The 139,062-nt window shown below is 53.8% G+C and overlaps 5 protein-coding genes and 1 pseudogene across 17 annotated transcripts in view; 3 read left to right on the forward strand and 3 right to left on the reverse strand.

Annotated features, from left to right (window-relative positions):
- Positions 1-16,055: 16,055 nt before the first annotated feature.
- GTF3C5 (general transcription factor IIIC subunit 5) lies at positions 16,056-43,602 on the forward strand. Its single transcript, XM_008005826.3, has 11 exons — positions 16,056-16,488; positions 26,143-26,362; positions 27,818-28,016; positions 35,627-35,822; positions 36,907-37,011; positions 38,700-38,814; positions 39,275-39,355; positions 39,576-39,673; positions 40,913-40,995; positions 41,865-42,007; positions 42,912-43,602. Exons 1-11 carry the CDS (start codon positions 16,309-16,311, stop codon positions 43,076-43,078), a joined length of 1,587 nt encoding a protein of 528 aa, XP_008004017.2. The 5' UTR covers positions 16,056-16,308; the 3' UTR covers positions 43,079-43,602.
- A 117-nt stretch (positions 43,603-43,719) lies between these two features.
- CEL (carboxyl ester lipase) lies at positions 43,720-70,621 on the forward strand. 3 transcript variants are annotated; one of them, XM_073022061.1, is made up of 12 exons: positions 47,132-47,368; positions 49,712-49,862; positions 49,951-50,073; positions 50,336-50,533; positions 51,732-51,862; positions 52,039-52,146; positions 52,312-52,429; positions 54,021-54,207; positions 54,387-54,590; positions 55,800-55,997; positions 56,327-56,876; positions 70,376-70,621. In XM_073022061.1, exons 1-12 carry the CDS (start codon positions 47,294-47,296, stop codon positions 70,604-70,606), a joined length of 2,274 nt encoding a protein of 757 aa, XP_072878162.1. In that variant the 5' UTR covers positions 47,132-47,293; the 3' UTR covers positions 70,607-70,621. The 3 variants fall into 3 exon arrangements, with proteins under 3 accessions (XP_008004013.3, XP_072878162.1, XP_008004015.3); XM_008005822.3 differs by lacking the exons at positions 47,132-47,368; positions 70,376-70,621 and adding an exon at positions 43,720-47,125 and having other exon boundaries at positions 56,327-57,003; XM_008005824.3 differs by lacking the exon at positions 70,376-70,621 and having other exon boundaries at positions 56,327-57,003.
- On the reverse strand, positions 46,133-46,904 carry LOC103239706 (uncharacterized). Its single transcript, XM_037994047.2, is given in 4 exon segments — positions 46,133-46,207; positions 46,209-46,330; positions 46,333-46,674; positions 46,802-46,904. Coding segments are annotated over 4 exon segments (642 nt in total).
- A 7,004-nt stretch (positions 70,622-77,625) lies between the features above and the next one.
- LOC119622361 (small nucleolar RNA U13) lies at positions 77,626-77,723 on the forward strand (annotated as a pseudogene).
- A 5,228-nt stretch (positions 77,724-82,951) lies between these two features.
- Positions 82,952-132,004, reverse strand: RALGDS (ral guanine nucleotide dissociation stimulator). 7 transcript variants are annotated; one of them, XM_008005819.3, is made up of 18 exons: positions 131,752-132,004; positions 97,783-97,893; positions 95,418-95,611; positions 94,772-94,867; positions 93,805-93,998; positions 93,135-93,541; positions 92,188-92,403; positions 91,749-91,852; positions 91,033-91,117; positions 89,463-89,531; positions 88,947-89,033; positions 88,378-88,410; positions 87,938-88,059; positions 87,643-87,738; positions 87,105-87,306; positions 86,688-86,930; positions 85,432-85,546; positions 82,952-84,000 (listed from the first exon to the last, which is right to left on the reverse strand). In XM_008005819.3, exons 1-18 carry the CDS (start codon positions 131,767-131,769, stop codon positions 83,825-83,827), a joined length of 2,568 nt encoding a protein of 855 aa, XP_008004010.2. In that variant the 5' UTR covers positions 131,770-132,004; the 3' UTR covers positions 82,952-83,824. The 7 variants fall into 7 exon arrangements, with proteins under 7 accessions (XP_008004010.2, XP_008004009.2, XP_008004006.2 ...); XM_008005818.3 differs by lacking the exon at positions 131,752-132,004 and adding an exon at positions 114,137-114,537 and having other exon boundaries at positions 94,772-94,831; XM_008005815.3 differs by lacking the exon at positions 131,752-132,004 and adding an exon at positions 114,137-114,536.
- Positions 132,005-135,507: 3,503 nt separating this feature from the next.
- Positions 135,508-139,062, reverse strand: part of GBGT1 (globoside alpha-1,3-N-acetylgalactosaminyltransferase 1 (FORS blood group)) — a 12,430-nt gene continuing 8,875 nt past the window's right edge. For 3 of the 5 annotated variants that reach the window (XM_008005806.3, XM_073022064.1, XM_008005805.3), the window contains exons 5-7: positions 139,038-139,062; positions 138,320-138,454; positions 135,508-137,060 (exon numbers count right to left, since the gene is read on the reverse strand). The exon at positions 139,038-139,062 is cut by the window's right edge and continues 11 nt beyond it. In XM_008005806.3, coding sequence (XP_008003997.2) covers positions 136,385-137,060; positions 138,320-138,454; positions 139,038-139,062 — 836 coding nt within the window. In that variant the 3' untranslated portion in view covers positions 135,508-136,384. The remainder of the gene's footprint in view (positions 137,061-138,319; positions 138,455-139,037) is intronic. The other 2 variants (XM_073022065.1, XM_073022063.1) reach the window with 2 other exon arrangements.

Raw genomic sequence — 139,062 nt, forward strand, 5'->3', positions numbered from 1 at the left:
CTACGGCACTCCAGCCTGGGCAACAGAGCGAGACACTGTCTCAAAAAAATTTTAAAAATTTAAAAAATAGTAATAATAATAAAAAATCACAATGGATATCTCTTTATTTTCAACTGAAGAGAGGAGAAAGAGACAGAATGAGGATATTGAAAATTGCGAAAGACAAACTCTCCCACCATCACGATGAAAAAACTAAGAATGAACTAAAACTATAAAGCTTCTAGAAGAAAATGTTGACTATCTTTATGAATTTAGAGATAGGAAAATATTTTTAGTACAACATAAAAGGAACCATAAACCATAAAAGAAAAAATAGGCCGGGCGTGGTGGCTCAAGCCTGTAATCCCAGCACTTTGGGAGGCTGAGACGGGTGGATCACGAGGTCAGGAGATCGAGACCATCCCGGCTAACACGGTGAAACCTTGTCTCTACTAAAAAAAAATACAAAAAACTATCCGGGCGAGGTGGTGGGCGCCTGTAGTCCCAACTACTCGGGAGGCTGAGGCAGGAGAATGGCGTAAACCCGGGAGGCGGAGCTTGCAGTGAGCTGAGATCCGGCCACTGCACTACAGCCTGGGCGACAGAGCGAGACCCCATCTCAAAAAAAAAAAAAAAGAAAAAAGAAAAAACATATGTTTAAGCTAAACATATCCTTAAATATGTTTTAGCCATGTCAGAGCTAATGACTTCTACTCATCAGCAGGCAGCATTAAGAATGTGAACTGCCAAGCTATGTTCTGAGGAAACTTTCCCACTACATGTCACTGACAAAGGTCTTAAATCTAGACTATATAAAGAAATCCTAAATTAAAATACAATAAACTTTATTTTACTAAAACACTAACTCGATTTAAAAACAGGCAAAAACTGGCCAGACCCAGCGGCTCCGCCTGTAATCCCAGCACTTTGGGAGGCTAAGGCGGGTGGATCACTTGAGGTCAGGAGTTTGAGACTAGCCTGGCCAACATGGTGAAATCCCATCTCTACTAAAAATACAAAAATTAGTCGAACATGGTGGTGGGTGCCTGTAATCCCAGCTACTCGGGAGGCTGAGGCAGGAGAATTGCTTGAACTTAGGAGGAGGAGGTTAGGTTGCAGTGAGCAGAGATGAAGCCATTGCACTCTAGCCTGGGCGACAGAGTGACTCCATCTCAAAAAAAAAAAAAAAAAAAAAGCAAATCCCACTTTGGAAGTCTGAGGCAGGAGAATACCTTGAAGCCAGGAGTTTGAAACCAGCCTGGGTAACATGGCAATACCCTATCTCTAGAAAAAAACATGTTTAATTAGCTGAGTGTGGGAGTGCATGCCTGTGGTCCCAGCTACTTGAAAGGCTGAAGCTGGAGGATCACTTGAGCCCAGGAGGTGGAGGCTGCGGTGAGTCATGATTGCACCACTGCACTCCAGTCTGGGCAGCAGAGTGAGACCCTGTCTTAAATTTAAAAAGGCAAAAAGGCTTGAACAGACATTTCACTAAACAAGTTATTTAAATGGCCAAAAAGCATCATTAGTCATGGAAAAATGTAAATTTAAGACACAATGAGCTATGACTGCAACCTATTAGTACAGTTAACATAATACTAAGTGTTGTTGAAGATGTGGAGCAACTGGAAGTCTCAAACACTCCTGGGATGAATGTGAAATGGTACAACTGCTATAGAAAACAGGTCATCCGTTTCTTACACAGTTCAACACACACTCTCCATGTGACTTAGCTGTTCCATGCCCAGGTGTCTAGCCAAGAGGAACATTCACATCCATAGAAATGACTTGTACAGGAATGTTTATCACAGCTGTATTTGTAACAGTGGAAAACCAGAAACCACGTAATCTGGTGACACAGGGCTGCATTACAACTTATTCCCAAAATAGAGTGGCTTGAAGCAATAGCGAGTATTTATTCTCTCTCATGGTTTCTGTAGATCAGATAATCAGACAGCGGCAATAGCTTCTTTCTCCTCCGTAATGTCTGAGACCTCAGCTACAAGACTCAAAGGTGGGCAGTTGGAAGCATCTGAATGTCCGTTCATTCACATGTGGCCTTGGACGTTGGCTCTTGGCTTGGAAGACTGGCTGTGGCTGTCATCTGGAACACTTGGTCTCTCCATGTGGCCTAGGTTTTCTCACCAAATGGTGGCTGGGTTCCAAGGGCAAACATCCCAAGAGAGGCCGTGTTGCCTTTTATGATCCAGCCTTGAAAGTTGTATAGCATCCTTTCTGCCACATTCTATTGGCTGAGACAGTTGCAAAGGTTCACCCGGGTTCCAGGGGAGGGAATATAGACCACCACCTCGAAATGGAGGGTTGTTGGACATCACATTGTAAGACCATGTGGGATGGGATATTCATGGTGCAGCCACTGCTGGGAAATGCAAACCACCACACCACCAAATGGCCATCAGTAGGAGAATGGATGTTATGGACTGCATGTTTACATCCCTCCAAAATTCATACTTTAAAACCCTAACTCCCAATAGGATGATAGTAGAAGGTGGGGCTTGGAAGGCGATTAGGTCATGAGGCTGGGACCCTCATAATGAGATGAGTATAGTTGTAAGAAGATACCAGAGAGGCAGAGTGGCAGTGAGCTGATATCAGGCCACTGCACTCCGGCCTGGGCAACAGAGGGAGACCCTGTCTCAAAACAAACAAACAAACAAATAAATAAAAATAAGAAGATGTCAGAGAGAGCTGGCCTCCTCTCTCTGCTTTCTGCCATGTGAGGATACAATGAGAAGATGGCTGTTTGAAAAGCAGGAAAAGTGCCCTCAGTGGACACTGGATATGCCAGCACACTGATCTTACACTTCCCAGTCTCCAGAACTATGAAAAGTAAATGTGATCGAAGCTGCCCAGTCTGTGGTGTTTTATTATAGCAACCTGAACTAAGACAATGAAGAACTAAATGTTGGCATAGCACATTTATCCAACAGGATACTGGCCGATAATATGGAAGAACAACTCTTGATACATACCATATAAATGAATCTCAAAATCATCATGTTGAATAAAAGAAGCCACACAGAACAGATATGGAGTATAATTCCAGCCAAACTGTTATAGACGGTGATAGAAATCAAACAGTGGTTGGGTATGAGAGCAAGGGAGATATTGACTGGAAAGAGGCATGAGATGTTCTGGAATGATGGCAGTGTTTTCCTTCTTGATCTGGGAAATGGCTCCATGTATATGTATTAATACAAAGGTAAAAATTCATGAAGGGCTGGGCTTATGCCTGTAATCCCAGCACTTTAGGAGGCCAAGGCAGGCAGATCACCTGAGGTCAGGAGTTTGAGATCAGCCTGGCCAATATGGCAAAACACCGTCTCTACTAAAAATACAAAAATTAGCCAAGTGTGGTGACGCGCACCTGTAGTCCCAGCTACTTGGGAGGCTGAGGCAGCAGAATTGCTTGAACCAGGGAGGCAGAGCTTACAGTGAGCCGAGATCGCGCCACTGCACTCCAGCCTGGGCAACAGAGCAAAACTCTGTCTCAAAAAAAAAAAAAAATTCATGAAGGTGTACACTTAAGATTTGTGCATTTTACTGTAAATAAATTATACCTCAATGGAATACTATAAAAAGATCATGAGAATATTATGAATAACTTTATCTCAATAGATTTGCAAATTTAGATGAAATTGAATAATCCCTAATAAAACATGATTTATCAAAGCTGACGCAATAAGAATTGGAAAATCTGAGTAGTCCTTGACCTGAATCTGTAATTTAAGACCCTCTCACAAACCTCCCTCCCATTCCCAACATGTAAAAAAGAAATCATGTACAAAAACAAAAATAAAAAAGACAAAATAAAAAAAGAAAAGAAATATAGTAAGGCATGTGCAAATTTACACCAAGAGAATGGAAAAAGAGAGAACACTTTTCAATTTATTGTATAAAGCTAACATAAACCTTGCGATACAAAACTGGCAAGGACTTTACGAGAAAGAAAAACTACAGGCTAGTCTCTTTGGAAGACCACTAAAGGTGAATATACTATACAGGCACACCTGGTTTTATGATGCTCTATTTTATTGCAATTTTCCGATATTTCTTTTTCTTTTTTCTTTTTTTTTTTTGAGATGGAGTCTTGCTCTCTCGCCCAGGCTGGAGTGCAGTGGTGTGATCTCGGCTCACTGCAACTTCCACCTCCCGGGTTCAAGTGATTCTCCTGCCTCAGCCACCTGAGTAGCTGGGATTACAGATGTGCACCACCATGCCTGGCTAATTTTTGTTGGCCAGGCTGGTCTCAAACTCCTGACCTCAGGTGATCTGCCTGCCTCGTCCTCCCAAAGTGCTGGGATTAAAGGTGTGAGACCGCACTCAATCTGATTTTTTTTTTTTTTTTAACAATTTGAAGGTTTGTGGCAACCCTGGGCCCAGCAAGACTATTGTCTTCATTTTCCTAACAGCGTATGTTCACTTCATGTGTCTGTGTCACATTTTGGTAATGCCCACAATATTTCAAACGTTTTAATTATTCTATGTGTTATGGTGATCTGTGATCAGTGATCTTGGATGTTACCATGGTAATTGTTTTGGGGTGCCTCAAACTGCACCCATATAACAGCAAACTTAATCAATAAACGTTGTGTGTGCTCTGACTGCTGCACTGACTGGCCATTTCCCCATTTCTCTCCCCCTCCACAGGCTTCCCTCCCACCTGAGACACAAAATACTGAAATTAGACTGATCAGTGACCCTACAATGGCCTCTAAGAGTCCAAGTGAAAGGAAGGGTCCCAGGTCTCTCCCTTTAAATCAAAAACCAGGAAGGATTAGTGAGGAATGTTGGCACGAGGAAGGCAGGTTGAAAGCCAAGGCAGACCCAAAGCTAGACCTCTTGTGCCAGACAGTCAAGGTGTGAATGCAAAGGAAAAGTTCTTGAAAGAAATTAAAAGTGCTACTCCAGTGAACACGCAAATGATAAGCAAGCAAAAAAGTCTGATTGCTGATATGGCTAAGATTCGGATAGAAGATCAAACCAGCCACAACATTCCCTTAAGCCAAAATCTAATCCAGAGCAAGGCCCTAACTCTCTTTAATTCTACGAAGGATGAGAAAGGTGAGGAAGCTGCAGAAGAAAAGTGGGAAGCTAGCAGAGATTGGTTCATGAGGTTTAAGGAAAGAAACCATCTCCATAACACAAAAGTACAAGGTGAGCTGGGCACAGTGACTCATGCCTGTAATCCCAGCACTTTGGGAGGCTGAGGCGGGCGGATCACCTGAGGTTGGGAGTTCGAAACGAGCCTGACCAACACGGTGAAACCCCATCTCTACTAAAAATACAAAATTAGCCTGGTGTGGTGGCGCATGCCTGTAATCCCAGCTACCCGGGAGGCTGTGGCGGGAGAATCGCTTGAACCCGGGAAGTGGAGGTTGCAGTGAGCTGAGATCGTGCCATTGTATTCCAGCCCGGGCAACAAGAGTGAGACTCCGTCTCAAAAAAAATAGTAATAATAATACAAAGTGAAGCTGCAAGTGCTGATGGAGAAGCTGCAGCAAGTTATCCAGAAGATCTAGCTCAGATCACCGGTGAAAGTGGCTACATTAAACAACAGATTTTCAGTGTAGATTGAACAGCTTTCTGTTGGAACGAGATGCCATCTAGGACTTTCCTAGCTAGAGAGAAAAAGTCAATGCCTGGTTTCAAAGCTTCAAACGACAGGCTGACTTTTGTGAGGGGTTAATGCAGCTGCTGACATTGGGTTGAAGGCAGTGCTCAATTACCATTCCCAAAATCCTAGGGCCCTTAAGAATTATGCTAAATCAGCCAGGTGCAGTGGCTCAGGCGTGTAATCCCAGCACTTCGGGAGGCTGAGTTGGGCAGACTGCTTGAGCCCAGGAGTTCAAGACCAGCCTGGGCAACATGGCGAAACCTGTCTCTACAAAAATTACAATTAGTCAGGCATGGTGGCGCACGTCTGTGAAAGTCCCAGCTACTCAGGAGAATGAGGCGGGAGGATCACCTGAGCCCGGGAGGTGGGTTCAGTCTATACCACTGAACCCCAGCCTGGGCCACAGAGCAACACCCTGTGAAAAAAAGAAAAGAAAAGAATGATGCTAAACCTACTTTGCCCGTGCTCTAGAAATGGAAGAACAAATGCTGGATGACAGCGTGTCTGTTTGTAGCATGGTTTACTGAATATTTTAAGTTCTCTGTTGAGAACTGCTGCTCAGAAAAAAAAAAAAAAAAAAGACTTTTTTTCAAAATATTATAGTACAGTTCAATGACACTGAATACATTCACATTGTTGCACAATCATCACCACATGCTTTTTTTTTTTTTTTTTTTTTTTGAGACGGAGTCTCGCTCTGTTGCCCAGGCTGGAGTACAGTGGCGCGATCTTGGCTCACTACAAGCTCCGCCTCCTGAGTTCAAGCAATTGTCTTGCTCAGCCTCCTGAGTAACTGGGATTACAGGCACTTGCCACCATGCCTGGCTAATTTTTGTATTTTTTAGTAGAGACGGGGTTTCACCATGCTGGCCAGGCTGGTCTCAAACTCCTGACCTCAAGTGATCCACCCGCCTCGGCCTCCCAGAGTGCTGGGATTACAGGTGTGAGCCGCTGCATGTGGTGTGGCCCTATTTTAAAAATAGAGACAAGATCTCTCTGTGTTGTCCAGGCTGGTCTTGAACTCCTGGGCTCAAGCAATCTTCCTGTCTCAGCCTGCCGAAGTGCTGGGATTACAAGCTTGAGCCACAGTGCCTGGCCAGGTAATTCTATTTTTAATATTTTGATGCTGGGCACGGTGGCTCACGCTTGTAATCCCAGCACTTTGGGAGGCTGAGGTAGGTGGATCACCTGAGATCAGCAGTTTGAAACCAGCCTGGACAACATGGTGACACCCCATCTCTACTAAAAATATAAAAATTAGCCAGCCTTGTAGCCTGTAATCCCAGCTACTTGGGAAGCTGAGGCAGGAGAATCACTTGAACTTGGGAGGCAGAGGCTGCAGTGAGCAGAACTCACACCGTTGCACTCCAGCCTGGGCCACAGAGGGAGACTGTCTCAAAAATAAATAAATAAATAAATAAATAATATTTTGAGAAACTGCCATACTGTTTCCACAGTGGCTGCACCATTTACATTCCTCTTTTTATGTTTTACACATCTGCCGATTGGCGAAATTTTCTACAGTGTAGCTTTTAACTCAGAGCACTAAACTTCCTTTGACCCTGGACTTCATGTCAAAACATCAGTAAACTGTTACAGAAGGTAGTAATAATGTGTTTTCCTGGAAGCTATTTCTATATGGGATGACCAGTGATAACTATTAAATTGAAATGACTGCAAACCACACATACAGCCCATTCAATCGAAACTAAATGCATTCCCAATTCAACTTCCCCCTTAGTCAAATTCCCCAAATGCTTGTGACTGCTCCAGTGTCTCCCAACACAAGGGGACATTGATAGAGGGCAGGTCCCATGGAAAGAGACAGCAAGCCAGGCATGGTGGCTTATGCCTGTAATCCCAGAACTTTGTGAGACGGAGGCGGACAGATCACATGAGGTCAGGAGCTTGAGATGAGCCTGGCCAACATGGTGAAACCCTGTCTCTACTGAAAATGCAAAAATTATCCAGGTGTGTGTGGTGGTATGCCTGTAGTCCCAGCTACTAGGGAGGCTGAGTCAGGAGAATCACTTGAACTCGGGAGGTAGGGTTTGCAGTGAGCTGAGATGGCATCACTGCACTCCAGCCTGGGCAACAGAGCAAGACTCCGTCTCAAAACAAACAAACAAACAAACACGAAAAGAAAGAGACAGCAGTTTAAATTGCAGTTAAAATCTTGCATTTTTGGTTTTTATAAAAACATGCCTGTGTGAATACAACGATTAGGGACCTACCAGGGCCTTCAAAAAGTACATGCAATGGAGGGAATCTGATGCTTAATTTGTATTAGCTTTCATGTAAATTTCCCTCTGCCTGGTACATTTTAAAAAATACTTATTTTAGGAATATAACTCTATGAACAGACTTTGAAATTCAGTACTTATATGTATGTAACTTAATTTTGCTTCAGAATGACAAGTTGGTTAAAAGGGAGCATATCCTTTGGAACAGTTTGTCCCACATGGAACTAAAAAGAAAATTGTGAAAACTCTGCATAAACCCCATCCCCAGGTCCCCATCATTTGCCACCCAGTATTGGAACTGTGTTCTTGGACCTGGATGTGGGTGTGTAATATGGTCGGACCTGATCGGGAGCAGGCTGGTGCCCCCTGGCCCAGCACATGACTTCTAAGCATCACATGATGCTCTAAGCCCCTCAGGCTGGGTTCGCCTTGCGTGGCTACTTCGCCCTTTCTTCCAGGTTGTCATGGGCACTGATGGTCACCAGGTGGCGATGTTGCCCAGGAGGATGCTCTGTTGCCATCTCGTGGCCAAAATGCAACACTACACCCTTCCTCCTACTCGGTGCAGGAATCCAGACCAGGGAATACTAAATAAACACCCACGGTGTGCTTCACAGACTGACGTGGCATCCCAGGAAGGAATATTCAGATTCTGGGACCCGAAGAAAACTTTTTTTTTTTGAGGTGGAGTCTCGCTCTGTCGCCCAGGCTGGAATGCCGTGGCACAATCTCAGTTCACTGCAGCCTCTGCCTCCCGAGTTCAAGCAATTCTCCTGCCTCAGCCTCCCGAGTAGCTGGGACTCCAGGCGCCCGCCACCACGCCTGGCTATTTTTTTTAATTTTCATTTTTAGTAGAGATGGGGTTTCATTATGCTGGCCAGGCTGGTCTTGAACTGCTGGCCTCCAGTGATCCGCCTTCCTCAGCCTCCCAAAGTGCTGGGATTACAGGTGTGAGCCATTATGCCCGGCTGTGAAGAAAACATTTTTCAAAGCCCTCCTTGTGTTCAGTTAGTAGAGGATCAATATTCCCCCACCCAGGCCCCATCACAGAAGGGCCTCCCCAGACAGTATTAAGTTCTCAAGGCCCCAGACAGAAGTCAGGTGTGAGGGTTGTGGGGTGGCCAGAGTGTCAGGCCCCCCCACCCCATGGGATTTGGTCCTGTCAATCAGCCAGTAGCCCCTTTTTTGCCTTGGGACACCTCAGCAGACGGTACAGCTGTGTGATATTCCCAAGTCTACAATCAGGGAGCAGGAGCTGGGTTTCAGCTGGATGCTGGGGCAACTGAGGGCTGGGACTGGCATGTCCTTAGTGCTTGAGCTGGGACCGTAGGTGGCAGGGCATGGGGGCGCCGGCCACCCCCTAACTTTCACACCACATGTCCCTGCTGCCCAGGGAGGATGTAAGCCTGTGTGGATCTAGTTGAGAACTCACTCTGTGACTTCCCGGGGTCTGGAGGCGGTGGCTGGGGCCGGCAGGGCCAGCTGCAAGGAAACGGTTAAAATGAGCTGGGCTAGGCTGGGCGTGGTGGCTCATGCCTGTAATCCCAGCACTTTGGGAGGCCGAGGTGGGCAGATCACCTGAGGTTGGGAGTTGGAGACCAGCCTAACCAACACAGAGAAACCCTGTCTCCACTAAAAATACAAAACCAACCGGGAGTGGTGGTGCATGCCTGTAATCCCAGCTACTCGGGAGGCTGAGGCAGGAGAATCGCTTGAACCTGGGAGGCGGAGGTTGTGGTGAGCCGAGATCATGCCATTGCACTCCAGCCTGGACAACAAGAGCAAAACTCCATCTCAAAAAAACAAAATCAAACAAAACTAACTAAATAAATAAATAATGCGCTAGGCTTCGTTTTCCCGGAAGCCCTCATTACCTAGTATTACATTAAATGTGGATTTCCTTTATTCGCCTGCTGTCTGTCTCTGCGAATCAAATGTGAGCTCTGTGAGGGCGGAGGCTGGCGGTTCTCTTGACTGCATCATCTGAGCCCAGCACAGGATCCGGCACATCGTGGGAAGCATTTGGTAAATGGATGTCTGAGTGAAGTGACCGGTCTTAATTCAGGCTACTAGAACAAAAATGTCATAGACTGGGAGGCTTAAACAACAGAAATGTATTTCTCGCAGTTCTGGAGGTTGGGAAGTCCCAGGTCAAGGTGCGGGCAGATACAGGGTCTGGCGAGGGCCCTCTTCCTGGCTGGCAGGCGACCACCTTCTTGCTGTGACCTCACACAGCAGAGTGGAGTGAGCACACACTCTTGTCTCCTCTATGAGGGCACTAATCCCGCCGTGAGGGCTCCACACTCGTGACCTAATCACCTCCCAAGGCAGCAACTGCTAATACCGGCTCAGGGAGTTAGGGTTTTAACATAGAGTCTGGAGAGTGGGTGGGGACTATGCTTGCTGCAATTCAGCCACCCATGCTGGGCTGCGACATTTACACCATCTGCCTCCAGGGATGGTCAGTACCTCAAAGAGGACCCCAGTCTGGAAATGGGTAGTCTCTGGCCCCATAGGAGGCATAAGGAATGAACGGGGGAGGCCTGACTTACAGTGAGTGAGCTCCAGTAACTGAAGAGAAGAAAACCTGACCTGCTTATACCAGAAAAGGTGATGACCTGTCTGGGTACAGTGGCTCACGCCTGTAATCCCAGCATTTTGGGAGGCTGAGGCAGGTGGATTATGGGGTCAGGAGTTTGAGACCAGTCTGGCCAACATGGGGAAAACCCGTGTCTACTAAAAATACAAAAATTAGCCCAGTGAGATGGCACGGCCCTGTAGTCCCAGCTACTCGGGAGGCTGAGGTGGGAGAATTGCTTGAACCCGGGAAGCAGAGGTTGCAGTGAGCCGAGATCATGCCACTGTCCTCCAGCCTGGGCAACAGAGGGAGACTCCATCTCAAAAAGGAAAAAAAAAAAAAAAGAAGAAAATGTTATGACCCCAAAATGAATCCCGGAAATGCTCTGAAAATTCAAGGACTCCCTGATCTGTATTCATCTCCTAAGGTGGCTGTAAGAAATCGCCACACACTGGGTGGCTGAAAACACAACACAAATGTGATTTTCAGAGTTCTGGAGGCCAGCAGTCCGGTAGCAAGGTGGCAGTAGGATCCCATTCCCCCCTCGCAGTCACACCATGGGAAATTAAACATTTAAGCCAAAAAAATGTTCAAATCAAGCAAGGCAGTGCCCACACACAGAAGTGAGGCCCAGCAGAAGCGGACTCATCCTCCTCCTCATGCCGACAGCAGCTCGAAGCTTCTCAATGGTAAAGCTTCTGCCAGGTCCTGGCTAAGGCCAAGATTTAGCCTAAAATCCAAACCATCCCCGAGGGGGCCAGCTCTTTAGTCCCTTCAGCAGGAGGGTCCCTGAGTCTGGAAAGAGGAGCTCAGCTCCAAGGGTGGTGGTGGAAGATGCACCCTTCTGTGTCTTGTGCCAGGGGTCCCCACCTGTGGGCGGCAGGCCACCCAGGTGTCGAGGCAAGAGACTGAGGGCACGAGCTGTTCCAGTATAATAAAATATATAAAATAACAAGAGTTATACTAGCTATAGATCATAGACATGATTATATGTAAGTATCACTAATCATTAGTTTGCAGTAATTACTCTTTATTCCAATATTATAATAATCCTCGCTCTACAATCATAACCTAGGAAAAACCAGGCCATACAGAGATAGGAGCTGAAGGGACACGGTGAGAAGTGACCAGAAGACAAGTGTGAGCCTTCTGTTATGCCCGGGCAGGGCCACCAGAGGGCTCCTTGGTCTAGCGGTAATGCCAGCGTCTGGGAAAACGCCCGCTGCCAAGCACACTGTGGTCTAGTGGTAGCGTCAGTGCCGAGGAAAAGCACCCGCTACTTAGCAGACTGGGAAAGGGAGTCTCCCTTTCCCCCGGCGAGTTTAGAGAAGACTCTACTCCTCCACCTCTTGTGGAAGGCCTGACATCAGTCAAGCCTGGCAGCAGTTATCTGGATGCCTAACCATCTCCCTGTGACGCTGTGCTTCAGTGGTCACACTCCTGGTCCACTTCCATGTTTCATCCTGTACACCTGGCTCTGCCTCCTAGATAGCAGTAGCAAAATTAGTGAAAGTACTAAAAGTCTCTGATATGCAGGAATAATGGCGTAAGCTGTCTCTCTCTCTCTCTGCCTCGGCTGCCAAACAGGGAAGGGCCCCCATGTGACCCCCATGACCTTACCTATCACTGGAGATGGCTCACACTCCTTACCCTGCCCCCTTGTCTTATATCCAATAAATATCAGCACAGCCAGGCATTTGGGGCCACTACCGGTCTCCATGTCTTGGTGGTAGTCGTCCCCCGGGCCCAGCTGTCTTTTCTTTTATCTATTTGTCTTGTGTCCTTATTTCTATGATCTCTCGTCTCTGCACACGGGGAGAAAAACGCACAGACCCTGCAGGGCTGGCCCCTACACCCACCCTTTCCCTGAGTAACAAACGCTGGTTGCTGGCACCCAAGCGTTCTTCAGGAGCTCCGAATCTCTCCTGTGTGGAAGTGGCACATAGAGGCTGCCCCCCAACCCCCAGTGTGCCCAATCCAGCCTATAGGAGGTGGCTAGAGCTGCAGAGTCCTTCTGTCCCATGGGATGAGATCTGCCACCCCACAGCGGGGCAAGATGCAAGAAGGATGCTGCATTAGTCTGTTTTCTGCTGTTATAACCGAATATCCCAGACTGGGTAATTCCTATAGGAAAGACATTTATTTCTTGTAGTTCTGGAAGCTGAGAAGTTCAAGGACACGGTGCCAGCATCTGCTAAGGGTCTTTGCATTCTTGCTGTGCCATGACATGGTGGAGGGCACACATGCAAGAGGGCAGGAGAGAGAGCTGGAGAGAGCTTGCCTCTATAGCAAAGAGATAAGCAACTCACTCCCACAACAGCGACATTCATCCACGCATGAGGGCAGAGCCAACATTAATTTATTCATGAGGGCAGACAGATTACGTTTCCAACACATGAAATTTGGGGGACATTTTCAAACCATAGCATATGCCCTGAATCCAGGCAGAGAAAGTGTCCCCTCAGTGCACAGGTACTGTCACAGCTGCCTGCTCTAAATGCTGCAAGGTTTTGGAGAACGTTAAAGCTACTTTGCTGCTGTTGTTGTTGTTGTTGCTGAGATGGAGTCTCACTCTATCACTCAGGCTGGAGTGCAGTGGCACGATCTCTGCTCACGGCAACCTCCACCTGCTGGGGTCAAGCGAGTCTCCTGCCTCAGCCTCCTGAGTAGCTGGGATTACAGGCATGTGCTACCACACGTGGCTAATTTTTATATTTTTGGTAGAGATGGGTTTTCACCATGTTAGCCAGGCTGGTCTTGAACTCCTGACCTCAAGTGATCCACCCACCTCAGCCTCCCAAAGTACTGGGATTACAGGCATGAGCCACCGCTCATGACCAAAGCTACTTTTTAACTGGGTTCCTGATCTTTCTTGGCCTTACTGCTCCTGCCTCTGACCTTCTGCTTTGAATCTCAGGCAGGACCAAGTCTAATTTCAAAAAACTTGGTCTGATGCCCTGGGATTGGTCCCTTGTCTTCCCCTCACACCCAGCCCCGCTCCTCACTTCCTGTGCACTAAAGGACACTCCTCGTCTGACAAACCTTGATGTAGTGCCCCCATGACCATGCCCCGACCTGGGGCTCGACTGAAGGCTCAGATAAGTCAAGTGCCCTCATTCAGTTGTTCAATAAATACTTTCTGAGCCCCTGCTCTGTGCTCAGCCCCACGCAAGGCAGTGGTGGCAGTGGGAAGACAGTGGTGAATGAGACAGACATGATCCCTGTTCTCAGGAAGTTGCCACTCAAATGGAAAAGTAAAAAAGAAAAAAATAGAAAAAAATAATAGTGCTTCTGGCTCCATGATGCAGTGAGTTTGGAGCCCCAGGCAGAGAGGATGGCACCAAACTAGTGTTTTGGGGTCAGGGAGGATTTACCAGGCAAAGTGACGTCTAAGACAACAACCTAAAGGGAAAGAGCAGTTAGCTGGGTGGTGGGACAGGGATGATGGGGAATCACTGGAGGCGGGGACGGACTGAGATCTCATTCTAGAAAGATCACTCTTCCTTCAGTAAGAAGGAAAACTAGAGCAAACTAGAGGGTCACTGGATTGCAGGGTGGGCTCACTAAGGCTCCAGGTGGTCTGGAGTCAGCTTTGCAAGTTCAGAAACTCAATCTCTTCAATACCCAGATGTGGGAGTGCCATATTTAGCAAATTAAAAAATCACCTAGCTAAATACGAATCTCAGATAACACATATTTAGTATAAATATGCCCCAAATATTGCATGAATTCAAATTTTACTGTGTGTTCAATATTTTATTGGCCAACTCAACCAACAGTGACCAAGTCTTCAGGACTGTCTTATGTGCACCAAACTCACAGGGATCTGATGTAAATACACCAATGTATTGATTTACAATTGCAGGCAAGGTTAAAATACACATGTTATTCAGATTCTCCTTTCTGGAAAATGAAACGATCAGAAGATTGACTGGTGAACATGGAATGAAGACAAAAGGACACAAGAAGTTTGAAAGGAAATTTCATCTCAAGGCATGGTAAATTCTGGAGAGTCATCCTGGCCTCCCTACAGAGAATCCTCTTTGGTGGCACAAAGTGCAGGTCCTCACTGGAGAGGGCAGGTCAGGGGCCACCGGGTCCTCACGTGCAGCTCCCTGTGGAAACACGTGGTTCTTCCAGCTCATCCATCATCTGCTGGTGGTAATTTCCCACCAGACTCTCAGAAGGAGGCGTTCTTTCAAAGCTTTGGGGCTCTTGACCCAGCCTTCCAATTACAATACATTTCACATTGAGGTTACACTTCAGACTGTATTCAGTGGGCTGAAGTCATGCTCACTGCAGCCTCCAACTACTGGGCTCAAGTGATCCTCCTGCCTCAGCCTCCCAAAGTGCAGAGATTATGGGCTTGAGCCACTGTGCTCAGCCATGATTCTCATCTCCCAATATCCTCAAACCCAGTCCCTTCATCTCTTGCCTGGTTTGTGTGAATTCACTTTCGCCCCCTTTGATCTATTCTCCACACAACAGCCAGAGAGTTCTTTCAAATGCATGAATGGGATCACTGCTCCGCATAAAACCCTTCAAGGGGCCGGGCGCGGTGGCTCACGCCTGTAACCCCAGCACTTGGGGAGGCCAAGGCAGGCGAATGACTTGAGGTCAGTAGTTCGAGACCAGCCTGGCCAACGTGGTGAAAGCTCGTCTCTACTACAAATACAAAAATTAACCAGGCATGGTGGTGGGCAATCCCAGCTACTCAGGAGGCTGAGGCACGAGAGTAACTTGAACCCAGGAGGCGGAGGTTGCAGTGAGCCAAGAAAGCGCCACTGCACTCTAACCTGGGAGACACAGCGAGATTTCTTCTCAAAAAAACAAAACAAAACAAAACAAAACAAAACAAAACAAAAAAAAAAACATCAGGGGCTCTCCACGGCACTGGGAAGCAGCCAGCCCGACGGGCGGACCCTTTTCGTGGGTGAAGGTCTCCGACCTCGGTCGGCCTCGGACCTCATCTCCTCCCTGTTTGAGGGGCCACACTCCCAGCTCCGGGGCTTCGCAGCAGCCCTGGGCGCCTCCCGGACAGACGCTGTTCTCCCCGCTGGTTCTCGAATAGGGCCCAGCACACAGTAGACGCTTAACGTCTGCCTGCCTAACAGACGAACGCCGGGTGCCCGCCTTCGGCCCCGAGCCGGCGCTTCGGGGCTTTCTGTGGAAGCGGGGCAAGTGGTTACAGCACAGTTTCCCTGCGCTCGCCTTTTCCACATACAGTTCCGCGAGGCCCCCAGCAGGCGCCGTTAGAAACTTAGTCCCGAGAGGGTTGCAAGAGCTTGGGAAAATAAGCTCCAACACCTACAGAACCCAGGCCGACCCTGACCCGGAAATCAATTCTCACCCAGGACCCTTTCCCACCCAAGCAGGCGGGTCGGATGTCTGCCTCTGGCCCGCCCCCGAGCTGTCATTGGGTGGAATAACCAGAAGAGGGCAGGGACGTGGTCAAACTCTAGTTCTTTATTGGTTGAAACGTATGGAACTGGAGGAGAAGGTGGCACCTAGCTTCCTCCGGACTTCTCATTGGCTAAGAAAAAAACTCGCTCGGCCCTCGGACTCTCATTGGCTGAAGTCGAGGGAGGGTGGTGTTTTATTATCCTCCGGGTCCCACGCTGGCTAGTAGGAGAGACTGGTGCTTGCCACGCCCCGTCGGCTAACCCGCTTCATTTTAAATAAAAAGTCGAAGAGACGGCGGTCGTTTCCCCGAAGCCATGGGGCCGCCCATGGGCCCTGTGCTCCCCGGAGGCCCTGCAGTCTTGCTGAGCCCGGGGAGTTAGGGTGTCGCGAGCGGTGAGGGAGCCCGGAACGATTCCTTCGCGGAACCATTGAGGCGAGGCCTCTGGGAGCACTTTGTGGGACGGACCATGGCGGGCCCAGCCAGACGCGCAGGGATGGCGGCGGAGGCGGCCGATCTGGGACTGGGGGCTGCTGTCCCCGTGGAGCTGCGCCGGGAGCGACGCATGGTGTGCGTGGAGTACCCGGGCGTGGTGCGTGATGTGGCTAAGATGCTACCGACTCTGGGCGGCGAGGAAGGCGTCTCCCGGGTAAGGGGCTGGGAATGTCCGTGTTGGAATAAGAGCTCGGAGTCGCAAAGAAAACGAGCACTCAAAGGATTTCTCAGCAAGGGAAATTTAGCAAATTTATCCAGAAGGGTGCTGCTTGCTCTTATGGCGGCTGCCAGAGCTAACTGCACAAAGGAGGGAAAGGTTTTTGGTTTGTTTGTTTTTAGACAGAGTTTCGCTCTTGTTGCCCAGACTGGAGTGCAGTGGCGCGATCTGGGCTCACTGCAAGCTCCGCCTCTCGGGTTCCAGCGATTCTCCTGCCTCAGCCTCCCGAGTAGCTGGGAGTAGCTGGGATTACAGGCGCACGCCACCGCACCCTGCTAATTGTGTGTTTTTAGTAGAGAGGGGGTTTCACCATGTGAAGGGGTGGCCTGCCCCTCCACACCTGTGGGCGTTTCTTGTTAGGTGGAACGAGAGACTTGAGGAAAGAAATGAGACACAGAGACAAAGTATAGAGAAAGAACAAGTGGGCCCAGGGGACCGCGCTCAGCATACAGAGGACCCACGCTGGCACCGGTCTCTGAGTTCCCTCAGTATTTATTGATCATTATCTTTACCATCTTAGAAGAAGGGAGGTGTAGGCCGGGCGCGGTGGCTCAAGCCTGTAATCCCAGCACTTTGGGAGGCCGAGACGGGCGGATCATGAGGTCAGGAGATCGAGACTATCCTGGCTAACCCGGTGAAACCCCATCTCTACTAAAAAATACAAAAAACTAGCCGGGCGAGGTGGCGGGCGCCTGTAGTCCCAGCTACTTGGGAGGCTGAGGCAGGAGAATGGCGTAAACCCGGGAGGAGGAGCTTGCAGTGAGCTGAGATCGGGCCACTGCACTCCAGCCTGGGTGACAGAGCGAGACTCTGTCTCAAAAAAAAAAAAAAAAAAAAAAGAAGAAGAAGGGAGGTGGCAGAATAATAGGATTCTTGTAGGGAGAAGGTCAGCAGTAAGACATATGAGTAAAGAGCTCTGTGAGCTGAATAAGTTTAAGGAAAAGTGCTGTGCCTTGATATGTATATGCAAACATCTCCATAAACCTTTCTAGTGCTTAAAGAGCAGCATTGCCGCTAGCACATCCCACCTTCAGCCCTAAGGCGGTTTTCTCATTTCTCAGTAAATAGAACATACAATCGGGTTTTACACCTGGATGTTCCATTGCCCAGGGACGGGCAGGAGACAGATGCTTTTCTCTATCTCAACTGCCAAGAGGCCTTCTTTCCTCTTATACTAGTCCTCAGCACAGACCCTTCATGGGTATCAGGCTGGGGGACAATCAGGTCTTTCCCTTGCCACGAGGCCATATTTCAGACTATCACATGGGGAGAAACCTTGGACGATACCTAACTTTCCTAGGCAGAGGTCCCTGCGACTTTCTGCAGTGTATGTGTCCCTGGGTACTTGAGATTAAGAGAATGGTGATGACTTTTAACCAGCAAGCTGCCTTCAGGCACTTGTTTAACAAAGCGCATCCTGCACAGCCCAAAATCCGGTAAACCTTGAGTCACCACAGCACATGTCTCTTGCAAGGACAGGGTTTCGGGTAGGGTCACAGATTAACAGCATCTCAAATACAGAACAAAATGGAGTCTCTTATGTCTACTTTCTGTATAGACACAGTAACAGTCTGATCTCTCTTTCGTTTCCCCACAACCATGTTGGTCAGGCTTGTTGGAAATAAATTTTGGGCGCCGCAAAGAAGAATCAGTATTCTGGCAAAAAGTTTTCTCAGCAAGGCAAATTTACCTCTGTAGAAGGGTACATCTTGTGGATGAAGCAATGATGAGAGCACACTGACAAGGGAGGGGAAGGGGTTCTTATCCCTTATGCAGCTAGTCTCTACTGCTGTGTCTTTCCCATATTGGCTAGGGTTGGACCGCACAGTCTAAGCTAATTCCCGTTGGCTATTTCAAAGAGGGCAGGGACATAGGCCTGAGTGGCGGGGTGAGTAGTTTCAGTGGGAAGGATGGTTACAGAGCGGGTAACGAAGGATGACTAAGGACAGAGCAGGTGATAAGAGACTAGGAAGGGGCTGTTTACTGAATCTAGAGGCAAGGAGGTATAAAGAACAAGGAGTTAAACTTCAATTTATTATATTTATTATTTATATTAAATATATAAGTATCTATTTTTGTGTGTGTGTGTGTGTGTGTGTGTGTGTGTATGTATATATATATATTTTTTTTTTTTGAGACAGAGTCTTGCTCTGTTGCCCAGGCTTGAGTGCAGTGGCGTGATCCCGGCTCACTCCACCTCCCGGGTTCGTGCCATTCTCCTGCCTCAGCTTCCCAAGTAGCTGGGACTACAGGCGCCCGCCACCATGCCTGGCTAATTTTTTGTGTTTTTAGCAGAGACGGGGTTTCACTGTGTTAGCCAGGGTGGTTTCGATCTCCTGACCTCGTGATCTGCCTGCCTTGGCCTCCCAAAGTACTGGGATTACAGGCATGATCCACCGTGCCCAGCCGGAGTTAAACTTTAAAATGGAGAACAAAGAACAGGGAAGCTGAACATACTGACATATTGATTCTTTGAAATGGAACTCATAACTCATTGTATTTGTTAATTTTCCCCCTCTTGAATTTAAAGGAAGGTAACAGGCTAAAATCTTTGGAGAGGAATTTACTGTATCCTACAGGCTGGTCTCGAACTCCTGAGCGCAGGTGATCCACTGGTCTCCGCCTCCCAAAGTGCTGGGATTATAGGCGTGAACCACTGTGCCAGGCCTGGAAGGGGTTTTCATCCCTAACCAGTCAGTCCCTGTTTTTGTGACCTGTCCCTACTGGTTGGAGTTGGACCACCCAATCTAAGCTGATCTCGATTGGCTATTTCAAATAGAACCGTGGTATGGGTTACAGTGGCAGGATGAGCGATTTCAGTGGGAAGAATAGTTTGGGCGGGAAGGGCAGTTAAACGGAGCGGGGAACTAAGGGCAAGGAGGCACAAAGAACAAGGAAGTTAGGCTTTGAAGATGGAGAACAAAGAACAAAGGAGTTGAACAAGCTGAACCTTTGAAGAAGAATTCAGTGTATCTAACAGTTTCCCCCTCTTGATTTTCATAATTCTTTCTCTTCAGACCTTTTCAGCATGTCTTGACTTTGCTGTTCTCCTTGGTTTTCTAAAAGCAGAAGTTTGTCTGAATAAGGTGGGGGGAAATTGGAGGTTTTAGTGAGAGCTGTCTCAGTAAGTCTTTGTATTAACCCTCGGGCACAGGGTATGATACAGCATCCTACGAGAATAAACATGCTTATTACAATGGCAAGGGAGGTAAGGATCGAGGACATAAGTCCTTTCAACCTGCCGAACCATCTTCCCATTAGATCAGTGAAGGGATCGTTTATCCCAGAATTTTAAGCTAGCTCATTGGATAAAGCAGTAAGACCTTGCAGTGCCTTTGTTATGATTCCGTCAGGAGCAGTATTATTAGGGATAAAAATACAGCTTGGGTTCCAGTCATGACACAAACCACACTCCTCTCTGCTAGTATCATTTCTAATGCTATTCTATTTTCCCAAGCCATTTGACTGGTGTGTCCTAGTTGTTCAGCTATTCCTTTGATAGCATCCCTAGTATAATTAACAAATTGTTACTGGTTGTAATAGATGTAATTTATCCAGTCTACATTTTTATTTATAGTTAACCACCAGAAAAACATAGACTCAGATCGTACAGCTATTCGATTACGAGCCTTAAATTCATCAGGTACCCCTCGGGGAACTCCAATGGCATCTATATAAACATGAGGGTCAAAGGAACCATGGGGGACATCTCTTACTCTACAGTGCCTTGTTTTTACTTCTTCTGGTTGATGAAATGCCAGAGTGAAAGGGATGTCCAGTTGGATCAGAGCACAAGTGCCACTCCAGTTACTTGGCAGAGTATCCAGTAATGGTCCACCACAATGCCACCATACATCCGCTCAGGATGACTAAGGGCAGACTCATGGGTAAGCTCTTGGAAGGGCTTAAGCTCACTGCATCCCGTTGGATCTCCAAGGAATGCCAAATTTTCCATCACAAGAGACACAAAGGAAAATTGGCATTGGGAGACGGAAGCTGGATAGCCTTTGGGGGCTGACCCGCAGGGTGTTGAACTTAAGGGAATGGCAGAGAGAGAGCTCGGCACGATTTGTCACCCCAGGCTGTGGGGTCCTGGAAAAGAGCTAGCTAAGCCCATGCCCGCTCGGCTGGAGGACCATCCAAGAGGAAAGGGGACAATCTGGACCTCTGGTCTACCGTGTGCACAAGCATAACAATTGCTTTTGTTTAAAGTGCAGACGAAATATTTAATCCATTCTATCCAGGCATCTGCATCTCCGTACCCTGTTTCAGTTGCTAGAGTTTGCTTTAGGTCTCTTACTTCTACAACTGCTACTTTGGCTGGGTCGTCCTGGAGATGGGAGGGGAACGCTGGACCTGATATGTTTGGGGAGAGCGTTGGGTCCCATATGTTCCTTGGACCCTGGGTCTGGATTTCTTCATTGTTTTTAACTGCCGATGGTCCAGCCAACCTTAGAGAGAGGGTTCCTATGGGATCCCGCCCTGTAACATCTGCTCCTAACCCATACCCTCCAAATACAGAGGGTTCTTGGGCCATTGTTTGGGGATTATCTGTAATTAGCAATAAGGGGTTACACTTCAGTGGCTTACAATTTGGTGGAGTGGAACCATGGATAAGTTGGAGTTTTTGTTAAGAGTTTCCACGGCTTATTTAAAGGAGGGGGGTTGGCTGTCCACCCCCCATATTAAGTGGTCCACCAAACATTTGCCCAGTCACCACAGGGGCCCTTTAAGGCTCCATACTTACACGTGTTTGACTCTGCGATATGGACATAGATACTTACCTACATTGGATAGCTGCCTTTGAGCTTGTTCGTAGCTGCACGGGATAACTGAACAGGCATCAAACTGAAGGGTCAAGGGATAGTTAGCCTGAATCACACTGATGACAAGATGACCTTCTGTTGGAAAGAAAAGGAAAAATAAACAAGTGATTATTAAGCCCTTTTTAGGGTTAGTTAGTTTGGTAGGGGTGGGTCCTGGGGTGACAGCCCATTTTTCCCTGTCTGTGGAAGTTACTCCTTTCACCCACGTGTAGTGTGCCCATCCCTTTTCAGCCATTCGGATCGCTGTTTCAGTAGTTAAGAGTACCAGATAAGGCCCTTCCCAAGCTGGTTCAAGTTTTCCCTCCTTCCAGCTTTTGATGAGAATGTGATCCCTAGGCTGATACTGGTGTGCTGGAAACTCTAGGGGTGGCGTCTGTGCTAAGAGGACTTTAGTCCTGCTAGAGGATAGACCAAGTTTATAGTTTTTGAGAAACTGATCTTTTGTTTCAAACGTAGCAATGTCAGCAGTGGAGTGTAGATAAGGCAACCCATATAGCATTTCATAAGGTGATAAGCCAACATCTTTCCGAGGGGCAGTTCGGATTCTTAACACGGCAATGGGAAAGCATTTAGTCCATGGCAACCGAGTCTCTAAGACTAATTTGGTTAAGTGGCTCTTCAGAGTTTGGTTCATTCTCCATCTTCCTGATGAAGGTGGGTGCCAGGAAGTATGGTATTCCAATGCTATGTCTAGTACTTGGGCTAGTTTCTTGATGACATGTGCAGTGAAATGAGTCTCATTATCTGAATCAATATTTTCTATTAATCTCTTAAACCTGGGTATAATATTCTCAGTCAGTGCTTTAACTACATTATTAGCAGTTGCACTTGCAAAGGGAATAGGTTCCATCCAGTGCGTAAAGTGATCTGCTATCACTAATAAGTACTTCAGGCAACCGATTGGGGGCATGTCGGTGTAATCAATTTGGACACTTTGGAATGGTCTTAACCCTGGACTCCTTTCCCCAAGGGGTGGTTTTCTTAGGGTCTGCTTATTAGTCTTTTTGCATGTTAGACAACTATCTGTAACTTGTCTTGCCAGAGTATAGATTCCTATACATCCTTAAACCCTGAGAACTGCGTCACACACGGCTTAGGTCCCCAGTGAGTTCTTTGATGCAGCTGAGATAAGACTTCTCTCATGAGGGTTTGGATAACAATTCTCTTTGGTCTGATAATACCCGTTTCCCTTCAGGATTCTCTTTGGCCCCTGTTTTTATTAAATTCTCTTTTTTCAGTTGAAGAGAAGATGGGAACTGCAGTCTGGGGAGGAAGACAAGGGGTTAGGTGAAAAGTGAGCGTTTCAGAGGAAATGGTGGCTTGTTTGGCTCTTTGATCTGCCAGGTTATTCCCTCTACTTTCACAAGAAGGAATTTTCTGGTGTCCTGGGACATGGACAGTAGCTATTTCTTCTGGCAGCTGGAGGTTGCCTAATACTTGGGTGATTAATTCCTTGTGGACAAGGTCTTGGCCTTTGCTATTAATGAGACCTCGTTGGGTCCAAATTTTTCCAAATGTATGAGCTACCCTGAAGGTGTACTTGGAATCAGAATAAGTAGTTCCTTCTTGGTTTTGCAAGTGCTTTAAGGCTTGATTCATTGCAAACAATTCACATGTTTGGGCTTACCAATGATTGGGCGGCCTTCCTGACTCTCCTTCTGCAAGGTCTTCCCCATAGACTGCTGAATATCCATTATGTCTTTTTCCTTCAGTTACCCCGGAAGAGCCATCTATAAGTAAGTGCTGCTCTGTTTTGAAAGGGGTCTCCCTTACATCGGGCCTGAATCTAAACATTCATGCTCAGGTCCTTTTAGATTTGGATTCCCTGTTAGAAAACCTTGTGGGTTAAGTGAATTACAGAGGTTGGTGTTAAATCATCTCTCTCACAGGATGACTTCATACTTTAAAGTGTTTGAGTCAGTGAGCCGTCTCCCTGCTTTCTGGTTTAAGATAGTTCTAACATGATGAGGCGCGCTCACAACTAAATTTCCCCCAAAGATCAGCTTTCTGCTTTCTTCAGTTAACAAAGTGGTAGCCGCGATGGATTGGATACGTTCAAGCCATCCACAGGTTGCTGGATCTAAAACTTTCAACAGCAAGGCCACAGGTTGCCAGTGACCCCCATGTTCTTGAGTAAGTACCCCTAAAGCTACCCCCTTGTTTAATGAAAAGGTGAGATGGCTTTTCTAGGGAAAGCAGGGTTAGGACAGGGCAGTTATGAGCAGATGTTTTAGTTCTTCAACCTAGTGGATTTCTTCAGAGGTCCACAGAAGAGGGCCAGGCTTTTCTTAGGCAAGCTTTAGGTATAAAGGTTTTGTGTTTAGGGTGTTTGAGTCAATCCGTAAGCGGCAATATCCAGCCAATCCTAGGAATTATTCTGAGTTCCTGCTTAGTTTTAGGCAAAGGTAAGGACACAATCCCTTCAGCTCGTTCAGGCCCTATCCTTCGTTCGCCCTTACTTATCAAGTGTCCTAGGTATTTAATTTCTGGCTCTATGAATTGAAGCTCTTTCCCTTTGAAACCCTTAACCCTTTTGCTTGCAAATGGTTAAGGAGGTGGACGGACAGGGCAGCTCTCTGTTCTATAGCTTTACCAGATACCAGCAGGTCATCAACGTATTGGAGCAGGCATATGCGTTTTGGGGTAGAAATTTGTTCTAGAACTTGTTCTAGGATCTGACCAAAGAGGTTAGGGGAGTCTGTGAAGCCTTGGGGGAGAACTGTCCATCGATACTGTTGCTTCCGTCCAGAATGGAGATCTTCCCATTCGAAAGCAAAAATGTCTCGGCTGTCCTTAGCCAAGGGGCATGCCCAAAAAGCATCCTTTATATATATGATGATAAACCACTGATGGTCACGTGGAATTTTGCTGAGGAGGGTGTAAGGATTAGGGACAACAGGGTGAGTATTCTGGAATATCTAGTCGATGGCCCAGAGGTTTTGCGTTAGTCGGTATGACCCATCTGACTTTCTTACAGGCAGTATTGGGATAAGGGGACATTACAGGGTTCAAGGAGCCCGTCCCTAATGAGACTTTCAATGATAGGTTTTAGGCCTATTCTTTTTTTTTTTTTTGAGATGGTCGCCCAGGCTGGAGTGCAGTGGTGCGATCTCGGCTCACTGTAAAGTCCGCCTCCCGGGTTCACACCATTCTCCTGCCTCAGCCTCCTGAGTAGCTGAGACTACAAGCGCCCGCCACCACGCCCGGCTAATTTTTTTGTATTTTCAGTGGAGACGGGGTTTCACTGTGTTAGCCAGGATGGTCTCGATCTCCTGACCTTGTGATCCGCCCGCCTTGGCCTCCCAAAGTGCTGGGATTACAGGCGTGAGCCACCGCCCCCAGCTGCTTCTTTTATATTATTCACTTGATTTATGGCTTTGACAGAATCCTTCCTCTCGCTAACCTCAGGGATCATGTGTACCCAGCGACAGCGTGAGCACTTTGGGAAGGGACCTTCATTACCCATTCAGTCTCCTCATGTTTCTTGAGCACCTCCCTGTGCCAGGCCTACGCTTGGGTTCATTCCCACCCCATCAGGACTCAGAGGTGTATGTTTCATGAGGAGGAGATTCCTGAGGACAAAGTCGTCTTCATTCTCTCCCTAGGTAGTTCCTGATCACGTCCTAAGGGCCAGACCCTGTGCTGGGTGTTGGGAGCCAGCTCACCAGCACGCAGGTGAACTCATCCCTATTCACATTGTTGGTGCTCTCATATGCACACATCCGATGCTCACTGTGACCCAGCATCGGGCAAGTATTCATTCAGATGGAAGTGGCACATGTTGAATGTCTACCATGAGTTAGGCACCAGGCACTGTGCTTTATTCATATTGAACCATAACAGTCCTATGACATAGATGCTCTTCTTGGGGTTTTTAAGGAGAGGGACCCAAAAGGGTGTTGGTATTCAGTCTCATATGCTTGGAAAGCTAGAGGTAACAGCAAGTCAGAGCCCAAATGCTTGTTACGGATTGATTTAATCTCATTTGGACCTCGAAACATTTGCATATGAGACTGAATACCAAGACCCTTTATGGTGGATAATTGTCAGAGTAGGTAGCCCTAGACAAGCCACTCCACCCTGCACCAAGCCTGAGTTCCCTCCAAGATAAGGGTGATAGTACCTCCCCTCAAGTGTGGCCAGAAGGACAACCTGATGCCCCACGCTGAGCAGGCACTTGATGGGTGATGGCATTTACTTAATTGGCACTTGTCATCTCCAACTTCACAACTTTTTTTTTTTTTTTTTTTTTTGAGACGGAATCTCACTCTGTCGCCCAGGCTGGAGTGCAGTGGCCGGATCTCAGCTCACTGCAAGCTCCGCCTCCCAGGTTTACACCATTCTCTTGCCTCAGCCTCCCGAGTAGCTGGGACTACAGGCGCCCGCCACCTCGCCTGGCTAGTTTTTGTATTTTTTAGTAGAGACGGGGTTTCACTGGTTTAGCCAGGATGGTCTTGATCTCCTGACCTCGTGATCCGCCCGTCTCGGCCTCCCAAAGTGCTGGGATTACAGGCTTGAGCCACCGCGCCCGGCCAACTTCACAACTTCTTAGAAGGAAGAAGACGATTCTCATTTTCTCCACTAGATAAAAACTAAGATACATGGGTTTAAAAAATGAGCCTTTTGGAATTAAGAGTCCAGAATGAAACGTGAGCCTTCTGGCTCTTCCTGGATCACTGTCAGACTTTTTCTGAGAGAGGAGCAGCTTCTCACTGGCTGCTTGGCTTGTCACTGCTTCACTCTGTCTCCTTTGGCCTTGCCACAGATCTACGCGGACCCCACCAAAAGGCTGGAGCTGTACTTCCGGCCCAAGGACCCATACTGCCACCCAGTGTGCGCCAACCGCTTCAGTACCAGCAGCCTGCTGCTCCGCATCAGGAAGAGAACAAGGCGGCAGAAAGGGGTGCTGGGCACTGAGGCCCACTCCGAGGTCACATTTGACATGGAGATCCTTGGCATCATCTCCACCATTTACAAATTTCAGGGTAACTGAAATCTGTTCTTGCAATGTCTGGTTATTTCAGGGCCGGCCATCCCAGCTGCCTGCAGGGGCCGTGTGGGTCATCTGCATCAGTGAAGGGGGCCAGGATATGCCCAGGCAGGAGGGCAGGGGCTGTGGGGACACAGCAGGTCACAGGCGCCATCCGGGAGGCAGCCTTTCTTCCCTCCAGCCAGCGCTTCCCTAGAGACTGCGGGCTCATTGCTGCCAATCGTCAGCATTGTTAAGCTAGAAATCTCCTAACGTTTAATGAAACCATTGTATAGAACCAAATAAAACTGGTCAGTAGACCTCCTCCACTCTTTCCCCCACCTCAGTGTTTTGAACCTTCTCTTGGTCTCGGCGGCTGTTGGTCTTGCCCACCTAGCTGCCGAAGCCCCTTAAGACCTCCTGCTCCTTTGAACTCTCAGCAGGTTGAACGTCCCTCGTGGAGCCCTCAATCAGGTTTGCCACCTACAAGGAACCCCAGGGAGGAAGCAATAAGGCAAGGGAGGGAGACGGGAGTGAGAAAGACACAGACTCTGGCATCGTGCCTGCCTGAGCCCTGCCAGTTTCTTTGGGAGGTGGCTTGGCTTCCCTGAGCCTCAGTTTCCTTCTCTGTGCAGTGCGGGCTGCAGAGCCTGCTCCTTAGGCCCTTGTGAAGATTCCGGGAGGCAGTGCCCATGAATGGGCCAGTCTCTGGACCACAGGAGGTGCCTGGCATATTACTAACAAGCCTTAGAGATGGCTGAGTTACAGCTGCAGGTCTGGGCAGAATCTGAAGAGTATAAACATTGAGAAGGGAAAAGAGGACTAGAAAGAGAAAAGAGGGGAAGAAGAAAGTGAAATGAAGGAGAAGTAGGACCTGGGGTCCCATGGGTTGGGCATTTTCAGTGGCAGTCATTCTGGTGGCTCATGGCATTCACCAAAGAGGGCTGTTCTTTCTGGGACAAGGTTTCCCAAGTGATTCATAAAACATTACACCTTGTATTTTTTATCGAATTGAACCAGCACCTTGCTGCTCAGTGTGTGTCTCTGAACTGGCAGCATCAGCCTCACCTGGCAGCTTGGTAGAAATGCGCCATGTCAGAACCTGCATTTAGCAAGATCCCGGGTGATTCATGTGCATGTTATTAGGTTGGTGCGAAGGTAATTGCAGTTTTTACAGTTAAAAGTAACATACGTCTAAGAAGCACTGACCTGGACTCCATCCTCACCTGTCATGTAGCTACCCACCTCCCCAAAATAATTTTTATGTGAGTGACTTAGACTGCATCGAGCCAACTTTGCAGAAGCATTTGGGAAGGGTGTGTTTTCCTGCCACCCTCACCCTACAGCCTCCACCCTAAGGCCCACTCAGCACCTCCCTAAGCAGACACAGGTGTCGGTGTGTGGCAGCCGCCCATTCCCAGACAGGTATCCCTGGACTCATTGTCTGCCATCTGCCCACCTTTCTTTCTAGGGATGTCTGACTTCCAGTACTTGGCCGTGCATACGGAAGCAGGCGGCAAGCATACGTCAATGTATGACAAGGTGCTCATGCTCCGGCCCGAGAAGGAGGCCTTTTTCCACCAGGAGCTGCCGCTTTACATCCCGCCGCCTATCTTCTCCCGGCTGGACGCTCCGGTGGACTACTTCTACCGACCAGAGACCCAGCACCGGTAAGGCCCCTCTCCATGCGGCCTCGGTTCTCCATCCTGAAAATGGGACGGGCTGGGTGCGGAGGCTCACGCACTGTGTGTGGTGGTGTACACCTGTAATTCCAGCTACTCGGGAGGCTGAGGCTGGAGAATCACTTGAACCCAGGAGGCGGAGGTTGTAGTGAGCCAAGATTGTGCCACTGCACTCCAGCCCGGGTGACAGAGTGAGACTCTGTCTCCAAAAAAAAAAAAAGAAATGATAGTAGTACCTGCCCAACAGAGGTATTGGGATTGAATTTAAAAAGTGTGTGCAGTTCTCGGCACAGGGCTGAGTACAGAACAGGGCCTTAGTAAGCAGTGGCCTGTGTGATCACCAGGTTGGCCTCACTCCTGAGGACAGTGCAAAAAACGTGACTGTGGGACATGTGGGTTCTTGCTGAGAAATGTCCTTTGGCTTAATCCCTGGTCAGGGCTGACCAGCTAGTCTCTGGACCTTGCTGTCACTAGTAATGACACTACCTAAGAAACCGCCTGGGAACGTCCCACTCTCTGACCCCAGCTCTTTCCTACCTCCTTTGCTCCCCATAGCCTCACCGTCCCTGTCCCTGGCAGAGATTTCACAGCCTCTTGATCATCTGTCCCTCCCCTGCCCTCCTCTCTTTGCCACACTCACCTGCCAAGCCTCGGTCCCACTTCAGCCCAGCTGTTTACCCTTTCCTGGTCTGCCCTGTGCGGCTGGAGGTCGCTTCAGGGAACCCCTGACCCTGCCCATCGCCCAGTGTCATCCTGCTCAAGGCATCTGTGACTCGACACAGCTCTCGCCTGCTCTGTACTTGGTTATGATCTGTGTCCCCTCCCGAACTTGGTGCCTCTCCTGAGGACAGGCGCTCACTCTCTCTCTCATCAGCAGTGGGTTTCTCCTACATGGAGAGCTATGAAAAGCCACGTGGCCGTGACTCATAGTGCAGCCACCGCCACCTCCTGCCACCCACCACACCTCCCATGTGCACAGCCTGCCCAAGCCCACATGCAGTTCAGATGAAATGAGTGTTGTAACTCAGAAGCTCTCCACATAACTGAAGACCCCTGGGGCTGTTGCAAAGGCAGGCCTGGGCGTTGTCAAATGTTCAAATTGTCAAATGCCACACATTGACATAAAAGAATAGGATTTCCTTTATATAAAATGCAAGATTGACTACTGTGAAAACAAAATGAGGAAAACAAGTTTGAAAATACCCAACTGGGGGCCGGGTGCGGTGGTTCACGCCTGTAATCCCAGCACTTTGGGAGGCCAAGATGGGCGGATCACGAGGTCAGGAGATCGAGACCATCCTGGCTAACACGGTGGAACCCCGTCTCTACTAAAAAATACAAAAAACTAGCCGGGCGAGGTGGTGGGCACCTATAGTCCCAGCTACTTGGGAGGCTGAGGCAGGAGAATGGTGTAAACCCGGGAGGCGGAGCTTGCAGTGAGCTGAGATCGGGCCACTGCACTCCAGCCTGGGTGACAGAGCAAGACTTCATCTCAAAAAAATAAAAAAGAAAATACCCAACTGGGGGCCGGGCGCGGTGGCTCACGCCTGTAATCCCAGCACTTTGGGAGGCCAAGGCGGGCGGATCACGAGGTCAGGAGATTGAGACCATCGTGGCTAACACGGTGAAACCCCGTCTCTACTAAAAATACAAAAAATTAGCCAGGTGTGGTGGCGGGCACCTGTAGTCCCAGCTACTCAGGAGGCTGAGGCAGGAGAATGGCGTGAACCCAGGAGGTAGAGCTTGCAGTGAGCTGAGATCGGGCCACTGCACTCCAGCCTGGGTGACAGAGCGAGACTCCATCTCAAAAAAAAAAAAAAATTACCCAACTGTGGATGAATAACATTGACCAGCCTCACTGCCAGTTATTCCACATCCCTGTGCAGCAGCGCTGTGAGTGCATCTCACCCCAGCCTGGGAGCAATTCCCCAGGGTTCCTGACACCCGCATCGTACACATGAGGAAGCTGAGACGTGGGGTCAGTGCCAGGTCCCGCGGGCAGCACCGCCCCGGTCTCTCCCGCTCTGCAGCCTTTGCTCATGGCCCAGTGCCACGGTGTCCTGATTTGTATGCTCTACTTTCTAAAATTACACACGAAAAGACAACATGAAAAAAAAACTGCATTGTAATGTATGCTCCCCAGAGGCAGCGACTTGGCCTGCTTTGGTCTCTGTCATAGCCCCGGTGCCCAGAACAGAGCCTGGCCAGTGAGAGGGACTCAGCAAGTATCCATGGGCCCCACGCAGATTTAGGGGAGCAAGATTACTGCAAACAGACGAGCAAAATGAAAGGGCCTCTTTTTTTTTTGAAAGGCGAAGTCTTGCTCTGTCCACCCAGGCTGGAGTGCAGTGGCGTGATCTTGTCTCACTGCAACCTCTGCTTTCTGAGTTAAAGCAATTCTCCAGCCTCAGGCTCCTAAGTAGCTGGGACTACAGGCGCTCACCACTATGCCCAGCTTATTTTTGTATTTTTAGTAGAGATGAGGTTTCACCATGTTGGCCAGGCTCGTCTCGAACTCCTGGCTTCCAGTGATCTGCCCACCTCAGCCTCCCAAAGTGCTGGGATTACAGGCGTGAACCACAGCGCCCAGTCTGAAAAGGACTTTGAAAACTGACCCAGAGGTGATGGTGTTTGTTGAAGAATTGTTCCATAGCATGTTTTAAGCTTCCAAAAATGCAGCCCTCAAGACAATGGGCTTGGGCCTAGTGTAGTGGCTCACACCTGTAATTCCAGTGATTTGAGAGGCCAAAGCGGGAGGATCACTTGAGGCCAAAAGTTTGAGACCAGCCTGGGCAATATAGCAAGACTCTGTCTCTACAAAAAAACTGAAAAAGTTAGCTGGGCATGGTGGCGTTCACCTGTATAGCCCTAGGTACTGGGGAGGCTGAAGTGGAAAGATTGGTTGAGCTTTTGAGGATTTTGAGGCTGCAGTGAATATGATCACAGCACTGCACTCCAGCCTGGGTGACAGAGCAAAACCCTGTCTCAAAAAACAAAACAAAAAAATGAATGGACTCTGTGGACTGATGAGACCCATGCTCAGGTGCCTCCCTTGCTCTATGACAAAGGCAGGTGTGAGACCAGATTCTGTGGGATACAAGTAAATGGTGGTATGATAACAGAAGCCTAGAAAAGTCTGGAAGATTTGGGGCTCAGCAGTTTTCTCTGAAGGGGTGGGAGGGCCTTCTCATTCCTCATTACTTATTTCCTTTAACATGTCCTGACTGAGCACCTGTGGTGGCCCAGGGCACTCCCTGGAGCCTGGTGTCCATGGACGACACAGCAGCTGGGGCGCAGTGCAGGGGTGGGGAGCTAGACAGAGCATGATTACATGGCGGGGAGCCTTAAAGGAGGTCATGGGGAGTGGGCTGGGGCTACAGGTAGCAGTGAGGGCCCTCAGAGGAACTGACATCTGGAGCTGAGACAGAGCCAGCCAGGCGAAGATCCAGGGAGAACTTTCCAGACCGGGGGATTGGCGCATGCAAAGGAAGGCTGGGCAGGCTGCTGTGCCCCAGAGCAGGTGACCAGGGAACGGGGGTGGGGAGCGAAGACCAGTGCCTAGGCTTCATCCTTAGGAGAGAGTGTGTTATTCTCTGCCTCCAGAATAGCGTTGCGGAAAGGTTCAAACACACCTCAACGTAGAGAGAATCGAATTGTCTAGTAGCCCTCACATGCCCATCACCAGTGTCCAGTGAACAACATTCGGCCCCTCTCCACTCCCATTGGCACAGTGCTGCCTTCAGAAACAAGCAGCACGGATCTCCACCAGGGAAGACTCGTGTTTCAGACAGACCTGCCATACCAGTCTCCTACCCAACAAAGCTAACAGCACTCCCCCACATCACCCACACCCAGTCCTTGTTCACTTTTTCCTGATTGTCTCAAAAAACTCAGGAGCCAAACCAGGGCCACACACGTTTCTTTTGGTTGCTGTCCCCTAGTCTGTAACATCCCCTACTGCCACCACCCTCTGCTTTTTTCTGATTGTAAGAATAAATTGTACCGGTTAGAAAAAAACAAAACATTGTGGAAATGTATTAACTAAAAAGAATCAAGTCACTTTGCCTCCCTGCAGAAATCTCTTGCATGTAGAATGATATAATTTTCTGTAAATATATTGTACTCACCGTAAGAATTTGAAGCAGGGGGTGACATGATTTTTTTTTTTTTTTTTTTTTGAGATGGAATTTCCCTCTTGTTGTCCAGGCTGGAGTGCAGTGGTGCGATCTCAGCTCACTGCAACCTCTGCATCCTGGGTTCAAGCGATTCTCCTGCCTCAGCCTCCCGAGTAGCTGGGACTACAGGTGTGCCCCACCATGCCCAGCTAATTTTTTATTTTTAGTGGAGACAGGGTTTCACCATGTTGACCAGGCTGGTCTCGAACTCCTGACCTCAGGTGATCCGCCCGCCTCAGCCTCCCAAAGTGCTGGGATTACAGGTGTGAGCCACGACACCCAGCATATTTTTTTAAAGTTACTTATTGGCCAAGCATAGTGGCTCATGCCTGTAATTCCAGCACTTTGAGAGGCTGAGGTGGGAGGATTTCTTGAGGCCAGAAGTTTGAGAACAGCCTGAGCAACATAGTGAGACCCTGTGTCTACAAAAAATTTTAAAAAATTACCTGAGTGTGGTGGCATGTGTTCCTGTCCCCCCAGCTACTCGGGAGGCTGAGATGGGAGGATGGCCTGAGCCTGGGAGGTCAGTGCTGCAGTGAGCTGTGATTGTGCCGCTGCACTCCAGCCTGGGTGACAGAGTGGGACCCTGTTTTAAAAAAAAAAAAAAAAAAAAGTTTGTTTATTTTTTCTTCACCACAAGCAGCATACTCTTGTCAGAAACAAAAATATATAAAAGAAAACAGTGCGGGCACGGTGGCTCACGCCTGTAATCCCAGCACTTTGGGAGTCCGAGGTGGGTGGATCACCTGAGGTCGGGAGTTTGAGACCAGTCTGACCAACATGGAGAAACTTTGTCTCTAATAAAAATACAAAAAATTGGCCGGGCATGGTGGCTCACGCCTGTAATCCCAGCACTTTGGGAGGCAGAGGTGGGCGGATCACGAGGTCAGGAGATTGAGACCATCCTGGCTAACATGGTGAAACCCTGTCTCTACTAAAAATATTAAAAAATTAGCCAGGCGTGGTGGTGGGCACCTGTAGTCCCAGCTACTTGGGAGGCTGAAGCAGGAGAATGGTGTGAACCCAGGAGGCGGAGCTTGCAGTGAGCCAAGATCTCGCCACTGCACTCCAGACTGGGCGACAGAGCGAGACTCCGTCTCAAAAAACAAACAAACAAACAAAACAAAAATGTAAAAAATTAGCCAGGCATGGTGGCGCATACCTGTAATCCCAGCTACTTGGGAGGCTGAGGCAGGAGAATCGCTTGAACCCAGGAGGTGGAAGTTACGGTGGACTGAGATCGGGTCATTGCTCTCCAACCTGGGCAACAAGAGCGAAACTCCATCTCAAAAAACTGAGAACAGCTCTTGTCTGCACTGCCGCCCCTGGCACTAGGTGGCAGCAGCATCCGAGTGTCTGCTCTGCCCTGCGGGCCAGTGGGAAGCTGTTTCAAGCCCCTGGGGTAAAATGAGGGAGGACGGCCAGCTGCCCTCGGGCCCCGAGGCCCCCTTCCTCCCCATGTGGTTTATCGGTTTCCAGCACCTGGAAAGAACCTGCCTTTTCTCCCAGGGCTGCTGTCGATTCTCCTGCCCTGCTGACGTTGCTGGGTGCGTGAGGACTGGCAGGGAGGAGGCCTAGCCACTGCCTCCTTGGCCCCTTCCTGGGGAGACTGAGCTTCCCAGAAACCAGGTGGGCAAACACAAGCTACTGGACTGGCCTGATGGGGTTCTCCTAACTGGAGGATGGTGGGTCCTTCCTGCTCCTCAGGGATTCTCCAAGGTGGTCCTGTTGACTTTGCCATCAGCACCCTTTGACCCCTGCCAGCAGTTCCCCACCTGCTTAGAATCATGGTGACACAGACCACAGCCTGAGGCCGCCCCGGGGAGCGGGCTGGGGGTGCAGCCTTGGTTGCACAGCCTCTCCCTACAGGGTTGGGCACAGAAGGGCTGCTCTTGCAGATGGCCCCCCGGTTTTCCTAGGGGGCATCTTTGAAAACGGGATAGTGCTGACCTGTTTCTAACGCAGCCACTTTAAAAAGAAGGCCCAGACTTGATCCCGTCTTTCTAGGTTTGTTTCACAATGTGAAAGTTACTATTACTCTTTGTAAGTATGCAGATGATATGTACTCATATAGAAAACTAAGGTAAAATGGAAACAAATTTAAAAGGTAGTAATCACCCAAATGGATTCTATGATGTCCAGGACCTACTTTAAAATGTACTTCAAAATAGTGGGTTGGGTGGAGGTTCAGATGAAATGCAATTGACCACGTGGTGATCGTTGTTGAAACTGGTAGCGGGCTCATGGGGGTTCTTGACACCGGCCTCTGCCTGCTTTTGTGTAAGTTTGGTGTCCAACCTTAAAGAGGTAACCACTACAAATATTTTGAGAAATGTCTACCTAAGGGTGTTCTGTGCCAGCACACGGAGATAGTTCTAGAATCTCTGCTTTGTACGTGTGTGTGTGTGTTTTAAGACTGTATTTTTTTAGAGCAATTTTAGACTCAGCAAAATAAGAAGGCACAGCAATTTCTCATATGCCACCTAGCTGCCCCCACATACAGCCTCCCCCATCATCAGCGTCTCAGTAGAGTGGGGCACTTGTTAACAGTGGATCCACCTACGCTGACACATCGTCACCCCGTGTCCGTAGTTGACAGTGGGGTTCCCTCTTGGTGTTGGACATTCTATGTGTTGGGACAAATGGAACCCTTGGCTTTAACCCCTGTGTTTTATGACAATGCCATTTGGTGAAGTCCTTTGTTCATTCACCTACATGTGGTCGAGATGCTTGTGAGCCAAAGAGTCATGCTCTGTTGGGTGGCAGGACAAGTGTGTGATGGGACCTTTGCAGCCAGGCTCCTGGATGGGAGTCCCAGCTCCTTCCCAGGAGCTCTGTCTCTGGGCAAGTTTCCCAGTCCCTGTGGTTTCCGCTGCTGTATTAGAAAATGGCCCTTTCTCTGTATGATTAGTTTTGGCATTAAATAAGTGAATCGCGTGTAAGCAGATGTCAGTGAGTGCAGCTCTTGTCCCTGTTTTGACAGTAGATCGTGTTCTTTCATGCAGCTGTGCTTTGAGTGATTTTACCATTGCCAGCTGCTGGACATTAGACTCTGTCCAGTTTTTCACTGGTTGGACAGTGCTGCACCTGACTCAGTGCACTTGTGGGGCTACCAGCCCCATGACAGGTGCCCTTTCCTGCACTCCAGCCCCTAGGACCCTTTGGGCTTTCCCCAGCTTGAGAGCTGCAGGCCCCGGAGCTTGTCTGAGTTGTCATAGGCAGTTGTGGCCGCATCTCTTCCTCTGTGAATACAGGTTCCTTTAGCAGCCAGCTCTGGGGTCCTTTCCCAGCACAGATGTCCAGGGAGAGGCACACAGTGGCTGCGGGCCTTGCCAGGCTTCTGGGCTCCCTGCCTGGTCTGGTCCGGTGGGTACCTGGGATGGCCTTGGTGCTCCTGTTCTCACCTGTACTCTCTGCCCCCAGGGAAGGCTACAACAACCCCCCAATCTCCGGCGAGAACCTGATTGGCCTGAGCAGGGCCCGGCGCCCCCACAATGCCATCTTTGTCAACTTTGAGGATGAGGAGGTGCCTAAGCAGCCACTGGAGGCTGCAGCCCAGACGTGGAGGAGAGTCTGCACTAACCCCGTGGACCGGAAGGTAGAGGAGGAGCTGAGGAAGGCAAGTCCTGCACTGTGCCCGGCCCCGGGGGCTCCAGCCTCTGTGTTGGCCTCCCGTGTTTACCCAGCTGCTCCCTGTTCCTGGCTGTGGGGTTGGCTGCATCGACCTTTCCCCATTCCTTAGTGCATGGGAACTTCTCACCTTCAGATGTTATGTCTAAAGGCCGTATCGGTATAAGTTTTACATTCCCAAGGGTGAAAATGCTTCCTAGAGTTCTTAAGAAAAATATGTGTGCATTGTTCAATTGTGACCTACACGTGGAGCTCTGGGATCCACTAACTCTTATCCATTCACTCATTGCAGCAAATCCAGTGGGGCTCCTAGTGTGCCAGGCCCAGCACTTTCTTACTGTTAGATCTGGAGCCGTGCTGCCAGGCAGCCCGCCTTCCCCAGGCTTGCAGGTGCCGTGGAGGCCTGCATCCCCGCTGGCATGAGCATCAGGTTCATAGTGAGGCCACTGCCACCTGGAGCCCGGCTCTTCCCTTATACAGTGTGCCTGTGGGAGACCACGTGGATATCTTGTTGATTTCTAGCAGTCACTGGGGCATACTGTCAGTGGCTCCTTATTGCCCTCCAGGCACAGCCCACATTCCTGACCTGAACTGAATTGTGAGGCCCGCTGCCCTGGCCCCTTGGCCCTCTACACTCCAGCCACGCTGACCTTTGCAGTCCTCCCCAGGCCAGGCTGTCCCCTTTAGCTCTGATGATGTCCCACCTCAGGCACCTGTTCTGTAGATTGGGGCAGCATGGGGACCCTGGGGCTCTAGCACGTCCCCCGCCCAAGCCCTGCTCCCTGCTGTGCTGTGGGCTGTATGAAGACAGTGACCATGTCTCTTGTGGTCATTTCAGGGCCCCAGCCCCACAACTGCACTTGGCACAGGTGGGCGTGCAGCCCAGGCTTCTGAGGGACGGGGTGAGAGAGTGAGTGCAGCGGGTCCTAGGGCCACGCCTGTGTGTCCAGCCCCTGTCCTTCACCAGCTCCTCTCTGGAGGGGCCCCAGGGGCCCAGCCCATGTTGGGGAGTTCAGGGCAGAAGGGTGGAAGCTGCTGGTGTTCCTCTCATTGTCTGCCCTTGGCCTCCCCAGCTGTTTGACATCCGTCCCATCTGGTCTCGGAATGCTGTCAAGGCCAACATCAGCGTCCACCCAGACAAGCTCAAGGTCTTGCTTCCCTTCATAGCCTATTACATGGTAGGTGTCAGCTGCCTGCCCACCTGCCTTGGTTCCCAGCCATATGGTCCCTGGTCCCTGCTGTGATGTCTTAGAGCCCCAGTGAGAGCAGGCAACCCCCTATCCTGGCTCCCTGTCCTTCCTGCCCCACCCCCATCCTGGCCCACCCTTCCTACCCACCTGGCCCTCATCCTTCCTGCCCTACCCCCAACCTGGCACCTCCCCTGTCCTTGCACCTCCATCCTTCCTTCCCTTGTGTCCTGGTCCCCCAATCCTAGCATCCCTAAGACAGCTTATTAAAGCCAACTGGAAAAGTTTCAGCTCCCTGAGTCCAGGACACTCTCCATAGCCTGTTGGGCTGCAGAACCCAGCCCCTGACCACAGCAGCCCTGTGTCGTCCTCCACCTGTGTTGAGTGGGGTTCAGTGGGAGGCAGATCCATCTCTGATCTACAAGCATGTAAAGATGGATGTCATTACTGAGGTTCCCAAAGATGCTGGTGGGAAAGGGATCCTCCCTACCGTGAGGCCTCACAGAGCATTAGGGGAGGCCAGCGTAAGACATGACCGCGAGGGTCTGCAACAGGCAGTAGGGCACAGAAAAGACTCATTCCTCCTGCCGTGTCGGACTCTCGGCTCAGGCGCACCACCTGTGCTGCTTGGCATTGGCATTTTATTTTATCTTATTTTTATTTTATTTTATTCTGTTTGTTTATTTTTTTATTTATTTTGAGATGGAGTCTCACTCTGTCTCCCAGGCTGGAGTACAGTGGTGTGATCTCTGCGCACTGCAACCTCCGCTTCTGGGATTCAAGTGATTTTCCTGCCTCAGCCTCCTAAGTAGCCGGGAGTACAGAAGCACGCCACCACGCCCAGCTGATTTTCTTTTTTTGCATTTTTAGTAGAAACGGGTTTTCGCCATGTTGGTCAGGCTGGTCTCGAACTCCTAACCTCAAGTGATCCGCCTGCCTCAGCTTCCCAAAGTGCTGGGATCATAGGCGGGAGCTACTACGCCTGGCTGGCACTGGCTTTTTAGACATAAGCCATTCAAAAGCTCCGTTTGGGGACAGAAGACATCTCATCAATTAGGCCAGTAGTAACACTGGGCACTTAATATGTGCCAGGAACCATGATAAAGGCTCCATGGTGCTATCTCATTTAATCCTCTCCAAAACCATGGGAGGCCAGGCATGATGGCTCATGCCTAGAATCCCAGTACTTTGGGAGGCTGAAGCGGGAGAATTGCTTGCATCCAGGAGTTCAAGACTAGCCTGGGCAACATAGTGAGACCCCATCTCTACAAAAAAATTAAAAATTAGCTGGATGTGGTGGCTCATGCCTGTAGTCCCAGCTACTTGGGAGGCTAAGGTAGGCGGATCACTTGCGCCCAGGAGATTGAGGCTGCAGTGAGCCGTGATTGTGCCACTGCACTCAGCCTGGGCAACAGAGTGAGACCCTCTCTCAGAAAAACAAACAAAAGAACCCACAGGAAAGGGTGCTCCTGTTCCCTCCATCTGACAGGAAGACCAAGGTTTGGAAAGGCCACGTGCCCTCACCAATGTGACAGGGCCTGCACATGGCAGAGCAGGCCTGGGCATCCAGAGCCTTGTCCCCAGCTCCTGAGCTCTTCTTCCTCGGTATAGGCTCTGCCCCACCCAGGGACCTGGGCCTTCACCTCGCCTCACATTATTCCCACCTTCTCTGTCTCCAGATAACAGGCCCCTGGCGCAGCCTATGGATTCGATTTGGGTATGACCCCCGAAAAAACCCCGATGCCAAGATTTACCAAGTCCTTGATTTCCGAATCCGCTGTGGAATGAAACATGGTAAAAACTCCTGAAAGCTTTGCTTCCTGCCTTTCTCTCTCTCTTTCAGTTTCTAGCATTCTCTTTCGTAGTAAGAGTATTTTCATTTGGAGAGAATATAAAAACCTTTTGCTCCCCTTGCTGAGACTCTTGGATGCAGAATGGCATGGAAACGAAAGTCCCAGTTCTGTGCTGGCCCTACCGCTGACCGCCCCGTTTCTGAAACACAGTCCCTCATCGAGTGACCCCACGTGCCCTATGGTCCTGTGACGCAGGCCAGGCACTGGTGAGAGCATCTGTGTCCACCCCGCCTGGGAAGTGCTGGGATGCGTTGGTGACTGCAGTGGCATGCTTGGCAGCCTGGAGTTGCCCTCTCAGGAGCTGGCCCCATGGACCCAAGTCCCATCTCCAGTGTGAAGCCAATGCTGTGTGCCAACCGGCCCTGTGGCCACCCTCCTGACATGCTTGCCCTCGCCTGCAGGTTACGCCCCCAGCGACTTGCCAGTCAAAGCAAAGCGCAGCACCTACAACTACAGCCTCCCCATCACCGTCAAGAAGACACGTAAGTGTGCCAGGCGCCTTTTGTGGGTCACGAGTGATTTGCCAAGGAAGGCGGGGCACCTGGACCCAGATGGGGAGGTAGTTCCTGGGGGTCACTCCAGGGCTCTGCCAGTCATTCCTCCCCCAGGAGAGGGTGGGCAGGCAGGAGGGCAGGGCGTGGTTGGGAGAGATACCTCCTCCCCACCCTGCACATGTCAAGCACTGCTCTTGTCCCCACGCAGCCAGCCAGCTTGTCACCATGCATGACCTGAAGCAGGGCCTGGGCCCATCGGGGACGAGTGGTGCTCGGAAACCAGCCTCCAGCAAGTACAAGCTCAAGGTGGGCGCCCCTGAGCCCCAGGAGTGAGTGGCTCCCAGGGGAGGCCAGGAATAGAGGGGAGGACCTCCCTCTCGGGGCCGGGCACCCTGTAGGTGGGCTGGAGGCGTGTGGTTAGGGCAGCTCTGCCCACCGGGGCCTCAGCACCTTGCCTGCTTTTAGGACAGCCTTCAGACACTGAGAGCAAGAACTCGGTACAAAGCCCCGGGGCTGTGTGTGTTGGGGACATCTGGCAAAGAGGTGGTGACAGGTCTCAGACAGGGAAGCCTGGTGCTGTCCTTCTGAGCTGCATGTGGCTGTCCTTCTCGAGCCCTTTGGGAGCCTGGGCCCCCACTGAGCCACGTGACCACTCCTGGAATGATCGGAATTGGGCACACGCAGGAGGACAGAGCCAGAGCCGGCCTTGTGGGCTGCAGCTGTGGCAGGAGCCTCACCGGCTCACGTTTGTGTCAGTGTGATTGCCTGGCGGGGGTTGGCAGTTTCCAGAGCTGTTCCCACATTCGGGCTCCCACAAGCTGCTCCACAGTCCTGGGGGAGGCTGAGAAGGGGTCGTCCCGCATGGTGGAATCACCTGCCGAGGGAGCAGGCGGCAGAGATGAGTGCAGCAGAGACGGGTGATGTGAGGGACTCGCTTTCCCTGTGTCCGGGGGCCCCTGCCTGCTCCCCAGGTTTTTGAGATCTTTGCTGTCTTCCCTGTGAGGGGTGATCATGCCACAGCCTGTGTGACCTGCCTCCTCGAGGCCTCTCCTGGGAGGCCATTATCCTTACCTCTAGAACTACATGGCTGGGTACGGAAAGGAGAGAGTAAACACTCACTAAGCCCTGCTTTCCTCAGAAGAGATGTCAGGGCAGCCCATAGGGGGACATAGGGTGACAAATTAGCAGCAGTGGGTGAGGGATAAGGTCAGAGTGCAGGAAGGCACAGAGAGCAGAGCCCGGCACAAGGCTAGTGCTGGCCCCATGCCATGTGCGCCATGGCCTGCTGCACAGGCAGACTCACCGTTTCCAGTGGCCCCGGGAGGGCCTGGGTGCTCATCTGCCTCTCCTAGAGCGTCCCGGGGAGGTAGACCTTGTTTTTTCCCCAGCTGCTCCCTGGCCTTCCAGCCTGTCTGCCAACCTGGTCCTGGTGACCAGTCAGCTCCCTGGAGAGACCCCATGGGAGCCTACATGGAGTCTCTAACACTGGCAGCCCCCCCAGGGCTCCGGCTAACCTTCCCTGTCTCTCTCCCCCTTTTTCACCAGGACTCCGTCTACATCTTCCGGGAAGGGGCCCTGCCACCCTATCGGCAGATGTTCTACCAGTTATGCGACTTGAATGTGGAAGAGTACGTATGGGAGGGGCCCTGAGACACTGAGGGGGACCCGTGGGACCCAGAGACCAAAGTGCTCTCTGCAGCTCTTCCACTTCACGTCGGCCTTCATCTCCCGCAAGAACACTCTCCTGTCTGGGAGTTTGGTGCTGCCAAGAGCCCTGGCATGCTGGCGGTCCTCGCAGAGGCAGTGCCCTGTAGAAAGCCGCGGCTCCAAACTGGGCAGAGACAGTTCTTGCTGTTACGTCCTTGCCCCTCTTCCACTGTCCACATGAAGGCCCCACGAGTGGTTCTCAATCCCAGGACCCATCAGACCCCAGAAACCTTTTATCGACTTGTTCTCAGTGATGTTTAAAGAATTGCAGGGGGCTGGGCGCGGTGGCTCACGCCTGGAATCCCAGCACTTTGGGAGGGATCCTTACGAGGTCAGGAGATCGAGACCATCCTGGCTAACACGGTGAAACCCCATCTCTACTAAAAATACAAAAAATTAGCCAGGTGTTGTGGCAGGCGCCTGTAGTCCCAGCTATGTGGGAGGCTGAGGCAGGAGAATGGCGTGAACCCGGGAGGCGGAGCTTGCAGTGAGCCGAGATGGTGCCACTGCACTCCAGCCTGGGTGACAGAGCGAGACTCCGTCTCAAAAAAAAAAAAAAAGAATTGCAGGGAAAGGGAACTGGGATGGGAGGAGATGGAGATAGGAACACATCAAATACATCTTGAAATCTGTTGAAAGCCATGGTTCACCAGAAGCATGTGCAGGGGTACACGGCCAGCTTCATGTGCGTGAGGGGATCCAGGGAGCACACAGGTTTAGGGCCCCAGCTGGGGCCCTCCCGCCTCAGCCTTCCAAAGTGCTGGGATTACAACCCTCTCCCCACCCCCAGGTTGCAGAAGATCATTCACCGCAATGATGGGGCCGAGAATTCCTGCACGGAACGGGATGGTTGGTGCCTCCCCAAGACCAGCGACGAGCTCAGGGACACCATGTCCCTCATGATCCGGCAGACCATCCGCTCCAAGAGGCCTGGTGAGAGCCGCTTGGGGTAAAGGGGGCCCAGGATGCCGGGGGATCCCCTTGGAGACAGAGGTCTCCCTAAGGGGACCCATTCCTGAGAAATGGCACCTAGGTGGCATCATCTTACCCCTGGCCCTGGTGGAGGGGGGCATTGTGAGCCAGAGCCCAGCCCAGGAGCCAGCATCACCCCAGCTGCCCACAGAGGCTTCCTGAGCCGAGGCCCTCGGCGCTGGGGTCTGGGGCAGGAGACAAGCCCAGAGGGGACGGGTGCAGCAGCCCGGCGCTGCCACTGGGGCCTCCACCTGACCCCCTCACACCGGCCCACGTCTTTCAGCCCTGCGTGTGCAGGCTCTGCCTCTGTCTTCTTCCTGTTCTGCGGGGCCCAGCCCCTTCCTGGAACCAGGCAACCCTGGCAGGAGCGAGGGCCAGCTGCAGGGAAAGTGAAGGGGCAGCACCTGCCAGGCAGTGGATCTGACAAGGCTGGGGAGAGTCATAAGAGGCCTCCTCTCTCAGGGGACTCCTCCCAGGCTGGGGGAGGGGGCATCCTGGACCCAGCCATGCCACACAGATCTGACCGAAGCAGGGGTTCTTAATCTTGCTTGGAATCCAGATTCAGCCCCCTTTGGGAATCTAATCAAGAGTGTGGACCCTTTCCCAGAGAAAATGGCGGGTTCACTCTTGAGGGTCCCTGGGCCCTTGAAGCTGCTCATGGCTCCCCTGCTGCAGTATTCCCCTGGGTGCCCGTTAAACTACACCTTCCTGGGGGGTCTCCACCCCATACTTACCCACCAGCTTCTTCAGAGCTCGAGCTCGGACCCTTATAGTAGTAAACAGGCTCCCCAGAGCCTGGTGGCCTTTCTGGGGCCACCCAGCAGCCTGCATGGGACACCCATGGCCTCGTCTCCTCCGGCCCCAGCTCTCTTTTCCAGCTCAGCCAAGGCTGACGGTGGGAAAGGGCAGCTGACGTACGAGTCTGGGGAAGACGAGGAGGAGGACGAGGAGGAGGAAGAGGAGGAGGAGGACTTCAAGCCATCCGACGGCAGTGAGAACGAGATGGAGACAGAGATTCTGGACTACGTGTGACAGGGCCCAAGGCTGGGCCTTCCTGACCCAGCCGGACTGGTGTCCAGCCTAATGAGGGAGCCAGGGCTCCCCATTGCCACCCCCAGTGCCCGGAATGGCCCTAGGAGGACCTCTGAGGAGAGCTGGAGTCCCAGCAGAGGGTGCAGCTGACCCAAGCACTGGCTGTGACGTGCTGCTTGGTGCTGCCTCTGGTCCTGAGGGGTTAGGGACATCCCCAAAGGGTATGCCCTGGCTCTGCCACCCATGAACCAGCCCAGCATCCAGCCAGTGAGTGGGCACCCAATGCCTTTCAGGATGAGACCAGTAAATGCCGGAGGTGGAGCTGGGCAGCTGTGGGGCCCCAGGCCACAGGCCAGTCTTACTTGGCTCTCATGACTATGGCGGTGGAGATAGTGTGGGGAGCCTGGCCCATGGTCTCAGGTTGGCAAGAAGTGCCCTTGGCTCTGGATCCCAACCGTTTGACACAGCTTTGCCCACAGCCAGGCCCCTCTGGAATTGTCCTTATTAAACCAGTGTCCCAAGAAGTCTTGGTTTCTCAGTGTGAATGTTGGAGCTGCAGGGGAGTCTCTTGCTGCCTTGGGGCTTGGGCTCCCTTTGTCCCTTCCTTTATTCCTTCATTCAGTGACCTCATGCTGGCAGTGCTGGCCTGTGCCCCTCACATGTGGTCGGGTTGGGTGAGGGCAGCTGGGAGGACTCCAGGCCTGGGCTCAGTTCTTCTCTAAATGAATACCCTCTTGACAAAGTCATGGGAAATGGGTCCTGCTGTCCCATGGCTTCCCAGTGTGAAACTAGTGGGTCCTGAGCCCACCGAGCCTGCCTGCCTGACCCTGCTCCCGTGTTGCCCTTGGCTGAGGCACTTGTGTCTCCCCGAGTGCAGCAGCAGCACTCCCTCCCAACCTGTGTGCATGCCGAGTATTTGTTGAAGAAGCAAGGTCATTTGTCCTAAAGAACGGCCCCATTCAGGATCGACTGGTTGCCTCTGTGTAGTGCTGAACCTGCTTCTCTCCCCTGTATTTCCTGGGGACTGGTGGAGGCTCAGCCCGATTCAGGTTCAAGGTCTCTTCCTCGGCTGCGTCGGTCTGCAAGCGCAGGATGTCTGCTGGGCCCCTTTGTTGACACTAGGATTGACCAGCAAGTTTAGGTGTTGTCAGGCTGACGCATTGGTCTTTTATCTAATGGTTTTTTTGGGTTTCTGTGGTTTTTTTGTTTTATTTGTGGGTCCTTTTTTTTTTTTTTTTTTGAGATGGTCTTCCTCTGTCGCCCAGGTTGGAATGCAGTGATGCAATCAGGGCTCACTGCAGCCTCAACCTCCTGGGCTCAGGTGATCCTTCCACCTCAGCCTCCTGAGTAGCTGGAACTACAGGTTGTGTACCACCATGTCCAGATAATTTTTGAATTTTTTGTAGCGATGAGGTCTCACTAATGTTGTCCAGGCTGGTCTCAAACTCCTGGGCCCAAGGCATCCCCCCACCTCAGCCTGCCAAAGTGCTGGGATTACAGGTGTGAAGCCACCTCCTCCAGCGTATTTAATGGCTTTTGAACAGCTGTTGATCATTGCCTGTACTACTTCCTTAAGGGTGCAAAATGGTGATTTTTTGAACTATATTGTTCCCCCTGTATTTAGTAGCTGGAATTCTATAAAGGAATCTTCCTCATTGTCTGTTTGATTACCCTGAAATACTACTTGGACAGAAAAGGAGGGAAAATGCCTGTGTTCACCTCTAACAGTTTTCAGAACAATGAGTTAGTGCCCTGGCGAGGGCCAGTGACAGGGCAGGAGGGGCGGAGACTGTGTTTCCTGGGCTGCCTGGTGAACTCAGATCTGTCCATTGCAGGCTTGCTTTTTCATGCCCAGCTTGTCTGTCTTTGCCCAGAGGCGGCCTCAGATTGGCCTCTGTAGTCTTTTGACACAACCCTTGGGTCTTGGGCACCTTCCTTACTTGTAGCCATCATGATGTTGCAGACTCCAGCCCCTCCCTGGCATTTCCTGCTGCTGACCGGCCCAACCATCCCCCCGGGGCGCACTCCTTCCTCAGTGTGACTATGATGTTTAGAGACCCCAGTGTGGTCACCAGGGGTGGTGCTTGCTCTTGGGATTTCTTTACTGCTAGGACTTTGGAAGAGAGAGCCAGGAAATAAGGTTTTTTTTGTTTTGTTTTTTGCCAATTTAAAAAATAATGAAGTATGAGACTAGGCACGGTGGCTCATGACTGTAATCCCAGCACTTCGGGAGGCTGAGGCAAGCAGATCACTTGAGCTCGGGAGTTCAAGACCAGCCTGGACAACATGGCGAAACCCTCTCTCTACTAAAAATACAAAAATTGGCCGGATGTGATGGCACGCGCCTGTAATCCCAGCTACTTGACAGTCTAAAGCAGGAGGCTCCCTTGAGCCCAGGAGTTCAAGAAGGCAGTGAGCTGTGATTGTGCCACTGCACTGCCTGGTGACAGAGTGAGGCCCTGTCTCAAAAAGAAAAAAAAAAAAAACCAAAATCTGTGGACTCGGGTGATAATGACATGTCAGTGTGGGTTCATCAAGCGAAACAGCTGTACCCCCTTGTGGGGGATGTTGATAATAGGGGAGACTGGGGTGGGGCGAGGACATACGGGAAGTTTCTGTAACCTTCCTCTAATTTTGCTGTGAACCTAAAGCCGCTCTAAAAATGTATATATATAAAAAGTGGGGCCTTCCTTTCCCTCTCCCCTGCCCCTGCCCTCTCCCCCACCTCCTTCCTCTCCCTGCTGCCTGCCCTCTGCCCTCCCCTTTCCTCCTTAGCCTCTGTAAGTATCACTGCAGTGAATATCCTGGAGCACAAAGGGCCTGTCTCCCAGTTCAGAATTCCTCCTTTATGTAGAGCAGGTTCTCAGAACTAGAGTAACGGGGCAAAGGCCTGAGGCAAATGCATTTGTTCTGGGGCACCCCAGCCGCCTGCAGGCCCCTTATTCTCTGTGGCCTGCATTTGTTCTGGGGCACCCCAGCCGCCTGCAGGCCCCTTATTCTCTGTGGCCTGCATTTGTTCTGGGACACCCCAGCCGCCTGCAGGCCCCTTATTCTCTATGGCCGACTCCTCCTCCCACCCTCCCGGCCTTTCCCCAGCCTCGCTCGCCCACTAGGCCTCCTGAATTGCCGGGCACCGGCTGTGGTTGACAGACAGAGGAACAGACGTGGCTCTGCAGGTCCACTCGGTCCCTGGCACCAGCCGCAGGGATGGCAGAGCAGGGGTGTGGTTGGTGTGGGAAGCACAGGCTCCAAGTCTCCTGGGGGGCTGTTGGCTGGGCAGGCTTTGGCTGCCCCCACCCTGTCCCCATCACTGCAGAGTGCTGTGCGGTGACTGGAGCTGCCACTGAGTGTCTCGGTGAGGGTGATCTCACACTGGCTGAGCTTAACGGCCCCATCAGAAGACTTTGTTCGTGGTGTTCTTTCACTTCTCATAGCCTTTCCTGGCACTGGGAGTAACAGGTGCTCACAGAAAATGCGAATGGCCTCCTCCTCCTCCACGACCTCACACGACCTTATCCCTTCCCTCCCGCTGGCCTCTTTCCCTCCCCTTCTGTCACTCTGCCTGGGTGTGCCCGGGGGCCTTGACTGGGCCCTTTCTTTCCTCAGGGAAGCCCTCAAGGTTGGGCTAAATGCCCCCGCAACCCTCCCACCCACACCATGTTCCCCTGAGCCTCTAGTCCTCCCTCCCAGGACACATCAGGCTGGATGGTAACATCTCCCCACCCTTGAGTGGGACTGCCTTGTGCTGCTCTGGGACCCACACCCAGCTTGGACTGCCTGCTCCACAGGCCCCAGGAAAAGCTCGTACAGATAAGGTCAGTCCCATGAGTTGGGGGCCCACGGTATGCCGCCCTCTCTGTTCCAGAATTCACGTGCTCAGTCCCATGTGAAGCTCCTTTGGGGACCTGGGGGACAGGCAGTGCATGGAGACAAAGTATGCCCTTTTCTCTGACAGTGACACCAAGCCCTGTGAACAAACCAGAAGGCAGAGCGCTGTGCACCCTGCCCGGCCCCACCACCCCCCTTGCCACCTGCTCTTGCTCCCAGGTAAGCGGTAACCTGCACAGGTGCACTGTGGGTTTTGGGAAAACTGGATCTCCCTGCACCAGAAGGGGTGGAGGGGAAGGGGTGTCTGTGACCTCATGAACAAGCATGTGACCTTGGCTCTGGCTCCATAAATACCCGAGGCCCAGCGGGAGGGCCACCCAGAGGCTGATGCACACCATGGGGCGTCTGCAACTGGTTGTCTTGGGCCTCGCCTGCTGCTGGGCAGTGGCCAGTGCTGCGAAGGTAAGAGCTCAGCAGAGGGGCAGGTCCTGCTCTTCTCCCCTCACTCACATCTGGAAACTTCAGGCCAGGCTGAGAAAGAGAGCCCAGCATAGCCCCAGGGCAGTTCCCGGGCACTCACCCTCATTTCTGTGGAGACAGGGGCCAGGTAAAATGCAGGATGCCCAGTTCCATTTGAATTTCCGATAAACTGCCAAGAACTGCTGTGTAAGTATTTCGCATGCAATATTTGAAACACACATGGGCCGGGCGCAGTGGCTCACGCCTGTAATCCCAGCACTTTGGGAGGCCCAGGTGGGTGGATCACTTGAGGTCAGGAGTTGGAGACCAGCCTGGCCAACATGGTGAAACCCTATCTCTATTAAAAATACAAATGTTAGTTGCGCATGGTGGTGGGTGCCTGTAATGCCAGCTACTTGGGAGGCTGAGGCAAGAGAATTGCTTCAAGCTGGGGGGTGGAGGTTGCAGTGAGCTGAGATCACGCCACTGCACTCCAGCCTGGGTGACAGAGTGAGACTGTCTCAAAAGTATAAAAGAAAAAGAAAACAATGAAACATACTGAAAAAACAATTCGCTGTTTACCTGAAATGCAAATGTAATTGGATCTCTTGAATTTGCATTTGCTCAGCCTGGTGATCCCACCTACCAAGCTCTCTGATGGACACTGTTGCCGTTTTAAAGAAGGGGAAGCAGGCCAGGGGCAGGGAGGGTGGAGAGCAGGCAGATGGGGTGGAGAGAGGCAGGCAGACAGCCCAGCATCGCACAGCTGCTACCTCCTACTGAGCGGGAACCTGAGAGCTGGGCTATTCCACACGGGGTCCGGGTCCCTTCAGAGGGAGAGCCCGCAGGCAGGAGGTCTCTCAAGCATCCATAAAATCCGCCCTCTCTGCCTGTGAGGGGGAAGCCACAGAAACCCCAAGCCCAGGAAGCCGGTGTCGGCGCCCGGCCCAGTCCTTGCCCCCAGCAGGACTCACACAGGGGACCCCAGATGCCGACCACACTGTTCTCGTGCCTGCTCTCTCAGGCCCTGGACACTCCTCTCTCCACCCCCACTGCCTGCTCTCCACAGTCTCTGGCCCTGGGACCTGGAGGTTTGGGCAGTGGTCCTGGGCTCCTGACTCAAAGGAGAGGTCATCCTCTTCTGGGGCGAGCTCTTCTTGGGGTGCTGAGAGGCCTTGGGCAGGTCAGCACGACCCCTCCCCATTCCCCCGCCTGAGGCCCTCAGGCCAGTCTCAATTGCACAGGGACACTTCTGCCATGTGACTTCTCTACACTGTCTCCCAGAGGTGGGGCGGGGCTGGGGGGAGCTGGCACGAGGAGACACGGATGCCCCGCAGGGGTTACCCACGATGTCTGCAGGTGTTGCCTCTGGCTCCTTCCCTCCAGTTCCAACCACTCTCCCATCCCGGTGTGGCAGGGGCCCATCAGCCTAGACTTCAGAGGGCTGCTGGGACCCTGGCTGGGCCAGAGGGTGCAGGGCCACCCTGCCCTTCCCCACCTGGAACCTGGCACAGGTGAGAGCCAGCAAGCAACCACTGGCTGCCACCATGCACCACGTGCAGGAGGAGCTGCTGCCCAAGATGGAAAGGAGGTGGCACTGGGCAGACAGTTGCCTCTCAACAGCGTGACTTCAAGCCCAAAAGCTACCTAGCCTCAGTTCCCTCAGGGACAGAGGGTGGATGAGCACCAACCTCCAGACCCCTTGTGGGGATGGACAACTTGGTGCACAGAGGCAGTTCTCATGGCACAGGGAAGCGTGGTGGAGGTTGCGGGGGGTCCCTGGGGGGGGGTTCTTTACCAGCAGGGGGCACAGGAGCTCTGGGGACTTGGGTATGGGGACATCGACTTTGTGCCCAGCCAGCTAGGCCCTGTGCAGGGAGACAGGAGGAGGGAAATGCAGACCCCACCCCTCAGGAAGGAGGAAGGTTGGTGTGAAACATCCCAGGTACACTGAGCATTGGGTGCACTCCTGCCTGAGCTCCTGCCTGTCGCTCATCCTCCACATGGGCATGGGGAAACAGGATCGGAGTCAAAGCTGGGCGACCACAGCCTGAACCCAAACTTCCATCCCACCTCTTGGCAGGCTTCCCTAGTGGGAACACTGGTCGAACCAGTTTCCTCTAAGAATCTGGGAGTAGGACACCCCCAGGGATAAGGAGGGGAAGAGGAACCCTCAAGCCCTGAGCAGTGTGGGGCAGAGGGTGCTGTCTGGGTCTCCTAGGCAAAGCTGTCTTGCTTTGAAGCTGTCTTTGCCTCTGGGCACCCAGTGTTGGCTTGCCTTGCCCACTCCAGATTCGGGCCGATGGGGCCTGAGCCTGCCTGACCCTGCCCGTGTTTCCCTCCCAGCTGGGCCCCGTGTACACGGAAGGTGGGTTCGTGGAAGGCGTCAATAAGAAGCTCGGCCTCCTGGGTGACTCTGTGGACATCTTCAAGGGCATCCCCTTCGCAGCTCCCACCAAGGCCCTGGAGAACCCCCAGCCACACCCCGGCTGGCAAGGTGGGAGTGGGTGGTGCCGGACTGGCCCTGTGGTGGGGCTGGTGAAGGCGACTGCCTTCCTCATGCCAACTCCTCCTGCCACCCGCAGGGACCCTGAAGGCCAAGTCCTTCAGTAAGAGATGCCTGCAGGCCACCATCACCCAGGACAGCACCTACGGGGATGAAGACTGCCTGTACCTCAACATCTGGGTGCCCCAGGACAGGAAGCAAGGTCTGCCTGCCCCCTGCTCCACAAGGGAACTTCCCACGCAGCCAGAGCCCCGGATCTGCTCCTGGCTTGAGTCTGGGGCTGCAAAGCTGAACTGCCCTGCAATCCCGCAGAGGGGAGAGGGGAGCGCCCGTGTCAGTCCCCCAGCCTGGGGCAGGGCCGTGCCTTGGAGCGCATCCCTGTCTCGGCCCCAGGCACCTGCTGCACAGGGTGGGGAGAGGGCCAGGCACGGTGTCTGGGGTCACCGGCCGCTCCCCCATCTCAGTCTCCCGGGACCTGCCCGTTATGATCTGGATCTATGGAGGCGCCTTCCTCATGGGGTCCGGCCACGGGGCCAACTTCCTCAGCAACTACTTGTATGACGGCGAGGAGATTGCCACACTCGGAAACGTCATCGTGGTCACCTTCAACTACCGTGTCGGCCCCCTTGGGTTCCTCAGCACTGGGGACGCCAACCTGCCAGGTGCGTGGGCTTCTTCGGCCCTGAGGTGGGGCGGCCAGCTTGCTGAGTCCAGCAGGGAGATTCTCCTCAGTGCCCCTCACCCCAAACAACCAGTAGCCGTCCACAGAAAGACCCAGAAGCTGGAGTAGAATCACGAGAAGCAGGAGGCCCTTGGCAGCCATAGCAAAATTAAAGATGCGGTGGAGGCCAGGTGAGGTGGCTCATGCCTGTAATCCCAACACTTTAGGAGGCTGACACAGGTGGATCACTTGAGCACAGAAGTTCAAGACCAGCCTGGTAATCACAGGGAGACCCCCATCTCTACAAAAAAATAAAAAATTAGCTGGGGACCAGGCGCAGTGGCTCAACCCTCTAATCCCAGCACGTTGGGAGCCCAAGGCGGGCGGATCACATGAGGTCGGGAGTTCGAGACCAGCCTGACTAACATGGAGAAACCTCTTCTCTACTAAAAATACAGAATTATCCGGGTGTGGTGGCACTTGCCTGTAATCCCAGCTACTCGGGAGGCTGAGACAGGAGAATAGCTTGAACTCAGGAGGTGGAGGTTGCAGTGATCCGAGATTGTGCCACTGCACTCCAGCCTGGGTAACAAGAGCAAAACCCCATCTCAAAAAAAAGAAAAATTAGCTGGGCATGGTAGCTCATGCCTCTGGTCTCAGCTACCTGGGAGGCAGAGGCAGAAGGATCGCTTGAGCCCAGGGATTGCAGGCTGCAGTGAACCGTGGTCGTGCCACTGTGCTCCAGCCTGGGCGACAGAATGAGGCCCCATCTCAAACATAAAAGAGGCTGTGGGACAGACAGGCAAACAGGCTGAAGCTGAGAGATAAACCAGTAGAGCAGAGCCGAATGAGAGACAGAAAACGATACCTTGAGGCAGAGACAGCTGTGGACACAGAAGTGGCAGGACACAGACAAGAGGGACTGGGGCAGGGGCAGGAGAGGTGCATGGGCCTGACCATCCTGTTCCCCACAAACACTACCCCCTCTAGCACCCTACTGATCCAACCTCCTGGGGACCCACCCCCTCCAGCGCCCCACCTGACCCAGCTTCTCAGGTACCCACCATTTGCCAACCGGGGCTCTGCCGTGGCCCCAAGTCTGTTGAGGGCATTTCTGCCCCACCCACACTGGTCTCCCCTCCTGGAGGCCAGGCCTGGGCCACTAATCTCTAGCACCCTCTCCCCTGCCCTGCCCGCAGGTAACTATGGCCTTCGGGATCAGCACATGGCCATTGCTTGGGTGAAGAGGAATATCGCGGCCTTCGGGGGGGACCCCAACAACATCACACTCTTTGGGGAGTCTGCTGGAGGTGCCAGCGTCTCTCTGCAGGTCTGGGGATCCCCGTGGGGAGGGCCTGCCCCACAGGTTGGGAGGAAGCTCAAACGGGAAGGGGAGGTGGGAGGAGGAGCATGGAGCTGGGGCTGTGATGCTGGGGTGTCCTCGGCCCAGCCTGGGGTGGGTGGAGTGGGGAGCAGCCTTGGTGACAGGATCTCTGGCTGTCGTAGACCCTCTCCCCCTACAACAAGGGCCTCATCCGGCGAGCCATCAGCCAGAGCGGCGTGGCCCTGAGCCCCTGGGTCATCCAGAAAAACCCACTCTTCTGGGCCAAAAAGGTAAACGGAGGAGGGCAGGGCTGGGCAGCGTGGGGGCGGAATTGATACCCAGGTGGGGGCCGTCGTCATTTCCATTCTTTGTCTTGGACCCTGTCCTTGCCTTCCAATGGTCCGGAGCCCTGAGCACTGTCCTCACCTACCTGCCGGCCTTGCTCCTGCCCTCAGGTGGCTGAGAAGGTGGGTTGCCCTGTGGACGATACCGCCAGGATGGCCAAGTGTCTGAAGGTTACTGACCCCCGAGCCCTGACGCTGGCCTATAAGATGCCGCTGGCAGGCATGGAGTGTGAGTAGCTGCTCGGGTTGGCGCATGGGGTCTCGAGGTGGGGGTTGTGGGGGTACCGCCAGGAAGTACTCTGGAGAAGAGAAGAAGGTGCCGGAGCTGTGGTCTGGTCCTGTTGCCATCAAACTGGTGACTCCCCTCAAAAGCCCCAGCTGTAAGGGAGAAGGGGAGCCATTTGGGTGTTTTTGGGTTTTTTTTTTTTTTTTTTTTGGAGATGGAGTCTCACTGTTGCCCAGACTGAAGTGCAGTGTCAGGATCTCAGCTCACTGCAACCTCTGCCTCCTGGGTTCAAGTGATTCTCCTGACTCAGCCTCCTGTGTAGCTGGGACTACAGGTACATGCCACCATGCCCAGCTCTTTTTGTTGTATGTTTAGTAGGGATGGAGTTTCACCGTGTTAGCCAGGATGGTCTCGCTCTTGAGACCTCGTGATCCGCCCGCCTTGGCCTCCCAAAGTGCTGGGATTACAGGTGTGAGCCACCGTGCCCAGCAATTTTTGTATTTTTAGCAGAGACAGGGTTTCACCATGTTGGCCAGGCTGGTCTCGAACTCCTGACCTCAGGTGATCCGCCCGCCTCAGCCCCCCAAAGTGCTGAGATTACAGGTGTGAGCCACTGTGCTCGGCCCCTTCTTTCTTCTTATCTCCCATGAGTTACAGACTCCTCCTTTGAGAAGCTGATGAACATTTGGGGCCCCTCCCCCACCTCATGTATTCATATGCCGTCATTTGCATACAATTTCAGGCAGATCCATAGACCCCAGAGCAAGAGCCTTTGTGCTAAATGACAGTTCATTCATTCAGCAAACATTTACTGAACTGTAGCACTGGGGCCTCCAGCTCCACTATTCTGTACCCCGGGAAGGCCTGGGGACCCCATCCACAAACACCTGTGCATGGCCGCTGCACCAGCTTGCCAGGCTAACGCTCTCCCTTGCATATTCTTCTATGGCAACGTGCCATGAAGCCAAGTCATCTGCATGTTTACCTGACATGAGCTCAACTGCATGGGCTGGACACGCCCAAACAAAGCAAGCCGCACGGTTCCGCTGGAAGCAAAGCCCACTGTGCTGGGCCCAGTGACAGCCGGGCCCCGCCTGCCTCAGCAGCCACAGGGTCCTCTAGGGGCCAGTCCGGGAGTCTGGAGAGCAATGCAGACCTCACACCATTTTTGGCTAATGGAGTGGACCCCGGCCCTGAGAGAGGGAGCTCCTTCTCCATCAGTTCCCTCAGCGGCTTCTAAGTTTCCTCCTTCCTAGTTCAGGCCCAGCAGAGAGAGGAGAGGGAGGGGCTGCCGCTGAAGAGGACAGATCTGGCCCTAGACAGTGGCTGTCAGCCTGGGGACGTGTGGCAGGGCCTGGAGACGTTTGTGATTGTCACGGCTGGGGAGGGGGTGCTCCTGGCACCTTGTGGGTTGAGGCCGGGGATGCTCTAAACATCCTACAGGGCACAGGATGCCCCGATGGTGCAGAATCAACCCGGCCCCAAGTGTCCTTAGATCAGAGAAGGGAGGAAATAGCCAACTCCAGCCCTGAGAGGCAAGGGGTGGCTCAGGGGACACTGGAAGGTACAAGAACCTCCTGGCTCTCCCACCCAGACCCCATGCTGTACTATCTGGGCTTCATCCCTGTCATTGATGGAGACTTCATCCCCGATGACCCCATCAACCTGTACGCCAATGCCGCCGACATCGACTATATAGCAGGCACCAACAACATGGACGGCCACTTGTTCGCCAGCATCGACATGCCTGCCATCAACAAGGACAACAAGGAAGTCACGGAGTAAGCAGGGGGCACAGGACCCAGGGGCGACCCGTGCTGGAGGGCGGCCGGGAAGGCACTGGTGAGGGGGCCAGCCTGGAGGAGGAAGACACTCAGTGGAGGACTGGGAGTGAGGAAGTTAGCACCGGTCGGGGTGGGTACGCACAGGGGGAGTGTCAGTGCCTACTTGGTCCCCGCAGGGAGGACTTCTACAAGCTGGTCAGTGGGCTCACAATGACCAAGGGGCTCAGAGGTGCCAAGACTACCTTTGATGTCTACACTGAGTCCTGGGCCCAGGACCCATCCCAGGAGAACAAGAAGAAGACTGTGGTGGACTTTGAGACCGATATCCTCTTCCTGGTGCCCACCGAGATTGCCCTGGCCCAGCACAGAGCCAACGCCAAGTGAGGATCTGGGCAGGGGGTGGCTTCTGGGGCCCTTCCTGGGGTGCTGCACCTGCCAGCCGAGGCCTCACTGTGAGTGACTCTCAGGTGTCTGGGTTGACTGGGAAAGTGGTGCTTGAGTCCCCACCTGTGCCTGCCTCATCCACTTTGCTGAGGCCTGGCAAGACTTGAGGGCCTCTTTTTCCCTCCCAGCCTACAGGGGTTTACGAACCCCACGATCCTCTGCCCTGCTCAGCCCTGCACCCCATGGTCCTTCCCACTGGAGAATTCTTGAGCTACCTTCCATCCCCCACACTGTGCATTGAGACGACACTGGACAATGGTTTCTATCCACTGACTCTTATGGGCCTCGACTTTGCCAATTTACAAAACAGTTTCAGCCCACAGCCAGATTAAAAATCTTCATGTAATAATAGCCAATTATAATAAAAAATAAGGCCAGCCACAGTAGCTCACGCCTGTAATCCCAGCACTTTGGGAGGTCAAGGCGGGAGGATCACTTGAGGTCAGGAGTTGGAGACCGGCCTGGCCAACATGGCAAAACCCCATCTCTACTAAAAATACAAAAATCAGCCAGGCGTGGTGGTGCACACCTATAATCCCAGCTACTCAGGAGGCTGAGGCAGGAGAATTGATTGACCCGGGGAGGTGGAGGTTGCAGTGAGCCGAGATTACGCCACTGCACTCCACCAGGGGCAACAGAGTGGGACTGTGTCTCCAATAAATGAGTAGATAAATAATAAAAATAAAAAATCAGTTAGGAATACGAAAAAGATAGGAAGATAAAAGGATACCGAGAAGTCTAGGATGAAAGCTTTGCAGCAACTAAGCAATACATTTAGCTGTGAGCCTCTTTTCACTGAAGGCGAAAAGGGAAACAGTTGAGAGGCCTATACCTTGTCCAATCTAATTGAAGAATGCACATGCACTTGGAGAGCAAAATATTTCTTGATACTGAATTCTAGAAGGAAGGTGCCTCACAGTGTTTTGTGGAGGTGAAGTATAAATTCAACAGAAATGGCAGAACCCATGAATCCATGAATTTGGTTCTCAGCTTTCCCTCTCCTGGGTCTGAGAAGCTCCATCTCTTCATGTGAATCCCTCAGACCCTTCCCTGCCCACTGCCTGGGACCTCCCTCCAGGGCCAGTCTGTGGGCTGGGCGGTCCCCGGTGAGCACCCTGCCTACTTGGATGGTCTCTCCCCTCCAGGAGTGCCAAGACCTACAGCTACCTGTTTTCCCATCCCTCTCGGATGCCCACTTACGCCAAATGGATGGGGGCAGACCATGCAGATGACATCCAGTACGTTTTCGGGAAGCCCTTCGCCACCCCCAACGGCTACCGGCCCCAAGACAGGACAGTCTCCAAGGCCATGATCGCCTACTGGACCAATTTTGCCAAAACAGGGTAAGGCGTGGGTTGAGAGCAGGGCGAAGGGCTGCAGCCGAGAAGGGCCTCCCACCACAAGGCCCTGTTCCCTCACTTGCCAGCAGAGGGACTTTGGGCAAGTCACTTAACCTCCCCCTGCATCGGAATCCATGTGTGTTTACGAGGATAAGAGCTACTGGCAGTCCCAAGCCCGCGCACGTGCACAGCCTGTGTCCCGTATACAGTGAGGGGCCACGGTGCCCAGGGCCAGCTCAGAGGACGGGGATGGCTCAGGCGTGCGGGTGCAGAGCAGGGTTTCAGCCCCCTGGGAGTCCCCAGCCCCTGCACAGCCTCTTCTCACTCTGCAGGGACCCCAACACGGGCGACTCGGCTGTGCCCACACACTGGGAACCCTACACCTCGGAAAACGGCAGCTACCTGGAGATCACCAAGAAGATGGATGGCAGCTCCCTGAAGCGGGGCCTGAGAACCAACTTCCTGCGCTACTGGACCCTCACCTATGTGGCGCTGCCCACGGTGACCGACCAGGAGGCCACCCCCGTGCCCCCCACAGGTGACTCCGACGCCACTCCTGTGCCACCCACAGGTGACTCCGAGGCCACCCCCGTGCCCCCCACAGGTGACTCCGAGGCCACCCCCGTGCCCCCCACAGGTGACTCCGAGGCCACTCCTGTGCCGCCCACAGGTGACTCCGAGGCTGCCCCCGTGCCCCCAACGGGTGACTCTGAGGCCACTCCTGTGCCGCCCACAGGTGACTCCGAGGCTGCCCCTGTGCCCCCAACGGGTGACTCTGAGGCCACCCCCGTGCCCCCAACGGGGGACTCTGAGGCCACCCCTGTACACCCCTCGGGTGACTCCGAGGCCGCCCCTGTGCCCCCCACAGATGACTCCAAGGGAGCTCAGATGCCTGTAGTCATTAGTTTCTAGCATCCCATGAGCCTTGGTCTTAAGAGGCCGCAAGGGTGGGACCCCAGGGGCTCCCCTCCCGTCTTAAGCTCTTCCTGAATAAAACCTCATTTCCCTGTCTGGAGTCTTTCTTTGCTCCCAAGGCTAAGCTGCGGGATCTGCCTGTCAATTGCAGGCTTGCTTTTTCATGCCCAGCTCGTCTGTCTTTGGCCAGAGGCGGCCTCAGGTTGGTCTCTGTAGTCCTTTGACACAACCCTTCGTTCTTGGGTACCTTCCTTACTTAGAGCCACCGCGATGCTGCAAACTCCAGCCCCTCCCTGGCATTTCCTGCCATGGACCTGGGCCAACCATTTCCCCAGGGCGCACTCCTTTGTCAGTGTGAACATGCTGTTTAGAGACCCCAATCTGGTCACCAGGGGTGGTGCTTGCTCCTGGGATTTCTTTACCGCTAGGGCTTTGGAAGAGACAGAGCCAGGAAATAAGTATTTTTTTTAATCAATTAAAAAAAAATAAAGTATGAGGCCGGGCACAGTGGCTCATGCCTGTATTCCTAGCACTTTGGGAGGCCGAGGCAGGAGGATCACTTGAGGTCAGGAGTTCGAAAGTAGCCTGGCCAACATGGTGAAACTCCATCTCTACTAAAAATACAAAAAATTAGCCAGGTGTGGTGGCACGCACCTGAGGTCCCAGCTGAGGGAGAAGAATCGCTTGAGCTCGGGAGGCGGAGGTTGCAGTGAGCTGAGATCGCACCACTGCACTCCAGCCTGGGTGACAGAGCGAGACACGATCTCAAATAATAATAATAATAATAAAAGTATGAATTCATGCAGGCATTTCCCAGTTGTAAGATTGTCAGGTTTTACTTCTCTGATTTTACAACTGTTTCTTTTTCTACCTATGCTAAAAGTCTGGGTTCCTGACAGCAACAGCATCGTTTATGTTCTTTTCCCTATAACATACATATGCTAGTTTTGAAATATAAGATATTGCAATAAATCATATAAGTTATATTTAAAGTGCATGAATTTAAATAACAAATTATAAATTATATAAAGTAATATATGATAAAATATTAAGACTACTAAGGATCATTTAAGATCGATTTGCTCATTCTCCTTAAATTCTCCCACAGAATAAACAATTGTGCCTCCTGGTCCTTTGAGTAACACTATGGTTAGGCCATCTACCGATACACAGTTAGTTAGAACGCTGGGGTTTTTTTAATATGCAGATGTAGAAACTGACCTATGACTTTTTTTTTTTTTTTTTTTTTGAGACAGAGTTTCGCTCTTATCACCCAGGCTGGGGTCCAGTGGCCTGATCTCAGCTCACTGCAACCTCTGCCTCCTGGGGTCAAGCAATTCTCCTGCCTCAGATTCCTGAGTAGCTGGGACTACAGGCATGCACCACTACGCTCGGCTAATTTTTTTGGACTTTTAGTAGAGACGGGGTTTCACCATTTTGGCCAGGCTGGTCTTGAACTCCTGACCTCAGGTGATCTGCCCGCCTCAGCCTCCCAAAGTGCTGAGATTACAGGCATGAGCCACCATGCTCAGCCCCTAACTAGGACTTTTAAGTGAATGTTTCTCTGCCTGAAAACAAAGTTTAAGTGTTCCTTTTAGACCAACCTGTAAACAATAACTGTAGACCCTAATATTGGTTGTGCCATGCACTTGTCATCCATAGTTTTGCTGAGTGAAGGAATTGATGGGGAAATGTGAAATTCAGAGAGGCAGGCACGGGCCCAGGCCACACAGCTGGGGAGCGTCAGCATTGGTTGGGACCTGTGTTGGATTTGCAGTTCTGCCTTGTGTGATGTAACCTGGACTTCATTAAAATTAAAAATTTCTGCTCTGCAAAGACACTGTTAAGAAAACAAAGACAAGCCACAGACTGGGAAAACATTAGCAAAAGATATCTGATAAAGCACTGTTATCCAAAATATACCAAGAGCTCTTAGCACTCAATAAATAAGAAAATAACCTGATTCCACAATGGGTCAAAGGCAGACACCTCACCAGAGAAGTTATATGGGTGGCAACTAAGCATCTGAAAACGTAACCTAGGTTGAGTGCAGTGGCTCACGCCTGGAATCCCATCACATTCGGAGGCCGAGGCAGGAGGATAATCCCATCACGTTCGGAGGCCGAGGCAGGAAGATCTCTTGAGCCTAGTTAATTCAAGACCAGCCTGGACAACATAGCAAGACCCATTTGTATTTTTTTTTTTTAAAGATATGCACATCAGCCAGGCGCAGTGGCTCACACCTGTAATCCCAGCACTTTGGGAGGCCGAGGCGGGCGGATCACAAGGTCAGGAGATTAAGACCACCCTGGCTAACACGGTGAAACCCCGTCTCTACTAAAAATACAAAAAATTAGCCGGGCGTGGTGGCAGGCGCCTGTAGTCCCAGCTACTCAGGAGGCTGAGGCAGGAGAATGGCGTGAACCCAGGAGGCAGAGCTTGCAGTGAGCCGAGATTGCGCCACTGCACTCCAGTCTGGGTGACAGAGCGAGACTCCATCCCCCCTCCCAAAAAAAAAGAAAAAAGATATGCACATCATATGTTGTCAGGAAAATGCAAATTTAATCAGTGAGCTACTACTGGGTGCCTGTAAGAATGGCCAAAATCCAGAAAATTGGCCAAACACCAAATGCTGATGAGGACATGGAGAAACCAGAACTCTCATTCATTGCTGTTGGGAATAACAAATGGTACAGCCACTTGGGAAGACAGTTTGGCAGTTTCCCGAAAAATAAAGCCTACTTCTACCATGTGATCCAGCATTCTCATTCCTTAGGATTTACCCAACCTCCAAACAGATGTTTATAGCTGTAAACCAAAAATAAAATTCCAAGCCCCACAACTGACTGGGTGAAACGCCCTCTCGGCCAGGGGGACCCAAAGGAACCTGAAGGTTCAGGCCATGATGGGCAGTAGGGGTCGGACATGCCTCATTCTCTCTTCCCTTTGGAATTCAGGCACAGCTGACCAGCTTTAAAACAGAGATCTTAAGACTGACAGAACAGACTCTAGAAATAAGATCAAATTCCAACCTGATGTAGTATAGCATCACATGACAGATAGCAGGCCATGAAAGACATTGAAATATTTTACCCAAAAATATATTTCTTTGACATATTTTGGAATGGCCCTGCACAGCTGTCTCTTGTGGAGGAAATCTGCATCGTGTAGAGAATCTCCTTCCCTTTCCAGGCCGTTTCTGAAGAGTCCAGCGCCTTCTAGAGGTCTGAGTAAGAAACATTAGCCATCTATTGTCCCTAAGGGAAGCCATCTATGGGACTTCATCTACATAACAAGAACCTTGGGCCAGGCACGGTGACTCACGCCTCTAATCCCAGCACTTTGGGAGGCCGAGGTGGGCAGATTCCTGAGGTTGGGAGTTTGAGACCAGCCTGACCAACATGGAGAAACCCCATCTCTACTAAAAATACAAAAGTTTAGCTGGGTGTGGTGGCGCATGCCTGTAACCCTAGCTATTCAGAGGGTGGAGGTAGGAGAATTGCTTGAACCTGGGAGGTGGAGGTTGCAGTGAGCAGAGATCACGTCATTGCACTTCAGCCTGAGCAACAAGAGCAAAACTCTGTCTCAAAAACAAAAAAGAACCTTGATCTTCACAACCTTTTAACCTAACCAAGACCCTCCTTTCTGTTGATTCCAGGGTTTTTGATGATAACTCTTTCAACCAATTGCTAATCAGAAAATCTTTGAATTCACCTATGATTTGTAAGCCATCCCAAACTCTCTCACATTACTGATTTATGTCTTATGTCCCCCCGAAACGTATAAAACCAAGCTGGAACTCAACTGCCTTGGGCACATGTTCTCAGGAACTCTTGAGACCATGCCTCTTGTTATAGTCAATCATATTTGTCTCAGAAAAAAATCTCTTCAAATACTTTACAGTTTGGGTTTTTGGTCAACATAGCAGATGTTTATAGCAGCTTTATCCGTAATTGCCACAACCTGGAGGTAACCAAGATGTCCTTCAGCAGGTGCATGGATACAATACATCCAGACAATGGAATTTTTTCTGCTGTAATGTTGCAGGATGCAGAGGACTAGAGAGACCAGTACAGGGGAACATAGGAGGATATTTATTTTAAGGTATGCACCAGCTCAGTGGATTCACATCCAAAAACCTGAGCCTTGAACAAAGACAGAGTGGAGTTTTTATAAGCAGGCTTACAAAAGCAAAAAAAGGCAGTCAATCATAGAATGCATAACTTGTGGCCTTGCCTAGCTGGTGGCCTTGTAGCTGCATCAAAAGAAAAACAAGAACTGGCTAAATACAGACATTTGTAAAACATAGTCATGCTTAATTAAGAGGCCAGGGAAAGGAGTAACAGTAAAGGAATTTCTCTCTCTTTTTTTCCTCAACCTTGCTCTGGAGGTGGGGGGCTGTCTGGAGCCCATTCCTTTGGCCTTGGCTTTTTGGACAGTGTTATCTTATAACTGTCTTTGAAGTGAGCTGCTAAGCAGAGGAAAACTTGTTTCTTTTTCTTTTTAACCCTTTTGAGGACTTTTGTAAAATAAGTTTAATAAAAGGCCTCACTATGACTTAATTCTGCATGAACAAACAAGTTTTCTTCTTTGGGCAAAGGTTGATATTTACACAGAGCCATTAGCTGAGTGGTGATTTGCCTAGCTACTATTGCCTCTGTAGTTGATTGAATGCTTCTAACAAGGAGAGGTGAGAGACGGGGGAGTATTAGGCAACTTCCTAGGACAGCCAGAACTACTCCTATTAAAGCCTTGAACCCTCCGAAAAATGAAAACCAATCTCCAAAGGAAAAATCTGGAGACCACCCTTTCCAAGTTTGAACTGGAACATGGGCTAATTTTCTCATCCTTGCAGTTATTTCTATAATTGCCTTTCCACTGTCATTGATTTCTGGGCAGCAATTAGTTACATTGAACTTTCCACATCCTCCTCCTTCCTGGGCTAGGAGGTAGTCTAAAGCTAATCTATTCTGATAGATAGTATTTGTCATTTTTGTAGATTACTGGGTTAACAGATCTAAAGCCCTTGCTGTTTCATTAGTGATGATCTCAAGCACTATCTGAAAACTTATGATGCAGTTAAGCATGTAAATAGGAGTACAGTAACCCTATAACCCATCTTCCCCCCAGGTAGCTGGCGCATAGTAGTGAGTTATTCTCTCAGGGGGCCATTCTTCATCTTTCCAGTCCCCTATGGCTATGTCTTTCTTTACACTCCTTGTATATCTTTCTCTGTTCTCATCATAGACAGGATATCCTAAGGCTTCTCCTTGTCTTAGAGGGATTAAGAAGCAAGATGGCCTAATTGTTCCAAGTACACAGGCCCCTGTCCATTTGGCTGGTAACTGTCGGTAGGCCCGTGGCCCACAGATCTGATAGAGACCAGAGGGTGCTTGCCAGGTATTTGGAGCTTCAAGCTGACACCAGGTGTGGTTTAGAGAAGAGAAACAGGAGAATGGATTTGGATGAGGTGGTTTGGGACTATCACTGCCTCACCATAAAGTTTTTCCTAATTTTTTAACATGTTTGCTGTCCCAAACTTGTTAATTCCCCTACTGGATCTGTAAAAGTTTTTCCGTAGTGAGCAATACAGTATTTCCCAATAATAGAAGTTTTTAAGAGACAGACACTTGAACTTGTGGGAGTCAGTTTGGGGGAAGAGTCAGTCAGAGTAAAGTTATCTTGAGGCATTAACTCTTTTGCTTCCCAAGGCCATTGTCCCTCCACAAACATAGCATAAGGAAATGTCTAGGCTGCCAGCAATGTTTTCAGCCAGCTGAGCAAACAGGTTTTTGGCTAAAGGGGGAGGCTCAGGCAACTTTTGATTTATATGCTCATATAATGACTTAAAGACTCAGAATTGCTGCTGGACTGACTTCTTGGTTTGAGTCCTCTTTATAATATACAAATTTACTTTAGCTTTTTGACTGCTGCTTTGTAATGTCATGGAGTAACCTGTAGTCCACTTAGGTAGATCTGGCTCTAAGATAGTAAGATTTACAGGATTGCAAGTGCTTGTCTTACAATCTGGTTTGTTGGCACTTTGATGACCAAGATCAGTTTTAGCTTCAGTGATGATCGGTCAGTGAACTGTGTTGTGCAGTTCCAGCAAGCTATTGCTAGGGTCTTGGAGGGGCAAACAGGGTGTGCACATACAATTTTGTACTGACAGTTTGTGTAGTACCAGAGATTGTGAAATAGGTTGGGTTCATGGATGTTAACTGACAAATATCAAAGTATATGGCTATAGTCCCCCCAAGGGTAGAGAGGCTTGGGGTTGACTTATAAGACTTCCTTCCTTTAGAATCAATATCGTGAAAATGACCATACTACCCAAGGTAATTTATAGATTCGATGCCATCCCCATCAAGCTACCAATGACTTTCTTCACAGATTTGGAAAAAACTACTTAAAAATCCATATGGAACCAAAAAAGAGCCCACATTGCCATGTCAATCCTAAGCAAAAAGAACAAAGCTGGAGGCATCACGCTACCTGACTTCAAACTATACTACAAAGCTACAGTAACCAAAACAGCATGGTACTGGTACCAAAACAGAGATATAGACCAATGGAAGAGAACAGAGTCCTCAGAAATAATACCACACATCTACAACTATCAGAGCCCTCAGAAATAATACCACACATCTACAACTATCTGATCTTTGACAAACCTGACAAAAACAAGAAATGGGGAAAGGATTCCCTATTTAACAAATGGTGCTGGGAAAACTGGCTAGCCATATGTAGAAAGCTGAAACTGGATCCCTTCCTTACACCTTATACAAAAATTAATTCAAGATGGATTAAAGACTTAAATGTTAGACCTAAAACCATAAAAACCCTAGAAGAAAACCTAGGCAATACCATTCAAGACATAGGCATGGGCAAAGACTTCATGTCTAAAACACCAAAAGCAATGGCAACAAAAGCCAAAATTGACAAATGGGATCTAATTAAACTAAAGAGCTTCTGCACAGCAAAAGAAACTACCATCAGAGTGAACAGGCAACCTACAGAATGGGAGAAAATTTTGCAATCTACTCATCTGACAAAGAGCTAATATCCAGAATGTACAAAGAACACAAACACATTTATAAGAAAAAACAACCGCATCAACAAGTGGGCAAAGGATATGAACAGACACTTCTCAAAAGAAGACATTTATACAGCCAACAGACACATGAAAAAATGCTCATCATCACTGGCCATCAGAGAAATGCAAATCAAAACCACAATGAGATATCATCTCACACCAGTTAGAATGACGATCATTAAAAAGTCAGGAAACAACAGGTGCTGGAGAGGATGTGGAGAAGTAGGAACACTTTTACACTGTTGGTGGGACTGTAAACTAGTTCAACCATTGTGGAAGACAGTGTGGCGATTCCTCAGGGATCTAGAACTAGAAATACTATTTGACCCAGTCATCCCATTACTGGGTATATACCCAAAGGATTATAAATCATGCTGCTGTAGAGACACATGCACACATAGGTTTACTGCAGCACTATTCACAATAGCAAAGACTTGGAACCAGCCCAGTTGTCCATCAATGATAGACTAGATTAGGAAAATGTGGCACATAGACACCATGGAATACTAAGCAGCCATAAAAAAGGATGAGTTCATGTCCTTTATAGGGACATGGATGGAGCTGGAAACCGTCATTCTCAGCAAACTAACACAGGAACAGAAAACCAAACACCACATGTTCTCACACATAGGTGGGAATTGAACAATGAGAACACTTGGACACAGGAAGGGGAACATCACACACTGGGGCCTATTGTGGAGTGGGGGGACGGGGGAGGGATAGCATTAGGAGAAATACCTAATATAAATGACGAGTTAATGGGTGCAGCACACCAACATGGCACATGTATACATACGTAACAAACCTGTGCGTTGTGCACATGTACCCTAGAACTTAAAGTATAATAAAAAATAAATTTAAAAATTTAAAAAAAAGACTTCCTTCCTTTGACTCGATATGAACCGCAAACCAAGTCCTAGGTAAAGACTTAAGGTCATAGCATATATAAGGCTGGCCATTTCTTGGGTCACAAATTGAATAGGTGATCAGATTGTTAGTACAAGTTCCTAGGTGAGTCCCTGCACACTCCTCATAAGTATAGTATAATAGAGTCCTAGTTATACTGTTTCCTAACCATGTAGTATGTGTACAATGGGGACACCCTTTTAAGGGTACTTTTAGCATGGTTAAGGGGGGTAATAACAGCAAAACAATGTACAGCATATTCATATCCAGCAAGGACAGAAGAGGTCCTTGCCTGGGGGAGGAGGTTGAGCACAGCGACAGAACAATAGTAAAACAGTATTATAAGGCAAACTACTAGTCCTAAGATTTCTAACCACATTTACTTGCTTGATGACTCTTCACGCTTCGGCTGTGCATAGTCAGCTTCGGGTGTGTGACTAGAGCAGGGCTTGTCTCCTTAAGCTTCAGCCGTCGTACACTGGTCAGCCAGCCTCTAGAGTGACCAGAGCAGGGCAGTTGTCCTCAGCAGCAGCTTGGTCTCTTCTCAGGATCAGCCGGGTTGGATGATCTGGGTCCTGCTGGCGGGTCCACTTGTCTTGAGCTGCCGGTTTCAGCCTACTGTGGTGGATCCAAGACATAACACCTGCAACTTTAACAGCAACGGGAGTGGACAAGATTACAGTATGGGGCCCATCCCATATGGGTCCTAGAGAAGTTGGATTCCACTTTTTAACCCAAACAGAGACTCCAGGTTTAAAGGGGTGTACTGAGTCTGTCAGGCTTATAGGCATCTTTTCTTGTACCCGGCGATGGACGTCTTGTGTGGCTATTCCTAATGCCTGCATTTGCTTTCTTAAGGTTAATTCCCATAGTCCCCAGAGATCACGTTTTATTTCGCTTATGACTGGGGGAGGCTGAGCAAACAAAATCTCATAGGGTGAATACCCAGTTTGTTTGGAGGGGGTGCACCTGACTTGGAGGAGGACCATAGGCGAGACCTGATCCCATCTCAGATGAGTTTCTTGGCACTATTTCTTCAGTAGCTGCTTGAGTGTCTGGTTCATGCGTTCTAGTTTTCCTGAACTTTGGGGCCGATGGGCTATGTGTAACTTCCATTTTATTTTTAACAGTACTTTAAGGCCGGGCGCGGTGGCTCACGCCTGTAATCCCAGCACTTTGGGAGGCCAAGGCGGGTGGATCAGCTGAGGTCGGGAGTTCAAGACCAGCCTGATCAACATGGAGAAACCCCGTCTCTACTAAAACTACAAAATTAGCCAGGCATGGTGGCGCATGCCTGTAATCCCAGCTACTCAGGAGGCTGAGGCAGGAGAATCGCTTGAACCTGGGAGGTGGAGGCTGCAGTGAGCCGAGATCACGCCATTGCACTCCAGCCTGGGCAAAAAGAGCGAAACTCCGCCTCGAAAACAAAACAAAACAAACAAACAAAAAAATCAGTACGTTAGTCACTTCTTGTGCTTTTTCTGTCCTGGTGAGGAAAGCCTCAGCCCATCCTGAAAAGGTGCAAATAAGTACTAGATATACCGGTATCCTCCAGCACAGGGCAGTTCAGTGAAGTCTATATACAAGTTTTCACAAGGCATGGCTTCTACTTCTTGAATTCCTGGGGGCCGTGTGGGCCCTTGTCACAGGTTGTTCTGGGCACAGGTTAAACATTGCACACAGATGGCTCGAGCGATGGCAGAGAGCCGTGGCACGTAGATATGATATTTTAATTATGTTTCTAGTGCTGTTTTCCCCATTTGAGTTTCCTGATGAATTTGTTGTACAAATTTAGGAGCTAACATCTCTGCAATGGCTAATCTCCCATTGAAGAACTTCCACCACCTTCCTTTAATATATTTTCCATCTTCTTGGGCAAACCAGGCTCTTTCATTTGGAGTATAACTTGGGTCCTCTTGGAGAGGAGGTTCTGGGAGGAGAGGCACAGATAAGGTTTCCCCTTTAAAGTGCAACGTAATCATTGCTGCTTTGCCTGTCCGTCTGCCTTTCTGTTTCCTTTGGCTTTTGGTGTTCCCGCCTTTTGGCGCCCTCTACAGTGCATTACAGCTACTTTTTCTGGAGCCCATACAGTCTCTAAGAGCTGTAGAATCTCTTGTTTATACTTTATTTCTTTGCCTCCAGCTGTTAAAAGTCCTCTCTCTTTAGATACAGCTCCATGTACATGTAATGTCGTAAAAGCATACTTAGAATCAGTGTAGATATTGACCTTTCTGTCTTTTGCTAGGAACAGTGCTCTTGTCAGGGCTATTAATGAATTCTGCCTTTTGAGCTGATGTTCCAATAGGCAGAGACTGAACTTCTATTATTGGGTCCAATGTTACCACTGCACACCCAGCATGTCAGATCTCTTCTAGCACAAAACTGCTTTCATCTGTAAAGTACTCAACGTTGGGTCTCTGAGGGGTTGGTCTGTAAGATCTTTCTGACGGGAGAATACCTCATCTACTATTTCAACACAGTCATAAAGGGGAGCTCCCGGTTTGACTGGGAGCAAAGCAGCCAAGTTTAGGGTGTTTACTGTTTTCTTTTCTTTTTTTTTTTTTTTTGAGACGGAGTCTGGCTCTGTCGCCCAGGCTGGAGTGCAGTGGCCGGATCTCAGCTCACTGCAAGCTCCGCCTCCCGGGTTTACGCCATTCTCCTGCCTCAGCCTCCCGAGTAGCTGGGACTACAGGCGCCGCCACCACGCCCGGCTAGTTTTTTGTATTTTTTAGTAGAGACGGGGTTTCACCGTGTTAGCCAGGATGGTCTCGATCTCCTGACCTCGTGATCCGCCCGTCTCGGCCTCCCAAAGTGCTGGGATTACAGGCTTGAGCCACCGCGCCCGGCCTTACTGTTTTCAAAATAACGTAAGCGTTTTCCCATAGAATCCCTTGGTACTGGGTCACTCTCGGGTTTGATAACCACTGATGTCCTCTTTGATCCATGAAAGTTATGACTGAGCGTGGCACCCGGACGGTTAGCTGCTGTCCTAGAGTTAGTTTGCTAGCTTCTTGTGTTAACAAGATGGTGGCAGTTAATGCTTTCAAGCAAGGAGGCCATCCTAGCTCCATAGAGTCCAATTGTTTGGATAAATATGCCACTGGGCGGTGCCATGACCCTATAACTTGAGTCAGAACTCCCATAGCCATTCCCTTTCGTTCATGAACATACAGAAAGAAAGGCTTAGTTATATCTGGTAGTCCTAAGGCTGGGGCCTGCGTTAAAGCATCTTTCTTTGATCTGTTTTGTTTGTTTGTTTGTTTGAGACGGAGTCTCGCTCTGTCGCCCAGGCTGGAGTGCAGTGGTCGGATCTCAGCTCCGCCTCCCGGATTCATGCCATTCTCCTGCCTCAGCCTCCCGAGTAGCTGGGACTACAGGCACCCGCCACCTGGCCCGGCTAGTTTTTTGTATTTTTTAGTAGAGACAGGGTTTCACCGTGTCAGCCAGGATGGTCTCGATCTCCTGACCTCGTGATCCGCCCGTCTCGGCCTCCCAAAGTGCTGGGATTACAGGCTTGAGCCACCGTGCCCGGCCTCTTTGATCTGTTTGAATGCTGTTTCCTGATTAGTCTCCCAACGCAGGGTCTCTTTTTCTCCCCACTTTGTGGCTTCATGTAACAGCTTAGCCATCAGTGAGAAATTTGGAATCCAGATGAGGCAGAATCCTGCAGTCCCTAAAAATTCGATTATTTGACGTTTGGTGGTTGGGGTTGGAAGCACACAAATGGCTTGTTTTCGCTCATAGCCAAGCCGGTGTTCCCCGTGGCTCACTGCGAAACCTAGCTATTTAACCTCTTCATGGCAAAATTTGGGCTTTCTTTTTAGATACTTCGTAACCTGCTTTCCATAGGAGATGGAGGAGGTCCCGGATTCCCTGATAACATTCCTCTTGGATTGGGGCTGCCAAAAGGTCGTCCACATACTGTAACAAGGCGCAGTTATCATTTGGTGGGGTATAGGCCTCAAGGCTTCAAGTCTGAAGCCAATGCTTCCCCAAAGACTGTGGGAGAATTTTTAAACCCTTGTGGGAGCCTAGTCCAGGTGAGCTGTAGAGCTTCTTTGTCCCATTGAAAATACAAAGATAGGCTGACTAACTGGTGCCAAGCAGATACAAAAGAAAGTGTCCTTTAAGTCTAAGACTGTAAACCAGGTAGTACTTGCTGGAATGAGTGCCATTAAAGTATACGGGTTGGGTACCACTGGATGGATGGTGACCGTGGCCTGCTCCCTTTACGGTGCAGCGCACTCTCACACACTCACTCTTCCTCTCGTTTTGGCTGACTATACCGTCTCCTATTATGTGAGTTTTCAGACACTGCTTGGCTTTGGAGAGTTCCTTATTCCCCCTACAAGTGCTGCAGTCATAGAGCAGTTCCTGTTAGCCGTATGCAGATTGCCACTCGTCTTCGCTGACCCCACACTTCGCTCGGAGCACACAGTCCATGCTAAGAGATCTGTGACTCCCCACTTCATGGCTGATGAGCTTAATTAGGCCCCTTCATTTATACATGTTCACACACTTCCCCACTCCTGGTTCCCGTGTTTCCGACTGGGGTGACGAGTCACTCTCCCCACCTCCAGTTTCCTTTTCCTAACCGACTTAGTGAGCCACTCCCGCATCCTGTGTCAGTTGGGGTGGGAGTTCCATCTAAATTGGCGAGCCACTCTTGCCGCCCGCAGCCCCTCTGGGTCGGATTAATAGTCACACCATAGGAGGTGATCAGGCTCCCCTTCTCTCCTTATGGGACAGGTCTTGACTTGGGTCCCAAAACCTTACCATGGTTCCTGAGCCACGCTGTTTCTGGAACTTTCCTGTAGCCCCTCAGTTTCCATTGTGCTGCTGGGTAGAGGCGCCAGGTCATGGGAGAGCTGATTTCCCCTCCTGGCTGAAGTTCTCCCAGCATCGCCTGGGGCCATGATCGCCTACTGGACCAACTTTGCCAAAACAGGGTAAGACGTGGGTTGAGAGCAGGGTGAAGGGCCGCAGCTGAGAAGGGCCTCCCACCACGAGGCCCTGTTCCCTCACTTGTCAGCGGAGGGACTTTGGGCAAGTCACTTAACCTCCCCCTGCATCGGAATCCATGTGTGTTTATGAGGATAAGAGCTACTGGCAGAGTCCCAAGCCCGCCCACGTGCACAGCCTGTGTCCCGTATGCAGTGAGGGGCCACGGTGCCCAGGGCCAGCTCAGAGGACGGGGATGGCTCAGGCAGGCGGGTGCAGAGCAGGGCTTCAGCCCCCTGGGAGTCACCAGCCCCTGCACAGCCTCTTCTCACTCTGCAGGGACCCCAACATGGGCGACTCGGCTGTGCCCACACACTGGGAACCCTACACCTCGGAAAACGGCAGCTACCTGGAGATCACCAAGAAGATGGATGGCAGCTCCCTGAAGCGGGGCCTGAGAACCAACTTCCTGCGCTACTGGACCCTCACCTATGTGGCGCTGCCCACGGTGACCGACCAGGAGGCCACCCCTGTCCCCGCCACGGGTGACTCTGAGTCTGCCCCCGTGCCTGCAATGGGTGACTCTCAGGACGCCCCTGTGCCCCTCACAGGTGACTCTGAGGCCGCCCCTGTGCCCACCTCGGGTGACTCCAAGGCTTCCCCCATCCCCACTATGGGTGACTCTGAGGCTGCCCCTGTGCCCCCCACAGGTGACTCCAAGGGAGCTCAGATGCCTGTAGTCATTGGCTTCTAGCATCCCACGAGCCTTGGTATCAAGAGGCCGCAAGGGTGGGACCCCAGAGGCTCCCCTCACGTCTTTAGCTCTTCCTGAATAAAACCTCATTTCCCTGTCTGGAGTCTTTCTTTGCTCCCAGGGCTAAGCTGCAGGAAGGAGTGGCCCTCGGTCACCCTTACAGCACCAGGTAGGGGCCCAGCCTGTGACCCCATCATCTCGCACAATCCCCAGCCTCCGGGACGCCTCCTCACTTTCGAGTGGAGGAGGCGGGCCCAGGGAAGTTGATTGGCAGGCCCAGGAGTGGGAGTCAGGCACAGGTCACTCCAGGGCCTGACCTTCCCTGAATGGAACCAGGCTGCTGGCCCCCAGGGGTTAGATTCTGTCCCAAATGGTGGGAGGGCCTGGTGGCAGCTGCAGTCAGAGAAGGAGGCTGTGGCCTCCTCTGGACTAGGGGAGCCCAGCCACACCCACATCCTCTGGGTGCAGGGAGTAAAGTCTGTGTTCTGACTGGGGTCTTGGGAACCCACCTGGGAAAAGAAGGGGATTCTGCTCCTCCAGCCGGATCCAAGTCAAAGAAAGAATCACACATCACTCCAGGAGGTTGGAAGCAGAGGATGGGGAGGGTGCTGGGCAGTAGGCGCTGGGTGGTGGGCCTCTGGGGGGAAGAGTCAGGAAGCACTCCTGCCTCTGCTGGGTCCAAGCCCGGGCACATCACCGAGCAGCTGGCCAGCCTGACCTCACTATGGCCTTGTGGGGTGGGTACTGTGCACACCCTCATTTTAGACGTTTATAGATATTCAGAGGAAAATGAGGCCCTGAGAGGGCATCACGTGCCCAAGGTCACTCAGAGCAAGGATTTGAACCCAGAAACCTGACTCCAAAGCCAGTGCTCGGAACAACGTTGGGAGGTCTTCTTCCCCAGTCCTCACCCACCTTCTAAGCAGGCACTGTGGAGCAGGGTGGGGCTCAGATGAGAGAAGATTCTGGAATCCTGAGCAACTTTGCCTGGGAGGGCTCTGCGGTAGAGGGCAGCAGCACCCACGGACCAGCTAGCCACTCTCTCTGTCCCTCTAGCCCACAGCGGGGAGAATAAGTCTCAGGGCCGACAAGTCCCGCGGCCCTCATGCTGCAGAGCTGAGCCGGGACGAACCCTGTACCCCGGAGAAGCAGGGGACACCCTGGCTGGCTGTGACCACTTTGGACACCCTGGTCTTCCTGGGTTGGTCGAGGGGTCTCCGGTGTAAAAAGGGGACTCCCTGTCAAAGACTGAGTGAGATGGAACTGCCCGGCAATGTGGGCCTCTCCCAGCAACTGTCCCTGTTCTCTTGGGCAACAGAAGCCCGAGGATACAATGATGTGCCCCTTCCTTGGCCGCACTGGTACCCACAGGGATTATTGTGTTTCTACCTGTGGGGTCAGCTCTCAGGAGCCTCCAGCACTGTGGGAGAAACCCCTGGGACTCTAGTGCCTCTTCCCAGCCCTCAGGACTGGCACCTGTCTCTTGTTGAGAGAAAGCACAGTCATGCCTGTCATTCAGAAAATCACATCCCTGGATGGCCAGGCCACGTCAGAAGGGATGGGCTGTGGGGATCCAGGTGCGTTCCACCTCTGGGCTGCACCCACCTTGCCTCGGCTTTGGTTTGAATGCTTGTCCCCGCCAAAACTCATGCTGAAATTTAATCCCCAATGTGGCAGTATTGACAGGTGCTGCCTTTAAGAGGTGAATGGATTCATCCATTCATGGATTCATGGTTAATAGGTCATCATGGGAGGGTAGCTGGTGGCTTTGTAAGAGGAAGAGAGACTAGAGCTAGCATGTGAGCAGGCTCAGCATCCTCACCACGTGATGCCCAGTACCGCCTCGGGACACCAGAGTCCTCACCAGCAAGGCCCTCACCAGATGCAGCCTCTCTGAGGCAGGAGGAGAGGGAATTAGGGAAGCCAAGGGTTAGGGCGGAAGCAACGGAACAGCAGGTGCAGTCAGTTCACATAAGCCAGAGAACAGCAGGTGCAGCCAGTTCTAGGCAGGATTGGGGAGCACACAGGCCACATCCTCATTCCTGTGATAACAAGTCAGGAGCTTCCACTTCAGCCTCTGATTGACCGTGGGCCAACCCCCTTCAGCCTTTGATTGGTCCCAGGCTAATCGTTCATAGGCTGTAACCAATTGGAGGCCTCTAAAGGGCATCGGGGGGGTGTTCTTTATAAAAACCCTGAGAAGCGTTGCAATCACGAGGCTCTTGAGTCGTTTGCTCGGGCCTGCTCCCACCCTGTGGGTTGTACGTTCACTTCGTCAATCAATCTGTGCCTTTGGTACGCTGTTCTTTTGTTTTTTGTTGTCGTCGTTTTGGTTTTTGGTTTTTGGTTTTTTTTTAAGACGGAATGTCACTCTCGTTGCCCAGGCTAGAGTGCAATGGCACAATTTGGGCTCACTCTAAACTCTGCCTCCTGGGTTCAAGTGATTCTCCTGCCTCAGCCTCCCAAGTAGCTGGGATTACAGGTGCCGGCTACCACGCCCAGCTAATTTTTTTGTATTTTTAGTAGAGACGGGGTTTCACCATGTTGGCAAGGCTGGTCTTGAACTCCTGACCTCAGGTACCTCGGCCTCCCAAAGTGCTGGGATTACACATGTGAGCCACTGCGACTGGCCTGTTTTTTTTTTTTTTTTTTTTTTTTTTTTTTTTTTTTTTTTTTTGGAGATGGAGTCTCGCTGTGTCCCCCAGGCTGGAGTGCAGTGGCGCGACCTCGGCTCACTGCAAGCTTTGCCTCCCGGGTTCACGCCATTCTCCTGCCTCAGCCTCCTGAGTAGCTGGGACTACAGGCGCCCACTACCACGCCCGGTTAATTTTTTGTATTTTTAGTAGAGATGGGGTTTCACCGTGGTGTCGATCTCCTGACCTTGTGATCCGCCCGCCTCAGCCTCCCAAAGTGCTGGGATTATAGGCGTGAGCCACCGCGCCCGGCACGACTGGCCTGTTTTGTCTGTCATTGCTTCGTTCTTTGGTTACTTTGTGAGTTTTGTTCACTTCTTTGTTCAACACACCAATAATCTGGACAGCTCGTAGCCAAGACCTTTCATCCTGTAACACCTCAACCTTGGACTTCTCAGCCTTCATAATTGTGAGAAATTCCTTTGCTTTATTTTTTAATTTAATTTAATTTAATTTTTTTTTTTTTTGAGACGGAGTCTCCCTGTCACCCAGGCTGGAGTGCAGTGGCCGGATCTCAGCTCACTGCAAGCTCCGCCTCCCAGGTTCACGCCATTCTCCTGCCTCAGCCTCCCGAGTAGCGGGGCTACAGGCGCCCGCCACGTCGCCCCGGCTAGTTTTTTGTATTTTTTTAGTAGAGGCGGGGTTTCACCGTGTTAGCCAGGATGGTCTTGATCTCCTGACCTCATGATCCGCCCGTCTCGGCCTCCCAAAGTGCTGGGATTACAGGCTTGAGCCACCGCGCCCGGCTCCTTTGCTTTATAAATTACCCAGTTGTAGGTATTCTGTTATAAGCAACAGCAAATGGACTTTAAAAGCCTCTATGGCAGAGGTGAGCCCTGCTGTGTGTCTGGGTGATGCCTGCAGTTGTTGAGAGGGAGGGGACAACTCAGAGTCACCTGCAATCCATCTGGCTCTTGCCATTACAGACTCGAGAGAATGAAGTTGAAAATACAAGGGCAGGCTGGAGGCCGTCTGGGGTCCTGACTCCCAATCCCAGGAAGCCTGGAAGAGCACTGGGGTGAGCTTGAGCCAGCGCATGTTGACGGTCACAGGGTAAGTGTTTGAGGGCTTCATTGTAAGGCTGTGGCCTTCTGTGCTTGTGGATCCTCAGTCTCAGTGGCCTCCCTCCTCCCCCAACCCCAACTCCCGTGTCTCATGTTTAACACCCCCACCCCCCACCAGGACATAACCAAATCTCAGGCTGTGGACAAAGAATACAGTCACCCCAGGAGGCTATAAGCTCTAAAGGCTCAGGGCCCAGCTACCCTTTTAGGATGGGTCAGTAACAACACGACTCAGTCTGTAAACTGGTGATCACCTGAGACTGGACCTCAGCACCACCGGGCCCTGGGCTTCACCTTGGCCATCGGGGGAGATGATGGAGATCTTTTGCTGGCAGGAATCAACACCCTTATCCTGGCAACCAGTGCTCACTGGGCATTCATGAGGTTCCAACAGGACGAGTGGCCACAGCGTGCAGGGCAGAGGGGCTGGGGCTTTCCAAGGTGTTTCTGGATGACATCAATCACACAAGGGGTTGTAGGAATGCTGGCGTCCTGGTTCACAGGTAGACGCTAGAATAACACATCACTCTGGAAGGTCAGAAGCAGAGGATTCCAAGGGTGCTGGGTGGCAGGTGCTGGGTGGGGGGGCCCCTAGGGGGTGTCCAGTGGCTCTGGCAGAGATGTTGGGGCAGAGGGTAGGGTCAGGACTACCCACATCTCTTCCAGGTCCAAGCTCAGGCACTGCACTGAGCACTTGACCAGCCTGACCTCACCATGGCCTTGTGACGTGGGCACTGTGGGCAGGAATGCTTATGGAATGAGGCCGACTGTAGCCCTTACACAGCATCACAAGTCTTTCCCCAGACAGAAACGCACAGGCAATGGAAATCTATGGTTAGGAGCAAGGATTCCCATCTAAGAAAAAGCGTGGACCACAGGCCTCTAGAGGGGACTGAGGGGGCAAAGTCCTGCCCATACACTGGCTAACACTCTTCCTTCAGCTTTTCCCCTGCTTTCCATATTGTACATTTTCTCTGTTTATAATTTGTCTTAGTGCTGACTAAATTCCAGAGTTAGACCTTGAAATCCACAAGTTCCTAATTGGTGGTCAACAGAAACCTCAGCAAGACGAGCAGAAAATGTTCCTCTTCCCTAAAGCTGTAGAAAGGCAACAACTAACCTGGGCTAGGAAATGGTCCTTGCAGATACTTTTTTTTTTTTTTAATTGTGGTATAACATATATAACATAAATTACGCTAATTTAACTCTTTTTTTTTTTTTCCTGAGACGGAGTCTTGCTCTGTCGCCCAGGCTGGAGTACAGTGGCCGGATCTCAGCTCACTGCAAGCTCCGTCTCCCGGGTTCCCGCCATTCTCCTGCCTCAGCCTCCCAAGTAGCTGGGACTACAGGCGCCCGCCACCTCGCCCAGCTAGTTTTTTGTATTTTTTAGTAGAGACGGGGTTTCACCATGTTAGCCAAGATGGTCTCGATCTCCTGACCTCCTGATCCGCCCGTCTCGGCCTCCCAAAGTGCTGGGATTACAGGCTTGAGCCACCGCGCCCGGCCTTAATTTAACTCTTTTTAAGAGTAGAATTGAGTGGCATTAGTTCAATTCACTGTTGGGTAACCATCACCACTATTTGCAAAATTTTCTCCACCCCAAATAGAAGCTCTGTATCCATTAGCTAACTCCTCATTTCCCCTCCCTTTAACCCCTGGTAATCTCTATCCTTGCTGTCTCCATGAATTTGCCTATTGGAGATGTTTCTCATAAGTGGGATTGTAATGTTTTCAAAGCTTATCCATATTGTAGCATGTGTCAGCACGCCGTACCTTTTTTTTTTTTTGGAAGCAGAGTTTCCCTCTTGTTGCCCACGCTGGAGTGCAGTGGCACAATCTTGGCTCACTGCAACCTCTGCCTCCCGAGTTTAAGCAATTCTCCTGCCTCAGCCTCCCAAGTAGCTGAGATTACAGGGGCTCACTACCATACCCGGCTAATTTTGTATTTTTAGTAGAGATGGGTTTTACCATGTTGGTCAGACTGGTCTTGAACTCCTGACCTCAAGTGATCCACCCACCTTGGCCTCGCAAAGTGCTGGGATTACAGGCATGAGCCATTGCACGTGGACTTTTTATGACTGAATAATATTCCATTGTATGTTGCTGGCATGCAATGGTGCATTCTCTTATAAAGCATTCTCTTCTCATCCTTTTTATTTCTGTAAAGTTGGTAGGAATGTTCCCACTTTCATTCCAAATTTGAGTAATTTGAGTCTTATCTCTTCTTTGTTGATCTAGTTAAAGTATTGTCAATTTTGTTATTTACAAATTTTTGGGCCGGGCGCGGTGGCTCAAGCCTGTAATCCCAGCACTTTGGGAGGCCGAGACGGGCAGATCACGAGGTCAGAAGATCGAGACCATCCTGGCTAACATGGTGAAACCCCGTCTCTACTAAAACTACAAAAAAACTAGCCGGGCGAGGTGGCGGGCGCCTGTAGTCCCAGCTACTCGGGAGGCTGAGGCAGGAGAATGGCATGAACCTGGGAGGCGGAGCTTGCAGTGAGCTGAGATCCGGCCACTGCACTCCAGCCTGGGCGACAGAGAGAGACTCCGTCTCAAAAAAAAAAAAAAAAAAAGATTTTTGGTTATGCTGATTTTGGTTTTGTAGGTTTTGCAGTTTTTGGTTTTGCTGATTTTCTCTATTTTTCTATTTTCTATTTTGTTTATCTCTGCTGTAATCTTTATTATCTCCTTCATTCTACTAGTTTGGGTTTAGTTCGCTCTTTTTCTAATTCCTTAATGTGTGCAGATAAGTTGTTGATTTGAGATCTTTCTGCTTTTTTAATGTAGTCATTTACAGCTATAAATTTCCCCCAAGCACTGCTTTCAATTCACCCCATGCTGTAAGTTTTGGGATGTTGTGTTTTTGTTTTCATTGTCTCAAGGTGTCTTCTAATCTCCCTTGCGACTTCTTTTTAGACCCACTGGTTGTTTAAGAGTGTGTTAAGGCTGGGTGCAGTGGCTCATGCCTGAAATCCCAGCAATTTGGGAAGCCGAGGCAGGTGGATCATGAGGCTAGGAGTTCAAGACCAGGCTGGCAAACATGGTGAAACCCCATCTCTACTAAAAAAAAAAAAAATACAAAAATTAACCAGGTGTGGTGGTGCACGCCTGTAATCCTAGCTACTCAGGAGGCTGAGACAGGAGAATTGCTTGAACCTGGGAGGCAGAGGTTGCAGTGAGCTGAGATCACGCCACTGCACCCCAGCCTGGGCAACGGAGCAGGACTCCATCTGGATTCAAGGAGGGGAAGAGTGTTAAGATCCTTTTGTAGTTGATGAACATGATGGGGTGTTCACACACATGTGTGAGGTGTGTCATCCTCAAACCCTATTATGTTGGCACATTAACCATCTGACGTGAAAAAAGAGTGTGTTAACTTCCACATATTCATGAGTGTTTGTTTTTCTTCTATGGATTTATAATTTTATCCTATTATAGTTGGAATGATACTTTGTATAATTTCAATTTTTAAAAATTTATTGCTGGGCACGGTGGCTCATGCCTATAATCCCGGCACTTTGGGAAGCCGAGGCAGGGAGATCACCTGAGGTCAGGAGTTCGAGATCAATCTGCTTAACATGGTAACACCCCATCTCTACTAAAAATACAAAAATTAGCCAGGCGTGGTGGCAGGTGCTGTAATCCCACCTACTCGGGAGGCTGAGGCAGGAGAAGCACTTGCACCTGGGAGGCGGAGGTTGCAGTGAGCCGAGACTGCACCACTGCACTCCAGCCTGGGCAACAACAGCAGAACTCCGTTTAAAAAAAAAAAAAAAAAAAAAATTTAAGACTTCCTTTATGGCCTAACATACGGTCTATCCTGGAAAATGTTCCATGTACACTTGAGAAGAATGTGTAGTCTGCTGCTGCTGGTTTGAGTGTTGTGTATATGTCTTCTCAGTCTAATTGGTTTATAGTATTGCTCAAGTCCTCTTTCCTTATAGATCTTCTGTTTGGTTGTTCTTATCCATTATTGGAAATGAGGCATTGAAATCTCCAATTGTGTATTTCTCATTCAATTATGTCAATTTTTGCTTCATATATTTTGGGTGTTTTAAGTGTGTGTGTGTATACAACTGTTGTATCTTGGTATGTTGAAGCTTTTGTCGGTATATACTGGCCTTGTCTTGTTACCGTTTTGACTTAAAATCTATTTTGTCTGATAATACTATAGCCATTGTTAAAATATACTATTTTCATGGAATAACTTTTTCCAACCTTTTACTTCCAACCTTTTTGTATCTTTGTATTCAAAATTTGTCTCAGCCGGGTGCAGTGGCTCATGCCTGTAATCCTAGCACTTTGGGAGGCCAAAGCACGTGGGTCACTTGAGGTCAGGAGTTTAAAACCAGCCTAGCCAACATGGTAAAACCCTGTCTCTACCAAAAATACAAAAAAAAAAAAAAAAAAAAAAAAAAAAAAGCCAGGTGTGGTGGTAGATACCTGTAATCCCAGCTACTCAGGAGGCTGAGGCAGAAGAATTGCTTGAACCTGGGAGGCAGAGGTTGCAGTGAGCTGAGACGGCACCACTACATTCCAGCCTAGGCAACAGAGTCAGATTCCACCTTAAAATAAAATTTGTCTCTACAGGCTGGGCGTAGTGACTCACACCTGTAATCCTAGCACTTTGGGAGGCCAAAGCGGGTGGGTCACTTGAGGTCAGGAGTTCAAAACCAGCCTGGCCAACATGGTAAAAACCTGTATCTACCAAAAATACAAAGAAAAATTAGCCAGGTGTGGTGGTAAGACACCTGTAATCTCAGCTACTCAGGAGGCTGAGGCAGGAGAATTGCTTGAACCTGGGAGGCAGAGGTTGCAATGAGCTGAGATTGCACCACTATACTCCAGCCTAGGCAACAGAGTGAGATTCCACCTTAAAATAAAATAAAATTTGTCTCTATAGGCTGGGCGTAGTGGCTCACGCCTATAATCCTAGCACTTCGGGAGGTCAAGGCAGGCGGATCACCTGAGGTCAGGAGCTCGAGACCAGCCTGGCCAACATGGCAAAACCCCATCTCTACTAAAAATACAAAAATTAGCTGGGTGTGATGGTAGGTGCCTATAACCCCAGCTACTTGGGAGACTGAGGCAGGAGAATTGCTTGAACCCAGGGGGCAGAGGTTGCAGTGAGCCAAGATCATGCCACTTCACTCCAGCCTAGGTGAAAGAGCAAAACTCCATCTCAAGAGAAAAAAAAAAAAAAAAAAAAAAGTTGTCTATACAGCATATAGATTGATCAAGTTCTAACAAATCCATTCTGTCAATCTTTTTTTTTTTTTCCTGAGACAGGTCTTGCTCTTGCTCTGCTGTCCAGGCTGGAGTGCAGTGGCAGGATCACAGCTCACTACAGGCTTGACCTCCTGGGCTTAAGTGATCTTCCCACATTAGCCTCTTGAGAGCTGGGACCACAGATGCACACCACCATGCCTGGCTAATTTTAAATTTTTTTAGAGACACAATCTCACCATGTTGCCCATGCTGGTCTCAAACTCTGGGGCTCAAGCCATCTCCAATCTCAGCCTCCCAAAGTGCTGGGATTACAGGTGTAAGCCACTGCATCTGGCCCAATCTCTGCTTTTTAATTGGATAATTTAACCCATTTATATTTATAGCAATTAATGAGAAAACCTTTACTTCTGCCATTGAGCTGTTTGTTTTCTGTATGTCTTGTGATTTTTGTTCCTCAATTCCTCCACTACTGCTTTTTATGGATTTACTTTTGTACAACTTTGATTCCTTTCTTTGCTTTCCTATATATTTTTTAGTTATTTTCTTACTGGTTACCTTTGGGATTATAAGTAACATCTTAAACATATAACCATCTAGTTTCAATAATATCAACTGAATTTAAGTAATATACACTGCTATTACACATCTTCCCTCTTTATACTGTCAGTCACAGATTATATCTTTATATATTGTTTTCATTAATGTGAATTTATAGCTTTATAAATTTTACCTTTAAATCATAAGAAAAAAGGATGAGTTACACAAACCCAAAGTGCAATAACACTAGCTTTGCTAACTACCTGTTAGTTATCTCTACCAGTGTTCTTTAGTTTTTCATATGGCTTCAAGTTTCTGTCTAGTGTTTATTTTAGCTGGAAGGACTCCCTTTACCATTTATTGTAGGGCAGGTCTACTAATAAAACTCCCTTAACTTTCATCCTTAAAGGATGTTTTGCTTCTTTCAGCACTTTATTTATTTTGAGAATATTTTTTGAGATGGAGTCTTGCTCTGTCACCCAGGCTGGAGTGCAGTGGCGCGATCTTGGCTCACTGCAACCTCTGTCTGCTGGGTTCAAGCGATTCTCCTGGCTTAACCTCCAAATAGTCGGGCCTATAGGCATGTGCCACCATGCCTGGCTAATTTTTATATTTTTAGTAGAAACAAGGTTTCACCATGTTGGCCAGGTTGGTCTCGAACTCCTTACTTCAGATGATCTGCCAACCTTGGCCTCCCAAAGTGCTAGAATTACAGGTGTGAGCCACCACACTCACCCTTCTTTCAGCACTTGAAATATGTCATCCTATTACCTTCTAGACTCCTTGGTTTCTGATGATAAATCAGCTGTTAATCTTGAGGATCTCTTGTGTGTGATGAATCGCTTCTTACTGCTTTCAAGATTTTCTGTCTTTTGACAATTTGACTAATAAATTTGGGTATGGATCTCTTTGAGTTTATCCTGTTTGAAGTTCAATGAGCTTCTTGGATATGGAGATTTATGTCTTTCAACAAATTTGGGAAGTTCTGGACCATTATTCAAATAATCTCTGCCTTTTCTGAACTCTTATTAAATGTATGTTGGTACATTTAATGGTGTTCCACAGGAACCTCTAGTTCTGTTCATTTTTCTTCATACCTTTTTCTTTCTGTTCCCTAGACAGAGTAATTTCTATTGCCTTATCTTCCAGTACACCAATTCTTCTGCCTGTTCAAATCTGCTGTTGAACCTCTCTAGTACATTTTTCTTCTCAGTTATTATGCTTTTCAGCTGTAGAACTTCTAGTTGGTTTTTATAATTTCTTTTTTCTTTCTTTTTTTTTTTTTTTTTTTGAGACGGAGTCTCCCTCTGTCGCCCAGGCTGGAGTGCAGTGGCTGGATCTCAGCTCACTGCAAGCTCCGCCTCCCAGGTCTACGCCATTCTCCTGCCTCAGCCTCCCGAGTAGCTGGGACTACAGGCGCCCGCCACCTCGCCCAGCTAGTTTTTTGTATTTTTTTTGGTAGAGACGGGGTTTCACCGTGTTAGCCAGGCTGGTCTCGATCTACTGACCTTGTGGTCTGCCGGTCTCGGCCTCCCAAAGTGCTGGGATTACAGGCTTGAGCCACCGCGCCCGGCCGGTTTTTATAATTTCTATCCCTTTATTGCGATCACCCATTTGCTCATACATTATTTTCCATGGTTTCCTTTGGCTCATCAAGCATATTTAGGACAGGTGATTTAATATCTCTGCCTAGTAATTTTAATGTCTGAGCTTCCTCAAGGATAGTTTTTGTCAAATCCTCTTTTCCTCTGTGAATGAGCCACATTTTTGTTCCTTTGTAACTTTTTGAGAACTGAACATTGAGTATTATAATGCAGTGACTCTGGACATCAGATTGTCTCCCTCCTCAGGAATTGCTTTTTTACTTATTGAAGGATGCAGTCTTCTGTGTCCATAGTAACTTCTCCAGGCTTATAGTGGTCATGGTTATATTTGTATTTTTGCCAGGCTTATATTTGTATTCCTTGTTGTGTACAGTCACGAAGTTTCTGTTTTGTTGTCTCTTGGTCAGCCTCTGACTTAATGGAGACTCCCTTAACTCTTAGAGTTCAGTGGCATCTCCCTTCACCAAGTGTTCCCCCAGTGACTGTGTCCAATCAGGTTCAAGTCCCAAAACAGTTTATTCTGATAGTTATCTTTTTAATCATTGTTTCTGTGGAGAGACTGAACTGTGGGGTCTCCTACTCCGCCATCTTTTGCCACAAATATTACTTTATTATTTTTTGAGATGGAGTCTCACATTGTTGCTCGGGCTGGAGTGCAGTGGCGTGATCTCAGCTCACTGCAACCTCCGCCTCCCAGGTTCAAGCGATTCTCCTGCCTCAGTCTCCTGTGTAGCTGGGATTACAGGTGCCTGCCACCAGGCCTGGCTAATTTTATTTTTAGTAGAGAGGGGGTTTCACTACATTGGCCAGGCTGTTCTCAAACGCCTGACCTCGTGATCCACCTGCCTTGGCCTCCCAAAGTGCTGGGATTACAGGCATGAGCCACCGTGCCTGGCCAGAAATGTTACTTTTAAAGACAGCTAAATTTCAGAAATTCTTGCTATACCTTGTGAAAGTACCTCCAGCCTGTAGCCCCAGGAGTTCTGAGGGCTGTCTCAGCACATTCCCAATTGAATGATGCCGAAATGAACATCTGCTGTATGAAAGGTAAACTTTGTGTTTCCTTCAGTGTGCTGAGAAAGGTGGCTGGCTTTTCCTGTGCATAAAATAACTGGATAATCCTGCAAGAGTCCTTATTTTAACATGGAATGTGAGAGTCTCTATCTCATTTTAATTAAGACAGGCAATGAAAGAACAAATCTGCAATGACCAGGCTATAGTAGAAACAGGATTTTAATATAATATTCAAGTCTAGCATTTGCTATTTACAACAAATAAATATTGCCCCTCCCCAATCAGTAAACATTTTTTTTTTCCTTTTTGCTTTTTATACAAATATTCAATCACCCCACCCCCACCCCAAATCCTCCTTCCTCACTAACCCCCGTCTTGCATGGTCTCGTAAAGCCCAGGACGCAGTGGTGAATGGCACTTGCAGTGGCATGAGATTCAACATCGATGGGACTCAGCTGGGACTGTCCTCATTCACCGGGTGCAGAGTCTGGTCCATGAAGAGGGTTTTTCTCTCTGCTCCCGGGGGAGGGCTGGGGTAAGTGGTGGGTGAGACTCCCTCACTCTCAGTTGGCCCTGATGATGGAATCTTTGGTGCAGCCTGAGAAAGGCTAGAGTGGTGGGAGGGGCCGGGACCCCTGCGAAGGTCACAGGCCAGTGCCCGTGGGCATGAGGAGAGAACTGCAGTGGTCAGACATGGTGGGTGAGTGGGTGCTCTAGGGTGCCCATGGCACAGGTGGCAGTGACCCACACCTGGGAAGGTGTCAGGGAAGTGTACAGAGGTGGTGCCCGGGGGCAGGCAGGGCACCATGCCCGTTGGCACTGCTCCTTGGCAAAAGTCAGCTAGTCCTCTGGTCCCAGAGAGCAGAAGGCACCTAAGGCAGCAAGTGATCCACGGGAGGCCAGGTCAGCCTGACCAATGGCAGGCGTCAATCCCAGCAGCAGGAGAGGTTCAGGATGAAACTGGAGTCTGGGGTACCCTGGGCTGGCAGGTGGGAAGAAGGTACCCAGCTGGCCTGGGCCACTCTGGTCCATAAGTGCTCGGCTACCAGCCAGCCAGACCCTGGGGAGATGCCCTCAGAAGATGCCCTTGGCAATCTTGAGTCCTTTCTGCTTCATGCGAGGGAGGGTTGAGCTGGCTCCATGCTTGACCTTCACTCCCTTGGTGAAGGTCCGCTTCTTCAGGACAAAGTCATAGTTGGCGGTAGAGTTCATGGCATAGAAGACGTTGGCGTTTTCAGGGATCTTCAGCTCTGGTGGGGGAGGGGCAGAGGGGTGATCAGTGGTGCTCCTGGGGGCCCTGCAGGATACCCCTACCACTTGAGAGCCCCTATAAGGAGCGTCTTGAGCCACAGACCTGAGATCCCCCTCCAATACAGCTCCAGGACTCCAAGGACCCCTCTCAATGACTCTGCCTAAGGACACTCTCTGCTGAGGTCCTCACAAAACCTGATGACTCTTGTTTAAACAGGGACTGACTCCAGAACACTCCGGCTTGGCCTGAGCTGGCAGAGGGTCACCCTGTCCTGCCCATACTGCAGTGCTGGCTGCCCAGCTGGAACAGGCATTCTAGAATCCAGATCACCTTCTGGAATCCTGCCCCACTCAGGACAAGGGCTCCAAGGACCAGGAAAGGACAGGCTTGCCCCAGGGCTCTGGCGCCCATTCCAGGGAGGCCTCTACTTCTTCTGGAACCCTGGCACCCAGCATGCACTTCCTCTTGGCTCCATTTCCCACCCTCTCCTCCGGCCCACAGCCTGCTGTAAACCAGAGCTGGGCTCCATTCGTGCTCCTGCCGACATGGTGTGGCTTTTCGTCATCTTTAACCTCTCTAGGCCTCAGTCTTCCTTTTCTGTAAGATAGGGGTCCCATCTACCTTGCCCACCTAACCAAAATGGTGCAAGAAGCTGCCAGAGGATTCAGACTACAACTTCTAGGGATCATAGGAGTCATTGCTAACTGTCTGGGATAATGGTGGGGGGTGGTGTTCAGCTCACTGGAAAGAAAACAGTTGATAATATTTGTAGTTAACTTTTATGGTGCACATAGATGATTTATATGTACATGCACATATATATATATACATGTATATACATATAGATTTTTATATATATGATCAACCCACTGGCTACTTTCATTTCCATTTGGGGAAAAGAAGAGAAGCACAGAGGACCTAAGGAACTTGGCCAGCGTCTCCAGGCCCAGGACACCCCACTCTGAGCCTGCGCTGGTTCTTGACACTTTCCCAGTTTCTAGAACACTGAGTTGGCCTCCTAGTAGCCTGTTCTGCTTTTAGAGTCTCACACCCATGGATTTGAACACTTGACACTTTGGTCTACAGTGGTCACCATTCTAGAGCACATGTTTTCTTGTCTTAGCCAGAAAGTGTCCCTTCCAGTGGGCCACCTGGCTAACCTGTCCCAGTGAAAATGCCTTTTCTCTTTGCTCCTCACTGATGTGAGTTTTGAACTGCCTATTCACGCCTAGGGAAGGGCACACACTGGGGAGGTCCAGGGGTCACTGGGGGCAGCAAGCAGACAATGGGGGCAGCCAGGGCTGCCCTGTCCACAGTGTCCACCCATACTCTGCTGGTGAATTTTCTGGGGACAAAGACTTCCGACCTGGGGCTGGGGAGTGGTGTGGACCTGCCCCCTCCACCATCGCCCTCTGGTCCTCTGACTTACTCCGGTCATCGGAGAGAATCTGCAGCAGCTCATAGTCCTCCGGCTCATCCTCCTCCAGGTTGTGTTTGTCCATGGCCTTGCGGATTACGGCCGGAGCCTTATCTTGGCTGGTCACCTGCATCGCGGCGGGGGATGGACCATCAGGGAAAAGACCCTGGAGCAGCTCCCCCAGAGTGCAGTGGCTAAGGACCCTCTGGAGTCCCCTCAGCACTGGGCACAGGCACTCACAGCCTCTGGCCAGGTGCTTGGTCCAGAGAGGGCCTTGTCACCCTCTCCTGCTCCCCAAGTGAGGTCTCCGTGGAATGAGAACAGATCTTTCCCAGCAGTTCCTACCCTGCTTCTCCTATAAGAGCCTGTTCCCTCCTCCCGTGCTTTCTTGGGAAGCACTTGCCCCTCCAGGATAACAGCATCATTGAGCCTGGGGAACAGACAGTCCCTAGTCCAAGCCGTGGAGATAAGAAAGAAGGGGCCGGCCAGGATGCTCAGTGCGGTCAGCACAGGCCAGGCCCCTGCTCCCTTAACCCTGAGGCCCAGAGCACAGGCGGAACTCGGACACAGGGCCACCGGTGACTGCTTAATGATAATCATGCTAGCTCCCGGCAGGGAGAGGCTTGGGAGGGTGTGTGAATAACGGGGCACCTGGCCCAGTGTGGGGGTAGAGGGTGGGAGTTACAAATGGTTCATCTGTTGCAGGACACCTGGAGGATAAAGAAAGAGCCTCCAGACAAACCCATGCTGTGGGCACCTCCCATCGGCTGTCTGCAAATCCTGTCCAGACTCTGACCCTGCTGGCCCCCTCCAGGGCTCCCAGCCTGGTTGCCACAGCGGCCTCCTAAATGACACCCCTGCGGTTCTGGTGCCAGCCCACGCCAGACAGAGAAGCCAGTCATCTTCCTCCCTGAGAAAGTCGAGGTCCTGACAGTGCTCGCGGCCTATGTGGCCAGGCCCCTGATACTTCCCTGACCTCATCTCCCCCACAGCACTGCCCCTTCACCTCCCGGGGGCTTTGCACGGCTGCTCCTTCCCGCTCCCTCTGCCCTCAGGCCAGCCTTGTCCCTGATCACTACCTTCATTTCTGTACCTGGCTGACATCTGTCCTTCCCCCCCACACTAGAAGGGGGATCCCAGGAGGGCAGGGATGGTGCACTGTGTTCCGGTGTGTCTGCGACCAGTGGAGGGAGGGACCCAGGCTGCCCACCCGGCCGCCCGCCCGGCTCACCGTGGAGGGAGGGACCCAGGCTGCCCACCCGGCTTACCAGGATGCTCTTGTACATGTTGCCGTTGTCCACGTCCAGGCTGACGCGGATGATGCAGCAGTCGCCCACCTGCTGGTTGTAGAGCGGCAGCGCGGAGCTGGAGTTGCAGAGCCCTGAGACGGAGCGCTTGTGGGTGCGTGTGGCAGCTACGGGTGTGGTGGAGGCTGAGGAGGACGAGGTGCTGCTGGAGGCCGAGCTGATGCCAGAGGTCTCCGGGGATGACTGTGAGGCTGATTCCCAGAACTGAGGGAGATGGCAAGATCAGCAGATGTCCCTGCCCTGTGGGGCACCCCAGGCCAACAGCCAGATGGGGAACCTTCTAGAAGCTGTGTTCAGGATCCAGGGCTTCCTGGTCCCGTGCACAGATTTGGAGTGGGGAGATGGGGAAGGATATTGAGGAGAGGGGCAGGCAGTCACCTTCTTTTCCTGGCCATCTGGGGACTCCGGGACGAAGCTGATGTTGATCTCCTCCACGTCAGAGCTGGAGGAGCCGGCCGAGTGCACGCTGAGCGCGTCAGCAATGTCCCCGCTGCTGAGGTAGGGGCCACACCTGAGCTGGTCACAGGACTTGGAGTGGGAGCTGCCGCTGGTACTGAGCTCAGTGCTGGGGGCCTGGCGGCTGGGTGAAGGGTCGGCTTAGTTAACGGGACTCCCCAAGGACACACCCCACTCCCACAGCCCCTGCACTCTGGGCCCGTGGACTGTGCTAAGTGCTGGGACAGTCGCCAGTACTCCATTCACCACAGCCATCTGGGAGAGCATTTAGTATCACCCCATTTCACAGAGGAGAAAACTAAGGCCCAAAGAGGTGGCGGGAACTCATCCCGGTCTCAGAGCCAGTCAGTCAGGGGCAGGATTCCAGCGCCAGCTGCCCTGACTCCCCAAGCCCAGGCTCAGCCCTGAAGCTTCTAAGCCCCACAGCAGCTGCCCCTGCCACCCCCGGCCAGGCCCTTACTCGCTCCAGCGCTTGACAATGGCTGTGTTCTTCTTGGTCCTGAGGGTGTTGCTGGCTGACTCGGATGGGGGCTCCAGCTCGCACGATAGGTTGTAGCTATGAGCAGAGGGCAGTGGTGTGATGACCGGGGGCCATGCTCCGGCCTTCCCCCAGCACCTGCCCAGAAGCTGGGTGCCCCAGCCTTCCGCAGGCAACAGGGGCTGATGCTGACCATAGGTCATAGCTGCTGGCCCTCTGGAGCTGGCCCCCCAGGACAGTCTGCCCACGCTGTCCCCATTTGCTGCCCCGGCCTCACCTCTCAGTCTCGCTGAGCCGCTCCACGGCCCGGAACCAGACCCCAAACTGCTCATCTGGCGTGATGCTGTAGTTGTTGCAGGCCGACTGCAGCAGCTTGATCTGAGCGATCACCTCGAACTCCTGGGAGCGGAGGGAAGCACAGGGCGGTGACAAGGCCCGGGCAGGACAGGGGCCAGTCTCCAGGTCTTTGCTCTTGGGGTCCCCTCCTCACCTCTACTTCCATCCAGGCCTTCCTGTTCTCAAAGCTGGGCTCACACAGCCATTCCCCAGGAGGTAGTCCTAGATTATAACCTACCCCCACCCTCCAGTGGGAGGGGACCCCCTTCTCTCTCTATCCAAATATCCCATGAATCTAAGAGGGAGAGGGTGGGAGTCGAGTGTCCTGCCCTGGTGCGTCTGTTTTCCATCCCTCCCCCAGTCAGGGCTGCAGCTGCTTACCTTCCTCCTCTTCTCGAAGTTGATGAGTCTGCCCTGGAAGGTGGACACCCAATGGCCATCAGAAAGTGACCCCTTGACCATTACAGCCTCCCCACCTCATGCTGCACTACCAAGAGCGCCCACCAGGGGGCAGAGCACACACACCCCTGGACTGGAGCCGACCAAGAGCGCCCACCAGGGGGCAGGGCGCACACACCCCTGGACTGGAGCCCGTGCTGGGCACCAGGGCAGGGTGACATGCGGGCAGAGGCTTGGGGACTTCTTGTCCAGCCCTCTCTGAGGACAATGGACTAAGGCCTCGGGCAAGAAGGCCCTGCTCAGCCACCACGTGCAGTCTGACCTTGGAGGGCCTGGCTTCCCCCTGTGCTCAGGGTCACTGCCTGAGGGATGGGCTGTGTCCCACTGGGCCAAACCCTGCTTCAGCTCTGTGTTCGGGCAGCCCTGGGGTGTCACCAGCCGAGCACTGAGCTGTTTACTCATTGCTGGGACAGGCGTGGCGGCCCAGCCCCCAGGGCTCAGGGAAGGTATCTCCTCCCAGGCCCTACTCCAGCCTCGCCCGGCATACTCACATACAGATAGTCCTTCATGGCGGTGTCCAGCATCACCAGGTCGGTGAGGAACGTGCCCAGGTAGGGAACGGTGCCCTGGATGATGCCCTGTGGCATTGGGGTAGAAGGATGAGCATAGACCCTTCCCCTGAAGGCTTTCTCAGTCCCCAGACCCAACTGGCCTCACTTGGAACAGCCTGGGGACCTCTGGGGGCCTCCTGGAGCCTGCTGCCTCCCTGGACTTCAGACTCCCTCTAGCCACCTCCCTGGCTGGCATCTGGGAAATGCTGGGTTCCTGAGTCGTGTGGCCCCTGGTCCTCCCCAGCCCCACGCCCGCCTGAGCTGGCTCTGCCAGGCCTATCCTTTCGTGGCTGCAGCTGGTCCTCACAGATACCAGCTGATCCAGGCATGGCTCTGCCAGGGTCCAGAGGAGTCCACCTCTAATGGGGCCCATAGGCACCATGACTACAGACGAAAGGGTCCCTCCTCCCTACTCCCGGGCCAGCCCCCTTTCCCTCCACAGCCTTGGGCACTCACCGTCTCCTTTGGCCGTTTCTGGGCTCTCTTGGGGTTCATCTCCAGGGTGGCAAACTTGGAGGTTCCCTCCTGCCAGGGTAGAGAGAACAGGGTCAGCGAGGCCCTATCCCCTCAGCCCTTAGCTCTCAGGCACCCTGACCTGGGGCGCTGCCAGTGTGCTTGGGTTCCAGGGCTGACCCTGGTATCAATACTCACTAGTGTGGGGTCCTGGGCCAGCAGCCTGGCCTTCCTGAGCCTGCCTCCCCCTTTGGAAAGTGCGGATGAGAACTCCGCCTGCTGCATGGTGAGGTGGCTCACGCTTGTAATCCCAGCATTTTGGAAGGCCAAGGCAGGTGGATCACTTGAGGTCAGGAGTTCAAGACCAGCCTGGCCAACACAGTGAAATCCCATCTCTACTAAAAAAAAAAATAAAAATATTAGCTGGGCCTGGTGGTGCACACCTGTAATCCCAGCTACTTGGGAAGCTGAGGCAGGAGAATCCCTTGAACCCAGGAGGCAGGGATTGCAGTGAGCCGAGATCGTGCCACTGCACTCCAGCCTGGGTGACAGAGCGAGACTCCTCTTAAAAAAAAACTCTGCCTACCTTGCAGGGCCTCAGAGACTGTGCGATACAGTCCTGTTTTGGCTGAACACTCCTTTTCTCCCTTGAACCTTCCGTGAGGTCAGTACCCCAGGGCTGGCATTCCTCCGTTTTCCAGATGAGGAAACTGTGGCCCCGAGATGGGCAGCGACTTGCCCAGGCCCCCCAGGGACTCAGAACAGGCTTTTCTGTCCTAGCCAGAGGCTCTGCCCCATCTGCCTTTACCCCTGTTTGGCCACTGATCGGGATACCATCCTCTGGGCTTCTCGCGCGTGCCAGGGCCCCCAGCAGAGCTATGCCATGGAGGGAGAGGGACAGGTGTTCCAGAAACCCCTGCGATACGCCCCTGTAGAGAACTCTGCGTTCATCCACGCAAGAGGGGGGCCCTAGATGTCATTTCACTGACCGGGCACGCCGGGGCACCAGGCAGTGACACGACTCCCTCTGAGGCCTCGTGAATCCATTAGTCCCTGAAAGTTCTCCTCAGTCATCTGGGGTATCTGCCATGGCTAATGGGGTAGATGAGAAGAATTCTACAGGGTTCTCGGGTCAGTGTCTTCTCAGGGCAGGGTGGGGAAGCCACAGAGGGCCTCCAAATCTACCTGCCAGGTCCGGTCACCTGGCTCTTGGCATCCCCTGCAGCTCCTGTCCCTGGGGTAGGCAGGTTGCCCTCTCCTTGGGTGTGCAGAACAAACAGGTGGGAGCCTGGCCTCCTGGGGACAGACTGGGCCAGTGTGGGGGTAGGAGCTGCATCCCCTTCCCGACCAGCGAGGAAGTCAGAGACCTGCTGGTCCTCATGCCCATCTACTTCTGGAACCTCCACTGCCACCCTTACTGTGTCCGATTAACCGGGGCCCTGTCCCTCAAACGCCCAGGGGCCAAACAGATCCCTCTTCCCTCTTTGTGCACATGGGAAAGGAACTTTTCCAGCAAGAAGTGAACGCCACCACCCACTGTCCCAGCCCCAGTCTCTGCCTGCCGCCACTCCACCTTGATGAGCAGCTCCCGGCTCAATGAGTAGTTGTTCTCGTCTGAGAAGATCTCCGACAGCTTCTGAAAGATCCGGAAACTGTCCCTGTCAGAAGGGCAAAGAAGGAAGGAGAAAGCTAGCGATGGTGGGGAGGGGTGTGAGTGAAAATCCATTTTATTTTAGAGCTGAAAGACCCCAGACTGCCTGAATGTGGCACACAGGGTTCCGCAGAGCACCAACGCTCTGCAGGTCTGGGGAGGAGGCCTTCATGTTGGTGCAACGGGACCCCTGTTGCTGTTTCCACTGAGCAGCTATTTCCAAAGGGTTTTTTTTTTTCTTTTTTTTGGAGACAGTTTCAGTCACCCAGGCTGAAGTGCAGTGGTCCGATCTCAACTCATTGCGACCTCCACCTCCTGGGTTCAAGAGATTCTCCTGGCCTTAGCCTTCCGAGTAGCTGGGATTACAGGCGTTAGCCACTGCGCCTGGCACAAAGGTTTTGATTTCAATAGCATAAGGCTTCTGTGGCTACAACACGAATACCTGAAAATCTCGGATGTGGCTCAACCCACCAGTTGACAGCTTAGGAAGCCGAGCTCTGAGGCAGAGCTGCCAGCTCAGGTCAGTGGAGGATCCCTGCGCTCAGGGTTTGTGGCCTCCCACGGGCTCACTAAGCGGGCAATGCCAGCCCTGTGGGAGGTCCCTGGTGCAGCAGGAGCTCCTACAGAGGCATGCCCACCTGGAAACGTCTTCCCACGTCTTCTTCAGCCGGTGGATGGAGTTGCTCTGCAGGGCGGAGAGGATGGCATACAGCGACGAGAAGTTCTTGAGGATCCGGCACTCCTGGGGCGGGAAGAGCAGGAGGTGTAAGGTGGGGCTGGGGCTCCCAGCTTGCCTGGCCTCAGTCCTCCTTGGCGTCCCCTCCCCTCCTAATGAGACAGACGCTCAGGGAGTCCCTAGAGGGCACACCTGCAACCCAGGGGTGACAGGAGCATTTTAGCTCAACCTAAGAAAACAGCGTAAGGAGGACCTAAGCATCCAGGCAGTGGGCTGGGAAAGTCAAGGAGAGCGTGCCCCTGGGAAGAGTGGACTGGGGCCTGTACAGGGGCTTGGACTGCAGACCACAACCTGAGAACAGATGAAGGCAAAGAGGGGATGAAGGCCCTCCTGTGGCGTACCCTGGCCACCTCGATCCAGTGCTCCACCACCCTGGCCCTGTCGGGGGCTTTTGTGCTTCGGTCCCCAAGGCAGGTGGTGATGACGCAGTTGGCCACGCTGTTGAACTGGGTGACAGTGGCGCGGATGGTGGGTGCCAGGTGCTCCTTGCCCTTCTTGTCCCGCTGGGACCAGATGGAGCCCAGGCAGTGGTAGGGCACCACCTTCTTGAACAGCTCCTGGGGAGGAGGGTAAGCGTCACCTGGCCCTGCCCCAGCAGTCTGGGCTGGCGCTGGGGAAGCTGAGAATGTAGCTTGAGCCTTGTGGGGGTCTCCGGATTTTATCCCATGTCCATGCAGGGTGCCTAGCACACAAGTGACCCAGCACAGAATGCTGGCAGGAACAACAGGAGCACTGCCTCGCACATCCTCACCAAGCCCCAGTGCCGACAGGCGGCTCGCACCTGCATGGACCAAATGGCACTGCCTGCCCACGCCCCAGTGCCCCACCCCTGCCATCCCCATGGCACGCCTCAGTCTGCTCCCCATCCAGACGCACATCTGCTGTGGGCGCTATAACTAGGGGCTTTGTCCAGTGTCTGCCATTGGCTCCAGGCCACACCAAATGCCTAATGAGTGCTGAGGCTGGTGCGCCTCCTAAACACATGGGGGTGACCCATGGGTGCACCCTGGTGAGCACCCTCCACTCCCACAGGCCAGGCCTGCTGAGCTTCCCGTCTGTTCCATCTGGAATCCGAACAATCACTCTGGAGGACAGGGGTGACCTCATCTCTACCGTCCGGAGGGAAACGGAGGACTTGGGGTTCAGAAACTGGCCCTGATTACTTGGTGTGTAACAGTAGAGCTGGGATTTGACCAGATCAGCAGCTCTGGACCAGGGAATGCTAGATAGGGGGCAGCAGATGCCAGAAGGCAGGCCCACCCCTTCCCTGCCAAGCTGAGCCGCTCACCGCATCCATCAGTGTAAACTGCTCTGCCACCAAGTCGGGAGGGAACACCAAGAGGTGAGGCTTCTCCTCACTCAGCCCGTTCTCTGCAACCACAGGTGAAGGCCAGGAAGGCTCTAATACTGGAGCTGGCTCCAGCTCTAGAGTTTGGGAGGGAGCTGGATCCTGTTCTGGAGGTGGGACTGGAGCTGGCTCTAGTTCCGGAGCTGGCGTTGGAGCCGGTTCCAGTTCCACAGCTGGCTCTGGAGCCTGTTGGAGCTTCGGAGCTGGTGCTGGAGCGACCTCTAGCTCTGAACCTGGAGCTGGTGTTGGAGCTGGCGCTGGGGCTGGCACCGGGCTGGGTGCTCGAGCTGGTGTTAGAGCTAGCTCTAACTCTGGAGTTGGTTTTAGAGCTGGCACTGGTGACAGAGCTGTAAAAGAAAAGTTTGAAAACATGCCAGCCCTTCCCGTGCCTTTTCAAAGACACAGAACAGCCCCGGCTTCCAGAAAAGCCGCGCCCCTCGAACCCACAAAACCTGCACCAGGCCGCCCTCCCACCTGTGGTCTCTGCCTGTGTGGTCTGAGGCTCATCTGTGCCCCTGGCCCAGCACCAGACCCTGGAGCCACCTCCTCGTGTGGCCCAGCACTGACCCCTCCTCGTTCAACCTCTGGCACCCACCCCAGTCCTCCTCACCCTCGGGCTCTGCCTCAATGGGTTCCGAGTGCTCCAGCTGGGCCAGGAGAAGGTGGGCACGGCGCTCCAGGTCTGAGCCTGGCATGTTGAGCTGCACGTAGGCCACCAGCTGCTTGAGGCAGGGAAAGTCCGGGGGTTGACAGAAATCCTCCGAGTACTGGTCCAGCCAGGTGCCCAGGATGGAGGAGATGGCACTGGGGACAGGTGGGTGGGCAGCAGAGTCAGAGGCCTGGGCTCCCCTTCCCCATGGCCCTCCCATGGCTCTCCTGAGCCAGACTGGGCTCCTGCGCAAGCCCCTGTCCATTCGGAGGCCACCTGCCACAGCCCAAGCCTCGGCCTCCTTGGCTGTCCAGGCAAAGAAGCAATGAGGCCCCTGGTTAGTGGCGACACCTCTCCCCTTCTCCAGGGAAGCCCCGCCCACGCCTCTGCATGTCTCCGGCCCCTCTCCTCGCTGGACCATAAACTCCATGAGGGATCTGTCCTCCTGCCTGGCATCCGCAGGTCCCTGAGGTCCCTGGCAACTCCTCAACTTGTAGCTGGGTGAGCTGCCTCGCTCTCTGAGAACTGTGGGTCTCATCTTCCCACTGATCCCCTTCTACCAGAGAGTGGGGTGCAGCCTGCCCGCTAAGCACTCATTGAGGGGCGAGGCAATGTGAGAGTAGAGGCTCACCCCACCTCCTGCCCTGGGCCCCTAGATCAGGGCACACTGAGCCACGCCCAGCTGGGATGAGGCTATGGTGGGATGGGTTCCCGCCGGCGGCTGCTCTGAGCCCCGGCCACCCCAGGACCCCTCCCCAGCTCTTGGTCTTATTTCTTCCTGCAGGCGAAGCCCCCAGACCCCAGCCCTCCAGCAGGAACCACAAGAGGTGTGGGAGCCACGGTTCTGCCCAGCCAGCCCCAGTCCCATGCACTCTCCCACTGTTTGCTGGAGACAGGGTCCCTTCCTCTTGGCTCCAAGTTCACTCACTTTTTAAGTTGGTCCTGGGGTCCGCCATCCTCGTCGGAATAGGGGAGGACGCAGCCGTATCTAGAGGAGGCCGTGAGGGCATCACATCTACCGTACCTGCTTATGACGTCGTGTGTTACTGTCTGACTCTCCGACTAGAACGGAGGCCCAGGAAGGCAGGGATTTTTTTTTTTTTTTTTTGCTTTTTTTCATCAAATTATATTAAATGCCTAGAAAAGGGCCAGCACACAGTAGGTGCTTCATATACATTTGTTCCATGAATGAGCCCCAACCAGCTCCTTCCCAGCTATCTGAGTGCCCCTCAGACCCCTCCACCAGTCCCCGGGTACAATCTGACTGCTTTGTCCAAGGCCACATACAAGTGAGGCTTGGGGGAGAGCGCTTCCCCATCAGGGGACAGGAAAATCGTAAATACGAGCACCACAGTCCAGCAGCCCATCCCCTAGGGCCACGTGGTGGGGGAGCACTTTCCACCCCTCATCCCGTGCAGGCCTGACGACAACCCCATGAGGTCCTCTTAGCACCCAGTTTTTCTTTCGTACAAGCAAAGCGAGGCTCACAGAGGTGAACCAGCATTGCCGAGACCCACGGCCGGGCGGGGGTGAGGGGCCCTGTGCATCCCATGCAGTGGAGGGTGCGTGCTCACCTTTTAAACAGCAGGTCCAGCACCTGTTGGGTGGTGGTGAAGGCTCTGTAGGTACACAGGAAGATGGTGACATAGGAGAGGTCACTGCCCTGGAAGGCGGGCACCAGGTGCTCCACCAGCTTCTCCAGCGTGCCAGCCTTCACGGTCCGCACCTTGCAAGTCTCATAAAGGTTCAGGGCCGACTCATTCTCATACTGGGGTGGGACAGAGGAAGGACAGTGAGTGGCAGCACATGAATCTCCTGGAGCTCATATGGAACCCTGAGCCCTCAGTGGCTTGTGGCAGGAGGCAGGACTGAATGTCTCTAGCAGAAAAAGGTTATCAGCTTTAAAAGTAGAATTTCAGGCCAGGTGTGGTGGCTCATACCAGTAATCCCAGCACTTTGGGAGGCCAAGGTGGGAGCATCGCTTCAAGCCAGGAGTTCGAGACCAGCCTGGGCAAAAAAGTGAAATCCCATCTCTACAAAAAATTGTTTGCAAAACTTAAAAATTAGCCAGGGCCCGACATGGTGGCTTACGACTGTCGTCCCAGCATTTTGGGAGGCTGAGGTGGGCAAATCACTTGAGGCCAGGAGTTTGAGACCAGCCTGGGCAACATGGCAAAACCCCATCTCTACAAAAAATACAAAATTAGCCAGGTGTGGTGGCGCACGCCTGTAGTCCCAGCTACCTGGGGAGCTGAGCGGGAAGGATCGCTTGAGCCCAGGAGGTCAAGGCCGCTGTGAGCTATGATCATACCACTGCCTGGGTGACAGAGTGAGACCCTGTCTCTAAAAGACTGAAAAAAATGTAAGGTAGAATTTGAGATATGGGAATGATTTAAATATTAACACCTTCAGGTCAGTTGTTAACTGAGTAATGGTAGCTGCCCTGTGGGAACAGCGTCACCTGAGAGTTCTAACAAAACATCCCCATTCTAGGCCTGGCGCAGTGGCTCACGCCTGTAATCCCAGCACTTTGGGAGCCTGAGACAGGCGGATCACAAGGTCAGGAGATCGAGACCATCCTGGCTAACACGGTGAAACCCCGTCTCTACTAAAAAAAAATACGGCCGGGCGCGATGGCTCAAGCCTGTAATCCCAGCACTTTGGGAGGCCGAGACGGGCGGATCACGAGGTCAGGAGATCGAGACCATCCTGGCTAACACAGTGAAACCCCGTCTCTACTAAAAAATACAAAAAACTAGCCGGGCGAGGTGGCGGGCGCCTGTAGTCCCAGCTACTCAGGAGGCTGAGGCAGGAGAATGGAGTAAACCCGGGAGGCGGAGCTTGCAGTGAGCTGAGATCCGGCCACTGCACTCCAGCCTGGGCGAAAGAGCGAGACTCCGTCTCAAAAAAAAAAAAAAAAAAAAAAAAAATACAAAAAATTAGCCGGGCGAGGTGGCGGGCGCCTGTAGTCCCAGCTACTCGGGAGGCTGAGGCAGGAGAATGGCGTGAACCTGGGAGGAGGAGCTTGCAGTGAGCTGAGATCGCACCACTGCACTCCAGCCTGGGCGACAGAATGAGACTCTATCTCAAAACAAACAAACAAAAAAAATGTATCCTCATCCTAGAGATGAGGAAACAGAGGCTTACCCAGGGGCTGGGAGGGACTGGTCCGTTAGGACACACGGCATCTTCCCTGTGGTACTGATTTGTTTTGTTTTGAGACAGTCACCCAGGCTAGAGCGCAGTGGCATGATCTCAGCTCACTGCAACCTCAGTCTCCTAGGCTCAAGCAATTCTCATGTCTCAGTCTCCCAAGTAGCTGGGATTATAGGTGCACACCACCATGCCTGGCTAACTTTTGTATTTTTAGTAGAGATGGGGTTTCACCATGGTGGGCCAGGCTGGTCTCGAACTCCTGACCTTAGGTGATCCTCCTGCCTCGGCCTCCCAAAATGCTGAGATTACAGGCGTGAGCCACCGCGCCTGGCTCCTGCAGCACTGTTGAAGTGGCCCCACAGCCATGAGGAGCTGAACTGTGGCAGTGGCTCCAGCCTCCCTTCTGGAATATTACGCAGCTGAGTCAGGCACCGGCTCGCAACCTGGAGGAACCCCACGGATGTGTTCTGGGAGACGGCAATTTGCAGAGGCCTAACAGCCTGAAACCCTCTTGTGTGAAGACAGCCCTACTACTCCAGACGGTGTGCACATCTGGGAGAAGGCATGGAGGCTGGCGAGGCTGATGGCTGCACACCCGGAAAAGGGAGGTCAAACATGAAAACTTGCTGCAGAAAACCCGATCAAGCCTGGGCTGGACAGTAGGGGTCGGGAAGGGAGTGAGGGCCATTTCCTTTGGGATCAGAACTGTGGGGCCCTCAAGGAGCAAAGCCCTGGGAGGGATCCCCAGCTGCGCCTCCTAGTGGAGACCCAGAGCGTACTCACCCCGAGCCAGCGCTGGCCCTTGTTGGCTCCGTGGTGCAGCTGCACCTTGCGCAGGGAGATGGAGTAGATGACTCCGTTGATCAGCTCCTCACCGATCTCCTGCGTGGAGCTCTGTGAAGACAACGCCCAGCAGCCGGGCGTGGGGACGTCAGGGGCCTGCGTGGCCACTGTGCAGGGGATGGACCTGTGCAACCTGTTCCCCAGACAGGGCACAGACTGGTGGCTGCACAGACCTATAGCCCGGGGTGGAATGAGATCACAGCTCTACGGCCTGGGTTTAACATCGGCACAGAGGGCCACTGTCCTGGCACTCCACTTCCCCAACCTGGCTAGCCACGACCTGGGGCATGGTCATGATGGGTTCACCAGGCTTCTGATCCCCTAGTAACTGGCTCCTGTTCCTGCCCAGGACGGACCCACCCTCAAGTCATCCCCCTCCATAGTGGGGACTGTTATTCAGCCATTTCACAGATGGGTAAATGGAGGCTGAGAGAGGAACAACTGGTCCAAGGTCATGCTGCCTTGGGTAAGCGGTGAGGCGGGGATCCCAGGGCTCTGACACGGCTGACTGCATCCAAGCGGTTATGCCCCGAGAGAAAGTTCCCCCACCTCCCCAGGGCCAGAGGCCCATGGGCGTCCTCACACTCACCCCTCCTCTGCCCAGCCTGGCGGGCCCTGGCTGACCCAGCAGGAGTGGGCAGCTCCTCCAGGCCCAGCTCTGGTGTGTCGGCAGCCCGGATCTGGGCAGGTGTGCGGCACCCCCGACGGCCACATCCCAGCCACTTCCTTCCCCTCTGCTCATTCATGCCCTCGTGCCTGCTTGGGCAATGGGATTTCCCAGTTCCCTGACTGTCATCACGTGAGGGGATGGGCGTGAGAGGTGACGGTGCCAGTATCCAGGCAGACACTGGGGTTCCACAGAGCCCTAAACCACAGGCCTGGGCTGGAACAGGAAGGGGGCATCTGGCTCCAGGCAGTAAGGAAAGGCCCCTGTCTTAGGAGACAGACTCCCCCCACCTGGCAGGCTGGCCTAGGTCATTTAGCCACAATTACCTCCTGCCTCACAGCCCCCTCTGCCACTTGCTCTGTCCAGGGATGGAATGAGCTTGCAGCAGGTAGAGGAGCCGGGGTTGGGGGTAGGGTACGGACACCAACCTCAGAGGTTAGGAAGGAGTTGGGAGGTACTGGCCTGGCCCAGGGTCATTAACCGCACAGTCAATGCCCCAACCCAGGTAGGAGTGGAGCTCAGAGAAGGCCTGGTGGACAGTGCTGACTCAGGCCCTTCCCTCAACCCTGGCAGGAGTCTGGTAGACTGTCCAGCATGCTGTGGACGGGACCCCGGACTCCTGCCTCCTGCGCACCCTCGGAGGCCCGGCCCTGGGAGGCCCAGGAGCCATCCTGGAAGTCCACTTCCTCTGACCCGAGGTCGCCCTCCCACTCTGGGCTTTGTACAACAGGAAAGCTGTGGGCACCATGCGGGGCTCCTGACCGCCACCGCCTCTGGACAGCCAGCCAGCCCCATTTCTTGGAAGTTAGCAGGGAACCCACAGGCACACTCACACCCACACCCCACAGACAGCCCCGCCAGGGGAGGTCCGGCCCTTCCACTGACAGGAAAACAGAGACATACGCTCACCCCCTTTCCTGACTCACGCGTCTGTCCCCTGCCCAGAAAATCGTTCCTTTGAAAAGAAAAGCATTAGCGGTTACAGTGCCCAGGGCCCCCAACCACCCTGGCCTCCTCAGGGGTCCCAGACTGCCTCCTGTGAAGGCTGTTGGCTCAGCTGGAAGTCTCTCTCTCCCCCAGGGATTTTAGCCACATCTGGACCAGCTGCGAGGCAGACAGTATCCTGAGTGCCCAAGTCACCGGTAGTGGCTCTGAGGTCTCATGCAGGACAAGCCCGCCACAGGGGACTAAACATGAACCCTGGGGGAGCCCGGCACAGCACCCAGGTCCTGGCTGAGCACCATCAGTGCCCGCCGGACAGAGGTGTCCCCAGGCAGGCCAATCCCCAGGAGGGGCTGAAGCCAGGTGGCCTCGGCCATCCCTAAGCAGGTCTAGATAGTGGCTCCTCCGTGAGCTGGCGGGCCAGCAGCTGGCCCAGCCCTGCTTGGTGTCATATGATCCCTGCACCCTTCCCCCACCCCCCGGGGGCCCTCTCCTGCCAGCCGGGTGGTGGGGAGGGACGCAGGCCCAATGCTCAGAGCCACACATGCTTGGGCTGAGGGAGCTGCCACCCTGTCACACGGTCGGGGAGACGCCCTAGCCCTCGTGGAGCTAGTCTGTCTTCTCTGGTCCCTTCCTGTCACAGCAGCAGCGGGCATGGAACCGACCATAGAGCTCCGTGGAGCACAGGGGCCATTTAAACCGCCTGCTCAGATGGTGGAGGTACAGGCTCCAGAGCAAGCTGCCCTGGGGTCTGGGAACAAAGTGGCAGAGTAGGGCCTCTACCCCTTGCGCTGAGCCCCCCTCACAGGACAGAGAAAGCAAGCCAACAGCCCTGGCGGCTGCCCCGGGACCCTCTGGAGCAAGAAAGGTAGGGTTCCAGCACCCACAGGCTACCCTAGCTCACTCTGTTAGCGGACACCCCATCCGGGCAGCGCTTGGGCCCCAGGGCACTCTGGCAGGGCTGGGAGTTCAGAGGCGGAGGAGCAGAAACAGCCTAGTGGACAGCTGATGCAGAGAAAATGCTTCCCCCCGAGGGCAGGCGCCCAGGCAGCCGCTATGAGCTGACTGCTAGGAGAAAAGAACACCACATGCTTGGCTGTGTACTCAGGGGACACTCCTGTCCCACCCCCAGCAGGCGTGCTGATGTCCCTGGGCTCTGGGACCCAGTCGGCAGCTGTGCCTGTAAACACATTGCCTGGTCTTCTGACATTTGGGTCAGTGCCGTGAGGGTGGCATGGGGTCCCTGGTGAGCAGGGGCCCCCACACCCCAATGTCCCCAGGGACACAGCCCGGAGCCCTGAAGATGAGAGGGGAAACAGGGCCTGGTGGCGTCTGGTTGAGTGTGTCACCTGATCAGCCTTCTCAGAGTGACAGGCCAGCAGGATGCCATGTCCCTGGCTGACAGAGGGAGGAAGCCACAGGCCAAACCCAGATTCCCTCTGGGTAGAATAGTAAGGGTCTTGAGGAGCCCCACGGGGCCTGCCCTAGCCCTGCCATCTCCCCGCCCAGGCCAACAGCGCCTCCTCCCAGCATGAGCCCTCTGGTGACTGGCACTGGGACCTGACAGCGGCGTGGTACCGGATGACACCTGATACCACATCCTCCACGGGGCCGGCGATGGACGCTGGGCGGTAAAAACCTGAGGGAAACTTGTCTGAGGGCTGCCTAAGGCTTGGGGACCTAGCCGAGGGACACTGTAAAGAGAGGCTGAGTCACCCTGAAACCCAGTGGGTGGGAGCAGCTTTCTGACTTGAGCTTTTTGCTCCAATACAGAAGCCAAACGCGAAACGCATCAGAGAAGGCTGCTCACTCTCTACAGAGCCCAGGCTCCCGGGACAGTGCGGGGCCCACGCTGCTGTGCACCCTCTCCGCCCTACAGAGGTGGGGACCCAGGCCCGGGGAGGGGAGCCGGTGGGGCGTGTGCTGGCTGAGGTGAGAGCCCAGGACTTCTCAAGTCATGAGCTCAGACCATGAGCCCCACCAAGGGAGGTGGAATGCAAGGACAGTGTGTCCGTGACCCTCCTGCCCTCGGGCCTGCCCTCCAGCTCCGGGTGGGTGGACCCAACCCTGATCCCCAGGGCATGGACAAGGCCCCAGGACGACAGGAGGCCAGCCCTGGGTGTTGGTGGGCCACGCTCCTTCCTGATCCTGGGCACGGCAACCCACAGAGGTGGCCTCAGACCGGGACGACACGAGATGCCTGCCCACTAGGATGCTCCCTGGCCTCGGAAAGTGGAGGCTGGCAACCAGCCTGTGCTGAGCCCCCCAAAGGCTGGCCCATCTCTCCAGAAACACTCCCTGCCGGCCTGTGCCGTGCTACTCACTGACGGCAAAATTGTGCCTCAAGCAGGAGAAGGGAGACCCAGACCTCCAGGTCAGCCACAAGCCTCGGGCATCCAGGGTCCCTGTCCACACCCAGCCCCCGACAGTCAGGCGAACACAGGGCCAGGCCCGGGAGGGGCATGGCTGGTGGCAGCTGAGGAGGAAGGTGGGCTGGTCCCAAGGGGATGCAGGGCAGGGCCCGCTGAAGGTCCAGCCCCAAATTTAACCAGCCACAGTGCCCAGCACACGCAGGCACTTCCTGGGTGCAAGGCCCTTTGGACACCCATCACGTTTAATCCTCCTAATGCCCTGCCTGATGGATAAGGAAACAGCCCGGTAGGAACTCGCCCAGATCGGGAGCCAGGAAGTGGCAGCCAGAACGTGGATTTGAACCCTGGCCTGTTGGGACCCACCCAGGGCTGGCGCTGCCTCTGCCACAGTCTCAAGCTTGGAGCAGAGTCCAACCCCTTGTGGCACAGATGTGGAGGAGGGACCAGAGACAGGAGGGATTTTCTCAGGTCACACAGCAAGTTCGCAGGGGAGCGTGGCAGGACCAGCTTTCCAGCACCTGCATCTCCGAGAGGTTTGTGGGCGTGCCCTGGGCAAAAGGCCTGCAAGACACCAGGCTCGGGAAGTGCCATGCTGAAGGTGCCAGGTGATGCACCCCAGGAGCCCAGGGCACTTGGAAGGCTCAGGCCACTCCCCTGGCACCTAATCAGAAAACCTCATTGTGGCAGCTGCCACCTATCCACTGTGCCAAGTGCTGTGCTGGCCACTCCTCAGACCTCCTGTTTCACTCGAGGGTGCTCACCACAGCCCTAAGAGGAGAGCTGGCGTCACGTCCATTTTATCGATGAGGAGACTGAGACTCACGAGCACGTCTACAGCTGCCAGGGGACTGAGCTGGCATCCCAGCACAGTTCTCTCCCCTCCAGAGCCCAGGCTCCCTGCCTCTCGGCTGAGATGGATAAAAGTCTCCAGGAATGACTACAGGGGAGGCTGCCAAAGCATGCAAGTTTCCCCACGGAGGAAGACGCCAAAACCCTCCAACGCAGGTGTCCTGCCCTGCCCGCCAAGCCACCGTTGGGCTGCCATCCCCCTGCCTCCCCGGCCCGTGGGCAGGCAAGGTGTGCGGAACTGGAAGAACTGGGTCTGCTCAAAGCTCAGTTTGTCCTGCACGAGGCTGCAGGCTTCAGTGTCTGCCCCTTGACAATCAAATGGGGACCACTGCTCTGCTGGTGCTGCGTATCTGTGAACACAGCGATTCTGGGCCTGCAAGGCTGGAAGTCCAACCCTGGGACTGGGTGGCCACAGCATGGTGGTACCATGCCACGGGAGTCACCTGGGTGGCCATCCAGCAGCCCCTAGAAACCAGTCCTTGACTGCCTGGGCGCAGCTTCCTGAAACCGCTCCACTGGCTCCTTCCGAGCCTGCCTGCAGAGGGCCAGTGACGAATCTCCCCGCTCTTTTTCTTACTGGCAACGCAGACAAGGCCTGCCAATGCCCAACTTCCAGGTTAAGAATCAGACCCCAGCCCTGCCAACAAGCAGCTTCATATCTCCCAGGGCCATTCCTGAGCTTCCTGGGAAACAGGCCAGCATGCCTAAGCATCCCCCACCTGGAGAAGAAACAAAGGCCCAGGACCAGCCAGCCGGGTCGCCCTCTTCTCCTGGGGGACCCTCCCGAGGAAAAGGGCAAGAAGGGAACCTGAGGGTCCTGGGGGCTGCCCCTTCGGAGTCACCTAGGAAGCTCTCCTGGAAGACCACAGTCTGCACGCAGGGACACACACCCACACAGGGACCCACACAGGGACAGGCTCCTTGCCTCGGGTCTTCAGTTTCAAAGTGCTCATGAGCCCTGGCGATTAAACCAAAGACCTGCACACAGTGTGATCAAGAGATCAGTGGGAAGACGTGGGAGGCTGAAGGGAGATGCTCCCTGTGAATACGGAGAGGCCCTCTCCACTCCAGCCCACCTACAACTGCCCTCCAGCCTTGGGTCAGAATCCTGCCCCTGCCACTGACCAGCTTGGTCCCTCTGCACAATCTAATTAGCCTCTGTTGCCTCAGTGGCTTTATCTGTCAAATGGGCTCTTACCAGTCTTGACCCCAAAAGGAGGTGATGCAAATTACTTAGCTCAGAACCTCCCCAAAACCTGCTGGCTCCTATTAGCTGTTATTTTAACCCTGCGGGGTCCAGTTCTGGGCTTGCTTCTTCCGGGTAGCTCTCCCCAGTGTCCTGTGGCCCAAAGCACTTTTGCCTTCCTCTGAGCCATAAGCTTCCCTACTGCTCAGGGCATCTGGGCTGCCTGGGCATTCTCCGATTCCTGACGGCTCCTGCACACAGTAGGTGCCACAGAGAACACAGCCCATGCTCAAATCCCAGCTGCGGCCCTTGTTGGCTGCACGGGGATTTAGGTCAGAGACTTCCCTTCTCTGACCCCGTCGCTTCCTAGAAGGTGGTGTTGGCACCTACTCTGCAGGCTTGGTCTAAGGCAGATGCAGTGAGGGGGTGGCCCACAACCTGCACTTTTTGCCAGGCCAAAGCAACCGCCTGTCCAGAGATGGGGGCACCAACCAGGTCACCTCCAGAAAGCAAGAACTGTGCAGGCCAAGCTGGGTTGGTGGTGGCTTGGCTTAGAACCGAGAAGATAAGTGGAAGCCCAGATGTGAGGACATCTGGCAGCCCAGAAGGAAGCACCAGGTGGAAGCTAGGTAGGGAAACACGGGTGTGGGGGAAGGCAGAAACTGTCTGGTGGTTTCCAGAGGACAGGGACCAAGTGCGCAGCGTCAGCTCTGGCAGGCCACATAGCCACCAGGAAACCAGCCCCAGGATAGGGGGTGCTGGCAGGAGGGACAGGGACTTCCCCACCCCCTCCCTTGGGCCCTTGGTAAATGGTCATTGTGTTCAGTTTCCGGCAGTGGCCTCCTCTCCTGCCAGGATCCTGGTTTTCCTGACCCAGCCAGAAGTTTCCCCTTTGATTTTTAAATAGCAGCCACAGGCTGGATCTCAGAGCTGAGGCTGGGCCAGGAGGGCCAGGGCCAGAGAGGGAAGGCAAGACCCCAGGCAGCGGTGGGTCTCAGCTCTGCCTCTCCCTTGGTTCCTCAGGGACGGAGAAAGCGAACCTGCACAGCCCCTGTGAGCGCTCCGCCAGACCCTCCCAGCACACAAAGGCCTAGCTGCTGCCAGAGGTAATGAAAGCCAGATGAGCGCTGGGCTGCTGTCAGCCTCCCACTCCCACCCCCACCCTCCCAGGGGTCCCTCGCCAGCCGCCAATGAGGACCAGAGCCCTGGGTAGATGAGGGTTGAGGGAACACGTCTGGTCCGGCCATCTGCCAAGCTCAGGAGGAAAGGGTCTCTCAGGCGTGGGGTGTTCCCCCACCAAGAGCTCTTCCCAACACTGGGCGGAGAAACAAACCTCATCCAGGCCCTGTCTAGGTACCAGGACACCAAGAGGCACGAGACTCAGGCTAACAATCGCCAGCAATCACAACACGCCACAGCGTAAAGCCATGAAGGGACTGGAGATGCACCAAGGCGACACGACGCAGCACGGGGACTCAGGAGGTTCACTGTCAAGGCTGCAGCTCGGCCAGAGCTCTAATGGGTCCTGAGTCCCCGATCCAGGGAGGGCCTCTGTGCAGATCCTGTGCCCAGGCAGACCAGGGCAAGGGGGGCATCTCTGGATTCCACCACCTCTGCTGTGCAGTCAGGTGGGAGGCAGATGGCACCACCCAGAGGCCCAGGGCACACGAGAAACAAGCCCCAGCCCTCACCTGGTCACCCTCCCATTCATCCACCACAGGTACACCACTCCCTTCTCTGAATCCTACCCAGTCCTTACAGATTCAGGGTGTTGGCACTCTTTCCAGTTAAGCAGAAACAAGTCTCGCCAGCTCTGGGCCTGGGCTACCCGCCTCCGCTCACCACCAGGACATCTGGTCCCACGTGTTGGAGGCCTGCTGCTCCGCCTCATTCCCCGACCCTCCCCCCAAACCCGCCCCGCTATGAGCAGCCCCGATGTCCCTGGTCACCAGATCCACATCTGCCCCAAGCAGGGTCTGTCTGGAAGGCCCCTATGGTCTCATCACCTCTGAGGATTCTAGGAATCGGCCCTCCCGACCACTTGTTCCACACCTGCATCGGAAAGGCTAACGACGTGGTGCAGGCCCTGGGTGGGCAACTGGGTGAAATAAGGCACAGGCCACCGATGTAAACAGTGACAATGCCGCAGGAAAAGGTCCACCTGGGTTGCGGGGACTTGGTGACAGCAGGCCCTGGGACGGCATTGAGGGGGGCAAAATGCCAGCCGTGGTCCCTACTGTTGGACGGGGCGGGGCGGCAGCCCCCTGGCCCACCCTGCTGGCTGATTTCTGCAGAAGGCCCCGACCCCCAACTACGGAGGAGGGAGGAGGGAGGCGGCCCGCTGGGATCGCCCGGCCCCGTCCAGGGCTCGCCCCGGCCTGCCCAGCTCTGCCGTGGGTGGGAAGGCTCCGACGCATCCCCCACTCGACCGCCCCAGCTCACCCACCTCCGGGCGCGGCAGGTCGGGGTCGAGCTGCGTGAAGCTGTGCAGCACCACCGGGCAGCTGTCGGGGACGCCCACCTCCAGGCGCACGGCGTCCCACACGCTGCGGCTCCGCCGGGAGCCCGGAAACAGCGGCTCGGCGCCGCCAACAGGCCCGGCCGCCTCGGCCCACATGCGCTGCACCATGGAAGGCTCGCGGCAGGGGCCGGGCCGCGGGACCCGGGGCAGCGCGGGCGCGGGGCCGGCCCGGCGCGCGGCGGGGGCGGCGGCGCTTTGCCTCCGCTGTGAGCCCGCGGCCCGGCCCCTGCTGATGTCAGGCTGGGGGCGGAGCCGGAGGGGTGAAGAGGGCGGGGCCAGAGAGGGGCGGGACCGGAGAGACCCAGGGACGCGTGCGTGCGTGCGCGCGCCCGGGGCCCCGCCCTCGCCGAGGTCAGACCCGGGAGCCTGGAGGGGCGGAGTCTGAACAAAGAGGGCGGGGCCGGGGAGGTCGAGGGGCGCGCGTTGGCTGGGTCTCCCTAAAGGGCCTGCTGTCACGTGTGTCGTGGGGCCTTGGGTACCCCGCTTAGGCACCGTCTGCGTTTTACGCTGCTGCAGTGCGTGGGTTGTGTAGATCTGAAATCTGTACGTGCTTATGATGTGTGGGGACACCAGCCGCCCTGGTGTCGGCTACCCCGAATTCCAGCAAAGCCTCTCCCCAGCTCTGTGGCCTTCCACAAGTTGCTTAACCCCTCTGAGCCTCACTGTTTCTTCATCTGCAAAATCTGGGTAGTGAAAATGACTTCCTCAAACAACTGCGGGGAGGATGACATTACGTGCGGGACGTAAAACACTCAGCACTTGCACCTGACTACAGGCTCATGCGGAGTTTGGAGAGGCTGACCATGTGTTCAGTGACCATGTCAGTGCAATTGGAAATCCTGAGTGTGGGGCTGTGTGTGCAGTGGGGGAAAGGGTCAGAGAGTGGGGCCCTGCCATTTTTGGGGTAAAGCCCCACACTATCCCCTTTCAGCCTTACAGACACCCTCAGAGGAGGGGAAGTCAGGGAGGTGGGGGAGAGCGGGAGGCGCCAAGGCTGGGGCTGAGAGGCAACTGACAAGGAGGAAGGCATCAAGAGTGACAATGCTGGGCAGAGCACATGGCTGCGGGGCCTGTCAGCTGGGGCTGCTTGTCGCTTGGACATCCCTGGTCTCAGGGTGGAGTGGGGCTGCTGGGGCTGAAGGGGAAGCAGGGACAGGGAGGTCCTCAACTACTCTTTCTGGAAGCCAATGAGGAAGGAAGACAACCTGGGGCTTAACAGCAGGGCCAGGAGAGTGGATGAATGAATGGGACCCTTCCTCGTGCCTCACCCACCACTGGGCCTGCCCCGGCCTCAGCCCTCAGTCCTCAGGGAGGCCAGCAATCGCTGCCAGCAGCCCTGGCCATGCCAACCTCCCCACTGGTCTGTACCATTGGGCCTCAGTTTCTCCATCTGTAAACTGAGAGGGCGGGACCAGACAGCACATTCCACGAGCACATCTTGCCCCCTTCCCAAGTGCCAATCCTCAGACACCCACAGAAAACGCTTCCACTGTGACTGGAGTGAGGTGGCAGGTCGTCCTTTCAGAACCAGACCCCCAAGTGCACACGACTAGAAGGGCCTACTTCACAAAAATCATGGTGGTAAGTTGCAGCTAGGTAGAGAAGCTATACTGGCTTTCATTTTACTTCCCTGAATTTCTAATTTCTAAATCAGTATTTTAATAATCAGCTGTATGTGATAAATGCTGTTTTTGATTTTGTTTTTTAGACAGACTCTCGCTCTGTCACCCAGGCTGGAGTGCAGTGGTGTGATCTCGGCTCACTGCAGTCTCCGCCTCTTGGGTTCATGTGATTCTCCTGCCTCAGCCTCTCGAGGAGCTGGGATTACAGGCACCCGCCACCATGCACAGCTAGTTTTGTATTTTCATACAGACAGGGTTTCGCCATGTTGGCCAGGCTGGTCTTGAACTTCTGGCCTCAAGTGAAGCGCTCTCCTCGGCATCCCAAAGAGCTGGGATTACAGGCATGAGCACCACGCCCAGCCTGTTTTTGTTTTTTTTTAAGAAGCAAGATGGGTAGATTTGATTTGGGATGGAGATCCCTAGAGGCTGTTTAGGAAGCCTCCAAGCCCTTTGGCCAGGGAGGGTAATGTACGCGAGGCACATTTAGAGGCAGGAGGTCCCCACAGGGCCACAAAGAGGTGACCTAGACATTGCCCTCTGGCTCTAAGCTCCTCCTCCCATCCCTTTCTCCTGGGGCCAAGCTCCCAGTGCCTCTGGAAACTGAAAGTCCAGAAGCTGCCTGCCACTGACTTTATCTCCTCTGCTCTTTATCTCCTTCGCTGAGTGATGGGCCTGGGAACAAGCGCCCACCCGTTTTATAGCCCAGAAGGACAAGTGACTCATGAGGACACAGAAGAGTCACCATTATTCTGGCCTTGAAGGTCCTGGGTGCTGGGGCGAGGGGTGGCCCCAAGAAGGCTGGAGAGGTGAAGAATAAAGAATTCATTACACTAAACCTGGGAGGTGGAGGTTGCAGTGAGCCGAGATTGCACCACCGCACTCCAGCCTGGGCGACAGAGCGAGACTCTGTCTCAAAAAAAAAGAAGAAAAAGAACACAGCTTGAGACTCGCCCTCTGATACCTCTGAGGCTCCCAGCAGTCCTCCAGAGAGGACTACAAACTTCTGACTCCGGGCAGTGACACCTGGCCAGGCTCACCATTTCCTGTATTACCCTCTGTGTGCTCAGGGGTCACTGATGGCATCTTTACTACAAAAGAGGTTGGGGGCCCTGCTGCGGGGACTGAGGCCGTGGGCAGCTAGAACCCAAGTCCAGATGCCCAGATGGGGCTGTCAGAGGCGGCTGGGGCAGCCCGGGTCGACTTGGGTGGGTTTGACACTCAAGGCTATTGACAACCCTGTGCTTGGCTGTTGGAGCCTCTGCTGGGAGGAACTAGGGACTCTCGACAGCACTAAACACTGTCCGGAAGTGGGGGTTCTTAGGAATCAGCGTCGGTCCCTTCCTCCCTCCTGCTCCAGCTCATGCCCCCCACCCCCTACCTAGCCTTCCCAGGTTCCCAACCTCCCCCTGGGACATGCACCTGCCTTTCCTTGGGGGCTACAACCACAAGCCCCTAGAGCACAGCTGCACAGACCTTTCGGAAGCCGGGACGCTGCTCGTAGGGGAACTTAAAAAGGCAGGCTGTGAACTGACAGATGGCAGCCAGCTCCCGCCCACACATGTGTTTTGTTTGGCTTGCGAAGTGTTTTTAAAAATTTAAGCCAACAGTAAAAGGTCAGGTGATTTCATATAAAAATCCACATTTCCCACTTCTCCTGTAACTCTGGCTGACCTGACCACACCGGGTCTGTGTTCCCGAGTGTCGCCGGAAGCTGACTGCAGCTGCCTCCTGTAGCCAGGGCATGTGTGGGGATTGCTCTGACAACTGTCCCCCACTCCTGCAGTGCCCAGTGCCCGACACCCAGGGGAGTCACTGCCACCCCGGAGGGGCCACCAATTCAACATGTGACAGCCCGAAGTGGAGGGAAGCAGAGGAGGAAGAGACAGAGGGGGACACACAGATGGAAACTGAGCCCAAGAACCAAGAGTGAGCCTGAGGACCACAGCGAGGGACAGCGCGAGAGGGACAGCGCGAGAGGGAGGCGAGGAGAGACTCCCTGGGCATCTTACGTCACTCCTCAGCCCCTGAGCAGCTGTCTCATTTAAGGAAAATATGTGTTCAGGCTAGATCTCTGTGGTCCCTCTTCTCCCTGCTCCCATACCCAGACACTGTGGCAGTGGGGTCTTGATCCCACTGCCCTCAGGCAGAAGACCACTGGCTCGGTGTGGTCCTAGCTTCCCCCTCCAGGCTCCCTCTCGGCAGAACTGCTGCAGCTCCTTCTTCACGCTGCCCCTTTTCTCTGGCTGGTCCTTCCCTCCTTCCACCCGTTCCTCGGCCGGTACATCCTTGGCCAGTACCTGAGAGGCGGATCATAAAAGCTGCCCCTGTGGACCTTCAAGTCGGGACCCAGGCCTGCCTTTAGGCAGGATCCCAGGGAATGGGTTTTGGGCCAGGGGTGCAGTTCTGGGGACTGCCAGACACATAGCAGTTCAGAGCGGGAACCGGGCACAAGGCAGTGTCTGGGTGACTGTGGCCTTTGGCTATCACCCTTTCCAACCTGGGCTCGGCCAAGGCCGGGAGGAAAGGCAGCCAGGTACCCAGACTCAGGTCAGGCCCTGGTGGAAAACCTGTCACCTCCTGTTGGGCAGGTGGAGGTCACTGACCCCTTTCTGTCTCTTGTGATCTATATTTAGAGCCTGGGGAGGACATGAAAAGGGTGAGGCCTGGACACGCTCCTCGGTCATTTCCCAACACTGGCGTCACCATTCCTAGCCTGCCTAGGTCCTGGGGTGGCCCTCTGTGGACGGGTGAGCACACACCTTGGCAGGAGGTGACGCAGCTGGACCACGCGTGGGAACTCCCGGCACAGCGGGCGGGCCTGGCTCAGCCCCACCTCCCCTGCCACTGGGTTCCTGGCAACCTCTGGTAGCTTCTTTCTCCTCCTTCTACCCCCAGGATGCAGGGGTCCCCACAGGGGAGAGGCTGAACTCAGAGCTAGCCAGGTGAGAAGCGAACCACCGAACCACTGAAATCTCCAGGAGACCACACTGGGTGGCGGGGTGACAGCAACCCTCTGACCTCACAGGGCGCTGCTGTCTCAGCACAACCGGAACAAGGTGTGCCGATGCCGGGAGCAGCGGAAACGGCCCTGGATGGGGATGCAGAGGGCTCCGGATCAGCCTGGGACTCGCTGTGGGGCCCTGCTGTCATCCTCTGAAAATGGGTACACCCACAGCATATTGAGGGGTAGGCATGCAGAGGAGCAAACGTGATAAATGCATCCATGGGCTGCAAACCGGGGGCCGCTCGGACAGCTGTCCCCCACTCCTGCAGTGCTCGCTGCCTGGCACCATGACGAGTCACTGCCACCCCCAAGGGGCTGCCAATTCAACATGTGACAGCCGGACGTGGAGGGAATCAGAGGAGAGAGGAAGACATAGAGGGAAACTGAGCCTAAGACCCGAAAGTGAGCCGGAGGACCACAGCGGGAGAGGGAGAGAGCAGGCGACGGAGGCGAGGAGAGACAGCGGCAGAGGGGCTGCGGGGGCGCTGGGCACACCTGCCTGAGGAAGGGACCAAAGGCCCAGAGGGTCCCATAATCTCAGCCTAGTACCTGTCCCCAAGCCCGGGGGCCCTGATCAGGAGGCAGCGACGTCTATCCCACAGCTGTGATAGGCGGGACACATCACACCCCGAGAGGCCCCAGCATCCATGGTCTCCCCTCCTGCAGGATGGTCAGCCGCCAGCCTGGCCCCAGACTCCTTGGAAATGCTCCACCAAGTGCCAGCTGGAAATGTCATAGCACAGGGGGCCTTGGGATGAGCCAGCCCCAAGGGGCCATTCTTTCCTGTGGGTTTGGGGAACTCTTTTTAAGATCTGGAGCACAGATTCAGGTTCCAGTGCCTGCCCTGTGTCTTCCTAGCCTTAGTTTCACCTCTCGGGGCCTCAGTTTCTCCATCAGTAAAATGAGGACAGTAACCGTGATAGCACCAGGCTCTCAGGCTTCTCAGGAGAGCAGACAGTGAAGTAGTGCACAGAAGTCCTTGGTAATCCAAGAACCACCCTCCGGACAGAGCTGCCGGGACAACCCACAGCCACCCTGGACCGACCCGCGGGGCACGGGGCAGCTGGGGAGGCCAAGTGGGTGCACACAGGCACCAGCAGCAGAGCAGACCCCCAGTCTCCTCTCTCATACCCGAGATGGGAGATGAAGACTCCACTGCAAGTTCCAAACTCCTCCAACCAGTTCTGACGGGGAAGAAGGGGAGTCCTGGGAAAACGACTCCTGCCCCTGGGGCCTGGCGGTGACCCACCCAGCCCCCCACCTGGCAGAGGCACTGGTTGTCCTGGAAACTCACCTCAGTGGTGGCCGGTGGTGGCAGAGGTGCCAGCCAAGGTGTCGGGCTTTGGAGAGCAGCACGGCGGGCAATGGCCCTCCTCCTGGCAGTCACCACAGAGACACAGGCAAAGAACACAGAGCCCTTCCCCACTCTGGGCACGGCAGGTCTGGCACAAACCTGGCCTGCTTCCCGGGCCATGGTGGGGCGAGAGCCAGGTGGGAAGTGGGCTCTGCGGGAGGCCCTCTGCCAGTGTGCTTGTCGCCTACGTGCCTCAGTGGAGTGGAGCACCCGAGTGCCTAGGCCTGGTGTCACCCGCGTGGCTGTCATACCTGCTCCTGTGACAGGCAGGGCCAGGAATTCCCGCTTGTACCAGGCCATGGGCCAGCCGAGGACAAGTGGAGAGGCTGCCCCAAGCTAGCCCAACTTTCTCCCTTAATTCTCTAAGCCCCCACTCCCATTCCTCCTGTGTCAGGGGACTGGAAACCACCGCATAGAGTCAGAAAGGTGACAGATACAAGTAACCAAATCAAAACAGGGCTCAGTCAGCAGAGCTACCAGGTGGATGTGACTGTAGCCAGAGGCACTGGGAGGCAGGCAGGAGACCCCTACTCACTTGTTCTGGAAGGCTTCCCTGCCCCCTAGACCTGAGCTCCTCCATCCCTGGCACCCAGGCACAAAATTTCCTCTTTTTTTTTTTTTTCTTTTTCTCCTGAAATGGAATCTCTCTCTGTTGCCCAGGCTGGAGTGCAGTGGTGCGATCTCGGCTCACTATAACCTCCGCCTCCCAGTTCAAGTGATTCTCCTGCCTCAGCCTCCCGAGTATCTGGGATTACAGGCACATGCCACCATGCTCAGCTAACTTTTTTTTTTTTTTTTCTTTTGAGACATCATCTCACTGTGTCACCCAGGCTGGAGTGCAATGGCGTGGTCTCAGCTCACTGCACCTTCGCCTCCCGGGTTCAAGCAATTCTCCTGCCTCAGCCCCCCCTAGTAGCTGGGACTACAGACACGTGCCCCCACACCCGGCTAATTTTTGTATTTTTAGTAGAGACGGGGTTTCACTATGTTGGCTAGGCTGGTCTCGAACTCCTGACCTCGTGATCTGCCTGCCTCAGTCTCCCAAAGTGCTGGGATTACAGGCGTGAGCCACCGCGCTCAGCCACTTGGCTAATTTTTTTGTATTTTTATTAGAGATGGGGTTTTGCCATGTTGGCTAGGCAGGTCTCGAACTCTTGACCTCAGGTGATCCATCTGCCTTGGCCTTCCAAAGTGGTAAGATTTCAGGCATGAGCCACCGCACCTAGCCACAAGATTTCATTTTAACTGGGCACAGGGGTGGGGGTTGCCAACTGTTTGTTTCATTAAGTAGGATGGTAAAAAATAATAATATCACCAGCACTACTCCCACCATTCAGAAAAACTACCACCAAAGGTAACAAGAAAGGGTTGCCATCAGAAAGAAGGGCAGCCATGAAATGAATACATCTGGCTTTTAGAATAATTTACTAGAGTGACTACTGGAGTTGTAAACAACCACCACCACCACCACAACACAAAACTTACTACCTTGTCCCCATCCCTGTTTTTCTTATTTTGCTTCAAACCAGACATTGGAAGCCATCGGACGCATCCAACACACCCATCTGACAAGTGGAAAGATGAGCCCCAGAGAGAGCTGGGACTTGCCCAAGATCTCACAGGAAAACCCAGGACTCACGTCTGTCCAGCCGCTCTGCAAAGCTTGCAGACGCTCCCTCCATCCTGACCTGGGGGTAAGAACACTCAGAGCCCCAACCCCAAAGCCCAGAGATGCCAGGGTGAAGTCAGAGGCCAAGGGTCTCAGCTACTTCCTTACCTTCCTGGGACCGTGGCTGGGTGGATGCCCAGTCCCTGGCTGTAAGTGGAGGGCACAGGGCAGGGAGCAGGACAGCAGAGGCAGGGAGAAAGGGGTGTGGGCAGGGGCTGTGGAGGGCCCCCACAGGCACATCAGGCCCTGGGGCCCAGTGTCTCGCCCAGACACTGCCCCAGCAGCAGCTTGCTCCCAGCTCTGCTCCCCTGAGCATCTCACATCCTCTTCCGGTGGCTTTGTGGGCCTCAGGGGACCCAGCTGAGCAGGCAGTTCAGGGCCTGGGAGCTCTGCCACCCTTGGGGTGGGGACTCTCAGGGGATGTAGGTGGACATCTGGGGGTGGGGCCAGGCTGGGCTGGAGGGGCATCAGAGAAATGGAGCTAGAGGGTCATTTCAGGGGGGCCCTGGAGCAGCCACCTTCCTGCCTCCCTGGACTCACCCTGCGGCCAGAACAAATCACCTCTGCTAAAATCCCTGCACCATTTCTGTACCACCCAGAAGAGAATCCCAAGTCCTCACCTGCCCACAGCCCCCTCCTACTAACTCCAGCTGCCAGCATCCTCTGCTGGGAACTATGTTCTTCCCCTTTGGTCTCAGGACTCGGTCCCCACTCAGAGCAGCCTTCTCCAACGCGCCTGTCTTAACGCACCAACACCATCCCTGACCATCCCTGCCCCAGCCACCCCATTCCCTGTCCTTTTTCCATCTGGTACACTTCCTCCTGTGTGCCAGGCTCCAAGGCCCTGTCCCCTGGGAAAGTCAGGCATCACCTCTGGCCTCTCTCGCACACAGTGACTCAACCTTTAGCTTCAAGAAATAGTAAAGCCAACCAGGCTGTGAACTGGTCAACCCGGGATTGAAATTCCGATCCCCAGGGACTCTGGAACCCTGGGCCAGTAATTTAGCATCTCTGGGCCTCAGTTTGCTCCTCTGTAAAATGAGCACAAGGGCGCTGGAGGATTCCACAATAACTCAGCATGGGCTTGGCTCATGGTCGTGCTTGGCAGATGTGCAATGATCATCTCCCATGGGGACTTGAGGAGTTCAGGTGCCACAGGGTCACATGCCTACCCTGGTGCCAGGCATATAACAGACATTTGATCAATGTTGGTGGGTGCTGCCCCTGTGCCAGGAGTGCCATAGCCTGACTCCATCCCTGAGAGCAAGGTCCAGATGGCAGTCCAGGGTCTGCCCAGTGCTCAGAGTGTGGCTTGTATCTGGATCCTAGCAGATAGCTCGGAAATGTTTGCCGATGTAGAAGCACACAGAGATGAGTACTGCAAGGCAGGCCTAGTCCCGGGAGAGGAGACCAACGAAGAGGACGCTGTCTGGGTACACACTCTTAACGGGAAAGAAGCCCTGTGCAGACAGGCAGGATCTGGGTGAGGCAGGCGGCAGGGGTTGGTATCCGAGCAGGGATCCGAGACTGTCCCCAGCTTCGGCCTCTCACTCTGGTGTCGCCAACTGCCTGGCCATGTGACCGTGGGCATTGTGTGGTGTGGTTCGGCTGCCACTCCAAGTTTAACCGGGAGCTCACCACGTGGTTTGGGGGGATGGGGAGGGTTTCCCTGAGCCTCAGTTTCCTTGTCTGTAAAGTGTGACCTCTCAGCCCAGCCCCATAGAAGGGCTCAGTGGGCGAGAAGATGTTTCCTACAGTGTGTGCGCATTTGGTTGGGTGGGGGGCTTAAAGAGGCCCTGGAAAGTAGTGCTCAACTTTCTTTTTTTCTTTTTTCCTTTTTTTTTTTTTTTGAGTCGGAGTCTTGCTCTGTCACCCAGGCTGGAGTGCAGTGGCACCATCTTGGCTCACTGCAACCTCCAACTCCCGGGTTCAAGCTTGTCTCCTGCCTCAGCCTCCCGAGTAGCTGGGATTACAGGCACGCGGCACCATGCCCGGCTAATTTTTGTATTTTTAGTAGAGACGGGGTTTCACACGTTGACCAGGATGGTTTCAAACTCCTGACCTCGAGATCCGCCTGCCTCGGCCTCCCAAAGTGCTGGGATTACAGGCGAGAGCCACCGCGCCTGGCCAGAGTGCTCAGCTTTCATGGTGGGGGACCAGTAGGGAAGTGGCAGGGAGCCAGGCTACTCTGCTAGTGCCTTTACTTGGACAAGCAGCTCCTGGGTACCAGGCCCTGTGCAGGCCATCGCATCTCTCACGCAAGCTTTCTGTGTTATTCTTGAATAGCCCACTCCAACCCAGCTTCCCAAGCCTGTTACCCCCATATCTCCCCTGCCCCCACCTCCAGCACAGGTCAGCCTGGCCTCAGGGCCCAATCCTGGGGCTCCTCCTTTTGGAGCCAGGGTGGCCAGGGTTACCCACGGCAGTGGGCACTGAGCTTGCTGAAAAGGCTGTCGAGGGGCTGATGACACAGTCAGGCTGCAGGAGGAGCAGCACCAGCTGCCACTCAGAAATGCAGGCGTCCTGAGGAGGTGGTGCCGGCCGGGAGGGGAGCAGCAGGGCCACGCACCCCTCCTCCCACCCACGTGGTCCCTGGCCCTGCCTCTGCCGCCAGCCTGGGGGAGAGCAGGGTCTTTGTTCCCTGCCGGCCAGGCTGCCACGTGATGCACCACATCACTGTCACTGCCTGGAACGAAGACCGCCATGGAGAGCCCAGGCGCTGGGGCCTGGGGGTGAGGCCAGTTGGAGGAGCTCCACCTGCAGCCCCCCACCACCCCAACTCTGGCTGCCTTCAGGAGCTGGGCCCAGTGAGGGCCATACACGACACAAACATTTCCAGCTACTGTGTGCGAAGCTCACGACAGCCCTGACCTCAGGCTTCTCCCAGGACACACGACCTGCCAGCGGTCCCACGACGCTCTGCCCAGCAGTCCAGGTGGCCTGGGATAATGCACCTGGCCACACACACAAGCCCAGGCTAACAAAACCCAATCCACAGGCACCTTTCTAGGTAGGGGCAGGGCCGGGCTGGTGCGAGGCCCATTGTTTACAAACACCGTGCAGCTGTCGCTAGGAGCTGTGACTCAGAGCCAGAGCGGTGACTCCTCGGCGAAGCTGTTTACTCGGCACCACATCCTGTCCAGGAAGCAGATAGCAGAGGCTGAGGCCTGGCTTTTGCTCCTCTTTCCTGCTGCTAACTTGACTCAGGGACCTGCTGACCAGACTTGGTATCCAGCTGGGGGGACACTCAGCTCCCCTCCCCCTGGCTTCTGGGAACCTGAGGGCCCGTCAAGTCACTCAACACACATTCAGGCCCAGCCGGCTCTGCTAGGCAGCGATGGTGCTGTGGTCGTGCACGAGATGGATCCTGCCCCTGGAGGCTGCACCTATGCCTGGCATCTGACTAGGAGACTCCCAGGGATGGGGGCACCACTGACACCTGTCACCGTGCAGCCCAGAGGCAAATTCTTGCCATGTTCAGAAGCCTGGGAGGCAGGATCAATTCCTGACATGTCTTCATCCCCTAAAGCCTAGTCTGGCGCTGCCTTTAGCATACCTCAGTGGGGACAAAGCACTTTTCCACACAGCCTCTGCCAGAAAGATGAAGCCACAGTCATCATCTCTGTTGTAAAACTGAGAAAACTGAGGCCCAGAGAGGGCGAACAACTTGCCTGAGGTCACACAGCGTGTTAGTGCCAAGGTAGGGTGTAAGTCCGGCCCCCTTGCTTTCCTCTGCTCTGTTCCAAAGTAAGGATCACAAGTAGATTTGTTCCAGGCAGCACATAGACTTGACACTGCTGGGTCCCTGTCCCTGGGGTGGGTGGTCTGTCCCCTGTAGGGGGTCCAGGCTGGGAACTCTGACTTCCATTTCTCCTGATCACTGCTGCCTCCAACCTGGCGCCTAAACCAGAGTCCACAACCCCCGATAATTTCTACTACTCACTGCCATGCCAATGCGGGTATCATTTCACCATCATGATACGTAAAGCAGGTTTTGCAGGTAAGTTTGAGGACAGAAGCTCAGAGATGGCACAAAACTCATCCAAAGCCACACGGCAGAGCAGGGCTTCCAATCCTGTCTGACTCTGAGACTGCACTCCCAGTCACTCCCTCCTGCAAACTCTTAGCAGGAAGACTTTTGTTGTTTTTTTTGAGATAGAGTCTCGCTCTGTTGCCCAGGACGGAGCACAGTGGCGCAATCTCGGCTCACTGCAAGCTCCGCCTCCTGGGTTCACGCCATTCTCCTGCCTCAGCCTCCCGAGTAGCTGGGACGACAGGTGCCCATCACCACGCCCGGCTAAGTTTTTCTATTTTTAGTAGAGACGGGGTTTCACCGTGTTAGCCAGGATGGTCTCGATCTCCTGACCTCATGATCCGCCCACCTTGGCCTCCCAAAGTGCTGGGAAAAGAGTCAGAGGTGATTTTATCCTCATGGTGCCCTTCTAAGTCCAGGGTGCTGGGAAAAAGAATCAAAGGTGGTTTTATCCTCACGGTGCCCTTCTAGGTCCAGGGTGCCAGTATCTCAATGGCCTCTGGTTCACGGGAGGGCCCCTGTGTGTGGTGGGGAGGCAGAGCCTCCGAATGACTTGTGGAAGGCTACACACCCCAATGGGGAGGCCCTTTCCCTCCACAGGACACACCTGCCAAGGCATGTGGAAGGTGGGCCACCCCGGAGCGGGGACAGAAAGGCAAAAAGGGGCTGTGTTTATTCTGGCAGTTGGGGCTTGGCACCACCCCAGGCAGGACAGTAATTCAGCAACTGGCTGATTCACCCACCGCAGGGCTCCCCTGCACTGGCTGCCTGCCTGCCGGGCCCTATTACCAGCCCACTGAGTCACGCAGGTTGCCAAGAAACTGAGGATCCAAGAATCCGGGCCCTGTCCCAGCCGCTCCCATTGGCTTAGAGCCCACCAGGACCCAGCCCTGCCAAGGGCACCGCAGCTCCCCTCCCCCACCCTGCCTGCCCCCAGGTCCAGCTCCAGGAGGAACCCAACGTCTAACTGTAAGGATCTGAGCAGCGGTTGGGAGCTGGGGCCTACAGTGTCAGGAGTCTGGGGCTAAGCCCTCAGAGCTGGGTGAGCCAGGCAGCTCCCTTTCCCTTGCTGGGCCTTGGTTCTGGCCCATACACAGGGATCACCTCTGCCTGTAAAAGACTGCATGCTGAAACACTGGATGGGAAGCACTCAAGACAGGGCCTGGCACGTGCTCCGTGTCAAAACATGGCACGCCAAGGTGGCATCCTCTACAGGGAAGAACCAGAGTTCTTAGTTTGAATTCAAGGCCAGCTGATACTTCTGTAAAATGCAACCGAAATGTTGCAGCAATGTCAACTGCCATGGAGTTTCTAAACAATGTCCATTTCTCTACTGAAGTAGATGAGGATCAGTAACAGAGTTTGTGGCCTGCACTGTCTGCGGACCACAGAGAGGGCCCGGGGCACGACTATATTCACACAGCCAGAACACGCGAATTAACTGAACACCTACTAGGTGCCAGGCACTATTCAAGTGCCAGCGATAGACCAGGGAAAAACACAAAACACAAAAATCACCTTTGGCCTGGGTCATAATAAGTAAAATGCATGTTTGAAAATAAGAATGCTCCAGAAGGCAAAAACAACAGAGAAGGCTGCTGGGGCCCGTGGGGCAGGAGCAGGTGTTACAACTGCAGAGAGACCAGGAGAGCTGAGGGGGCAGCGCGGGTAGGGCTGGAAGGAGGGACATTAAAACATTTCACCTAGGCCAGGCGCAGTGGCTCACGCCTGTAATCCCAGCACTTTGGGAGACCAAGGCAAGTGAATCACTTGAGGTCAGGAGTTCGAGACCAGCCTGGTCAACGTGGTGAAACCCTGTATCTACTAAAAATACAAAAAAACTAGGCCAGGCGCAGTGCCTCACGCCTGTAATCCCAGCACTTTGGGAGGCCGAGGCGGGTGGATCACGAGGTCAGGAGTTCAAGACCAGCCATGGTCAACATGGTGAAACCCTGTCTCTACTAAAAATACAAAAATTAGCTGAGTGTGGTGGCGGGTGCCTATAACCCCAGCTACTCGGGAGGCTGAGGCAGGAAAATTGCTTGAACCTGGGAGGTGGAGGCTGCAGTGACCAAGATGGTGCCACTGCACTCCAGCCTGGGCAACAGAGCAAGACTCCATCTTAAAAACAAACAAACAAACAAACAAACAAACAAACTAGCTGGGCATGGTGGTGCATGCCTATAATCCCAGCTACTCAGGAGGCTGAGGCAGGAAAATGACTTAAATCTGGAGGTGGAGGTTGCCGTGAGCTGAGATAGCACCACTGCATACTCCAGCCTAGGTGACAGAGCAAGACTCCATCTCAAAAAACAAAACAAGGCCGGGCGTGGTGGCTCATGCCTATAATCCCAGCACTTTGGGAGGCTGAGGTGGGTGGATCACTTGAGCTCAGGAGTTCGAGACCAGCCTGGCCAACACGGTAAAACCCCATCTCTACTAAAAATACAAAAAATAGCCGGGTGTGGGGCTGTGCCTGTAATCCCAGCTACTCAGGAGGCTGAAGCGGGAGAACTGCTTGAACCCAGGAGGTAAAGGTTGCAGTGAGGTGAGATCGTGCCACTGCACTCCAGCCTGGGCGACAGAGCAAGACTCGTCTCAAAACAAAACAAAACAACACAAGTCAGAGGTTCTTGTGGGAAGATCACCAGGAGACCTCCTTGGAGGAGGTGATGAGGCTGGTGAGGAGCCTGAGGGAGGGCAGGGGGGTGGAGGGCCAGGGAAGGGCGGGGTCGCCTCTGCTCACCTGGCTCCCTCCCATTAAAGTGCTTTCCTGGGAACCAGGCTGAGAAGAGAGGCAGAGGCAAGTCCAGGCGGGGGAAGAGCGAGGAGGAAGGCAGTCAGGCTTCTGGGAAGCAAGAGCCCTTTTTCTTAGAAGCAGGGCCCTGGAGTTTCCCAGAAGCCAGCCTGCCCTGGGACGGTGGAGGCAGTGGTAGGTGGTCAGGTTGGCCCTGGTTTAACCTAGGGGATTTTCCCTTCCTAAATTCCTGGCCCAGGAACAATTCTTGGGCAATGGGTCTCTGTTCACAGGTAAGTTGAAGTTGCTCTGGTGTGGGCAGAGACCCCTCCGCACCGCACAGCCGTGGCTGGTGAGGATGGGGGATGGGGGCTGAGCCTACAGTCAGGCCCCTGTGTCTAGCAGGCCCTGGTCACCCAGTGCACTGAGGCCAAGGGAACCAGGACAAACGGGCCCTTGTGGTTGGGAGGCTGCCTGCCGTGCCAGGGACACTGCGTGCCCGGTGCCGCCACCAGCCTGCCGCCTGCCTGAGGGGGCTGAGGGCCTGGGAAGTGGGGCTACCCTTTCCGAAGGGGACCTCCTGAGCTGTCCTGGCCTCTGGAGAGGGCACAGGGCCTTGGCTGGCTGCCAAGAGGTGACAGGGCTGGTGCCCGCTGCCCTCTTTCTCACAGTCCTTTGCCTCCAAGAAGTTCCCCAGAGCTAGAGAAGAGCAATCCTTTGGGACTCTAGGGTCCTGGGTCTGAGGGACACTGCTGTGTCCCACCCTCCTGGCACCCACTTTCCCGTTAACCCCTGGGCTTGGCTCCTTCCTTGGCTTCTCCCCTGGAAGGCGAGACTCAAGGGCCTCTCCTCTCTGCCTCACCTGGGACACCTGACAAAGGACAGCAAGGTACCAGCTGCCCTCCCCTGCCCAGGGACCCTCTGAGAGCTGTTCAGGTCTCCATGCCGGCACCACGGTGGGCAGCTGGGTGTGCCAGGCAGTGGCTGAGCAGTTTCCAGCCACCACAACCCTGTGAGCTGGGCCTGGCTGTCAACCCAGTAATGGATGAAAAAACTGACAGCCCTGCTCATGGTCACGGCTCCAGCCTGGGCCTGGTGCTTTGTTTGTTTGTTTGTTTGTGACAGAGTCTTGCTCTGTCACCCAGGCTGGAGTAAAGGGGCGTGATCTTGGCTCGCTGCAACCTCTGCCTCCCAGGTTCAAGCGATTCTCTTGCCTCAGCCTCCAGAGTAGCTGGAATTACAGGTGTCCGCCACCACGCCTGGCTAATTTTTGTATTTTTAGTAGAGATGGGGTTTTGCCATGTTGGTCAGGCTGGTCTCAAACTCCTGACCTCAGGTGATCCACCCGCCTTGGCTTCCAAAGTGCTGGGAGTACAGGCGTGAGCCACCGCTCCCAGCCAGGTCTAGTACTTTAAAAAGGCAAAATGCAAACCCCCACTCCCTCCCACACTCACTGTGGCAATGTGCTCTCCCTCCCCGGGCAGCAGCCATGTGTCCCCACGCGCAGCCACATGCACCCCTTCATGTATGTGCTCCCTCAGCCACTGTCAAGCTCGTCACATCTGGGCACATGCATGCTGCAGACATACAGGGTCACCCAAAGGCAGAGAGATGCCCCTACCCTGACATACGTGCAGGAATGCATATGTGCCCCACGGCATCCCACAGCACACGGCCCCTTTCCCTGCAGGCCCAGAGGCCCCGGATACACACCCTGCTCCCTGCATATCTGCCAGACAGCAATGGGTGCCCCAGCATCCCCAGACCCCTGAGCACACTCCCTCAGGGCTCCATGCAGGGACTCCCTGGCCCCAGCAGCTGGGAAGGAAAGTCCTCATGGAGGCCTGAAGAATGGCAAGCATCTGTTTCGAGGGGGTAGAGGAGCCACGCAGGCAGCGCTGTCAGCTGGGACCTTCCACACTGGGCACTACCTACCTGCACACTACCCCCAGCTGTCACCTCCCCAGCCACCCAGGGCCTGAGGCCACGTGGACTACTTCACCCTTGAACTCTAGTCCTGAGCAACTGGGCAGCCAGGACCTGGAACTTGGCCTCAGGAAAGAAGCGATGCTTGGCCTGGGCAACTTTCTCGCCTCCTCTGGGCCGTAGTTCCCCTACCTGAAAAGACCTGTGGATTCAACTTAGGGCCTGCAAGGGTCCCTGCCCTGCGCCCACACCCTGAATCCCCAAGGGCAGCCGGAGCTGGTGGGCCATCGGCCATCTCTCTTCTGTGAAGGGGAATGGACATTGGCTGCCACCTGCGGAGGGCCTGCCCATGTGGTGCCAGGGGCCTTAGGAGCATCTCACACTCCCCCGCATTCGTAGGTCTGCAGAGGAGGCAATGGGGGTGCAGAGGAGTTAGGGAGCCCACTTGTCTGGGTCCCCTGAGGCCAAGCCAGGGCTCCCATCCCGCCTCCCAAGGCTTCTCACCCCTTGACCTCTAGACAGCCCGAACTTCCCTGGGGCTTCTGTTCCTGGTGATCATCATGACAGATGACAGCACTCATCAGGTGATTAATCAGCCAATCACTTGATCATTGGGACAGATAAGTGCTGCTCAGGGCTGGGGTTCTCCCTCCCCGCAGCCACGGCCCAGCAGGTGTGGGGTGGGAGCTGGAATCCCTCTGGAATGGATTCAGGTCAGGTGGTGGCAGCCCCCAGGGCTTAAATACCTTCCACCACCCTCCCCACAGTCTCACCCTCCCCGTGGTCCCACCCTCTCATGGTCTCACCCTCCCAGTTTTTTATGTGCCCACCAGGCAGTGCAGGGAGGGGAGGCCAACGTGGGGGAGGCGGGGGAAGGTCCTTGGTGCAGCACCCAGGCAGGGTGGGTGGCGCTGCATGCCTGAATCTTCCCTCCCACCAGCTGAAGCGGCCTCCTGCCGCCTGTTCTTCAGTGCTAGGCTGGTGCTCACCTCGTCCGCCCGCCTTCTTGGCGTGGCGTCTGGCATGAACATGGGCCAGGGCTGCACGCACCTTGGGCTGTGGGCCAGCAGCTCCCCGCCACTGTCTGTGCTGCCCCCTGCCCTGCCCCTCCTCGTGTGGCACTCCAATTGGGGATGGCCGGGCAGAGTCCCCATGGGATCACCCTGAGCCCAGCCAATGACCCCCAAGTGAACATACGAGTTCAGCACCCAATTCCGGAGGTGGGCACGCCCTTTGTCCATTTGACAGATGGGGCAAGGGAGACTCAGAGGGGTGAGGTCATGACGCAGGGTCACATAGTGAGCAAATGATCAGGATCAGACTGGCATCCTGGCTCCATGAGAGCACCGGGAGGCCCCGGGGGGTGGTCACCAACAGTCCTACCCTCACTGCCATCCCCAGAGAGAACATCTGAGGCAACCAGGTCTCACATCCTTCCCATCTCCAAAGTCCAACCCACTGGGCAGTGTGGCCCCACCTGCCTTCTCCCACCATTCTGCTGCCCCACCCTTTCCCAGGGTCTGGGGCTCCACCTCGCTCCTTCCAGGCTGGACACCCCTCATCTGTGTTCTCACCTCGGCTCCCGCAGTGCCCAGGTCTGGGTGCAGGGTGGGCGCCCACAAACTAAGGCAGTCCCTATGGGAGCCCAGAGGGCAGGGCTTCCTTACACCCTCACAGCAACTGTGGGGACCTCAGGGCAGACAGCAAGGCTCAGAGGGGTCCTGTGCTTCTTCTAGGATGCCCGGCAGTAAGCGCTGAGCTGGAATTCCGACCCAGGTGTCCTGCTCCAAAGCCATCTTCCTCACTTGAGGACCGGGGGCCTGACAGCTGAGGTGGATGCTGGCAGGTGAGGAGGAAGGGCAGTGGCTGGCCTGGTCCTGGTCCCCTCACTCTCCTGCCCCAAGGCCCCAGTAGGTGACATAATTCACAGGGCAATGTTTATGCATTGAACGGTGAACACACAGGCAGAGGGGTAGATGGGTCACCAATGGGGAAACTGAGGCCAGTGAGAAGGGACACACTAAGGTCACATAGTCAGTTGGTATCAAAGTTGGCCCAGAACCACAGTCCCCTGTTCCAGGGGCTCTACCCAGCTCAGCCACACCCTGGCATGCCAGCCTGCCCCAGGCCAGGGAGCCCATGGCTGCAAAGCACATGGTACCACACATGGTACCCCAAGGTCCCACACACTCTGGCTGGCACCAAGCCATTGCTGTGCCTTCTGACCTTGCGTTTTCTGACATTCTGCCACTGTCAACTCTCACTCAGGTATCCAGGAAGTGGCCTCTGTTGCTAGGGGACTGGCTTGATGCCGGGTGGCTGGTAGAGCGGGGAGATGGGGAGAGGGGAGTGGACTGGGGTGTCCCTCAGGAAGGATCCAGGGGCAGAGGCTGCTGGGTCCTGTCTCTGGGTGGAGGTGGAGGGCGGGTGGGCCATGACAAGTATCTGAGGAAACTTGGCAGGTCAGGCCCCTTCCTCCCCAGGCTCTAATGAAGGTCCTGGACCCTGGTCTCTGCATTTTCTCTTTCAGCCTCAGAGTCTTCTCTTCGGGTCAGGGGTGGGTGTGCACCGGCGGGGGTTGGAGGTGAGCCATCGGAAAGCCCCAGCCCTGAGCCTTCCTGTAGGCAAGTATTTTGGGGGCCAGCAGTTGCCAAGCAACTGCTCTGGGTTGCCATGGGAACACTCCCTTTTTTCTGGGGCTTGTAATTTTTAGGGGGATGCCACGATGCTTTCCATGCCCTTTCCTTTCCACTTCCTCACCCGGGCCTGGCTGCCCTGGGAGGGGACACTGGGAGTCCATAAGCTCACGCCCCACCCCTGTGGGGGGGCCTACATATCCCTGGCCCTAAGACTCTTTGAGGCTCCAGAATCAAGAACCCCCAAAATGCACAGCCCAGAGTCTAAGGCCTTCATTAGAGCAGGGAGACGATGAAAGGGGCTCATTAGCTCTGTTTAAGTCTCCTCGCTGCCATTAACCACCACTTGGGGCCTGAGGCCTCCCAGCCCCGCCCTGCCCAGCAGCCAGGCCCAGACCTGACCGTTGGAAGGCCGCTGTAATTGGAAGGAATGTGGTCCTGGTGCCTGGCCCTTCCCAGGCTTGTGTGCACACAGGGAGGCGCCATTGCCAAACTGCCACTACCTAGCTGTGGAGTCCCTTCCCCTCCCAGTGCCTCAGTTTCCCCACCTGGAAGGGAAGATAGCAGTAGCACTTATCTTGCAGAGTGCTGAGCACATACAAGGGACATCTTAGCACAAGGACTATGGGCTGGCTGTCACCACCAGGCACCTCTGCAGCATGGGATGGAGGTGCAGGGATGGCCTGGGAAGGACTCTGTGGAGCATGGTCCTGTGGCTAGCATGCAATGGTGACTGACCACGCCGCTGATGGCAGAATAGCCACTGAAACCAGGTCCCCAGGCTCCCAGCCCATGCCTTCTCCACAAGATCTGTCTGCCCCATATCCCTGACCCTTCCACAGGAGCCAGGGTGCTCCCCACAGGCCAGGCACCCAGTGCCAGCCAGGTGTACAGAGGCCAATATCTGCTATGTGAATCAATCACTGAACCAACTGTCAAGGACCAGCAGCCTCAGGGGTGGGCCTGGTAGCTCCATGAGCCAGGAGGTGGTGGGAGGGCCTTGTGCAGGCAGGGAGGTGACAGTAAGAAATGGCCTCTGGCTGGATGCAGTGTCTCATGCCTGTAATCCTAGCACTTTGGGAGGCCGAGGTGGGGGGGATCGCTTGAGCCCAGGTGTTTGAGACCAGCCTGGGCAACATGGGGGAAACTCTGTCTCTAGAAAAAAATCCAAAAATTAGCTGGGAGTGTTGGGGTGCACCTGCCACCCCAGCTACTCTGGAGGCCTGAGCCCAGGAGGTCGAGGCTGCAGTGAGCTGTGATCCCGCCCCTGCACTGCAGCCTGGGCCACAGAGCAAGACTTTGTCTTTAAAAAAAAAAAAAAAAAAAGGAATGGCTTCCACTCATTCCACTCCTGGGTCGGTGGCTTGCTATGCACTCCGCTCCCTTTCACCCGTGCCATGTGAGCGGCTCCATGGCAGGGACCTGACCCCTGCTCCTCAGCCCCACACTGCCTCGCCCCTTTGTATATCAAAGGGGCCTCTGCGGGGCTGTGCTGACCCCTACCAGGAGCAGCAGGACCACCTCAGGCATCCCAGCTCCCCTGAGACAGGGTCTGGGGCTGGGGTTGGGGGGAAGGACCCCTCAAGTCTCGATCTGCACAGACAGCCCCTGCCCCGTGCCCAGGGTTGCCTTCTGAGCACCCGCAGACCTGGGCCAGACGGCCCTGCAGTCACAGGAGAGCTATTCGCAGGTGTAATCAGCCACAGGGCCTCTGGAGAGGCCTGAGAAAGGCCGGCTCAGCTTGCAGGTGAGGAACCAAACGAAAGGCAAACTCCTGGCCCCTGTGGGCCCGGCCCCTGCAGCCTCCCAGGTCCCCTATCTCTCGTCCCTGCCTTCCTTTCCGCCCCGCTGACACCACGGTCTGCAAATCGTGGTCCTCCTCGCCACCCCGTCACCTCCTCCTCGGTCCCCCGCCGGCCTCCGACGCAAAGTCGCCACCCAGTCACCCCGCCTCGGCCCCGCCTGGTTTGATTTCCTCCCGTGTGTGCCACCCATAAGGTGGCCGTGCCCCTGGCCTGTTTATAGCTGTGCGCAAGCTCCTCGCAACCCGAAAGCGAGACCTTTGTCTGCGGCAGCTCCGCGCCGGGCTGGGCGGCCGCACGGGAGTGCACAGCGCCACCTGCTGGTGCTGCCGCCAAAATGCGCCAAGCTGGGGAGCAGGCGGGCTCCGCTCACGCCCCCACACCCCCTAGCTGGGGGCTGGGTTCCTGGGATGTCCTCCGACTCCCCGCTGCTTCCCTAGTCCCCGTAGGCACGCGGGTACCCGGCCTGTGGGAGGGGAGTCATTCCCAATACTCTTGTTATGGGTTGAACTGTGTCCCCCAAAAAGATCCCTGGTACCCGTGAATGAGATATTATTTGGGAATAGGGTCTGTGCGGATTGAATCCGGATGAGGTCATACTGGATTAGGGTGGGTCTTAATCCAGTGACTGCTATCCTTATGATAACAGGAAAAATTGGACAGACACACAGGCAGCCATGTGATGATGAAGGCACAGTTTGGAGTCACACGTCTACAACACCAGGAACGAATGCCAAGGAAACTGGCAGCCACCAGAGGTTGGAAGATGCAAGGAAAGATCCTCTCCTAGAGCCTTCAGAGATAGCAGGGCCTGGCTGACCCCTGGATTTTGGACTTCGGGCCTTTAGAACTGTGAGAGAATAAATTTCTGTTGTGTTGAGCCACCCAGCACTTTGTGACAGCAGCCCGGGAAACTGACCGGATAGACAGTGGCCCCAGTCATCGCCCTCTGCGCCATCACCACACCTCCTGTCCGCGAATCAACCATGACCACAAGACACCTCCTTCTGGAATCTCTCTGTGCCTACTCACTCCCCAGATGAGCACTGCCCCTACCCCTGGCAACTCCCCGGACTGTGTTACCCCCCTCCTCTGGCATGGCCTGGACCCAGGAGACAGATGCAAAATGAATGAGCGAGTATCCGCCTTTGCTACTTGGTCATATTCAGATGTTCATAAAAATCAAGTGGCAGCAGTGCTGGGGGTTAAGGAAATGGGGAGAGCGATGGCAGGTGTGTGAGGGGGGACAAGGGGCACTTCCAGGTACTCACAGCCACTCTGGGAGCTGGGACAGCCAACCATTGTGTTCTCATGCTCCCAGCCCCTGAGGCTCACAGAGGGAAAGCCATCTGGGTCACCAAGCTCCTGCTTCTTGCCAGTTCTGTGACCTCAAACTAGTCATTGTGCCTTTCAGGGCCTCCCCAGTCTCCCGACCTGCACAATGGGGATGGTTCTAACATCTACTTCCTGGGGACATCACCATGCTAATGTGAGACAATACTACAAAACCTGTTAGCTACTGCACAGACTTCGAGATGGAAGGATTAGGAAGGGAAGGGGTCTTCAGAGACAGCAGGGCCCTGCTGACCCCTGGATTTTGGGCCTCTGGCCTTTACAACTGTGAGGAAAGAAACTTCTAACAGAGGTGAGACACAGCCCGGAATACAAGTGGGACAGGCTGGGCACTGGTGCTGTATCTAGGGAGTCACTCCCTTCTTAGTCTGGTTTCCTCGTCTGCACCATGAACGGGTTAAAAATTAAGCAAACATCAGATATTGGCCCCCTGTGGCATATGGAAGCATCTCCCAGTGGGAACACCTTCCATTGGCTCCCATTATGTTTGTTTGTTTGTTTGTTTATTGAGACAAGGTCTGGCTCTGTTGCCCAGGCTGGAGTGCAGTGGCATGATCTTGGCTCACTGCAACCTCCACCTCCCAGGTTCAAGTGATTCTCCTGCCTCAGCCTCCAAAGTAGCTGGGATTATACGCACCTGCCAAGACGCCCGACTACTTTTTTTTTTTTTTTTGTGGAGATGGGGTTTCACCATATTGGCCAGGTTGGTGTTGAACGCCTGACCTTAGATGATCCACCTGCCTTGGACTCCCAAAGTGCTGAGATTACAGGTGTGAGCCACCGCGCCTGGCCTCCATTATGTTTAGAATCAGGCCTGACTGCCTCCTCTCAGCCACTGTCCCAGGCAGCCTCCGCACTGGCTCCAGAGATCCCTGCCTCCTGATACATGCGTTGCTGAGTGATCTCCTTCCTCCCAGGGGGACCGGATTTAGTGACTGGTTTCTCACCAACAGAATACAGCACAAGTGACGTGAGGTCACTTCCAAGATTTACAAAAAACTATGACTTCTGTCTTGCTTGTTTGCTCTTGTTTTCCTCCCCACCCTCACCCCTCATACTGGGGAAGTGAGTTCTGAAGCGGTGAGCTGCCTGCCCTACAGAGAGGCCCACATGGCAGTGAACCAAGGGAGGGTCCCCACCAACAGTCACAGAGGAACTGACACCCTCAGTCAAAACTGAATCCTGCCAATAACATGAGAAAGGCCTGAGGGCCGGTCCTGCCCAGTCCAGCCACGGCTGAGACCCCAGTCCCAGCCTCCCTTGAGACCTGGGGGCTGAGGCACCCAGCTGAGCTGCCCTGGATCTGGGTCCACAGAAACTGTGTGATGATCAGTGTCTGTTGCTGAAAGCTGTACATTAGGGTAGTGTTGTCACACAGCTGTCTCCAGGCCCCTGGGCTTCCCCTCCCGCCCCCAGCTCACTTGGGCCACCACTGGCCTCCTTTCTCACTCCTCTCTGGCCAAACTCATTTGTGCCTCCCAGGCCTGTCTGCTGAGGCTTCTCCATCACACTGTCCAGACTCGTGCAGGGCTGGCCCATGCTTTGTCTTCTGGTCACAGCACAGATGTCCCCTTAGCAAGACCTCTCAGACCCCCACCCAGCAGGCCCCAGCCCTCCCTGGCAGCACTTCCTTTTTCCTTTCTTTGCCTGTTTCCTTTTGTGCCCTGTCCATCGCCCCCTCCAGACTGCCAGCTCTGGAGGGCAGGCCCACCTGGGTCATTTTCAGAGCCACGCCCAAGCCCAATGCTGCTCCCCCACCCAGAGTGAGTGCTTGGGCACACCTGCTGAAGGGAAAGAGGAGGCTCTCGGAGCCCACTCCCGCATCTGAGCAGCTAACGTTGTGGAGAGGGATGCTAGTAATGGGGGGTGTGCATTGGGTGGAGGCCGGGGTCACCCAGAGGGACCCTGTGGGGCTCTCCCTGACTCCAGTTGCTCTGTGGAGCACAATGGGCACTGCCTCCCCCTGGTGGCCGGCACTAGCACAGCAGCAGCCTCGGGGAGAAAACCCAGAAAACAAAACACACACCTTTGTTTGGGTGTTGTCAAGGTAGCAGCTCTCCTGAGTCCCAGAGGGTCAAAGGAGCAGAACCTGCAGGCTCCAGGGGTAATTCAAGAAGCCTCAGAAGCTTCATTTGCTCCCCTCTTTCCCTCTGCTGGCCCTGGGGTGTCCAGTTCACTCGTGAGGCCTCCTCACTCCAACCAGGGCAACGGCTCTGGCCCCACTTCCAGATAAGAACTCTGAGGCTTCAACAAGGACAGTCTTGCCTCACAAGAGTGGTCCAGTGCTTGGGCGCACTCTGCACCACCCCAGGCCCTCAGCCCTTCAGCCCCCCAGGCTTCTCTTGCTCAGAAGGACCTCCAAGAAGAAGGCATTTTCCACAGACCTCGGTAGGTAGTGGGAGCATCCCCAGTGGAGACCCAAGGCCGACAGATACGTCTACGAGCCTGTGGGACCCTTGGGGTCACCCAGGCCGAACATTCCAATTTATAGAGCAGGAATTTGAGGCTTCCTTTCCTACAGTCCCCTCCACACTGAAGGGGTCTTCTCCTGCTTCTAGGTGATCACAGTGGTGAACACAGAACCCCACAATCTGTCCTCTCCAGGCTGCCCAGCCCACACAGATCCTGGGAACCCTGGAGAACCCCCGCCCATCAAGCTGGCGTGTCCTCCCCTTGCTCCCCCACCCCGTGCCATGGCCCCGGGCATGTTGTTGGGTACTGGATGCACCTGCCCATGACAGAGCAGCCCCTGCCCTCTTTCATCTCTCCCCCAGTCACTTCCCCAGCGTCCCATCCTACTCTGAGTCCCAGGAAGTGTGTGGTGTGTGTGTCTGCGTGTGTGTGAGCATGTGTGCGCAGGCCTGCGCCTGTGCGTGCGCGGAGAAGCCCAGGCAAAAGAGCCCACATGGGAGATGGGCAGGGGTCCTCAGGATCTTAGAGGCTGTCATTCCCAAAGCAAACCCCATGGGAAGGGTGAGCCGAGCCCTTCCTGGCCTAAGAGGTCGGAACCCTCCCTTCACCTCTGGACTCCGCCCACTTCGTGTGCCCCGGGCCAGTCCCTGCCCCTCTCCTGTCCTCAGTTTCCCTACTGTCCCGGGCGGGGTTGGACGCGGAGCTGCGTAAGCGCACGCTCAGCGTGGACGCCGCGCCGGGCTCCCTCCCCCCGGTGGGTGTGGGCGGGGGCGTGCGGTCCTCCCTCCACCCGCTACACGGGGCTGGGGCCGGCGCGCACTCACCTGGCAATCTACCATCATCCTCAGCCTCGGTGGCTCATCGCCGGCCCCAGGGCGGGGCCCGGGGCTCGCAGAGGCCGCTCGCCTCGGCCCGCGCGCGGCGCAGGGGTGCGCCCGGCTGCGGGGCTCATGGCGCGGCCTCCGGTCCCCGCCGGGCCCAGGACTCTGTGGCCCCCGGGGCCGCCCCAGCCGCCGCCAGCGCCGCTCCCATTGTCTGCGCCGCGCCGCGCTCCGGCCGCTCGGGCCCCGCCGCTCGGTTCCGCCCCGGCTCCCGGGGCTCGGGCCTGGGTGGGCGGGGACAGCTGCGGCCCCGCCCCAGCCGGCCCGCAGGTGCGAGGGGCGCGCCCCGCCGCGCGAGCTCGGGGGCGCGCTCGGGAGCGCGCTCAGGCCTCCCTCCCGCGCGCCGACGCGGGTGTTCCCAGCGTGGGGCAGCCGGGCCTGGAGTCCAAGGCCTGGCGCGCACACGGGGCCTGCGCGGGACCGCAGACAGCGCGTGCACGTCACTCCGCCTCGCCGCGCGCACGCGCCACGCGCCACGCGCCAAGCGCTGTGTGCGGCCAATCTCACGTGTCCCTCCGCCCCAGCCGCCTGCTCAGTACTCCCCACCCTGCTAGGACCTAGGGCCAACCTCGCCCCAGTCAGGCGGGGGCCGCTGACTCGGCCCGCCGGCGTCACCAAATATACACGCTCACCCTGTCGCCCAGCAGACCGATGCCACCTGCTGGACTGGGCACGGCGGAAGGCTGGGAGCTGGGGGACCCAAGGTGACAGCGGACTCAGCCTGGGCAGGGAGAAAGTCAGGTCTCCCCTTCTCCACCTCCATCCTTGTCTTATCTGACATCACCTGGGACCAGCTTCAGCTGGTGTAAGATGGGGCTCGAGGGAGCCTGGGGGAAGGAGGCCTCACACAGGGGTTGAGCGAGTGTTGGGGGTAGTCAGTGTTCAGTGTTATTAGGGCTCACTGATTTCGTCCCTTTTTATTATTTATTTATTTTTGTTTTTGAGATGTTCATTTGTTTGTTTTTTGAGAGGAAGTCTCACTCTTGTCCCCCAGGCTGGAATGCAATGGTGCGATCTCGGCTCACTACAACCTCCGCCTCCTGGGTTCAAGCAATTCTCCTGCCTCAGCCTCCTAAGTAGCTGGGATTACAGGCACCTGCCACCACGCCCAGCTGATTTTGTATTTTAGTAGAGACAGGGTTTCACCATGTTGGCCAGGCTGTTCTCGAACTCCTGACCTCAGGTGATCTACCCGCCTCGGCCTCCCAAAGTGTTGGGATTACAGGCGTGAGCCACTATGCCTGGCCATCCCTTTTGATTTATTTATTTTTTTGAGACAGAGTCTCACTCTGTCACCCAGGCTGGAGTGCAATGGCACAGTCTCGGCTCATTGCAACCTCTGCCTCCCAGGTTCAAGTGATTCTCCCATCTCAGCCTCCCGAGTAGGTGGGACTACAGGCATGTGCCACCACACCCGGCTAATTTTTGTATTTTTAGTAGAGACGGGGTTTCACTGTGTTGGCCAGGCTGGTCTGGAACTTTTGACCTTGTAATCTGCCCACCTCGGCCTCCCAAAGTGCTGGGATTACAGGCGTGAGCCACTGTGCCCAGCCCTTTTTATTTTTAAAACAACTATGTAGAGACGAAGTCTCACTATGTTGCCCAGGCTGGTTTGGAACTCTTGGGTTCCAGTGATCCTCCTGCCTTGGCCTCCCAAAGTGCTGGAATTACAGGCGTGAGCCACCATGCCCGGCCTCATTCAATTTTACACCAGAGCCAAGGCACCAGCACTGCAGGCCACTCAGCTCTGACTGGCCAGGCCCTGCTGTGCGTGGTGACCCCCACACTTCGTGGCTCTTCCCCGTCGCTCATCCCCGAGCTGGTCATCAGAGGCCTCATCCTGCTGGCCAGGTTTCCCCTGAGTCCAGCACTTGGGCCCCATTTATATTGATCCCCCTGCTGGGACAGACCGGCAGTGACCCCTGCCTCCTTGCCTGGCATTCAGAACCCTGTGTGACCTGGTCCCTATACCCCAACTCTAGCCTCCTGGGGCCATCCTGACCCAGGGACCCCATCAAGCTCCTGCCTCTCTCAGAGCCCCCTGTCAGCACTGCCCCTCCCTGTATCATCCTCCACAATGCACTCACCTTCAGAGCTGCACTCCTCCCACCCCAGGCGGTGCACAGTCTTGAACCCAGATGACCTGGGTTCAAACCTGCAGCTGGGCCACATCACAGGCAAGCTCGGGGGGACCTCTCAGAGTCTGTTTCCTCTACTGAAAATGGCTCAGGGACTCCCATCCGGGAGGGTGTGCCAGGGGTAAAGCTGGGTGTAAGTGGGGTGAGGGGGATGTGGGGGGTTTCTCCCCTGCTAGGCGGAGCTGCCCAAGCCTCAGAGTCTGCTGTCACCTCGGGTCCCCCATCTCCCAGTCATCCACCCAGCTGAGTCCAGCGCTTCCATGGCCCTCTATGTGCTTTCAACAGAAGCTCCCCGGAGGCAGGGCCTACTCCTTCAGCACAGCCCCCTCTCCCCTGGAGCAGGTGCTCCCTATGAGGGACACAGAGGCCATGGTTCCATTCCTGCCCCTCTGCCCAGGAGGCACCCAGAGCCCCTTCTAAACTCCAGGCCTCTCCAGCCCAGTCTGTCTCTTCCAACTAGTCACTCCATCTGTCCACACTCGGGATCGGTCCCTGCTAGCTGGTCAAACCACAGGTGCAGGAAGAATGAACTCAGGGCTGGCCCCAACTTTTCTACGGGTGACCGAGTGGGTGGGTGCCTGCCCATTCTGGTATGACCAGAGTCTACCCGCCCCCCGCCCCCCCGTCTTCTCCTTCCACGAAAAAGATGCTGCTGTCTCCAGGGCAGTAAGCACCAGGCCACCAAGCCCTGAACCCATACCCCACCCCATCTCTGCGTGGCCAGGCAGACAGAACGGCTGTAGGCCTCTGAAGTCCTTCTGGGTCCAGACTGGAGAGGTCATCTTCCTAAGCCCTCTAATCCTGGCCTGCACCATTGGCACAGACTCCCATGCCCACTGGTGGCCTCACAGGGCTGCCGTGACCCTGGATACAGGAGCTCCCAGGGTTGTCCAGCTGCTGGGCTCCATATTCCCTCTACACAGTCAGGAGTGTGGTAGGTCTGCCAGCATGCTCCGCTTCACCCCGTCTCCCTGGAGAACTGGAATGAAATACTGTCCGTTGCAGCCTCTAGCTTTAGCTCAGATTTTCTGGAGTAACTATATCCCCTACCCCCCACCCCCATTCGATTGTGTTTGAAATCCAGTCTGCTTGATGGAACAGGCACTGGGGACACAGGCAGGCTGAATGTGCAGGTAAAAACCACCTTAGTGGCCAGGCACGGTGGCTCACACCTGTAATCCTAGCACTTTGGGAAGTCAAGGCAGGTGGATCACTCGAGGTCAGGAGTTTGAGACCAACCTGGCCAACATGGTGAAACCCCGTTTCTACTAAAAATTTAAAAATTAGCTGGGTGTGGTGGGTGCCTGTAATCCCAGCTACTTGGGAGGCTGAGGCAGGAGAATCGCTTGAACCTGGGAGGCGGAGGTTGCAGTGAACCAAGATCACGCCACTGAACTCCAGCCTGGGTGACAAGAGCGAAACTCGGTCTCAAAGAAAACAAAAACAAAAGCAAAACAAACAAAAAATCACCCTAGCTAGGGAAAAGCACACACTACCTTTATTTTTATTTTTATTTTTTATTTTTTATTTTTTTGAGATGGAGTCTGGCTCTGTTGCCCGGGCTGGAGTGCAGTGGCCGGATCTCAGCTCACTGCAAGCTCTGCCTCCCGGGTTTGCGCCATTCTCCTGCCTCAGCCTCCCGAGTAGCTGGGACTACAGGCGCCCGCCACCTCGCCCGGCTAGTTTTTTGTATTTTTTAGTAGAGACGGGGTTTCACCGTGTTAGCCAGGATGGTCTCGATCTCCTGACCTCGTGATCCGCCCGTCTCGGCCTCCCAAAGTGCTGGGATTACAGGCTTGAGCCACCGCGCCCGGCACTACCTTTATTATAAACTGCCCCAAACCCTCTTCAGAAGGAGGTGGCTAGTCCCCTGAGAGTGCGGCTCACTTTGGGGCGCAGGAAACCAGAGGGAGCCTAGACCTGCTCCATTTCAAAGGCTCGCTCTGGGGGCCTGAGTGAGGAATTGGCTACATGTGATTGGGAGACATCAAGGGATCCAGGACCCCTGTGACCAGAGAAAAGGGGTCTAGGGTGCCTTCACACTAGTGTATTAGAAATGCTGTGTTAAGGGCAATATGCAATAAACGGGAGGCTGGTGCTGCAGGGTTCAGGCACTCTGAGTCGGGCTGAGGCTTCGGAGCCTGCCCCACAAAGGCACTGCTGCAGAACGCAGCAAGCCTGCCCGGCCCTGCCTTTGTAACTGCGCGTCCCCTCCCCCGTCTCACCGTTCCTGTGCCACATTAGTGTGAGATCTTGTGTGCTACTGTGTGCACAGTCCTCTGCAGTTCACAGTGGCCTTTCCACATCCCTTTTCCAGTTGAATTCGCCTGACTGACAGAGGGAGGTGGAACAGGGCTGGTCTGCCCACTAGTGAAGTGCTGGTGGCTACAGGGCTTTGGATCCCCATCCATGGCAGCCCCAGTTCCATGGTCAACTCCTCAGGAGCTGATATCCTTGTTCAGTGTAGAAAAGCGGATCAGCTTCAGGCTGGGCGGCTGGGGCTTCCTGTCATCCCAGAGGTACTCGGGGGACAGCACCTTGGACGGCTTGTTTGAGATGAAGCGACGATTCAGGTGGCTTTCCTCCCGCCAGGCTGCCATGATGCCATTGGCCTTGTCCGCCAGGATGGCCATGTGGCAGCCCCTGGTAAACTCATATACCCTGGCCACCTGCCCCCCGAAGACTTTCCCACCATAATAGAAGTCCCCTTCGCTGTCTGCCACAAAGGCAGTGGAAACACGCCTGCGCTCGTAGGGAAACTGCTGGCGGGGTGTGGCGTAGTAGCTTGGGTGAATGGCAGCCACCAGGTCTCCCAAGGTCTCAGGGCCCCACGGGTTCCGAAACACCATGTCCACATCAAGGCAGAAGAGGTAGTCCACCTCCCGGTGGGCCCTCTTAGCAATGTGCTGGCTGATGGTCTCCATCCGGCGCATGGATGTCTCTTCCCAGTTGGAGTGACCCTGGATGGGAATGGTGCTGAGGAGCCGGTGGTGACCCAGTGGGACCCCGGGAACGGCTGCAGGGTTGTCAGTGAAGATGTAGTAGTGCACCCGGTACCCACGCATGAAGAACTCCTCGGCTGACTCCAGAAAGGACTGGATGAAGTGAGTGTACCTAGTGATGATCACCCGGTCACCCACCGCTACCCCAGCAGCCTGCCTGCGTCCCCACTGTGTGCTGGGGCCAGCCAGGCTGGGGTCCACTTACCAGCTCCCCATCTCAAGATGTCACTCTGCTCTGACCCTCTGGGTCCTCATTTGTCCAATTCCCAAAACGCTAGTACCAGCCTCTTAACGGCTGTTGTAAGCATGTTCCTGGTAGAGATTCTTTTTTTTTTCTTTTTTTTTTTTTTTTGAGATGGAGTCTCGCTCTGTTGCCCCTGCTGGAGTGCAGTGTTGCGATCTCAGCTTACTGCAAGCTCCGCATCCCGGGTTCATGCCATTCTCCTGCCTCAGCCTCCCAGGTAGCTGGGACTATAGGCACCTGCCACCACGCCTGGCTAATTTTTTTTGTTTTGTTTTGTATTTTTAGTAGAGATGGGTTTTCACCATGTTAGCCAGGATGGTCTCGATCTCCTGACCTTGTGATCTGCCCGCCTCGGCCTCCCAAAGTGCTGGGATTACAGGCATGAGCCACTGTGCCCGGCCTCCTGGTAGAGATTCTTAAGCTTCTAGACCAGGTGAAGTTTTATTGAACAATTTCTAAGTCCCCAGCAACGTTCTAAGAATTCTTATGATCTTTGATCTTCATAAGCTGCCTTAAAGCGTGCCCATTATACAGGCAGGAACATTGAGTACCACGGAGAAGAAAGTAGCCAAGAAGCAGGTAAGTGGACGAATTAAGGGAAAGCAGTTGAGCTAGACGCTGGGGGCATGGAGTGGGGTGTGGTTGACATAGCCCTGCCCCCAGGCCAAAACTCACTGGACAAGGGGGTCACCTGACCCTAGGTGGGCCATTCATCATCTGGCCATGCTTTAGGGCTTGGGGCCCCCGGAAGTTCCAGGAAGGAGTCCCAGGGGCCCAAAGGGAGGCTGCCAAGCGGCAGCTCCTAAGGAAGGCCAGGTGGGGTCAGGGAGAGACGAGGGCAGAGGAGGGGTTCAGATGAAACAGGGAGGGGCAGTGGGGCCTCCTGAGAAAGGTTCCTGCTGTCCCCTCACCTGGACTCTGCCTCCCATCTATGCTAGAGCCAGACCCCCTACCCCAGGAAGCCCCCATCCCACTATCACACCCTACTCTGCATTTTCTGTCTGCTCAGCACCTGGTTCCGAGCTCCCTGGGCGCCCTGCAGGGTCCTGTGTGCACATCTGTTCTCTTCCTGACTATAAACTGTGGCTCAGGGAGACCTCCCTCCCCTTCCCCAGCCCACTACTCACTTCCCCACGGCAAACACCGTGACCCCAATGGTCAGGTTCAGTGGCTGGTAGATGTGCTGCAGAAGCTCTGGGTTGAAGGTTCCCTCGGAGACGATGGGCGCTAACCAGGGTGTGAGTGTCAGCAGCTGTGTGGGCCTGGCAGCAGGGGGACCGTGGGCACTGAGACCCTCCCCTGTGAAAGCCTAAGTCTCCTCCCGGCCCTGGCTCTCACACTGTGTGACCGGGGCAGCTTCGTCCCCATCTCTGGGCCTCCCTTTCCTCACATGGAAGGTGGGAATAATGACAGTCACCTCCCAGCAGGGTTGGGAAGAGCAGGAGTTAATGCACACCAAGGAGGAGCCTGGCATTGTCCATGTGTGCCGAGCCCCTAATAATTGAGGGTCATTAAAAAGGGCAAGACAACATTGTTAAGAACAATGGCCCGAGCACCTACTGAGTGCAGACACCGCAGATGTTACAGTACCTCTCATCTGCTCCTCCAACCTCCAGGGAGCTAGGTACTATTATCCACCTGCACAGAAAAAGCTCAGAGCAGTTGGGTACCCTGCCCAAGGTCACACAGCACAGGTCCCTGACTCCCAGCCCTGTGTCTTTCCACAGTCCCTAACTCTCTGGACCCCAAGGCCACCCTGATATTGGCACCTCCACTACCCCAAATTATAAATCAGAGCTCTTTTGCCTCCTCCCCCCACCCCCTTCAGGCCTGCATGACACCTACCTGTGCTCCAGCAGCTTGGGCTGGG

This window comes from Chlorocebus sabaeus, chromosome 12 (genome assembly GCF_047675955.1).
Source record: "Chlorocebus sabaeus isolate Y175 chromosome 12, mChlSab1.0.hap1, whole genome shotgun sequence".
Taxonomy (NCBI): Eukaryota; Metazoa; Chordata; class Mammalia; order Primates; family Cercopithecidae; genus Chlorocebus; species Chlorocebus sabaeus.

Bases quoted from the DNA above. Each gene is read 5' to 3' on its own strand.
- GTF3C5 (XM_008005826.3), top strand. From the start codon at position 16,309: ATGGCGGGCCCAGCCAGACGCGCAGGGATGGCGGCGGAGGCGGCCGAT. The intron at 37,012-38,699 runs GTAGGTGTCAGC...CTCTGTCTCCAG, and splicing joins CCTTCATAGCCTATTACATG to ATAACAGGCCCCTGGCGCAG. The intron at 40,996-41,864 runs GTACGTATGGGA...CCCCACCCCCAG, and splicing joins TGCGACTTGAATGTGGAAGA to GTTGCAGAAGATCATTCACC.
- CEL (XM_073022061.1), top strand. From the start codon at position 47,294: ATGCACACCATGGGGCGTCTGCAACTGGTTGTCTTGGGCCTCGCCTGC. The intron at 52,430-54,020 runs GTGAGTAGCTGC...TCTCCCACCCAG, and splicing joins GCCGCTGGCAGGCATGGAGT to ACCCCATGCTGTACTATCTG. The intron at 56,877-70,375 runs GCTCAGATGCCT...ACCGACCAGGAG, and splicing joins CCACAGATGACTCCAAGGGA to GCCACCCCTGTCCCCGCCAC.
- RALGDS (XM_008005815.3), bottom strand. From the start codon at position 114,496: ATGCCCCTCCAGCCCAGCCTGGCCCCACCCCCAGATGTCCACCTACAT. The intron at 95,612-97,782 runs GTGAGTACGCTC...GTCCCACCCCAG, and splicing joins AGGGCCAGCGCTGGCTCGGG to TATGAGAATGAGTCGGCCCT. The intron at 93,999-94,771 runs GTGAGTGAACTT...ACCTGTCCCCAG, and splicing joins CCCCAGGACCAACTTAAAAA to TGCCATCTCCTCCATCCTGG.